The 144,179-nt window shown below is 36.9% G+C and overlaps 11 protein-coding genes and 1 long non-coding RNA gene across 13 annotated transcripts; 11 read left to right on the top strand and 1 right to left on the bottom strand.

Annotated features, from left to right (window-relative positions):
• Positions 1-19,750: 19,750 nt before the first annotated feature.
• Positions 19,751-21,074, bottom strand: LOC113278655. The gene is made up of 3 exons (XR_003325609.1): positions 20,990-21,074; positions 20,155-20,228; positions 19,751-19,768 (listed from the first exon to the last, which is right to left on the bottom strand). It is a non-coding gene; the product is annotated as an uncharacterized LOC113278655 (long non-coding RNA).
• Positions 21,075-25,426: 4,352 nt separating this feature from the next.
• Positions 25,427-29,136, top strand: LOC113280745 (putative disease resistance protein RGA3). The gene is made up of 2 exons (XM_026529332.1): positions 25,427-25,754; positions 29,110-29,136. The coding sequence occupies exons 1-2, from the start codon at positions 25,461-25,463 to the stop codon at positions 29,134-29,136; spliced, it is 321 nt and encodes a 106-aa protein (XP_026385117.1). The 5' UTR covers positions 25,427-25,460.
• Positions 29,137-43,362: 14,226 nt separating this feature from the next.
• On the top strand, positions 43,363-57,859 carry LOC113284584 (C2 domain-containing protein At1g63220-like). Of its 2 annotated transcripts, none has more exons than XM_026534076.1 (5): positions 43,363-43,551; positions 43,942-44,007; positions 44,287-44,413; positions 44,612-44,732; positions 57,795-57,859. In XM_026534076.1, the coding sequence occupies exons 1-5, from the start codon at positions 43,485-43,487 to the stop codon at positions 57,819-57,821; spliced, it is 408 nt and encodes a 135-aa protein (XP_026389861.1). In that variant the 5' UTR covers positions 43,363-43,484; the 3' UTR covers positions 57,822-57,859. The 2 variants fall into 2 exon arrangements, with proteins under 2 accessions (XP_026389861.1, XP_026389860.1); XM_026534075.1 differs by lacking the exon at positions 57,795-57,859 and adding an exon at positions 44,913-45,226 and having other exon boundaries at positions 43,368-43,551.
• A 5,455-nt stretch (positions 57,860-63,314) lies between these two features.
• LOC113284583 lies at positions 63,315-64,554 on the top strand. The gene is made up of 2 exons (XM_026534074.1): positions 63,315-63,616; positions 63,882-64,554. Exons 1-2 carry the CDS (start codon positions 63,502-63,504, stop codon positions 64,376-64,378), a joined length of 612 nt encoding a protein of 203 aa, XP_026389859.1. The 5' UTR covers positions 63,315-63,501; the 3' UTR covers positions 64,379-64,554.
• Positions 64,555-86,956: 22,402 nt separating this feature from the next.
• Positions 86,957-87,718, top strand: LOC113278580 (major latex protein 146-like). The gene is made up of 2 exons (XM_026527387.1): positions 86,957-87,202; positions 87,291-87,718. Exons 1-2 carry the CDS (start codon positions 87,010-87,012, stop codon positions 87,575-87,577), a joined length of 480 nt encoding a protein of 159 aa, XP_026383172.1. The 5' UTR covers positions 86,957-87,009; the 3' UTR covers positions 87,578-87,718.
• A 2,795-nt stretch (positions 87,719-90,513) lies between these two features.
• Positions 90,514-91,268, top strand: LOC113278581 (MLP-like protein 43). Its single transcript, XM_026527388.1, has 2 exons — positions 90,514-90,744; positions 90,833-91,268. Exons 1-2 carry the CDS (start codon positions 90,552-90,554, stop codon positions 91,117-91,119), a joined length of 480 nt encoding a protein of 159 aa, XP_026383173.1. The 5' UTR covers positions 90,514-90,551; the 3' UTR covers positions 91,120-91,268.
• Positions 91,269-94,041: 2,773 nt separating this feature from the next.
• LOC113278582 (MLP-like protein 43) lies at positions 94,042-94,807 on the top strand. Its single transcript, XM_026527389.1, has 2 exons — positions 94,042-94,283; positions 94,372-94,807. The coding sequence occupies exons 1-2, from the start codon at positions 94,091-94,093 to the stop codon at positions 94,656-94,658; spliced, it is 480 nt and encodes a 159-aa protein (XP_026383174.1). The 5' UTR covers positions 94,042-94,090; the 3' UTR covers positions 94,659-94,807.
• A 2,737-nt stretch (positions 94,808-97,544) lies between these two features.
• On the top strand, positions 97,545-98,275 carry LOC113278583 (MLP-like protein 43). The gene is made up of 2 exons (XM_026527390.1): positions 97,545-97,768; positions 97,857-98,275. The coding sequence occupies exons 1-2, from the start codon at positions 97,576-97,578 to the stop codon at positions 98,141-98,143; spliced, it is 480 nt and encodes a 159-aa protein (XP_026383175.1). The 5' UTR covers positions 97,545-97,575; the 3' UTR covers positions 98,144-98,275.
• Positions 98,276-101,054: 2,779 nt separating this feature from the next.
• Positions 101,055-101,794, top strand: LOC113278585 (MLP-like protein 43). The gene is made up of 2 exons (XM_026527391.1): positions 101,055-101,277; positions 101,365-101,794. Exons 1-2 carry the CDS (start codon positions 101,087-101,089, stop codon positions 101,648-101,650), a joined length of 477 nt encoding a protein of 158 aa, XP_026383176.1. The 5' UTR covers positions 101,055-101,086; the 3' UTR covers positions 101,651-101,794.
• Positions 101,795-104,566: 2,772 nt separating this feature from the next.
• On the top strand, positions 104,567-105,325 carry LOC113284585 (MLP-like protein 43). Its single transcript, XM_026534077.1, has 2 exons — positions 104,567-104,808; positions 104,897-105,325. The coding sequence occupies exons 1-2, from the start codon at positions 104,616-104,618 to the stop codon at positions 105,181-105,183; spliced, it is 480 nt and encodes a 159-aa protein (XP_026389862.1). The 5' UTR covers positions 104,567-104,615; the 3' UTR covers positions 105,184-105,325.
• A 2,774-nt stretch (positions 105,326-108,099) lies between these two features.
• On the top strand, positions 108,100-108,858 carry LOC113284586 (MLP-like protein 43). Its single transcript, XM_026534078.1, has 2 exons — positions 108,100-108,341; positions 108,430-108,858. The coding sequence occupies exons 1-2, from the start codon at positions 108,149-108,151 to the stop codon at positions 108,714-108,716; spliced, it is 480 nt and encodes a 159-aa protein (XP_026389863.1). The 5' UTR covers positions 108,100-108,148; the 3' UTR covers positions 108,717-108,858.
• A 2,780-nt stretch (positions 108,859-111,638) lies between these two features.
• Positions 111,639-112,383, top strand: LOC113278586 (MLP-like protein 43). The gene is made up of 2 exons (XM_026527392.1): positions 111,639-111,876; positions 111,965-112,383. The coding sequence occupies exons 1-2, from the start codon at positions 111,684-111,686 to the stop codon at positions 112,249-112,251; spliced, it is 480 nt and encodes a 159-aa protein (XP_026383177.1). The 5' UTR covers positions 111,639-111,683; the 3' UTR covers positions 112,252-112,383.
• The last annotated feature ends 31,796 nt before the right edge of the window (positions 112,384-144,179 follow it).

Here is a 144,179-nt window from a genome sequence, read left to right on the forward strand (position 1 = left end):
ATAATTGGTAACACTACTTATTTAGATAAGGTTCAATCATCTTCGTACTATTATGATGATGAGGATAGTAGTGATGAAGAATCTGAAACATGTAGGCATAGTAATCAGGAATCTAGTAATCCAATTGAGCTTTATAGTGATTATATTATTTCTACTTCAAATCCAAATAATTCTTATGATTATTCACCTATTCAAAAGGACGCTTTTGATTACGAAGCCGATAGTGGTTTAGAGGAACGGGTTCATTTCGAAAATACTGTTTTAGAGTCTAGCGACTTAGAAACAATAGTCTTGGAAGAAGAAGATAGACACGTAGAGATGAGTAAAGATGCACTACCTGATAATAACTTAGAAGAATCTCTTGAATATTTTAAGGACTCTGAAGATACGGAAATTCAAGAAAAAATTAGAGGTCTATCTAGAGAAACTGAAAACTCTAAGTTTGGGGGTGATTATCACTTCCCTAGTGCCTTACCTTTAACTCTCAGAAAGTCCCCACACTTAGGACTTGACATCAATGCCTCAACCATTTTACAAGATTCTCATACTCGTTTTCCTGAACCTAGTGATGTCCATAAGGAAGTTCAGTTGTTAGAAACCCATCCTCTGGTTGATGAGGTTAGACCAGGCTATGATACTAAGATCGACTTTGTTTTCCCACCAAATTTTTCAAACAATTGTGGGAACGTATAAATTTCAAATGTGTCAATTATTAAGTTCTGAGACTAAACCTAATACTTTAGGATATTAGAATCGACACATTTTCTTAAGAATGACCACTACTCCACTGTGGTCAATTATGTAAGTCAAACCTGATTGACTTAGAGGATCCTCAATTATTTAGGTTTATATTTGTGCTTCTAAGTTCTTATTTAAGTACTTACAGACTCTAGGACCTAATAATTCGGATCTCAATTTTGAGGAGTTTGCAGCCTAAAGAAATATATTTAGACCCTTTTATAGAACCTGAACCTGAACCACAATTAGATATAGATATCTTAATCAGGAAACTAGGTAAGGGCATGCTAGTCTTGTACATTTTCTTGGTTCACTGCAGTTTCCTTTTGTCAGCTCTTTTGGTTTAAAGACCCACAGTTATTCCGGCTATTGTTATACGGTTTCGAGTTGACTAAACCTTTTCTATGTCTGGCTGAAGACTTTAAACTTAGCACTTCTTGGGAGTAACCCAAACTCATGCAACCAGGTAATATCTTTCCTTAACTCTTTTGCTTCGAATGGTAATATTCTCCTTGTTCATGTTTTTAATTTATATCTTTAGAACATTGAGGACAATGTTAGGTTTAAGTTTGGGGGTATGGGAGAAACTTTTTAGTTGCAATAAATAAACTCCAGAGCTTAGAAATTATGCCTATTGAGGATTGCACTAACTAATCTAAGTGGATGGAAGCATTTTGATTGTAGGAGTTTGAGGCCATCTGATTAGATGGAAACATCTAAAGAGTCTATTCATAAAAGCACAGAGCTCAGGTGTTAGAAATAACATGATAGTTTCACCATATCTCGTTGAGTCCTTTTCACTTCTATTTTTTTATTATTTTGTTTTTAAACTATGTGTCTCTAAGTGATAGGTGGGGCCCACGATTCAAGTTGTTACCAATGCTAGGGTGAATTAGAGTGATTGAGATACCTTGAAAAAAAAAAAAAAGTGAAAAAGAAGAAAAAAGGATGAAAAAAAATGGTAGTTACCAAAAAAAAAAAAAAAAGAAAAAAAAAAGAAAAAAAAAGAAAAAAATTGAGACCAACCATTTGACCAAAGGAATAATTCAATAAGTCGACCACTGGTCCCTTGTATATGCCAGTTGTGTTGACCTAGAGTTAGGTTATCGACCACTGGTACCCTTGTATATGCCAGTGTGTGATGTTAGTCAGACTAGTATCTCAATCCATTAGGATAGGTTCATTTGGCGGAGGCCTTCAGACAGATATGGGAAACGTCGTTCACATAGTAAACATCAAAACCATCTATGTTTTCTATATCCATCTTCTTGATCTATCCATGTGATTAGTTTTGACTCCGAATATGAGTCCATAGTGCAACTATCTGAGTAGAGCTCTGTCACTTTATATGAATTTTTAGTATGCTTGAGTGCAAACTCGTGTACAGCATTGGAATTCGCATCAGGGTACTTCTTCCTGTAGTCAGTAAGTATGCCAACCAAGGAGATTATTTAGTGCCTTCCAAGGTTCTGCGTAGAGAGTTAAGGTCTGGAGTACAGGTTTTGTGGGTATATCTCTGGTAAGCCCTCCCGAGACTATAACTCGGCCACTAGGGCCACCTAGGGTTTAAAGGCTTATTGCATACGCTAAATGCAATCGACGATGCCTGCGACAGTGAGTTAGGATTTTATTTTGTAGTTTTGATTTGCTCGGACTAGCAAATAATAAGTTTGGGGGATTTGATAGACGCATTTATGTGTCTAATATATCTCAATTGTATATAGTGTTAGTGCTCGATTCTATACTTATTTGGTTATTTTATTTATTTGTAGGTGTTTTTTTTAGAAGAATAAGGTTTTGCGGCGAAATTGGCTGATAATGCGGCGTTTGGACCTCCGTTGATAACGTACCGGAAGCGCCTCAGAAGTGTTACCGGAAGTATCCCAGAAACCACCGGAGGAACCCCGAAAAAGTGCGGAAAATGCCTCAGAGGACACTTGCTATACGGACCCTCAATTTTGGATAAGGGGTAACCTAATTACTAAGGGGTGACCCATTTCCAGACAGCTGCTAAAGGGACACCGGAGCTGGATAGGGGCACCCTTCTTCTTCACGTTTAAAACAGAATTTGTGGCGGGAAATTGGTTTTCAACTCTGGCAGTTTAGGGTTCGAATTGTTGGACGGTTTTGGAGATTCAATTGCCAAACTCCATTGGGATGGACTTTAGTGGACCAAACAGGGTTTATGTGTGCGTTTGGGTCGAGCATATTGGGCTGAATCGTCGATATCAAGCAAAACAGAGGTGATGTTTTCACGGGTCTGCTGTGGAGATAATTTTGGAGATTACGTGGAGGATTAGGGAACATATCTTCTCTTATTCGATTCCCTTATATCTTGGGAAAGTTTTGTAACAACAGAAGAGGCGTACGAGAGTTTGGAAAGGGTCAGCAGCCGTGTAGAAAAGAAAAACCGTAACTTGGCAGGGAGAAAAAAAAAAAAGAAAAAGATTTCTCGAGATTTATGGATCTGGGTGGTATATAAAGGAGGATACAAGTCTCATAAAGGGGGATGAAGAGTTTGGGGTCGATCCAGAGCCAGGAGGAGCGAAGAAGAAGGAAAAACAGCAATGTTCACCTGCTGCTGCTGCTGCCATTAAAAAGCTTCAAGAACACGAAGAACAGACTCTCCAGAGCAGACTTATTTTCAGCAGCGTCAACAGCATCAGCGAAGTGTCGTAGTTAGCTGCAGTTATCCTCTATCGTTTCTTTTCTACGTGTTTTGTGAGTCTCAGAACCACTGTTTTATATTTTTCACTCTTTTAATCATATTTTGAGCATCAAGTATGTATTTTGAGAACATGATTATTATGAGTAGCTAAACCCCAATACTGGGATGATGGAGGAAACCATTCTTTATGCATGAGTAATTTTATTTAATTCTTTTATGACTATTTGCACTATTATGAATGGAATTATGAATTTTATTGATTATTTGTGATTTTGTCTGATGATGTATGCTTAATCCATGAGATTCTTGATGCATCATGCTTATGATTTACATATAATACTTACAAAATCTATTTTTGGCAAAGTAAGAGTCGATATTTGTTATCAATATAAGCTTTAATTGTCTAGAATTAATAATTGAATCGCATGAGTATAAGAATTGGTGAAATCCTGAGTCCCGGTATCTCTTGATCCTGTGACAATTTTGTATATACTTTTGTTTTTAAATCTATTCAAGTCCGAGCATCGAATCCGTATTTACCGCAATCGAAATACCACAACATTTGCCATCTAGACTTGTAACTAAATGTATTTTCTTTTTCTTTCTGGGAAATACTCAATTGTTTTTTTTGGACATTTTCCTTTTATTTTCCGATCTATGGTTAAGTGATCTTTAAATATGAAATCAATCTATAAATCATTGTTGTCATATGATTTTGTGGACTTAAAATGCAACCCTCAAAAGAAATATCCAAAAGGGAAGCCTAATCAGGGCCATCTTAGAGTTTTTGGGTGTTCTAGGCCAACTCAAAGTGTGGGATTTTTAAAATGTTATTTCTGATTTCCAAGAAGCTTTCATTCATGTCAAATAAATTCTTGATGGAGTGCTTATTGAGAATAAATGTGTGGATAGTATATTGAAAGCTAAGAAGTCCGGTATTCTTTGCAAGATTGATATGGAGAAAGCTTTTGACAACGTTAATTGGGAATCTCTATTTACAATCTTAAAGAAGCATGATTTTGGCGTGTTACTTCCTCGTATTTGTCGGTGTTCGTAAATGGTAGTTCGACGGAGAAATTCAAACCCACTAAAGGTCTAAGACAAGGAGATTCATTGTCCCCTTACTTGTTTTTATTGGTGGTGGAAGTTTTATCTAAACTTATCAATGATGCAGTAGAAAGAGGTCAACTTTTGGCTTTCAAGTGGTGGACAATGGAACTATTATTTCACATTTTCAATTTTCGGATGATACGCTGATTTCTATTGATGCGGGTAATGTTACTGGTTTGAAGTTAAATTTGGAGAAATCTACTATGATTAGTGTGGGTGCGGGTAATGTTATCGATGTTCTTACCAGGGAACTGGGTTGCAAGGCAGATAAACTTCCTTTCACTTATCTTGGTATGCCAAACAGGGCACATTGGCGTAGCACCTCCGTTTGGGAGTATGTTTTGGTTATAATGGAGAAAAAATTGGCAACATGGAAGAAGATGAAATTGAATAGAGCTGGTAGACTCGTTATTATTCAGAAGGTGTTTAAGGTAGTTTACCAATTTATTATTTGTCTCTGAACTCTTTCTTATTCAGAGTTGTCTTGCTAGTTTACCAATTTATTATTTTTCTCTTTTTAGTCTGCCGGTTAGTGTATAAAAACGAATGGTTAGAATATATCATGCGTAACTTTAAGTGGACGAAGGGAGTTAGTTTGGGTTGGTTGGACAAAGATTTGTATGCCTAAGGCTAACGGAGGTTTGGGAGTGAGGAATTTGAGGACAGTCAATCGGGCGTTGTTGGTTAAGTGGATAAGGAGGCACTCAAAAAGCAATAACAGTCTTCGCAAGAAGATATCGCAAGAGAAGTTTAAGCGAAACAGGAGATTGCTAATGCCGGATGTTGATTCCACTTCTCAATGCAGGAGTTTGTGGAAGAATGTGGTGGACATGGTACCTATGATTCAAAATATGGTACAGTTTACAGTAAAAAATGGTAACAATATTAGATTTTGGAAGGACAAATGGCTTGATAGAGGTTACTTGCAAGACATTTTTCCGCAGGTGTTTAAGGTAGTGAAAGTTAAAGATGCTACTGTGGCTGAGATGATTGGAAGTAACGGTTGGCAATGCATTTTCAAGAGAGCATTGAATGCTAATGAGCATCTTGAATGGGATCTACTTCGGCGTGATGTTCGTATTCCTAGTCTTGTGGAAAATGAATATGAGATGTCTATTATGGAGAATTTTACTACGACCAAGTGTTACGAAACTCTAGATGGACAGTATGATTCTTGCAGTTTCGCGAAGCATCTTTGGAAAAGCAATATCCCTAATAAGGTCATCTTTATAATTTGGGATTCCTTTCATAGCTATCTTCCAACTAAAGACATGTTAACACATAGATGAGTGGACATAGAAAGTGATTTGTGTGTTTTTTGCAATATCGAAAGAGAAGCAATGGATCATATGTTTTTTCATTGTTCTTATTCTTTTGAGGTATGGAATTGCTTCATTAAAGCTTTTCAGATTTCTTTGCCAATACCGGGGACACTTTTTAATTTGATTGAAGCTTGGACTACAAACATTTTGCGGAGTAGAGGTAGTTCAGTTTGACGGATTATCCACTATGCAATTTGTTGGAAATTGTGGAAGGAACAAAATGGAAGAGTTTTTGGAACTGTTAGAAAGAAGAAAGCGACTGAGATTATTGACCTTATTAAACAACTTGTAGTTGTTTGATTTTGTGATTCAAATACGTATAAGTATGTAACTCCTGGTCTTATTTGGAGTAATTGGGAGACTCTCATAAATATGTAACTTCCTTTGCTTTGTGTAACGGTTTTTTTTTTTGTTTTTTTATCTTAATATAACCTTTTCTTCGAAAAAATAAAAAATGTTATCAGGTATGGAACATAGTCCAAATTTCACAAATGAATGTTTATTAATTCTAACCAATTTTTAACATTTTATCTTCTTTATGTTAAATTATTTCTATAAAAACACATGTAATAGAAGTATATAACGTATAGTTAGCCTAAGATTTGAGACCGTACGTAAGCATTATGTTACCAATATTAAAGTTTTTGAACTAACTATTATTCCCTCCGTTTGAAAAAATATAGGTTGATTTTCATTTTATGGGTATGTCAAAAAAAGAGTGGATGATTTCCTTAAATGAAAATTCATTGTAACTTTACTGCTTTGCCTACAGTAGGATCATATCTCACTCTTTTAACAAAATCTGGGAACAATTTCTCTCTCTACTGTTTTAGTCTTTAAAATATTAAAGGGACCACTTTTTCTTTACGGATAAATTAGCAAAAAGATACGAAAAAAAAAAGTTGGTTTTCTAATTTTTTGTACTGAACCAAACAATCCTGCACTTTTCAACAAAACTTCGGTTTCTCCCGAATCTTTAATAGATAATGGGTAGTCCTGTCAATATTTGTCCGATATCTGGAAGCCGTTTCCGAGTATTCGAGATCCTATAGGATTTTATCCATTTTATTGGATATGTATCGGATATTTTTTCCTTAACATATCGAAATCGGATTAGGCTCAATCCGAACAATTAATATCCGATATCCGATAAGACATGAACTTATTTTTAATTTTTCATAATTTTAGAGCCATTTCAGATACTTATTTCGGATGTTATCGGATAAATATCCGACGAATTTCAATTATGAATATGTTTTACAAGGTTTTTAAGTTTTTTTTGTCAGAACCGGAAATTATTACATCCGATTGCTTAGCATATCGGATTCGCTTAACCTATCGGATATCGGATTTCCAAATATCCGACGGATATTCATCCGTTGACATCCCTAATAATGGGTCACACCACCCCAAAAAGATTAATAGGAACCCATCCCTATTCGAGCTTCAGGAGACCGAAGTGAATTCATCGGTGTATGTATCATTTTTGTTTTTTAAGACAGAGAGAATGAACTGTACTACATTAGTGACTTGGTTAGATGAGAAGTAAAAGATTAAAGTCTGTTTTAAACAATTATTTTTCTTTTGGTTTTGACACATTCCACTGGGTTTAAGGAGAACCCAAAACCATAGAAAGAAAACCAAAAAAAGAAAAACAAAAAAAGAAAAAGAAGAACACACTGCTTCCTAACATAAATTTTCAACTCATATCCTCTGACAAAGTTTCCAACATCCCCTAATCATAACTGTTAAGACTGATAACTAGAATTTCTCACTAGGGCGCTTCTTTGCTAATAAATATCTAAGATACTTATTAGACATGAGAATATCTAAGACATGAAATTTCTCACGATTGGTTTCCCTAGCTATAGACATGAGAATATCTAAGATACTCAAAATCTTTCTGCAAATGGAGAATTCTTCTCCATATATGTAGAGCACACCAAGGAATACTTTCACGACCATAAAACATCAAGTAAATACTGATAGAATCATTGCAGATGTGTAATCTTCTAAAATTTTTAAGCTTAGCCAAAGTCAAACATGTTTTAAACAACTTGCACTCAACGCACTCCCTCAATTTTGCACTCCCAGGCGCCTAATTTAATGGACCACAATAACATATACTTAATTTGATGTCCTCGACAAACAAAACACACCAATGTAGTGTGTCTAAAAAGTTGTTTAGATACCACTTGAGAAGTTATCTTTTTGGTTTCTAGAAACAAATCACACCACTGTAGAATGGCTTTTGAGATTGACTTCTAAAGAAGTTGAAGTGCTATTTTTTTCTCTGGTTGAATCACAAGTGTAAGGATCCACCTAGAGAAGTTGCTTCCCGAATTTTGGAATAAACTCAAAAGTTAGGATCGAACCAAATTTAATATGATTTCCAAAAGCAAAAACTTTACTTTTGTGAAACAAAATATATCATTTTAATTTTTAGGATTGACTTCTACTTCTCGTATCCAAACACCAATTGTATAAAATAATTTTTTTATTTAACTAGGTTCAAAAGTCAAAAATTAGTTTGTGGGAAGAAAAAAATAAAAAATTTGCTCGACTTTGGCTCATGAAAACTGGTTGCCAAACAGGCTTTAAAAATAGATTAAAGGTCCCACTTCCACAGTACTAAGTAAGACCGTGGATCTTGTTTCCAGGGACGTACAAATGAAAGGGACGTAATTTTCTCACTTTTTTTTGTTAAGTAATATTCACAGTGCCAAAGTTACACCGCTTGTCGAGAACTAAAATTCCGGTGGCTAATTAGGAGGCAAAATTTGAAATTTCCATTGATGATGAACCGTCACATCAATATAAATAATATGGGAAAATTATGTTCAGGCCCCACCCATGGGTAATCCATAATATGAGGTCCTTAATTAAAACAAGTTTAAATCTAGGCCCCGAATTATTAAAAGACCTTGATACCCTTATGCATATTGTCAAGCCCATAATTCAATAAAATTTAAATCTAGGCCCAAATTTATTAAATCTAGGCCCGAAATTATTGAAGTACCTTGCGAATGTGTAAATAGAAGTTACACATGCATATGGCAAGTGTAACCAAAAGTTACACATCCTTATGACATGTGTAATGCAAAGTTACACTTGTATATATACGCAGAAAATAGACATCAAAAAGAAAACACAAAAAAAAAATACATGTATTACTTTAATATTCATTTACAACAATTTTTTAGCATGTGTAACTAGAATTTACACACATCTGTCTAGTGTAATTGAGAGTTACAAATGTGTCTATCTAGTGTAATTGAGAGTTACACATGCATCTGACTTGTGTATTCAGCGTCAACTCCAGTTCCAGCGAGATCATTACCACGTTTAAGCAATTAGTTTTTATGAAGTTATCTGAAACCTGAAATATAACAACTGATGAGTGCTAAAAAGTGCATATTTCTATATATTTTTATTGGCATTTAACTCATCTTTTGTGCATTAATTCTACATTTTATCCCATATTCTGCATTTTCATTGTTTTCAAGAATAAATATTTTTATTAATTAATTTTGTATTTTTAGGTAATAAATAAAGTTTGGATGACTTGAGCAGAAAAGTGGTGAAAAGCCGGAAAGAATTATGCAAGGAAACCGCGAAGAATATTGTGTACAAGACCAAAGGCTAGAAAGTGGGCTTAATAAGAAAGAGATTTGTTCTTAAAGAAGAAGTGGGCTCAACATATCCCAAGCCCAAACTTATTTCCCAAAACTAAACCCATTTTCCAAGCCCAGAACTCCAAAACCCAAACCCATTCTTTTGTAGCCGTCATATTGGATCCATCTCATCATCCAATGGTCGCTTCATCATCGTGCATCGAAGTCTGAAGCTCCTGCTAAACACTACAGCACCTAACTCCATCTGGAGCCGTCAGCTTAGTTGTATCTCGCAATCCAACGGTCTCTCCAAGATTCATCCCATCGCGCCGTTCATTTAAATCCAAATCTGGTCATCCGATGATTTCCCTCTCGTTGTGCATCAAACTCGCTACACTTGCCTCACACCCTAGCACGAAACACCTATACCCAACCAAACATTCCCTACATCCCAAAACACTCGAGTCTTCTCCTCCCTCTCAACCTCTCTGTCTGCAACTCCCTCTCCGCCTGCTCTCACTGCCACCACCACCATACCCTGCCGCACCACCACCCTGCCATCGCCACTTCCTCCACTGTCACCAAACACCACCTACACGCCGTAGCTACCTCCCCTACCTCTATAGCCATCTAACTCATTCATTTTTCACCACTGAAACCCTAGGTGATAAATCAATAAATTAGGTGAGGCTATAAGACGCAATTGAAGACATGGAGAGGAGAAGAGAAGAGAGAATAGGCATGGGTCGACATCAATTCAGGGATTAGGTGAGTGGACTTTTCAATTCAAAAATTAGGGTTTCGAAATTTGGGGATATTTTGTAAAACTATAAAAGGCAACTGATGTGTAGAGAGAAGGGTGTTCTTGGACTAGCCAAGTTACCAATTAGGTTTAATTTTAGTTTGTAAAATTCTAATTTCAATTTCATAAACAGTTAGGGTTCTGTTAATTTAGGGTTCTTCATTTGCTGCCACTGTCCAAATTTCAATTCCATACTTTATTGTTTAATTCCATGTTTAGGTTAGTTTTAATTTCAAATTCAGTTAATTTAAATTTTCAATTTTATTCTTAGTGTTTGCTGTTAATTGTCTGTGTTACTGTTAATTTTATTTTGTAAATTTTGTTAATGTTTCATTGTTTAATCTATGTTAGGATAGTTTAATTAGAATGTTTCACTGTTTAATTTCACTGTAAATGCTCCTGATTTGTGTATGTTACTATGTTATCTATGTGATGTTTACTGTTTTGTGTGAATGTTAGGCTAAAGCCTTTGAAGCATTGGATTGATTGAGCAGTGGGGAGAAACTAGTGCTCACTAGTGACGGTGAGGAAACTGGTTCTCTTCCCACTCTAGTTGTATGCCTAGGCTCTCAATTTGTTTTTTTTATAACTTTGTGCCTTGTTCTCCCACAGCCCTTGGCTAACAGCCTTGGTTTTGTTTCCTGTTAACTGCCACTGTTACCATTTGTTTCATTGCTGCTCCCTTGCCTTAGGCTAACTGCCTTTGTGCCTCATTTCCACTGATTTTTGCTTCTTTCCCATGATCATTGTTAGTTTGTTTCACTACCATCTTCATTGTCATTGTAAATGCCATCCTTGGCCCTGTGTGATTTTGTTTCCTGTCTGCCTTTGCTTCTGCTGCCTTGTTCTCCCCCAGCTGCTACTACTTGCCACTGCTTCTGCTGCTGCTGAAGCCACTCCTGCTGCTGCAACTGAGCTTGGCTCAGCTAAGACCACAATTCAGGTTAAGGCCTAAAGCCCAGTTTCATCACAAAAGCCCACTGTGGACTTAATCAAAGCCCATGCAGGTGAAAAGCTAGAGCCCCATTCTCAATTCACAGTCACTGTTAGCCCAAGCCCAAATTCAAAACCAAAGCCTAGTGCACTACAAAACCAACTGATCCCAAGCTCAGTTCATTTCATTAAGACAACAAACCCATTAAGCCCAATTTACTCAAAGGGTATTCAAAGCCCAACAGTTCCAAAGGGTATTCATAACCCATTGGTACCACAACCCTTTGATACCTAAAGCCCAATAGCCAACTAGAACCCAAAATAGCTAGTAACTCCAAACACCCCCAGTCTCTGTGGATCGACCCGTACTTGCACGAGCTACAACCGACGACCGTGCACTTGCGGTATTACTGTAGGCCCGTTTTCATTTCGCTTAATTTTCACACTCCTCCGGGCCCACCAAGTTTTTGGCGCCGCTGCCGGGGATTGGTGCTGTGTTTTTCTTGTAGTTTTATTAGCTATTTTTGCATTTCACTGCATAGCATTGCATCTGCATCTGCTTCACTTCATTTGCTTTTGGACCTGCTGTTCTGAACCAATTTTTCCTCTGCTGGGACGCCAGCAAGGAAAAGAACCAAAGTCCAACTGGGTTTTTGCAACAATATCAGAGCAGCTGGGCTGTGCTAAAAAGGTAACCCATTTAAGATAACCCAACCTGTGGGCTTCCATTTTTAATTGTGGGCTTGTAATATTAAAGCCAATTTTTGGGCTTTTTATTTTCTGTTGGGTTTGTAATTAATTTTTGTGGGCTTGTTTGTTTAATTTGTGGGCTTGTATTTAATTTTTGTGAGCTTGTTTAATTTGGACTTGTATTTTGTATTCTGGGTTTTTAAACCCAGCTGAGCTTGTAACCGATCACGCTAGGTTAACTCGTTAGTGGGCCGAGTACCCAAATTCTAGGCCGAGATTTTGGACTCAGTTCACAAAACGTTTCAAACCAGCTGAGCCAAAGCAAACAAAAAACCAACAGTGGGCGTGCTCCCATTTCAAAAACCAAATTTATTTTCTTCATTTTATTGTTCTTAAAAAAAAAAAAAAAAAAAAAAAAAAAAACCAAAATTTTCTTTTGCTCCCAATTTTAAAACCAAATTTCTACTTTGCTCCCATTTTTAAACCAAATTTTCTTTTTCAAATATATCCCATCAAAACCAAAATTTTCCCATAAAAAACCAAATTTTTGAAAACCCATTAAAACCAAATAGTGGGCTTTGTGTCTTTTCAAAATGGGCCAACCTAATGCTCTCCATGAATACATGTATCCCACAATAAAAATTCCATCATCATGTATTGTCTTACCTCAAACCAATGCCCTTTTTGAAATAAATGCAAGCATGATACAAATACTTCCTATATTTCTAGGGCTCGATTCTGAGAACCCCTATACTCATGTAAAAGAGTTTGAACAAATTTGTTGTACTATGCAGCCTGATCATAAGGCCGAAGACTCTCTGAAATTGCGTTTGTTCACATTTTCTCTAAAAGAAAGGGCCAAAACATGGTTTTACGGTTTGAGACCACAATCAATCAACACTTGGGACCAACTCACATATCTATTTTTCAGAAAATTCTTTCCACATCATAGGACCATCGCTATTCGTCAAAGTATCAATTGTTTTGTCCAGTTGGATGAGGAAACTGTTTTTCACTATTTTGAACGTTTTAATGAATTGTTGAGTGAATGTCCGCACCATGGATTTGAGAAGTGGAGACTTGTCGTCATCCTCTATGAGGGACTAGACTTTAAATCTCAAACCATGGTTGATTCAATGTGTAATGGTGAGTTTATTGATAAATCTGTGGATGATGCATGGAATTTTTTAGCCGAGATTGCAGAGAAAACCCATCAATGGGAATCCGTTAGGGAAACAGGAACAACACCACATGATATGAGTCACCCCCATGAATTAGAGTTTTATTCTTGTAATAGTTCCGACCTTAGGATTGAAAATTATCCTAGATGGAAAAATCCCTATCATGATGATGATGATGACTATGATGTTATGTTAGAAGAACATGTCTATACTGAAAATGTTATGGAACCTTTGGGTTCAAATACATTAGGCTTCTCTGCCCCGACCTTAATGCATGATATTTCTTCTAGTATTCCATGTGATGTTTCCCCTGATGTGCCGATACACGAGAATAAATCTGTTGATGATGTTGATGATTCTGATTGTGATCTTGCCAATTTGATTGATGATTGTGAGCATGATGTGACATGTGTAGATGAGTTAGGAGATTTTGATTTGATTGATAATGATATGCCTATTCTTCTACCTAAGTCACAATCTGATGGCCTTCCACCCAACCTAGATTTGGTTTGTACCCATATTGTCAAACCGATTTTTCTGAAAATTCATAATCTAGAATTGGAACTGTATGCTTCCCAAGTCCTTTTGGACTATTTCGCTTCTAAGTATAATACATTTGAGGAACCACAGTTGGAATTAGCATGTTTGCCCGTCCCTAGCACAGTTCACTTTGAGCTAGACCTTGTGCATGATGAACCCCCAAAACTGCGAGATTTTGTTTCCAAAATTTTATCCGTTGAAAAATCCAGGTTTGGGGGTAGCTCATTTTGTTTCACAGCTTCACTTGCATGCCTACCATATTATTATTGTGTGAAGCTGTTGAAACCTTTACACTTTGTCTTTTGGGTTGATCCTCAACTCTTTAGATTGTTAGTGTATGGTGAATTTTTTGTATATAATCCAGTAGATAAAAATTTCTTAAAAACCCTTTTGTTCCTTTTGTATATATTTTGCTAATCCAATATGATCTCGGCTGACATATGATGGATTTTTGCCTTGAATAACGGAGTTCTAATATTGCTTTCGCCGAAATCGGGTATTCTCTTTCCTTTTTCTCTACTCAACATGATCCTCTTCATATGTTGTATTATAATTTTGTTCATATTTTGAAACATTGAGGACAATGTTTAGTTTAGGTTTGGGGGTGAAAAGTAGATACTTTGATAATATGCCATAATTGAAAACAAGAACTCCTTCTTTTTGAAAAAAAATTAAAAAACCAAATTAAAAAATTAAAAATTGAAAAAAAAAACATAAAAAATGGAGCTCATTTACCTTGAAATGTTGACTCTTGTGCAAATATGTAATTTTTAGGAGTCTTAGTCTAGATATTTAGGCACCCTGATTCTAGCACAATTCACATAGTGATAAGAAATTTGCACGCGCACGATCTACCAATACATGTATGGCCTCGATCTTCAAGGTGTTTGATAGGAAGTTACGATTGCCAATCACTTTAGAATACTGAACGAAACTTGACTAGCTTGTTCTTTGGTTGGTTGGGATAGAAGGTGGAGGTTACATTAAGAAAAACAACCATCGAATTTAACTGGGTGCATCAAAAAGGGCTACCTCTTGCAAAGTGTCATGTAATTTTTGTTTCCTTTTGTATATGTATCAAAAGTGTTTCCTTATTCAAAAAAAAAAAAAAAAAAAAACGATGTATATATTCAGAAAAAAAAAAAAAAATCAAGTATTTATCAATTCCATCCTCTCTTGTTCCAAAAATAAAAGAGAGTAGTCAATGTAAATAAGAGTCATGTAAAGAGTCATTTTGTTGTTTCATTGTAATAAGCAAGGAGGGTGTATGCCATTGATGTACAACGCGAGTAATTGTGAAATACCTCCAACTCATTCACAATTCTCGTAAAGTCCGGACAGCTAGTTAGATTTCGACCTTGGTTCTTAGCCTGAGAAACTATCTCTTGGTGATTAGTAGTCATAACATCCGATCTTTCTTTACACATGTGTAGATACACTTTACACTCTTATCACATGTTTTTTTTTGTTATCAGTTCTAGGATTGTGCCTTCGATAGCTAGATTGACATCTCCATTTTGCTGTGAGCTTAAACTGACTTGTACATGTCACATTTGATGGAATCTGAGCTTATATTTTGACCTAGAACTTTGTAGGTACGTTCTAAGCAAACCTTCACGAGACTTCAACTCGTCCACTAGGGACACTTAGTGGTTTAAAAGGCTTAGTGCATATGCTAAATGCATTCGAGAGACCAGCGACAGTGGTATAGGTAGGATTTCCTTAGTTTGTTTTTACTTGAGGACAAGTAAAATTCAGGTTTGGGGGTATTTGATGAGTGCTAAAAAGTGCATATTTCTATATATTTTTGTTGGCATTTAACTCATCTTTTGTGCATTAATTCTACATTTTATCCCATATTCTGCATTTTCATTGTTTTCAAGAATAAATATTTTTATTAATTAATTTTGTATTTTTAGGTAATAAATAAAGTTTGGATGACTTGAGCAGAAAAGTGGTGAAAAGCCGGGAAGAATTACGCAAGGAAACCGCGAAGAATATTGTGTGCAAGACCAAAGGCTAGAAAGTGGGCTTAATAAGGAAGAGATTTGTTCTTAAAGAAGAAGTGGGCTCAACATATCACAAGCCCAAACTTATTTCCAAAAACTAAACCCATTTTCCAAGCCCAGAACTCCAAAACCCAAACCCATTCTTTTGTAGCCGTCAGATTGGATCCATCTCATCATCCAATGGTCGCTTCATCATCGTGCATCGAAGTCTGAAGCTCCTTCTAAACACTACAGCACCTAACTCCATCTGGAGCCGTCAGCTTAGTTGTATCTCGCAATCCAACGGTCTCTCCAAGATTCATCCCATCGCGCCGTTCATTTAAATCCAAATCTGGTCATCCGATGATTTCCCTCTCGCTGTGCATCAAACTCGCTACACTTGCCTCACACCCTAGCACGAAACACCTATACCCAACCAAACACTCCCTACATCCCAAAACACTCGAGTCTTCTCCTCCCTCTCAACCTCTCTGTCCGCAACTCCCTCTCCGCCTGCTCTCACTGCCACCACCACCATACCCTGCCGCACCACCACCCTGCCATCGCCACTTCCTCCACTGTCACCAAACACCACCTACACGCCGTAGCTACCTCCCCTACCTCTATAGCCATCTAACTCATTCATTTTTCACCACTGAAACCCTAGGTGATAAATCAATAAATTAGGTGAGGCTATAAGACGCAATTGAAGACATGGAGAGGAGCAGAGAAGAGAGAATAGGCATGGGTCGACATCAATTCAGGGATTAGGTGAGTGGACTTTTCAATTCAAAAATTAGGGTTTCGAAATTTGGGGATATTTTGTAAAACTATAAAAGGCAACTGATGTGTAGAGAGAAGGGTGTTTTGGACTAGCCAAGTTACCAATTAGGTTTAATTTTAGTTTGTAAAATTCTAATTTCAATTTCATAAACAGTTAGGGTTCTGTTAATTTAGGGTTCTTCATTTGCTGCCACTGTCCAAATTTCAATTCCATACTTTATTGTTTAATTCCATGTTTAGGTTAGTTTTAATTTCAAATTCAGTTAATTTCAATTTTCAATTTTATTCTTAGTGTTTGCTGTTAATTGTCTGTGTTACTGGTAATTTTATTTTGTAAATTTTGTTAATGTTTCATTGTTTAATCTATGTTAGGATAGTTTAATTAGAATGTTTCACTGTTTAATTTCACTGTAAATGCTCCTGATTTGTGTATGTTACTATGTTATCTCTGTGATATTTACTGTTTTGTGTGAATGTTAGGCTAACGCCTTTGAAGCATTGGATTGATTGAGCAGTGGGGATAAACTAGTGCTCACTAGTGACTGTGAGCAAACTGGTTCTCTTCCCACTCTAGTTGTATGCCTAGGCTCTCAATTTTTTTTTTTTTATAAATGTTTTGTGCCTTGTTCTCCCACTGCCCTTGGCTAACAGCCTTGGTTTATTTGGTTTTGTTTCCTGTTAACTGCCACTGTTACCATTTGTTTCATTGCTGCTCCCTTTCCTTAGGCTAACTGCTTTGTGCCTCATTGCCACTGATTTTTGCTTCTTTCCCATGATCATTGTTAGTTTGTTTCACTACCATCTTCATTGTCATTGTAAATGCCATCCTTGGCCCTGTGTGATTTTGTTTCCTGCCTGCCTTTGCTTCTGCTGCCTTGTTCTCCCCCAGCTGCTACTACTTGCCACTGCTTCTGCTGCTGCAACTGAGCTTGGCTCAGCTAAGACCACAGTTCAGGTTAAGGCCTAAAGCCCAGTTTCATCACAAAAGCCCACTGTGGACTTAATCAAAGCCCAGGTGAAAAGCTAGAGCCCCATTCTCAATTCACAGTCACTGTTAGCCCAAGCCCAAATTCAAAACCAAAGCCTAGTGCACTACAAAACCAACTGAGCCCAAGCTCAGTTCATTTCATTAAGTCAACAAACCCATTAAGCCCAATTTACTCAAAGGGTATTCAAAGCCCAACAGTTCCAAAGGGTATTCATAACCCATTGGTACCACAACCCTTTGATACCTAAAGCCAATAGCCAACTAGAACCCAAAATAGCTAGAAAATCCAAACACCCCCAGTCTCTGTGGATCGACCCGTACTTGCACGAGCTACAACCGACGACCGTGCACTTGCGGTATTACTGTAGGCCCGTTTTCATTTCGCTTAATTTTCACACTCCTCCGGGACCACCAACAACAAGCAATCAGTATTTATAAGATCAAAATGAACAGTACATACAACAATGTATATTCAGTTTCACAAGCATCTGACTAGAGTAACTAGTAGTTACACATGCATCTGAATTGTGTAACTGAGAGTTACACATGCATATAACATGTGTAACTAGGAGATACAATGCATATGGCTTGTGTAACTAGGAGTTACACCTGCATATGGAATATGCCATTTATCATGAACTTGCAAGCCTAAGTTACCTAAAGCAAAGTATGTGTAAGTAAAGGTTACACATCTAATTAGCATGTGTAACTAGAAATTACACATCTATTTAGCTTGTGTAACTAGAAGTTACACATCTAATTAGCATGTGTAACTGAAATTTACACATCTATTTAGCTTGTGTAACTAAAAATTACACATCCATACCAAAACACCACCACTAAGACAAGCAAAATGTAAAGTAGATCCAACTTACAATGTCTAACACAGCTCTAACATCCATACCAAACCTCTCAGCTTCATACCAAAACACCACCACTAACTCCAAATACAAATTATCTTCCAAACCTGATCCAGTACCACCACTTCCTCCTCATCCTCCTCCAAAACCTGCACCTCCACCATCAACACCACCACAAGTGTTGATTTTCCTGTAAAAGAAACATAAAAATATCAACCAAACTAATCATTGTATACACAAACTAGTCTAGATGCAAAAGCAATACTGTCAGCCTCCAAAAGTCATAAAACAAGCATGTATAATCAACTAACTAAAAAAGCATGTGTAAGTCCCAACATCTACAGATGTTTTAACAATCAGATTTCATCTTATCATCTACAGATACAAGTCAATAACTGAATCCATTGTAATCATGAGAGTTCATCGTTTTTAGATGATTGAATTCAACTAGTATTACCAAGAAATTGAACCTAAAAAAACAACATCAACAGTAATAACAGCAATCTAAACGTACCTAGATTCAAAATTCATTGATTCCAGAAAAATTATATTGTTCTGCTCTGACCTGAATAGAACAACCAAAACAAGAATCAAAACCTAATCAAACTAAATAAGAAAATAGAACTACTAAATGAGTCAATCATATTGAATCAAAACGAAAACGTTACCTGAAGTAGCTTCAAAAGAACAAATTGGAATAAATTGATTGATTCAAATTGGAGTCACCACAATATCACCAACTGAAACCTGAATCATTCAAATTGGAGTTCTTATACAAGATGACAAGTACTACCTAGGTTTAATCATGAATAAGTTGTTTCCAAGCATTAAAAACCTTCAGCTGTTGTATTCAATCAATATGTGTAAGTAAAAGTTACACATCTAATTAGTATAGTTACACATCTATTTAGCTTGTGTAACTAGAAGTTACACATCCACTTAGCTTGTGTAACTGAGAGTTACACATCCATAATAAAGCACAAACGGGAGCTAATACCAGCAGATTAATGAGGATAATCGGACATACCTGTATGAATTGAACATATCAACAACACCTTGGATATCAAAAGCCCATGTTTCATGGTCCCCAGATTTCATAAGGTTATTGCCAACCCACTGGGAAAGTGATTTGAAGAACCCAAGCTCCATCATGTAATCTACAAGCCACCTGAGTTTTAGAAACATAATATGACATGTTAGATAGTTGATCTACTAACGTCAATTCTGTTACGAAGGTATGATTTTCCATGAAAGAAGAAAACACTTCCAAATGTGTTGTTCACTGGCAGTTCATGAACTCCAAAAGTCGTCCACCTTTACAGTGGATCCATATATATGGTAGTGTAGTTGGATGTATATATCAACTTCCCAATTGCACAAATGTAAACTGTAGTATACATAAGTACAACAAAATGAAGGAGAATAACTCTTACTTTCTTGATGGGATTTCTGAGGGTAAACTTTGCAAGGTCTGGAAAACCTTCTCAACTTATCCATCACTCTCTTCAGGATTTACATCTCCAGGTACATATTCCAGTACCCAAAGTTGTTCTGCATCAAGGAAGTGTAGAAAACTTCATTACATGGAAGGATGGACATACTGGGTTTATTAGCAATTGAAAGAAGTAAAGATCTCAAAAAAGGTTTTGTATGTCCTTCTTCACATTTTGTAACAATTTTGTTTAGTAAAAACTGAGAATATGTAAATAAACATATTACCAGATCCAAATACTTCATCTACATTTCGTATCCTTAAATTACAAAAATTAAACAACATCAATAAAACCAAACAACAGAAGCAATTCATCAAACATTTAAAACTCAAAAACAAAATTATCAGATGTTGGTGATACCGAATCTCCAGATGAAAATTATTACTATTAACATCTCTTCATTAGTTGTTTCCAAAGCAAAAGAAGAATCATATTTTGAATCACCTGTGAATGACGATTAGTTGTTATCTTCTTTATTTCTGTTGTTGTTGAAGATCTTCATAGTTCCATTGTTGAACCTGCACAATAAGTAAGTCCTAAGGTTTAAAACATCGTTACATACATGACAAACAACAAAGAAGAGGAAATCCCAACTTAAAAAAACCTTGAAAAAAATGAAAGAGATGAAACAATAACTAATTAGATTATAGAAGACTTCTGACTTGAATGCAGACTGAGAAGAGATGATGAAACCTTAACTTGAGATTCACAAGCTTTAATTTCAGATTCAAAATAAAATTGAAATAATATTTGACTGATTCGAATTCATAGATTATTTGATGCTCAACTATTTTATCTATTGAATCAAATCCATTCAAATCTATAAATAACTACATCATAACCAGGATGAACTCCAAAAATGCACCAAAATTCCAAAACACCGAGAATAAAATTTCGATTTATCATCGTTTCTAACAGATCTTCTTCTTCTAATAACAAACGCGCAGATGATTTACTATCATTCTGTCAGATCTAAAAAAGCAAATGAAATCAATGAAAGACATATAAACCTAGAAACTTTATATGAATCTTCAAACAGAAAACTAAATTAGAACGAAATCTCTGCATAAAAATTGAAATCAGATTACGAAATCAACCGATTGAATTGAAATTTTTCCTGTTCGATTTGATTTTCTACGAGAATCTTCATATTCAGTTCCTGCTGATGAATTTTCATTGAATCTCCGAAGAATAACTGATGTTGATTTCGAATTTATGTTTAGATAATCATGATCTTTTTTTGTAAAGGTCAGATATAAGTTATGAAATCATTACTCACTGGAAATTTCGATTAGAAATCGTGTTCTCGGCCTGTTTCTTCGTCTGAGAGAGAGAGCAAACCCTGAAACTTTTTTCTCTGCAACCGAGCGAGAGAGATGAGAGAGATGAGAGAGAAAGAAAATGAAGAATGAATGGATCTTATGATTTTTCTCTTGTATATATTGAAAAGGGTAAATTTGACATTATGAAAATGTCACTTTATTATCAAGCCCTAAAAATTAAAGTTCTGGGCCTAGAAATATCAAAATGTGAAAGAATGGAGTTGACAATGAAGGATCCATTTTGTTGGGTTTCTATGTGTTGAACCCATATAGTAGGGGGTTATAGTATTTTTCACAAATAATATCAACTCCAAAAGTATGAGAAGATCTCCAAGATTTGGGTTTAAAAAACAAGTTGATCAAAATATTCTTCAAAATTGATGAATTATTTGTTATAAAAGCCATTAATATGTCTTGTAGTCTAGTTGCAGAGGAAAGTGATTTTCTCATAAGATAAAATCCTTTTACCTTGAAGTACTCTCATCTGTTTTTCATGCATTTCGGAATTCGGAAATAAATCTCAATCGACAAACTAGGATTTTAATTCAGGATTCCATTTTATGTTCTTTAGACTAAGTTTTATGGGCTAGATTGAGATGCTAGATTGAGCCACTCTGGATAACTGCAGTGCATATTCATAATGGTCTCCTCGGAATACACACTCTCTAGCCATGGTTGCCAAACATATAATGTACTGGTTCTAGTTTCAATTTGTGCTCTTGCATTGGACACTGAGTGTTTCTTTGTATCCTTTTGACCTCCTCTTTGGCCTCTTTTCCTTGATTTAATGTTAGTCTTCTTGAAGAGACTAATCTTTGGGAAAACATCTAGGTGTACTCTTCCAGGTGTCTGACAAAGTAAGGATTGCATGTTGCGGAAGTAATAATAGTACCAATACTCAAGTACCATAACCATGCAAGATAAATCCTTCCCATTGGCTGGCCATTTATCAAAAAATTTATAGGTATTACCTAAGGAAGCTATACCCAAACCATATTCCCCAACTCTATCCAAACCATCCAACAATAGAACCCAACGTTTATCTACTCTTCCACTAGAACCCACAAGAAGAAAATGACCAAAACACCAAAGAAAGAATGCTCTTGTCAATACATCCGCATATTCAACATTGTTGGTATTTTCTCTACTTTTAATGTAGCTTCTTAAGATAGACAGTGACATTGTATTTTTCTTACTGTTCCAGTTTTCAAGTCCCTTTAAATCTTGAAAATAAAACTCATCCAAACCAACATATGTTAGCTCACCCAAAGCCGGCATAACTACTTGATGTTTCGTAGGGTCAATAATGGGAATTCCCATTAACATATACCAATCTACAGGAAGAATTCCAAGCTCAAACTCTCTAAAATGAAAGCTCTTGGTTTTTTTCCAGCATCTCTAAGCTATGGCTTCAACTAAACCTCTATCCGCATTGTCAAAATTAGACTCAAAGACAGAAAAAAACCCACAATTATCACAATATTGTCGTGATCTTGGATTATCTTTCACTACAATTTGGTATAGGATTTCAACCTCATTAAAACTGCCTCTAAAGTTTATAGCCCGACTATCAGTCAAATTATAAGATACATCCCTATCTCCCTTTGCTGATACTATATCCAAAGCATCTATATGTTCTTCCATATTCATACTACAATCAATAACAAAAGAAAATAAAAAAAAACAACCACATTTTATTATTTTCATCATAATCATGTAAATTTGATACAAATTCATAAAAATTTACCTACAAACGATTCATACAAATTATCATTCATCTTCATCAAAAATAATCAAAATTTCATTATTATTTTACATCACAAATAATCAAATTAATCCACAAAAACAAATTTCATCACAAAAATTCAAATTAAATCATACAATACTAAACATATCATCTAAATCATCTAAATAACAAATACCAATCATCAATTTCATCAAAAATATCATGATAATCGAAAAAAAAAAGAAAAAAAAGAAACCTAAAATTTCAAAATCTTACCCAATTCGATTTCATGAACCGTTTCGCTCCAAAACAATATCAAATGATTCCAATCGTGCTGATGTTCAAAACCACAGAGCGATTTGATCAGAAAATCCCTGGAACGAATTCTCTACTACATGCATGTTAGGAGGTTTTTGGGTGAGGATGAAAGAAAATGGGGAAGAAAGAAGAAGATCGATCTTCTGTGAGATTAAGTCGATTTATGTGACGCGGAATGGTTTAGCGCCAGGCGATGAATGATACATCGAATTGACCAAATTGACTGGTCAAGCGCAGATTCGTGCAACGAAATGCTCTGACGATGAATGGTTCAGCGCTGGACGCTGTTTAGTTCAGCAACTAGCATGCTAAATTAACACTACCATAAGACTTAGGTGGTGATGCTAGCTGACGTGGATTGCTAGCCTAACTGCTAGACTAGCACCCATAAGACTTATCCTTATAATAGAGAGAGGAAGTAATCAATCGGTAACTGATTTTACAAAGCTATCTAAATTTTCTCGCAAAAGCCTCCATTAATGGTAGCTCGGTGGTAATAGTGATGGTGGTGTGTCGGAGAATGGTGGTGGATATAATAAGATAACCGAGAGAAGGAAAGAAGAACATATATAATTTGATGATAGGGAGAAATATACATTGTCATTCATTCAACAAACACCTGGTAACATTATCCCCTACATGTATTATGTACTCCCTCCGTCCCTAATATATAGGCGGAAAAGTGAATTTTTCTTAGAATAAGAAATTTTATTGATTTCCTATATTTCCATCCTCTTTTCTGTTTTATCCTTTGTACAATATCCAACATTAGAAACAAAACTTAATTATAATTGTAACTACCTACGATAAATAAGGGTAATATATGAAAAAATCCATCTTGGAATTGTAAGTCCGTCTATCTAATGGGGCTACAATTTTTTACAACTCCGCCTATATAGGGGACGGAGGGAGTACATCTCATTGCCAGCTGATTTTTAACCTGTACGGCTGCACTTGTGAATGTAATTGAACGATGTTCGTCTTCAGTCCATCATCGCCGGGACGAGAGCTAGTTTTTGGATTTTCAGTGGTGGGAGACAGTGAACGGCGGTGGTCAACCACTGTTTTTGCTTTTTCAAAATAGCTACTTTTTGGTCCATTCACACTGAGACAAGTCAATATAATTTTGGCCCTGTATATAGCTTTACTTGGCCTTGTGTACAACTGCAGTCCTAAGTAATTACTACCTGAAACCACAACTTCTAGGAGCAAGTCTTATGGTGGAATCCAACTTATTCCAAGTATGGAAAAATCATGGAATGTCAAGTCTAGTGGCTTCCAAGTTGGGATCTTTCACAGAAAATCCAAGCAAGGTTCCATAGTTTGGTGGAAGGGTCCGTGGAATCCATCTAAACGCCAATAAGAATAACGTTTTTTTTATCCATAGATTTAAAATCAGTTGTTGAAATCTAACGGCTGAGAAAAAAGATCTATTCTTAATATCGTTTTTTTAACGCTATTAATAATAACATTTTTTTAGTGCTATTAAGAATAGCGGTTTCACTATTCCATCACTACACTTTCCATCCAGAATTCTAAATGCTGAGGTGGTGTGGAAGATGAAACTCTTCCACCATAAGACTTGCTCTAACACTCTTTTTCTCCTTTTTTTTTCCTGAAACTTAGGTCTAATGTGATTATGTGAAGCATAATAATCACTAGCAAAGACACCAATAATTTTATACCCTTTCCTAAAATTAGTTGATTTTTGTGATTCAAAAATACCTGGATTGGTTACTCAATACAGTTAGGGTAATGGGAGCTGAAACTGCAGAAAAATCTTAACCATCAAATCCATCAGGTGAATCACCCATGTAAGTCTCTAGAAACAAATTTCAGGTTTTTAATTTCATTTTGGGTCACATTTTTTCTTCCCCTTAGTTTGCAATTTCCCCTTAATTTTGCCCTTGTCATTTTCAAACTGTATTTATTTGACCCAAATTAAAGTCAGAGTAATAAAACAGACTGAAAAGTTCATGTGTTTTTCCCTCAAATGAATAGAAAGTGATATTTGCATTGTATCAAAGAATTTACATTTTACAATTTCGTTACAGATATTACAATTTTATTGTGCAGTATATGAATTTTAAACCCCACTGGTTTGAATTATGCAGGTGAGAATTGATGAGAGGTAGATTTGGAGAGAGTTGTGTGGTTGCAACTTGCAACACCAAGGTCAGGTCTGTATTGATCAGCAAAATAGCCAAGTCAAAGTCTTTTCCTTCTTCAATTATATGTCTTGTCTTATTTTCTTGTGTGTGGATAAAATTCCATTCGTGGTTCATAGTCCTAGATATTTATCATTTCTGAAAACTATTCTGAGTCTTGCAATAATTTTGATACCCTTTAGTCCAAACACACAAAATTTTCTTCTCTGCGTTATAATGCCGATAATTGAAGGAATTCTTGTTAACGGTGTAACTGAAATTTTGAAGAAGTTGATTCCTTTTATAATTCAAAATATTTGTGTTGCAAAGGGTTTTAAAACTGAGCTGAAAAATCTTCAGGTTACTTTGGAAGTAGTACTAACTGTGATCGAGGATGCTGAGACGAAACAAATTGATGATATTTGGTTGCAAAGGCATAAAGATGTTGCTTATGAAGCTGAAGACATACTTGATGATTTCTCATATGAAGTCAGGCGAAGGCAGCATGAGGCAGTACGCGAAAGAGACAAGGTATGTGACTTTGTCTCAAAATCCTCCAACCCAATTTTGTTTGGCTGGAGAATGGGTTTTAAAATCAGAAAGATCAATTGGAAGTTAGGTAAAATTGTTATTGATGCTGATATTAAGTCCAAATTGTCACCTAACAATACCAGTAGTACTAGTGCTCATAAACAATGTAGTGTTCAACTAGAACGAGAAACCACTTTTTATGTCAATGATACAGAAATTGTTGGAAGGAAAAATGAAAAATCAGAGATGAAAGATTTGTTGGTCAATTCGTCATCCCTGGTAGATGAAAACCTTTCCACTGTATCTATAGTGGGAATGGGGGGACTTGGGAAGACGGCATTGGCTCAACAAGTTTACAATGATGACTTGATCAAGAGACATTTTGAACAAAGAATATGGGTATGTGTCTCCAAGGATGATTCTTATTTTAGTGTTCATAAAACTTTAAGTGATATCCTTGAGGGATTCCTTCAACCATCTGATGACGAAGAAAATAAAAATCAATGGAAAATGTTGGGGATGAATACTTCAGCAACTTGTTGTCAAGTTCATTTTTTCAAGATGTGAAGAATGATGAGTGTGGAAACATTGTTTCGTGCAAGATGCACGATCTTATACATGATCTTGCACTAAGTGTATCGAACTGTGAATGCTTGCTCTCGAAAGCCAGTAAAATGAGTGATGCTCCTAGTGTTCGTCATTTAGGTTTGGTTTTGGATGATGACAGATTAACAGTATCTCAAAATTTCTTGCGCAAGTCTAAAAGGTTGTGTACTCTTCTTACATTTCTAAGAGGCCGTAGTGAAGATATTGAGGGTGTCTTCAGCGAGTGTAAACACTTGCGTGTACTAGATGTCAGTGGTTCATTCATGGGTGATAGTTTACAGGTTTCTGTGGGGAGATTGAGACATTTAAGGTATCTTAATATTTCATTTCCGAAAAATTATCAAAGTCATGAAACACTGAATGAAAGGTCCATAAGTGTTCTTTATAGCTTGCAGACACTAGTATTAAGTGACTGGGATTCTCTTCGAGAGCTTCCAAGCAACATTGGATTTTTGAAGCACTTGAGGCACCTTTATCTCGAACGTTCCAAAATTAAGGTACTGCCAGATTCTATCACTAGCTTACATAAGTTGCAGACATTAAATCTTTTTGGGTGTACTTATTTTCTAAGGTTACCTGTAAACATTGGTATCATGAAAAATCTAAGGCATCTTAATTTATACAGCACTGGGATCAGGGAATTACCTAGGTCAATTACTTCTTGCTCCAATTTGGAAAAGTTACAGCTTGGTGAAAGCTACCTTGAAGACCTGCCTGATGATTTAGGTGAGTTGCAAAATCTAGTGTTGCTTGACGTTTCGTCTACAGCGATTAAAGAAGTACCTGAATCTATAATTCTTCTTAGGAATTTGATGTCATTAAGCTTCAGCTATTGTAGAAACCTTCATAATTTACCCAGAGATATTGGTTCTGCTACGAGACATGTAAGGATTCTGGACATTGGCACCACACAGATAAGAACACTACCGGATTTGTACGAACTCTCCAATTTAGAGTATGTGGACTTAGGGAAAGCTGCGCTTCCGAGGGACATAAGAAATTGGAACAAGTTGGAACATCTCAAGTACGATGGTCATAGGAAAATGTCATCCAAAGGTCTAGGACAGCTGGCCAAGTTGAAAACCTTGCATGAATACATTGTAGGCGAGGGGACTGCAGTTGGAGAACTAAGAGACCTAAGCCTCCTCAGAGAGACCTTAGAGATTTATAATCTTGAGAATGTGAGAGGTGGAACAGAAGAAGCCCGTTGAGTGAATTTTAAATCAAAAGCAAAATATCTCAAGTTTGGAATTATACTGGAGTAAGATTTTCTTATGCCCGTAATATTTCAATTTCTCCAATGTGTAATATATTTCTACCAAAGAAGATCTCTTTATCATCCACTGCATATGGAAAAGACGGTTAGTTATTATATTTTTTCTCTTATAGTTTATACTTTTTTTATAGTTTATTAATTTTCATCAAAATTTCTTTTTATCCAATTGGTGTTTTTAAATCTGGGTTATTGAGAAATGTTTCAGATTTTTGATTTTTATTTTGTGGTTTTAGGGTTAATTTGTGTAAAGATTAGATTAGCGCTCATTAGATTCATCAAATGGTATTAAAGCGCAATAGCTGCAGCGTTTTCAACTTAACGTTTCTATTTCTCCCTGCTCTTTGAATTAAAATTTCATTTTTAAATTTGTATGGTGAATATTTTTATTTTTCCCCAATTAATTTTATTTTAGATTATTAAGTTATGTTTGAATTTGACTTTGTGTATCCCACTTTCTCTTCACAAGAACTATGAAGGTTGATTATTTTTCAAATTCTATATGTTATTCTTAATCCTGTAAATTTACTTTTTGGTATGATTTCCAAGTCTCACTTGAAGTGTTAATACGTGAGCACTACCATTTGAATTAGCTTAGATTCATCAAATGGTATTAAAGCGCAGTAGCTGCAGCGTTTTCAACTTAATGTTTGTATTTCTCTCTGCTCTTTGAATTAAAATTTATTTTTAAATTTGTATGGTGAATATTTTTATTTTTCCCCAATTAATTTTATTTTAGATTATTAAGTTCTGTTTGAGTTTGATTTTGTGCATCCCATTTCCTCTTCACAAGAATTATAAAGGTTGATTATTTTTCAAGTTCTATATGTTATTCTTAATCCTGTAAATTTACTTTTTGGTATGATTTCCAAGTCTCACTTGAAGTGTTAATACGTGAGCACTACCAGTTGAATTAGCTTTTAGTTCATCGTACTTGTTTTTGTGTTTATAGCAATCTTGCCGGCTTTAGCTAACCTAAAGTTTATCACCTTCTGTAGACCTCGAATATGGGCAAATGGAAGTTGATTCTACGAACCAAATACCAAAAAATAGATATTTTCTGTATTCAACTGCACAAATTATTTTAAGGTATTATATTGCAATGTGAATAATTATAGAGGAGATCCATTCGTCGATTAGGTTCTTTGATTTTCTTAATTTGATTTCACAAAAATGAAATTTCAAACATTTATAAATTAGTCTTATTTTGTTGTCCTTCGTTTACTTTGGCACTCTTGGTTTTACAATCTTTGGTCCATTTTTATTGTATTGATAAGTTGGAGTTTTTTGGTTGTTTTTCATTTATTGTATTTGTTGTTCTGGTGTGTGTGTGTGGTGATTTTAGTGCTTTTCTTACTTGAGTTAGATCTGTTAGCAGTCTAATTAATTTCTGAATTTTAAGTTAGTTTATAAAATATTTTAAAATCTTGCCTTTGCATTTAGCTGTATTATCATTTCAATTTTTTAAATTTGCAGGTACATCGGAACTTTTTCGGAAATTAAATACCACTTAAAGCAAGGGAGAAGGGACACAGGTTGGTTTTCTCTGTCGAGGTAAATACCAGTATTTGATTCGTACATTGAGGTTTGGTAAAAATATTTTCGTTACGTATTCCGGATGAATTTAGCATTGCTAGAGTCCATTGTAGCAATGTTGACGAAGTATAATATAGGATATCGTTATTATTAACATGTTATTTAGGGGGTTTGCGCAAGGTCATATTCGTTTTCCCGATATATATAAGGTCGGGTAAAAGGTTTATTCGTGTTTCTGTACTGTTGGTCTCACTGCAAGCTACTTTTAGACCCTGAATACCAATTGAGCTCGGATAAAGTATAAAAGTTCGGTATTTTTTCCGAGGGACCTACTATATGTTCAGTTCATACAATTCTCAATAAATTTCAAGCTCAGTTTTGTACAACACTGAAAATGATATAATACCCTGCTCCCTTCCCCCAATTCTTTTCCCCGCCTATGTATCAAGCATCTATTGGTTAAATCCAATAATAATGAGACCCCCTGTTAATCTCAATCCAGGGATCAAGGGATAAGAACCATGACACCTAATGGGGGAAGGAGAGTGGGGGAAGTGTAGCAGCTTCGGTATAACACCACCGAGGTAGGAGCAAATGTAAATTATCAATTATTTGAATGTTTTGACATAAGATCTACAGATGTTGATATGGACAAGGAGGTTGTAGAATTGTAAGTTTCTCATATCATTTGGCTCTTTTAACTCTTTATCCATGTACTTCGAAATAAGATATTATCAATTATCAACAGTCTCTATATTTCAGTTTTTACAGGATAACTGAAAGTCAGAGTTTGTGCTATTAGTGTGTTACTTTATAATTATACCGATATCGGTCTGTGAAATCTATTTGTTGGGAATTCGCCGAACAAGGAAAATCTAGAAAATATTTTATGAAAAATATATTGGTGGTGTCCAATAACAACATAGATTATGAATTGAGATTGTGGTGCATGCCGAACGTCGGTTGGTTCAATAAAAATTCAATTTTTTCAGGGAATAAATAATCTGTTGGTTGATGATTTATGTTCATGGTAAAATGATGGTGGCATGTGTCATGTTATTTAATGAGACTAAAATTAAATCTTACATCTCTTTCCGATATCGTACTTAGTTCCCTACCCTTTTTTTATTCTCAAGTGCCTATGATTCAATCGGGATAAGATCATGTTGAGTTGGTGTGTCACTTTCGTATAGATTAGTCGTTTGAGATCAATTATGTTGAGTAATTTATTTTAATATTGTAACAAATTAGAAAGCCTGTACGATAGTCACGAAGAATTTCCTTAGGCACAATATTTTCTTATAAAAGTTAATTGGTAACATTATCCCATAATGAATATAGATATGCAACTGGAGAAAGTTTGGAACACCAACAACACTACCATCTTATATTAAAAAATTACTTTCTCTTGCATTTGGTCGTTGCAGCAATCTCACTTCAAACTACTCTTTTAAATAAGCTATTAAATTTCATGTCTTTTTAATATAATGTGAAACCGATATTTTTCCTCAAATTATACAGGTGAACTATTGGAACTCATGCTTTTGTAAATAATTTTTTCCGTTTGATCGTTGGCATGTTTATCTCGATGAAAGATTTCCTAACAACAATCCATTTATACAGATATCGGCAATCATTCTCGGTATGGAATGGGTTATCTTAAATAGTTGGTTAGACATAGGTTAAATTTGTCCTCCTGTAGTCATCAAGCATTAATGTTCCTTTCAAGGTTATGTACAAAATGGTGTGCATACATGTATGCTCTTTGATTTCTGAAGTAAGTTGGATGTTAATCCTATATTTTTGTACGCATAGGAAAAATTGAAAAAGTGTGTATGGAACCGCGACATGTTGGATTTTGGGAACACGAACACCAGCATACGCATCATCTCTTATATTCTTTTTCTCTCTGTATACAATTTTTAGAACTTATATTTCAAAGTTTCAAAGAACTTAAAGGTATTGGAATAGTATGGGTTAGCAATCATGTAAAAGTTGTTGTCGTTCAATTTTGATGTTTCCATATTTTACAAATATTTAAGAAAAATTCCACAATTTCGCTATTTATTATCTTTATATTTTTTTGGTTAATTATTAGTCTCAAATTATGCATTCAAAACAAATTTAAGTATGCTTCAACCAACTAAAAAAAGAACAAATTTATGTCAAAATATGTGATTGTTTATTAGAGATCATCACTAAAACAACGTCTTGAGAAGCGTGTATACCGTACGTATGTAAAAAAGTAAATTCTAACAACACTAGGAAAAAATGACACAATGTAGTGACGCTGGAGTTAGATTGAACAAGACATATGTCGAAATACGATAAGAAACAATCATTCGGAAACACCGAGAATAAATTAAATCCCGTGCGGTGACAAAACAGAATGGGTTTTTGAGCTTGGACGGTCGGATAACATTTTGTGAGACAAACGTTTCATCCGACCATCCCAGTCTCATCCCAACGAAAGACATCCGACGGTCGTCGTTTCTGTAACCCTTCTCATTATGAATCCAAATTTATTAATCTTTAATTACTGCATCATCTCTTAACTCAAGATATTCAAAAAAACATTAAATGAAATCATAATATATCATATATGCATTAATTGGATTTAGTGGTGGCATGATGAATCTAATGGGAAATGAGATTTATTTATTTATTTTTATTCACAACTCATAAGTGAGATATGCATACACACTATTACTTAAATGATTTTGTGTTCGTTTTTGGATAATGTATATGAATAATTTTGCAATGTATTTATAGACATTATTTTCCCTTAAAACAAAATAGAAAACTATTTTGCAAAGGAACATGATTTAAAGTCCGGAAAAAATAAAAATTACACCAGTCAGATATTATATTAAAGCAGTGTCGTTACGACACGAGCTATCTCTAGATATTTATAGGACTCTCTGTTAATCACATGTCGTGCCGTTACGACACAGGTTACTTCTAGTCTATTCATATAATTCAAATAAATTAGAGGTTGTCCATAAAACAAATCGGCTCTTCACTGCCAGCCTAATTAAACCAACTAATAAAGGAGATTCAAAGTTCATATCGACTCTTATCTTGAATCTGATTCCGGCATAGTGGTATGAATCATATGAATATAATGCAACTATCCAATTTTCCGTCGTTCATAATTTTCATTTTGGATACTACCGATACTTCATATATAAAGGGCAATGTTGAGTATAATATATCCTCACCTCAATCTGCATCGGACAAATATGATTAGACAACAAGGATGTTCCATGTGAAGCCCGAAGAGCTGAAGGTAGATCTTTTTACCAAATCAATATTTGGCAGAATTACTGTCCATGTGTATTTTGTTAAATTTCAAAAAGGAGGTCTAGCTCACGTTCATATGTTAATTATTTTGAGGGATGATGAGAAGTTACAAGGAACAAATGATTATGACAAGGTAGTGAGAGAAGAATACCTGACCCTATTGAAGAGCTAAAATAGTGGACGATTCACGGTCCATGTGGTAGTAAATGCACGAGAGATGGTAAATGTATAGACCTGTTGTACCTTCTTATCGAGAGTCTAGCACAGTCGAATGAACTTTCCATAAAAAAAAAATCAAAACAAATTAAGTAAGTTGAGATCAGAAAAAAGTAAGTAAGTTTAGAAACATGTATAAGTCATGGTAGTAAGTTGAGAAACAACCATATATAAACTATAATACAAAACAAAATGGGTTTTTAAGTTTGGACGGTTGGATAATATTTTGAGAGACAAATATTGTATCCGACCATTCCAGTCTCATCTCGACGAAAGACATCCGACTGTCGTTGTTTCTGTAACCTTCTCATTATGAATCCAAATTTATTAGTCTTTAATTATTGCATCACCTCTTAACTCAAGATATTCAAAAAAACATTAAATGAAATCATAATATATCATATATGCATTAATTGGATTTACTGGTGGCATGATGAATCTAATGGGAAATCAGATTTATTTATTTATTTTTATTCATAACTCATAAGTGAGATATGCATATACACTATTACTTAAATGATTTTGTGTTTTTTTTTTGGATAATGTATATGAATAATTTTACAATGCATTTATAGACATTATATTCGCTTAAAACAAAATAGAAAACTATAAGGAACATGATTTAAAGTCCGGGAAAAAAAAAAAAATTACACCAGTCAGATATCGTATTAAAGCAGTACCGTTAAGACACGAGCTATCTCTAGATATTTATAGGACTCTCTGTTAACCTCATGTCGTGCCGTTACTGCACGGATTATTTCTAGTCTATTCATATAATTCAAATAAATTAGAGGTTGTCCACAAAACGAAGAGTCTCTTCACTACCGGCCTAACTAAACCCACTAATAAAGGAGATTTAAAGTTCATATTGACTCTTATCTTATATCTGATTCCGGCATAGTGGTATGAAGCATATGAAGATAATGCAACTATCCATTTTCGGTCGTTCATAAATTTTCGTTTTGGATATTACCGATACTTCTTATATAAAGGGCAATGTTGAGGATAATATAGTGTCACCTCAATCTGCATCGGACAAACCTGATTAGACAACAAGCTTGTTTTGGTTACAACTTCGGTATTCAATAAAAGCTTGTTTTGGTTACAACTTCTTCATCCGAATTCGGAATGACCTCATTATTTTTGCATTCTTTTTATCTTTCAATTATCTTTAAGATGATGACGAGAAATCCTTAATTTGAATGTGTTAAGATCGGTATTTTACCCTTCTCTTGATTTTGAGCGTTTTGCTCCTTTTCGTCGCACTTCTTCCACTTATCTTGGACTTGGACACTTGGATACTTGGAATAATTCTGTTCCTATCTCTTTTCAGAACTTTGTAGATCCTTTTTGGATGATTCACCTATTAGAGTAAAATGAGATAAAACAAGAGTAATAATACGAAAATATGCAAGAATAATAGCTAAAGCAAGTATGGAATGGATACTAAAATCATATGAATTATGCACTTATCACCTTGTTGTTTCAAATATAAGTTTTCCTGTGTTTGAGATATATAGGTATTACAGTTTTTGAAGATTCACCTGATTCTGATACTGCAGCTGGAGATCATCAACAGAGTACTCGTGTATTCCCGAAAGGAAACCCAAAGCCTAGTCTTACGTCGCTGACGCTCTTTAGGCCAGGAACATTCACTATTGATGTTCAGTATGCCGATGCAACTGATCAGTTGCAAGTACCAGCGAGGATTAACACATACACGGTAACTATTGATTTTGCAATGGTACTTAATTATTTGCAGTTTGTGGTGCTTGAAGGAGACACTTCTAACCTTGATGTTTTCAGTTTTGATAGTTGGTCCTTTTCAATCAAAGCATGGCTAGCGTTCAAAGATGAATGTTAAATCCCAATTCAATCTCCATGGCACTGTCTCTATTGATCCACCAAATGTAAGTTTTGAACACCATGATAATTCAATGGATAGTGAAGTATCCAAATGCATGCTTCATTTGTATATTTATTTGTCTTAACGTGGAGGTGCATTTGGTTAGTTCATCTCCTAGAAGAAGAGGAAAAAGATATTCCAGTTTGAAAGGAGCCTGCCAAGATGGAGACTGACGCTTCACAAAATGTAACACCTTCCGTAGTTGATGTCATTATGCAAGATACCAAGGATGGAGTTGAAATGGTGCTCCTGAGTCTGGAGAGAAGCCTGTGGAGATGGAAACTGATACTTAGGTGATTGTTTTTCTACTTACGTTATACAATGCATCGTGTCCTTATTCAAGTTTTATCTCTTGGGCTGAGCAGTTAAGTTCTCAAGATTCAGGGTTATGAAGGTAAAAAATAAGAAAAATAAATTTGTTTCTGTACTCTAGGGTGTATGAAGTATGTGGCTCAAGGTTAACAACATGTATGAGGATTACACTCGCTTGTTTGGAGAAATGGATGACCTTTGTAAAGAGGCTTCTAGTATGGTGAGTTCAAATTTTGGATCCGAAGGTTTAAGCTCCTTGATATACCAAGCGTACTGGCTCAACTGGGAGTCATAAACCTGCATGCATTTGGACATGTTACCTAGTTACCGATTCCAGATAGCTCAGTTCTCACCTCATCAGCTGAACACAATGGGTATTCAGCTGCCTTATTTTGATAAGGACAGTGTATTGTATCTTCCTGTTCCAGGATGATACTAAGAAGCTAAGCAGGTAATACGAATGCATGTATGAAGGCAACCGAGAAGGAGTTTGAAAAGTCTCCTGTGGCCTTTTTATTTGATTGTTCTGTTCGTGAGCGGAAATCTGTAGGGAATTTCAAATCCGGGGACAATGATGCAATCTCAACACTTCCTTATGAGTTGTGATTTTTAAGTTTCTAGTTCCCCGTTTTTACCTTTTTCCTTTGTGTTGACCTGCATTAGTTTTAAAATATGTTTACATTATTGATTATTCAAATAGTTTTGGAGGTCTGGAAATTCAGTTTCTCAGGTAGCTTTCTAAACATCAAATCATCTTCTTATGCAATTAGGTGCAAAGCCTTGTGGGTTTACTGTTAAAATATGGTCTTGAGGGTTGGTTTGATGTTCACATGTGGTTGGATTATTCTGTTTTAGTTGTGTTTTCTTCTCACTTATGCAATCACCGACCTTGATTTGCACATCGATATTAGTACGTGCTTACATGGAGATATTGCGATTCCGAAAGTTTTCGTAGGTAGCCTGTTGGGCTCCATGCTCATCTTTTTATTCAGTGCCTGGTCCTGTTCATCGGTCGGCCGAACTGCTTAAGAGGTGGTTAATGAAGTGAGGAGATAATTCATTGAGAATCCTGGTATAATGGTGAGTATATGTTTGTAAGGCACTGTGTGATGTATTATTTAGGTAGAGGTTTCTGTCTCACTTTGAGTTTAACATAAATGAACAATAATATGAGTTTTTGCATTTGAACGCAGGTTTCTTGCTTTTTTCATGCCAAGTACAAGTCAAGCCAGTCAAAAACCTATAAAAAGAATGGTTGGTATGTGCCCCTGGTTACATTTTAATCTCTATTACTTTTGTCTCTTACTTTATTCATGAATATTGAATTACAAAGTGCTAACAATAACATGGTCTTTTTTAGTGATTTGTACTTGTTGCACTAGGAAGTGGCAGCACGAGCCTCCAGCCTGGTGGGTCTAGAACCTACAAAGGTAAGTTGTATGGTCATGCACTACTCTCCTTGTACTGTGTGCCCAGTCTTCTGGAGTCTCAGTGATTGGTTGTAAGAAGGTCTAATTATCTTAAACTGTATTTGTCTAGGTTGCAGAAATCCTCAAAGATCAGTCACGTGGTTCCGCGAGCTGTGATTTCGTGAATGAGCTGCTCCGATTGGTGGAACCATGGAACTGCTATACATGTAGATTGGGTCCTACTCTCTTGACGCATATGCTTCATTTAAGAACACCTGATATATTGACTTGCCTAATGGATTTTTGGAACTTTGACAACAACTCTAGCTGTATGCCCCTGGTGCCGCTGTACAAGGAGATATCTGAGCGGATAGGGTGGTGATGAAACCAAAGGTACTTGATCTTTTCCTACCATATTAGTAACTTGAACTGGTGTTAACTAAATCTGAAAGGGCTTTTCTTCAATAGGATCAGCAGACCACTGTCTCTATTCAGGTACTTGCTTCGCATTCAGAACCAATTGTTGGATATGTATACATGGATGTTTGTTTTCAGCGGCAGTAGATATGTTACTGTGAGATTTTTCCTATACTGAACATATATTTTGTGCTCTAGGTTTTCGAAGGTGAAAGGAGTCTTACGAAAGACTGCATGGAGCTTGGAAAGTTTGATCTTTCTGAACTTGCTCCAGCTTGACGCCAACGGTATCTTGAACGTAAAGGCTGAGGAAGACAAGAAGGTCAAGGAAAAGATTGATGCAAGAAACATCTTGGAGAGTTACATCTACAACATGAAGACCCAGGTCAATGACAAAGACAAGCTTGCAGACAAGCTAGAATCGGATGAGAAGTAGAAGATTGAGGCCGCTGTAAAGGAGGCCCTTGTATTTTTTTGTTGTTGTGTGTGAACGTGCCCCGGAGGAGTGCTCTGGATTTGAGGGACCTTGGACCACCAACCCCCTTATCTTCGATAGTGCATACTCTATGCGAGTCTTCGTTCCTTTTAGGTTAGGTTAGTTTCCCTCTCTATGTAAAATATGGCATTTTGCATAAGTTGTTTCATATTGTATGGGTTTATGGTTCATCTATCTATTTTGTTGACGTGTGAATCATTCTTGATGGATTGTGATGATCAATAATCGTTATTGATCAATTTTAATGATATTGAGGTTCCTTCCTAAATTGGGTCTTCTAGTTCATCTAGAATGGTATATGCATGCAGGTGCAAAATCAATTTATATTCAGGTACAGAAGTCTGCCGGAATAACTTCCGGTGACAAATTTTTTTTACCTGAAAATAATTTTGCAACGGATATAAATGTAGGAAAAACAATACGTTGCGCAAATCACCTGAAATGAGCAACCGATAACCACAACCTAACGAATAAACCGCTCAAAGAAAACCAAAGTGGGACCCACGAAAGTGCTAGTCTACTAATAATGACCGTTGCAAAATTAAGATATACGTTGCACAAATTAGTAAAATAAAACGTTGCACCAACAAGTGTGCAACATTTATAAACGTTTCTCAAATCAATGCGCATCACCATTTTGCCAACCCTTATTCACGTTGCACAAATTATGCGCAACGTTTATAAAGGTCACAAAAAGGCTGTTTTTTAGTGTAGCGAGTGCTCATCTGAGGGAATAATTACCATGTCTCCTTCGATGGATATATGTTTCTTAGCAACTTCAGGAGCCAATTGAGATAAAACGTGTTATAACTTTGCTTTGTTTCTAAGATTAAACACAAAACTTTGCTGAAGTTCATGATCTTTAATTAGCATGCTTGATAGATATAAAAAAAATGAAATTAGGTATGATATACAGATGCAATTTTCACTTAAGACACATAGTACAACACCTTCAAGAAGGCAAGGTTTGAGCAACCAAAGCACAAAAACATTTTTGAATCTCAATAGGCACTTACCGAATGCATGCGCTATGTAGTTGCAGGAAATTCCACAACTACACCCGTTGAGATAATAATAACACAAAGCTTAAGTCGTATGGATCAACTCAAACATTAATGATATTATTCACCGCTTTGACACTGATATGATCTTCACAAGTACTTTGTATTGAATGTATGGAGTTCTTACAATGATCACAAGATAAATGTATACACAACAATGGAGAAATATAATATGAATCCTAAGTTCTTAATAGTTTTCTCTTGGTTGTCCAAATGATTTTCTTAGCATTTCTCTCTTAACTGAAGTCTCTCTCTATAATTTTCGAACACTTATAGGTAAATATATCAGTAGAAGACAACTAAGGTTCACATGCAAGATCTCTATTGACTGATCTTATTTCAGTTTGTCTTATTCGCCAGGCTTTGGGAAGATGTCGATGTCCTTCGCGTTATTGGCTATGTCTTTCGCACAACTCCTTTTGAACCAATCTTCACTTTTTATTTATCGCATGATCGTTTCTTCACACCCTTTCTTTATTGTCACGCTTATATTCTTCGCCTTGATCTTTGATTATCGTGGCAACTTCGTGTTTAGGGCTGTCTTATCTGGGGTGAAGTTAAGTTATGCCTTTTGCGATATTTCGCCCCTACATTTTTCCTCTTCTCACATTGTTCTTCTGCAAGGGGAATAATGCGAGAATTCTTGGACAACCTTCGTGTCAGACTTGTCTCTTCGTTTTCTCTATCTTACCCGATCACTCTTCCGTAATTTCCGCGTAACTGCTACACGTATTGGCGGTTTTTTCCTTTTCAAGCGGCACGTCTTTACTGATTTTCTTCGGATAAATATCTAGGAGAGAGGTAAAAGGAAAGGTTTCGTTTTTCTACTGTCTCCTTCCTCTGTTCATCTTCTTCTTCTTTAAAGTTTTTTCAATTTCTGATTTCACTTCATGGAGGATCAAAACGAGTCTGCGCCTGCTACTGTTTCTCCATCGTCTTCTCGATGAGTTAGTTTTTCCTCAGTTAGTCTCATTTTATGTGATGTTATTATGATCTTTGTGATTTTCCCTTCCGCTATTGTTATTGTTCTTCGAATTTCGTAATTTTAACATTCCCATACTCATTCCCATACTATCCATGCAGTTCAAAGCATAAGCCTGCCAAGAAGTGAGCAGATGTTCTTAAAGGTTTCCGAGCCGCACTTAAGGAGAAAGGTTTTACTATTACTGTTCCAAGGGGTACAACTTCTTTTTCTTTTCTGAAAATGGATATAATTTTGGAAAAAACATGGAGTGCGAATCGTACGCCCATCCCGCTCGGACAGTTGAAGGCGGGTCTTCCTCTTACTCTCTTTAATTATGAGATTCCACTGTTTTATCAGATCCTCGTAAAGATTGATCGCGCTTCCTATCAGTTGGATGGGGATGCATTTCACATTATTCTTGAGTTTTCGCTTCGTGTTACTGGCGTAGGAAAATCTGTTTCTCAAGATAAAGCTGAGCCTTATGACCCCGCGGATTTTACGGTTGAATACTTTTTTTAGCAGTATGTCGTGCATTATGTTGCCAGAGATGGTTCGCGCTGAGTTTTCGTTTGAGTAGAGTGAAGTTGAAGGATGGCGTGAAGAAGCTCATGGATGACGTGGATCATCATAGTAAAACTAACAGCTACCTTCGCCATTCTAGTGACCCAGAATGGATAAAGCATTATCTCATTGTTGAAGGTCCTCTTTTATGGGGTCTTAATCCGGACGGGAATCCTCGCGCCGGTCCGGATGAGTCGCTCGTAGGGCGTAATACATTATGTTCTGTGCTTGCATATAATCCTTGGGAATTCAACTGGCCTGAAAGGGAGACTAAGGTATGTGCTTTACCCTATCCTTTGTTGCATGACTTCCCGATCTTTCTTTGTAGTCTTCCTTCAGTCTTAAGTATTTTCCCTAGACTGGAATCTTGAGAAGGAGGCGGTTTCTCTCGAGAATAAATCCAAGGATGCTGCAGAAAAGAAGAGAAAGAAGTCTTCTGAGGAGAAGACTGAAAAGAAATCTTCACGTTCAAAAGAGGTGAGTCGTGGGTATTTTTCCTGAGTGAATATTATTGCCTTAGTTTGCTAATTTATAATTTGTCTCTAGCCTGCTATTGATGATGAAGAGACTGAGGACGAAGGAGAAGATGAGGAAGATGAGGGCGATGGTGAGGAGTTTGTTCGTGAAGAATTTCCTGCATCGTATAAACCCAAGAAGGCGAAAGTGATCAGGCAGGCTAGGTCTAAGGGAGAGCCGAAGGGTAGGTATGTCATCAACGTGGTGAATCCTTTAGCCTCTGGTTCTATCCTAAGGTCTGCCTCAGTTGGAGTTGTTAGGCCGTCTTTCGTTATTGATGCTGACAAAGGGAAGAGTTCTCACACTGATGTCATGCAGGAGGCGAGCGACTGTACCCATTCCTCTCGTGCAGTGGTATCTGAAGATTCGCCTTCTCTAGAGGGCGCTGTCGCGACTTTTTCCTCAAAGATTGCTTCTCTTTCTCAGCTTTTTATATCGGATCCTAACCTTGTTCTCCAGCTAATGTTAAATCTTGCTCCCCAGTCATTTGTTGACGCTACTCAATCTGAATGGGATTTTTCTTCGTCGCTTACTCCAGATCAAGATCTCGCGCTTGACTACCTGGTGAGTCATTGTTTTCGCGTTCCTCTTACTGGTTGATCGTGTTATTTGCTGACTAAGGCTTTCATCTTGTTTCCCATAATATGTGTCGCAGTGTCACCCGGGTTGAAGATTACTGTATGACGGTGGACTTGATTCGCGCTCAGGCCAATCAAATTTCTTTTCTCAAAGCTGAAGTTTCGAGTCTTCAGGGTGATATTTCTCTGTTTCCGAAAGATCGTGGTAGACTTTTAGGAGAATCGTCTGCCAACGCGAGCGCAGTGAAGGCAGCTCGTGTTCGGAATGACTTGTTAATGGGTGGGTTTTCGTGCCTTTTCTTCTTTATTTTTTGTTTTCTCCCTGCTTTTTATCGATCCTTTAAGAATAATCTTCTTAGCCGAGGGTCGTGAGGTTTCTTAGAGAGGTCTTTGGTATGTCTAATCATGCCATTGCTACGAACTTAGATAGGAAGCTCTTCTGGTGCATTTTAATTCTCTTAGAAAAAAAATTTTAATTGGAGGATAATCTTGAGGATGATTTTGAGGATAACGCTGAGGATTACAAGAAAAAGTATGAACATCTTAAGCATGAATTTAGAAAACTGTTAGCAATCGTAGGGTCTCTCAGGTCTCGCGTTCGATATATTCGGGAGGTTGCCAGGAAGTTGGACGACGAAAAAACAACTTTGTCACTTGAAAAAAGATGAAGCCGTGGAGGATGGGGCAAAGGCTCTTCGATATTTTCATATAGAGAACCATGAGCTTCGTGAGATTCTTGAGAAAATTCGGAATCGCCTTAGAGTCGAAGGCGGTGATGACTTTGATAAAGACTAGGGTGAAATTAAGGAGAATAAGTTTACAACGGTTAAGTACTCTAGTTGGGTACAACAGCATCAGAAGATTTTAGATTCCGTGCTTATGTAGAAAGAAGGTGTCTTTAATAGCCTATCTTAGTTTTTGTGATTTGCAGGAAATCCTACAACTACACCCGTTGAGATAATAATAACACAAAGCTTAAGTCGTATGGATCAACTCAAACATTGATGATATTGTTCACCGCTTTGACACTTATATGATCTTCGCACGCACTTTGTATTGAATGTATGCAGTTCTTGCAATGATCACAAGATAAATGTACACATAACAATGGAGAAATATAAGATGAATGCTAAGTTCTTAATAGTTTTCTCTTGGTTCTCTAGATCATTTTCTTAGCATTTCTCTCTTAACTGAACTCTTTCTCTCTCCCTCATTTTCGAACCCTTATATTGGTAAATATATCAGTAGAAGACAACTAAGGTTCACATGCAAGTTCTCTGAGTAATCTTATTTCAGTTTGTTTTATTCCCCAGGCTTTGGAAATATATCGTTGACCTTCGCGCTATTGGCTGTCTTTCGCACATCTTATTTTGAACCGATCTTCACAGTGTCTTTATCACATGATTGTTTCTTCACACCCTTTCTTTATTGTCGCGCTTATATTCTTCGCCTTGATCTTTGATAATCGTACTAACTTCGTGTTTAGGACTGTCTTATCTGGGACGAAGTTATGTCTTGTGCGATATTTCGCCCCTACACGCTAATTGCATGTGCTAGATATTTTTCCCCTCACAAGTGTAAAGGTATGCGAAGTATAAATTGACATATAGGTTAGGATTCATCACCGAAGTAGTTGGGTGTTCACACCTAGATTAACCTAGATATATCTGTTACTTGTTCTTTATACTCTACAAATATCTTGAGTATGGGAATCATCTCTCTAGATAGTCTCGCCGATCCACAAGAAGGTTCTATAGTCGGCTCTTCCAAGTCTCTAGATAGTTCCCTAGGTCACTAGAAATAAAGAACGCTGCCCACTTTGCATAGTGAAGTGAGCAAAAGTTGAGGGTATCGTAAGACATCAGTCCAAACATTTTGCACTTGGACTTGCTGTTAAATGGAATACCTAGATAGTTTACAGGCAGTTGATGAGTAAGATTACAACCAAAAACTTCAGCACAACTTTTTCCATTATGCATGTTTCCAAGTCCCTCAATGGTACTCATGAAATTCATGTTCAAACCAGAAATAAGCTCATACAAGAAAAATGTACTATTAGTTTTTAACTTGTTATTCTTCATCATCAAAAAAGACAATATAAGGTCATCCGCAAATTGGAGGTGGTTAATCACAGTACTATTCTGAGCTACTTTAAATCCTTGGAATATATATATATATATATCATTAGCAACAGCCTTTTTGAACGTCAATGATAAAATGTTGGCAATGAGGATGAAAGAAAATTTGAGATTGAATCTCCCTGCCTATTAGGTTCACATTTTCACGTTCCAAAAGTAAATATTACTAGTCTAGTTTCATGGTTAAAAACATACAAGTTCAAGTTTTATTAAAATACTTCATAGCTTTTTACCAAAGAAAAAAGAGCGGGATACTGAAATAATGCTTTTATGAAAAAAGAAAAACAAAAGCGAAAAAAAGAAAAGAAAAAGAGGACACTAGTTATTCTTGATATACCAATAGGTCAGAGCTAACATTTGCAAAGGTTGTGATAAAAACTTAATCTGCAAAAATAATATTGATTCAAAGACAAATTTTGCAGAAATTCTTTCACAAAGATGCCTCAAGGAATACTGCACGTAATTTTAATCAGTGCTAAAGGTCTTAAAAACACTGATTTTTTATGTAAGTTTTCGTTTCTATCATATTTTTTTATCATTAGATGTTGATTTATATGAGTTTTGGAATTTGAGATCTGTTGCTTGCTTCAATCATTTTCATCAGATATACTACTTTATTTAATTAACCTAGTGGTTGACTTACATTAAGTTTGATCATAATGTTACTTAAATTTTCATCATTATGCTTGTCGAACATTTGAGGTTCATGAATTTCTCTTAATGATCAGAGGCCAACTGATAGAGATAAGATATTGATCTTTAACGTAAATCTAACTCATAAGCCATCGGCAACAAGTATACTTGTGCTAGCTTAATGTTTTAGTACTTCATTAATTTATCATTGAATGGTTGCTTTCCTTTGCTTATGATTAATTGTTGCCTATCGATGGAGCAGCTAACATGGATCCATATGCTGTCCTAACTTGCCGAACTCAGGAAAAGAAAAGCGGTGTTGCTTCAGGTAAACTTCCTTACCATCTAGTAGTATTTCGTGATCTATTTTTCGATTTGACGTGATTGCGGATTCTGTATGAGAATGTAAAACATCTAAACAAAGTTGCAAACGTGCATATGAATTCAACACATTTGGCCTTCATGCGATCAATCTCGTGTAAAACACTCCCGAGTAATTTTAATATTCACCACTCTAACTCTCTAATTACAATGAACTCAAGGTTGGATTCGTTTTTCATATTTGAAGGTCATGGGTTATATCTCTGTCCCATTTTTAATGATGCAGGGCGAGGATCTGAACCAGAATGGAACCAAAGCTTTATCTTTACTATTTCAGAAGGTTCATCTGAGCTGCTTATCAAACTATGGGACAATGATACTGGTAGGAAGGATGATGTTATCGGAGTAGCAACGTAAGTACTATCCATTACATGTACAGTAAATTATCAGTGTAAATGCTTTTAAACATAAAATTTCTTGAATCAAATTCTAATTAAGATTTCCATCAATTATCTATAACTATCAAAAACAAACTTTTGAAAGTGATTAGTGAAGAGATATCTACAGCGCTGAAATGCAGGGAAATATGACAGTTTGTATGCCCCATGCAGCATTCCTCTAGAACCGGTGTTTGAGGGAGGAAGTGTACCAGAAGGTATTTACAATGTGGTGAAGGATGAGGAGTATTGTGGGGAGATTAAAGTTAGCCTTTTATTCAGTCCTGATGAGGAGGTTCTCTTTCTGCCTCTCTCTCTCTCACACACACACACAAAGCCATAGTTTTTCGGCATGGCAGAGTCCAGAGTCAACTACTTTCCTATCACAAGATTAAAATGCCTGTTTTCTCTTTTACTTTTCAGTTGCGTAGTGCAAAGTGCTTATAAGTTGTTTATTCTCTATTTGTTATTGCAGAGCAGGGGTGAAGATGAAGAGAACTAAGGAGGCTGGAATTCGTCTCGATAGAGAAAGAGTCCGCCCATATATTGGAATATTGGATTGGATTGTTTGACGACATTGTGTGTGCATTTTCTTGTCCAAAAAGACTAGATTGTTTGATGATACTGCCTGCATTCTGTTTGCTAAATTGCCAGAAAGGTTAAACAATCCTTTATATGAAAAGCTATTGATGCTGCTTCTTTTTTCCTAAATTTAGTTATATGAAATGTTTTCAGTAACAACTGATGCAGTCTTTTTCGATCATTTAAATGCCGCTTCTTTTTTCCTAAGTAGCTCGCATTTCCCAACATAGAGTGAGGGAACTTTCAACCTTTTGAATCCCCTATTATGCTCCCGTCTCCTAGTTCTGCTTTTTCTCGCTAATGTTATCTTCATGTTCTCTTTATTTATTTAGTTTGTCAATGAATTTTTGAGTTCATGAGTCGTTTATATATCTCATCTGGCACGAAAGGATGAGCTGGCTATGTGATTAAAGACCCGTTGATCTTTGAATTCTTTTGAAATGTTATCATTCAGATATCAATTAACTCATGTATCACGAGCATCCAGAAACCACAGTGCTAGGCAGAAAAATGCCAACCCTAACTTTAAATGACACCGCTATATAAAACCAAAGACCAAAAATCAAAAAATGGTCAAAATTTTGTGTTTAGTCCGTGATGATACGCTACAATAGCCGAGTAAAATTTGGTCGAGCGCACATTATGCCCGGCCTCATTCAAACTCACATTAAATGTTCGTCTCTCATCAGGCTCACATTATACCTTCGCCTCATTTTACACTTGCTTATGATTCAAACGTAAGTATAGTGTTCGCCCACCATCATGCGGATTTTATACTTACGCCCCGCTATAAATGGACATTATACCTGCACTCGGTATCATGTCCGCTCGATTAAATTTGGTTTTGGTCCGGGTTCCAGAACAGATATAGTCTAATATTTGATTTTAATCTGGTTTTTAATCTCTAATCTGTTCGACTGCGTGTGGTTATTTTGACCAAAATTTTGGTTTAAATTGTCCATTGTGGATGCTCTAACGAGTGGGGGATTTTTTTATTATTTAATATCCTGAATGATTGAGATGTGACTTGCGAGTCATGTGATTCAGGATCACCATTACAGTTCCAACTTTCAACAACCATTCCATGATACTTTCGAAATGGCTCCCACGAGGAAATTAGAACGTGGCTCAACTCTAGTTTAGCATTTTAACTTTAGGCTGAGTCTAGTGGGGAACAAAGCCGGATAATGCAAACTTGAAAATCGTGGAAAAAGCCAAAATCTCCATTCTCTGCTCGAAGGAATGTTAGAAAGGAAAATTGATAAAAGTAAAAAAAATGAGGATCCAATCCTCCTTTATTAATTTTATATTAAAAAAATCTAATAAAATATCTTATTAACAGACTTTAACTCATTTGCAAATAAAATATATTTAAAACATCTTATAAAATAAATATAATATATTTGGACGATGATTAATCTTCTTTCCCTCCCACCACTATACTCAAACCTTTCTGCTAGCTAACGTGGGGACACTGTTGAAGTATCCTGCTCCCTTCTCCAATAGACTCTGTTAAAGTATCCCGTTCCATTCTCTATTAGACTCAGCCTTAGGACGCACCCCTAGTAAGTTCATTCATTGTTTCTTTTTTCTGATTAAAATGAAATTTTGATTGATATGTATACTGCTGGTAGTATCCGTGCTAAAAGTTGCTTTCTGCTTTATGAAAGTAAAAAATTCATAAATTAGTTTGGGTAAAATAATTTCAAGATTATTTCTTGTTGTAGTTGAAAAAAATCCCACAATTACATCCGTTGTAATGATAATAACACAAAGCTTTAGTTATGTGATTCAACCCAAATATTAATGATATTATTCACCACTTTGACACTAATATGATCTTCTGAGGCTCTTTGTATTGGATATATGGTGTTCTTACAAAGATTACAAGATTAGCTTGTATACAACAATGGAAAAATGAAAGGCGAAAGCTAAGTTCTAATGGCTTCTTTCTTTTCTCTCTAGGTGAATCCTTTAGTGCCTCTATCAACTGAACTCTCCCTCTCTCTATCATTTTTGAATCCTTATATAGGCAAATGTAATGGTAAAAGACAACTAGGGATCATATGCAAGATCTTATTTGAAGGATCTTGTTCCAGTTTTTCTTATTCGCTGGGCTTTTGAGAACTGTCTTTATCGGTCGCGCTGCTACTTAGTTCTTCGTGCTTCTTACATTGATTGCCGTGTTGTCTTCTTCGTATAACTATTCTTCGCGTAATTATTCTTCGCCTTATTTCTTGATAATTATTATTACTTCATGCTTAAGGTTTTTTGGTTGGAGCGAACTTGTAAATTTGTCTTGTGCGATATTTCGCCCCAACACGTGCGAACCAAAATATTTTTTTTTGTAACTTCTATTCTTGGTATCCGAACATGCTACTAACGAAAATCCGAATATTGTCAGGTACAAAATATTATATTCCCCATCCTAAAGAAAAATAGAACTTGAAAAAGATATATAACGGTTTTGCAATCACCTATAAACAAAATATTTAAATTTCCTTAAGTTACATAGCCCATAGTTGTCAATCTTGAACTTGATCTGGCTTTGATGCATTCATCATTTGCGTCCAAGAGGGTGCTTCTGCTCCTTATTTTCCTGAAAGGTAATCAAAATAAGCATCCATTAAAATGATTATTATATCTTTCCCTATCTAGCTATTAAAATTTCAGAAATTTGTATTAGAATTCTTTCTTAAATTCCTCATTCTTTAATATGGAAAAATCAATAAGATAAATGGCACTTAATACCCCTTATAAGCTGCATGTTAGGTTGTTTTTCATTACATTTGTTTTCCACATGAACCAAGCAGCATCAATAGTTGTTGTTAGGCTCAATCTTCCATACTAGATAAAAATTGATCTTCAATCCAAGCATGACCTAAACTAGTGTATGAGCCGGTATCCATGTGATCCAACCTTAAACCAAACTGTAGAATGTAATATCCCAACACAAGTGTATAAGTTATTCCACCTGGTTAGTGTTACAAAAACCACAAAATAAAGACGCTTTATGGGTAAACCTAGACGAGCACTGCCTAATGACAAAGCATTGAAGTATATATTCCATATGAATAATAATTATCTATCTTGGCACCGGTGAAGCACCGACACATCAGTATTGACGCCATGTCCGCGTCAAACGCGTGTGGGACACTGACACGAAACACGTGTAAAAATTTATACTTCATTTTAATAGTTTGGTAACCTTTTGTGTCAAGGAAATCAGTATGATAGTTAATCTTTCTATATGTGAGCTAACTTAACGGCATAACATTGAGTTTTTTCATGTATTTACGTGATTAATGTATTTGATATACTATATCACTATGATCTTAGTGTATAAAAACCATTTTATTGATGTATATATAGACGTGTCTGTATCCTGATGATTTTGATTTTTACCGGTTCCGGTGTCGGTGTCGTATCGTGTCCGTGTCCTTTTTTTTTCAATTTGGAGTCTTGTTATTCGAAGGGAAAGAAGGGATGTGCATATAAAAATATTCTATGCAGAATCTAGTCAATACACGGTGTTAGAGCATTGCTCAAGTTTGCATTATTTAGTAGGTAACGCAAGTGGTAACAAAAAATCACACGGCAAACCCCTAGGAGAAAAATCCCAAAAAAGGAGTGATCATCATTAGAAGCAGATTTCGAGTTCTTAGCCGGTGAAATGTTAGTTGTACTCATCATGAACAATTGTTGTCGAAACGCTGCTGATCCATGGTTCACTTTCTTTCGGAGCTCAAGACAAAGGTCTAAACCAAAACCCGCTTCCGCATGTATTCAAATAAACTTTATTACTTCCTTTGACATTGGATTTAGATGCAAAAAAATGAATTTAATTTGTGTAACATTTTGGTTCTAACCTAGATTTGTTACCGCCATCATGTTAATTCGCCAAAGTTTTTAATTCTCTCTGATGGATGCGGTCCTTGTGAATTCAAAAATATTGTTTTTCAACTGAGTCAGCTCACCAGGCTGAGTTGGAACTAGGACACATCAACTCGTTATCTTTCCACTGTCAAGAGAGGGGGAGGTGCTCGCTGCTCTATGAAGCCAGCCTGACGCGGTGCCCTCCGCTTTAGTGGTGCCACAAACCCAGACTACGCCAGGATCACGCGACCAACTCCCAGCTTGGAATGGCAAGTCGATAAATATTAAATTGTGCACGCTAGAGCCTACCGAGTAAGAAGCCAAAATTTTGGGGACATTTTTAGCTTGTTTATACTTTACAGTTCACCTGGTGGGCTTGAGAGGACAAATCGCATTCCTCTTATGTCATTCTCCATTGTAGAGTCGAAGTTCATGCCTAGAATTTCAAGTACAGGTAGGAGTTCCTCCATTTTTGGAACTCTGTTACAGCAAAAAAGATCAGTTATTTTTAGTCGCACCATTGTAGTTGCTCTAACTCCCCAATGCACATCACAAAAGCTTGATTCAGAATGAATCTTTCCGGGAATATGCCGAGGGCGTGCTAGTTACAACTAACATGCCACGTTATAAATGAGTCCGAATTTAGTACGGCAGAATAGCCCAGCTTACGTACCCTACATATTTGGGGCCTTCAATCACGCAATAGAGATTTGAACCCCACTTCCCATAGGGATATACCTGCACCATTTTCTGGCCGCTACTTTTTTCTTAATCTTATTTTTCTGATGAGGTCCGTGGGGTACTCTCTGGTAATCAACATTATATAAACCAACCCTTTACACCATATCTCATTCGCCAAAATATATTCACTTCACCAAGAAAATGGCTTCTTATTCCTCTATTTTTGTTTGCAATCTTGTGTTCCTCCTGCTGTCGATTCTTCTTGTATCTGCCTCTTCGGAACAAACAAGTGTCATTGCCTCAATAACACCTTCCTGAGTATATCACCATAGAAGTGATCGATCCGTCACAAATTTGTCTCCTTTTAGTTTATTGTTTTCCGGCATAACCGTAACTTGTCACCATCTTTGTCAAATAGGTGCCACCTTTGGTTTCACATTCCTCTAAAATTCAGAGAAATCTACAACGCTTATACTTCCATATTCATGATCTTTCTTTTGATTTTCATTTAGATGGAGTTCGCCGATCAAAACAGATTTCTAATTATGGAGTGAATTTTTGTTGTGTTTATGCAGTAGAGTCGACCGGAACTCCTACAGATAACTATTTCTGTGACACTAACGCCAACGTATACACGACTCAGGAATGGGGTCCAAATAAAGATTGCTTTCTCTGTACACCTTATTGTTATGGTGCATGCGATTCGTTGCGTACCACTTCGGCGTTATCCCCGAAATGCTCATGGCTTTCGGGTACAAAGGTTCGTTGTGTAAAACCCCCATCTCCTCCACCACCTCCAGCATGTCCCCCCCCTGCTCCTCTTCCACCACCCCCACCATGTCCTACTCCTCCTTCGAGCGATAAGTGTGATATTGGAGACGACGTCACTGAGCCTACGATGCCAAGCTCAAATTGCGCTGATTGTACAAATTGGTGTAATGAAGATTGTTCGGAATCAGGAGGGCGTGTGATTGAGAGCAAGTGCGGTATAGGTGAATCTAAATTCGTTAGGCGTTGCAACTGCTGCTGTCGTGGAGGAAAGTCTGTTCTAAAGTTGTCTTAGTTTTCCTTTGCATGTTACCAGGTCTCTGGGATCATGCAGCTAGAAACTACTTCCTTCCTTATCTTTACTGTCGGTTGGCATCATCATCATTCTTAGATGAGATGGGTATTGGATGCAATAATAAAAAACAATGAAAAGTCAAATAAATAAAAGTTATTGATACTTAGCTCCTTTCTAATTTAAGTGATGGATTTGACGAAACGAGCGACCCCTGAGATCTAGCCAACAGTAACATGGTAAAACTTTGAAAAACAGAGTTATTGATACTTGCTAGAGACAGTGAACGCGATGTCTTGAACTGCTAGTGTTGGATGTAATTCACGATTACAACCACGAATGATATGTCCAAGGTTGCTGCCAAGCTCGTGCCCCTTTGTCCAATTTGACCCTGGACATATCCTGTTTCTCAGAATGCACTAGAGAATCAAATATCATATTCCCATAGGAAGCGGTCCAACTTCCTCATTCAGATAGGTGATTTTTCATAAAGAGTGTTACTGCTACACCTCACTTCAATGTTAATTTGAAACTATAAAACTCATTAAGACTTCTTAAAAGTCATCCTTCAATTCAGTCGCACTATCACAATAACGCAACATAGGGTGATAATGCATACTTTTAATCACCAAAAATTAGTTGTCTCACTCGAAACCTTAATCTTGGGATCTCCAGTCAGCAAGGTTAAGTATCCTTCATGGAAATTTTATTTAACGAGCTTCAATCTCATCCCCTCGATGCACCACTAACTTTATCTTTAGACAAAACTTTCGTCAAACGGTCTATGATATTCTCCTTGGACTTTATTCAATCAATGGAAATAAAGCCTATTTTGAGAATAGTTGTTTTTAGCTTTAGCTATTTACAACTTGGCTAACACAATGTATAGTTATAGCTGGCACAGGCCTATGCCAGAGAGGAGTGTATTCTAAAAAGCATCTTTGGAACTCATCCCCCTGTCGTGCCTTATCTAACGTAATACTCTCAGATTCCATAATGAATTGAGCAATATATGTCGTTTTGTAAATCTTCCAAAACCAAACCCTCCTGCTAGAGTGAAAACATATCCACACGTAGACTTAGACTCCTCTGAGTTAACTATGCAATTTGCAACACAAATTCCCTCAAGGACAACAAGATACCTTTCATAAATCAAACAAAAGGTAATAGAGTATTTTAGGTACCGTAATACTGTACTTACTGCATATGAATGCTCTTGCTATAGACTACATGTATACTCACAAAATAGGAAAATCTGGAATCTTATAGTTCATTAAATTCATCAGACATCCTTATTTGAGGGTGAAAACGATTTCTGCTGATTTTGGTAATTTCGGGTGTGTGGGTGAGAAACGAGTTTAAACCCTAAACAATGTACTGTAAGGGAGTACTTTAGATTCGAGAGATCAATCTTTACAAATCCGTCATAAACCAAGAAATGGTCGTTCCAGACTTGCTTCGGTCACAAAGTGAAGGAGAAGGGTTGGTTTTGGGGAGGGAAGCGAAGAGAGTGTTGAGAACAAAATAGTTGATTCTGGAAGATTAGTTGTTTCATGACTTGTATCAGAAAGTGGGAAGATAAAATATGGAAAACTAGCAAATATTTTCTGAGTGTTGTATCCTCTTGACCTGAACTTGTTGTTCGGTGGAAATAGGTAACACCTATTTATACAATTCGAAGTGAAACGTACTCTGGTCTCGTAAGAAATGGAAAACGGATGAGTAAATGGGAGGAGATGGTAACCGGTAACGCCTGGAATTGATGTTCCATGAAAGAAAGTGTTTCACCATTACTCCTTGTATTTACTAACCACCTCATCCTTATGACATTGTCCTATAACGGGCGTAGTGTACGCCGCACGCTGTAAACCGCCAAACCAATAACCAATGATCATCTCCCAGTTTGTGACATGTGTTGATGTCTCGAGTGTTTTTATGGAAAACATGTAGTATTTTGTTGTTCGGAAACTTGAGCTTGGGAGACTTGCCGGCTCGGTGGTGACATTCGACGGTCGAGATTTTGCATCTTGAGAGGAAGGGTAGCCGTTGATTATTGCAACCCTTCGTTTGGTAGCCATTGGCATGAAATCATAGCCGGTACGGCTTTAATATGGCCTAGTTTAGGCGCGGGCAAAATTCAGGGTTTTGGCTTTGTTTGGGCGCGACCAAACTAGGGCTTGGCGTCGGGCCAAAGGTTGCCATGCGTTAGCTGGTAACCTTGGACGGCTAAGAACTGCATCTTAGATGGAAAAGTGGTCGTTGATCGTCGCCATCCTTTGTTTTGGTAACCGCATAGGGAAGGCCGGCATGGTATGGCGCGGCAAGGTTACTGGCATGCCATTGGCACATGTGGCATGGCCGGCATGCCTTGGCGCGGTTTGGGCGTGATCAAAACTAGGTTTTTGGCGTTGGGCCAAAGGTTACCATGTGTTGGCTGGTGACCTTGGACGGCTGAGATTTGCATCTAAGATGGAAGGGTGGCGGTTGATTTTCGCACGCCTTTGTTTTGGTAACCTCATAGGTAAGGCCAGCATGGTATAGCACCGCAAGGTGGATGGCATGCCATTGGCACATGTGGTATGGCCGTTATGCCTTGGCGCGGTTTGGGCGTGACCAAAACTAGGGTTTTGGCGTTGTGCCCAAGGTTACCATGTGTTGGTTGGTGACCTTGGACGGATAATATTTGCATCTAAGATGGAAGGGTGGTTGTTGATTATCGCACGCCTTCGTTTTGACAGCCGTGAAGGGAAGGCCGGCATGGCATGACTTAGACGCGGCAGGTGGATGGCGCGGCATGCCATTGGCACATGTGGCATGGTTTAGGCACGACCAAACTAGGGTTTTGGCGTTGGGCCAAAGGTTACCATGCGTTGGTTGGTGACCTTGGACGGCTGAAATTTGCATCTCAGATGGAAGGGTGGCCGTTGATCATCGCACGCCTTCTTTTTGGTAGCCGCATAGGGAAGGCCGGCATGGTATGGCGTGGCAAGGTGGTTGGCATGCCATTGGCACATGTGGTATGGCATGCCTTGGCGCGGTTTGGCGTGGCCAAAACCCTAGTTTTGGCCAAAGATTACCATGTATTGTTTGGAAACCTTGGACGGCTAAGATTTTCATGTAAGATGGAAGGGTAGCCGTTGATCATCGCACGCCTTTTTTTTGGTAGCCGCATAGGGAAGGCCGACATGGTATGGCGCGACAAGGTGGATGGAATGCTATTGTCACATGTGGCATGGCCGGTATGCCTTGGCGCGGTTTGGGCGTTACCAAAACTAAGATTTTGGCCAAAGGTTACCATGCGTTGTTTGGCGACCTTGGACGACTAAGATTTGCATCCAAGATGGAAGGGTGATTGTTGATCATCACACTCCTTCGTTTTGGTAGCCGCATATGGAAGGCCGGCAAGGTGGATGGCGCAGCAAGGTGGATGGCATGACATGCCATTGGCACATGTGGCATGGTCTGCATGCCTTGGCGTGGTTTAGGCGCGGCCGAACTAGGGTTTTGGCGTTGGTCCAAAGGTTACCATGCGTTGGTTGGTGACCTTGGACGGCTGAGATTTGCATCTAAGATGGAAGGGTGGCCGTTGATTGTCGCATGCCTTCGTTTTGGCAGCCGTGAAGGGAAGGACGGCATGGCATGGCTTAGGCGCGGCAAGGTGGATGACGCGACATGCCATTGACACATGTGGCATGGTCGGCATGCCTTGGCGTGGTTTAGGCGCGGCCAAACTAGGGTTTTGGCGTTGGGCCAAAGGTTTCCATGAAATTGTTGGTGACCTTGAACGACTGAGATTTGCATCTAAGATGGAAGGGTGGTCGTTGATTGTCGCATGCCTTCGTTTTGGCGGACATGAAGGGAAGGCCGGCATGGCATAGCTTTGGCACGGAAAGGTGGATGGCGCGACATATCATTGGCACATGTGGCATGGTCGGCATGCCTTGGCGTGGTTTAGGAGCGGACAAACTAGGGTTTTAGCGTTGGGCCAAAGGTTACCATGCGTTGTTTGGTGACCTTGGACGGCTAAGATTTGCACCTAAGATGGAAGGGTGGTCGTTGATCATCGCACGCCTTCGTTGTAGTAGCCACATGGGTAAGGCCGGCATGGTATAGCACGAAAAGGTGGCTGGCATGCCGTTGGCACATGTGGCATGGCCGATATGCGTTGGCGCGATTTGGGCGTGACCAAAACTAGGGTTTTGGCGTTGAGACAAAAGTTACCATGTGTTGGTTGGTGACCTTGGATGAATGAGATTTGCATCTAAGATGGAAGGCAGGCCATTGATTGTCGCACGCCTTTGTTTTCGTAACCGCATAGGGAAGACCGACATGGTATGGCAGACAAGGTGGCTGGCATGCCATTGGCACATGTGACATGGCCGATATTCCTTGGCGCGGTTTGGCGTAACCAAAACTAGGGTTTTAGCGTTGGGACAAAGGTTACCATGTGTTGGTTGGTGACCTTGGACGGCTGAGATTCACATCTAAGATGAAAGGGTGGTCGTTGATTGTCGCACGCATTCGTTTTGGCAGTCGTGAATGGAAGGCCGGCATGGCATGTCTTAGGCGCGGCAAGGTAGATGGATCGGCATGCCATTGGCACACGTGGCATGGTCAGAATGATTTGGAGTGGTTTAGGCGCGGACAAGCTAGGGTTTTGGCGTTGGGAAAAAGGTTAACATGCGTTGGTTGGTGACCTTGGACGGTTGAGATTTTCATCTAAGATGGAAGGGTGGCCGTTGACTTTCGCACGACTTCGTTTTGGCAGCCGTGAAGGGAAGGCCGGCATGGCATGGCTTAGGCGCGGCAAGGTGGATGGCGCGGCATGCCATTGGCACATGTGGCATGGTCGGCATGCCTTGGCGTGGTTTAGGAGCGGCCAAAGGTTACCATGCGTTTTTTGGCGACCTTGGACGTCTTAGATTTGCATCTAAGATGGAAGGGCGGCCGTTGATCATCCCACGCCTTCGTTCTGGTAGCCGCATAGGGAAGGCCGGCATGGTATGAAGAGGCAAGGTGGTTGGCATGCCATTGGCACATGTGGCATGGCATGCCTTGCGCGGTTTGGCGTGGCCAAAAGTAGGGTTTGGTCCAAAGGTTACCAAGCGTTGTTTGGCGACCTTGGACGGCTAATATTTGCATCTAAGATGGAAGGGTGGTCGTTGATCATCGCACGCCTTCGTTTTGGTATCCGCATAGGGAAAACCGGCATGGTATGGCGCGACAAGGTGGCTGGCATGCCATTGGCACATGTGGCATGGCCGGTATGCTCGGCACAGTTTGGGCGTGACCAAATCTAGGGTTTTTTCCAAAGGTTACCATGTGTTGGTTGGCGACCTTGGATAGCTCAGATTTGCATATAAGATTGAAGGGTGGTCGTTGATCGTCGCACCCCTTCGTTTTGGTAGACGCATAGGGAAGGTCGGCATGGTATGGCGCAACAAGGTGGTTGGCATGCCATTGGCACATGTCGTGTGGCTGTCATGGTTGGCATGCCTTGGCGCGGAGGTGTGGCTAGCATGGCATGCCATTGGCGCAGTGGTGCGGCTGTCATGGTTGGCATGCCTTGGCGCGGAGGTGTGGCTAGCATGGCATGCCATTGGCGCAGTGGTGCGGCTGGCATGGTTGGCATTCCTAGGTGCGGAGGTGCAGCTGGCATGCCTTGGCTCGGAGGTGCGGCTGGCATGGCATGCCATTGGCGCAGTGGTGCGGCTGGCATGGTTGGCATGCCTTGGCGCGTAGGTGCGGCTGGCATGCCTTGGCGCGGAGATTTGGCTGGCATGGTATTCCATTGGCACAATGGTGTGGCTGGCATGGTTGGCATGCCTTGGCGCGGTGACGTGGCTGGTATGGTCTGGCATTGGCACAGTGGTGCGGCTGGCATGGTTGGCATTCCTTGGCGCGATAGCATGAGAATTAGGATTTGTCATAGATGATGTCAGTCAGTGTTAAGGGTTCTGCCGTGGAACATGACCCATGTAAAAAAAAAGGTTACCCCGGTAATTCTTACGTAGGCATGCTGATTGATTCAATAAATGTGCTAATGGTCATAGTGACGTCATGTCAGATGTACAATTTTACGATTTTGACCCTGATCTAAAAACCAGCATCAACATTATAACTCTTGAGTATTCAAGTTAAGATACTCCATTTCCATTATTTTTATTGAGTCTGCAAGAAGAATCGTACGCAGTACAAGAAGGCTTACAATCAGACTGATTGAATATCTTAAGCATAAATTCAACATAATGAGAACGACTAAGACTATAAATGTTAGATTATCTTCTAATCCTCATCCCTAAGATTACATCAACAGGGCCTAAATCTTTCAAGTCAACGTTCTCATTCAGCGCATGTTTTTAGTAGAATTAATCACATCTATATTTGTATCAAGTATAACCATATCATCATACAAGCATACAATCACACATACATCCTTAACAAGTTACTTGTAAATATACTTTTCAGATTCATTAACTTAAATCCACTACTCATTGTCATATGATCAAATTTTCCATGTCACCGTTTACGTGCTTATTTAAAAACCATACAAAAATTTGTTCAACTTACAAACTTTGTCTTCACAACCTTTCACTACAAAGTCCTCAGGTTGGTCTATGTAAATTTCTTTATCAAATTCACGGATTTAGAAAAGTTGTCTTAACATCCATCCGTTGTATTTCTAAGTTGTTTATGGAAGCAATAGAAATTAGCACCTCAACGGAAATAAATCTCGTCACAGGTGAATAACAATCAAGGAAATATACACCTTTTAGTTTATAGCCTTTATTTATCAACGTAGCCGCATATTTTTCCATAGATCCATCTACCTTATGTTTGTATGCCCATTGCAGGATTCCCCTAGAACCGGTGTTTGGGGGAGGAAGTGTACCAGAAGGTATTTACAATGTGGTGAAGAACGAGGACTATTGTGGGTAGATTAAACTTAGCCTCTTATTCAGACCTGAGGAGGAGGATCTCTCTCTGCCTCTCTCTCACACACATTGACGCACAAAACCACAGTTTCGCGGCATGGCAGAGTTCAGAGCCAACTGAGTTCCTATCACAAGATTAACATGCCCACTGTTTTCTCTTTTACTTTTGAGTTGCGTTGTGCAAAGTGCTTATAAGTTGTTTATTCTCTATTCGTCATTACAGAGCAGGGGTGAAGACGAAGAGACCTAAGGATGCTGGAATCAGTCTTGATAGAGAAATAGTCCGCCCATATATTGGAATATCGGATTGGATTGTTTGACGACATTGTGTGTGCATTTTGTTGTCCAAAAAGACCAGATTGTTTTATAATACTGCGTGCATTTTCTTTGCTAAATCGCCTGAAAGGTTAAACAAACCTTTATACGAAAAACCTGTTGATGCTGCTTCTTTTTTCCTAAATTTATATGAAATGTTTTCAGTAACAACTGATGCAGTCTTTTTCGATCATTTAGATGCTGCTTCTTTTTCCCCAAGTAGTTCGCATTTCCCAACAAAGAGTGAGGGAACTATCAACCTTTTGAATCCCCTATTATGCTCTTGTCTCCTAGTTCTGATTCTTCTCGCTAATGTTATCTTCATGTTCTCTTTATTTATTCAGTTTGTCAATGAATTTCTTGAGTTCATGAGTCGCTTATATATCTCATCTAGCACGAAAGGATGAGCTGGCTATGTGATTAAAGACCCGTTGATCTTTCAATTCTTTTGAAATGTTATCATTCAAATATCAATTAACTCATGTATCACGAGCATCCAGAAACCACAGGCAGAAAAATGCCAACCCTAACTTTAAATGACGCCGGTATATAACTGATTTTTTGTTGTAGCAGAGTTCCAAAAATGGAGGAACTCCTACCTGGACTTGAAATTCTAGGCATGAACTTCGACTCTACAATGGATAATGACACAAGAGGAATGCGATTTGTCCTCTCAAGCCCACCAGGTGAACTGTAAACTGTTAAGTATAAACAAACTAAAAATGGCCCCAAAAGTTTGGCTTCTTACTCGGTAGGCTCTAGCGTGCACAATTTTATATTTATCGACTTGCCCGGTCCAAGATGGGAGTTGGTCTCATGATCTGTTATGTGGCCAGTATGTGTATGTATTTAGTGTATGTCTTGTTATTTAGGATTATCACAAAATGTAGTTATGATAACAGTTTATCAGTTAGCTGTAAGAAACCTTATATAAAGGTTTTATTTGTAATCATTAAAGATATGAATGAGAATATGTGTGTTTAGATATTTTTCCCGAGAGTTTGATTACACTCTTAACTTGATCGGAGGTTTAGTGTTTTTCCCTCGAAGAAAACATATCAAGTTACGTTTGCACGTAAAATTTGGTATCATAAGCAGGTTTGTCTTCCGCAAATTGTTACAAGATATTTGGTGATCTTTGTCTTCCGCGTACAAGATATTTGGTGATCGTTGTTTGTTTATAAATTGCTCGGTCAGAAAACCAAGGATTTCAAGCCGAAAGAAAAGAAAAAATTGGGTTTGAAGATATCTTGTTTTCTTTGTCAAGCATTTTATTTAAACTGGAATTTTTGTTTCTATAAAATCTATTCTTTGTGTTCGGTATAAAACACAAGGAGTATATTTTTATCTAGATTTTCTCCATCCAAAATCTTGCTCATTCAAGGAGCGTATCTTTAAGTATTGTTATTAGAGTTTTAAGAGAATTAGAAAATTGCTTCTTTTTCTATAACATTATTTTCAGTCAAAAAAGGATATTGGAGGAGATATTCTGATTTCGGAAAAATTCTTGAATTTGGTTTAGAGAAAACTTGGTTTTGGTTAGTATATTACATTGACAAGAAGAACAAGAATGATGTATCAACATGGTTCAGAAGATGTTATACATCAGGTTTATGATATTTTAATCGAAATCAAAGAAGAACTTCGTGATTGGGCAGAATCAAGAAAAGCTCGGCGCGCTTATGATCACTCAATGGTTGAATTCTGAAAACAAGGATGTTGTTATATAACTGATTTCTTTGATATCTTCAAAGAGAACAGAGAAGTAATACGTACTAAATTCGGTAATTCTATAACATTTGATATTCACGATTTCTTTCCAATTTTTGACGAGTATGTTGAAGCCAAGGAAGAATCAATGGATCAGCAACAAGGATCAACGGATCAGCAACAAGAAAATTTGGACAAAGATGACAAGTTTACTGGAGCAATAGAAAAGGAAAAGGAGACATCCAGTTGGTGTATATTCACTTTTGATGTTGCAGTACTTGGAACAGGCAACAATTATCAGTTACAATATTTCTATATTTATTGAAGTGATCAAATCTAGAAAGAAAATGTACAGTAGGGTAGAAACTCTGATTATACAACCTTGAGGACAAGGTTGATTTTAGGAGGGAAGGAATGTTATGTGTCCAGTATGTGCATGTATTTAGTGTATGTCTTGTTATTTAGGATTATCACAAAATGTAGTTATGATAACTGTTTATCAGTTAGTTGTAAAAAACTTTATATAAAGGTTGTATTTGTAATCATTAAAGATATGAATGAAAATATGTGTGTTTAGAGATTTTCTCTGAGAGTTTGATTACACTCTTAACGTGATCGAAGGTTTAGTGTTTTTCCCTCGAAGAAAACATATCAAGTTACGTTTGCACGTAACATGATCCTGGCGTAGCCTGGTTTGTGGTGCCACTAAAGCGGAGGGCACCGCGTCTGGCTGGGTTCACAGAGCAGCGAGCACCTTCCACTCTTGACAGTGGACGGATAACTGAGTTGGTGTGTCCTAGTTCCAGCTCAGCCTGGTGAGCTAACTCAGTTGAACAACCATGTTTTTGAATTCACAAGAATCACATCCATTAGAGATATTTAAAAGCTGAGGTGAATTAACATGATGGCGGTAACAAATCTAGGTTACACTTCAACCAAAATGTTGCAAAAATTAAATTCATTTTTTTACATCTAAATCCAATGTGAAAGGAAGTAATAAAGTTTTTTTGAATACATGCGGAAGCAGGTTTTGGTTTAGACCTTTGTCTTGAGCTCCGAAAGAAAGTGAACCATGGATCAGCAGCGTTTCGACAACAATTACTCATGATGAGTACAACTAACATTTCACCCGCTAAGAACTCGAAAACTGCTTCTAATGATGATCATTCCTTTTTTTGGGATTTTTCTCCTAGGGGTTTTGCCGTGTGATTTTTTTTTTACCACTTGCGTTACCTACTAAATAATGCAAACTTGAGCAATTCTCTAACACCGTGTATTGACTAGATTTTTCATAGAATATTTTTCTATGCGCATCCCTTCTTTCCCTTAAAAAAATATATGGGGCCTTCGGTGCCAAGATAGATAATTATTATTTATATGGAATCTATACTTCAATGCTTTGTCATTAGGCAGTGTTCGTATAGGTCTACCCATAAAGCGTCTTTATTTTGTGGTTTTTGTAACACTAACCTGGTGGAATAAATTATACATTTGTGTCGGGATATTGCATTCTACAGTTTGGTTTAAGGTTGAATCACATGGATACTGGCTCATACACTAGCTTAGGTCATGCTTGGATTAATTGAAGATCAATATTTATCTAGTATGGAAGATTGAGCTTAAAAACAACTATTGCTGCTGCTTGGTTCATGTGGAAAACAAATGTAATGCCACATTCAAGAAAAACAACCTAACATGCAGCTTATAAAGGGTATTAAGTGCCATTTATCTTATTAATTTTTCCAAATTAAAGAAAGAGGAATTTAAGAATGAATGCTAATACAAATTTCTGAAATTTTAATAGCTCGATATGAAAACATATAATAATCATTTTAATGGATGCTTCTTTTATTACTTTTCAGGAAAATAAGGAGCAGAAGCAATCCTCTTGGACGCAAATGATGAATGCATCAAGCCAGGTCGAGTTCAAGATTGACAACTATGGGCTATGTAACCTAAGGAAATTTTAAATATTTTGTTTATAGGTGATTGCAGAACCGTTATATATTTTTTTCAAGTTATATTGTTCTTTTAGGATTGGGAATATAATATTTTGTACCAGACAATATCCAGATTTTCGTTAATAGCATGTTCGGTTACCATATATAGAAGTTTTAAAAAAAAATTCTTCGCAAGTGTAGGGGGAATATCGCACAAGACAGATTTACAACTTCGATCCAACCAAAACAACCTTAAACACTAAGAAATAATAATTATCAAGAAATAAGGAGAAGAATAGTTACGCGAAGAATAGTTACACGATGAAGACAACACGACAATCAAGAAGCACGGAGAACTAAATAGCAGCGCGACCGATAGAGACAGTTCTCAAAAGCCTGGCGAATAAGACAAACTGGAACAAAATCCTTCAAATAAGATCTTGCATGTGATCCCTAGTTATCTTCTACTGTTACATTTACCTATATAAGGATTCAAAAATGATAGAGAGAGGGAGAGTTCAGTTGATAGAGGCACCAAGTGATTCACCTAGAGAGAAAAGAAAAAAGCCATTAGAACTTAGCTTTTACCTTTCATTTCTCCATTGTTGTATACAAGCTAATCTTGTAATCTTTGTAAGAACATCATATATCCAATAAATAGATCCTGAGAAGATCATATTAGTGTCAAAGTGATAAATAATATCAATAATGTTTGGGTTGAATCACATAACTTAAGCTTTGTGTTATTATCATTACAACGGTCTGGTTGTGGGATTTCCTGCAACTACAACAAAAAATCATCTTGAAATTATTTATCCAAACTAATTTATAAATTTTTTACTTTCATAAGGCAGAAAACAACCTTTAGCACCGATACTACAAGTAGTATAGATATCAAAAAAAAATCATTTTAATTAGAAAAGAGAAACACTTAATGAATTTACTAGGGGTGCGTCCTAAGGCTGAGCCCAGTGGAAAATGGAACGTGATACTTTAAGAGAGACTAGTGGAGAAAGGAGCGGGATACTTCAACAGTGTCGCCGCGTTAGCTAATAGGAAGGTATGAGTGTAGTGTTGGTGGGGGAAAGAAGATTAATCCTCGTAGTATGTTTATTTTATAAGCTGTTCTAAATATATTTTATATACAAATGAGTCAAAATCCGCTAATTATATATTTAATTATATTTTTTTTAATAAAAAATTAATAAAGGGGGATTGGATCCTCGTTTTTTTATTTTTATCAATTTTCCTTCTAACATTCCTTCGAAAGGAGATTTTGGTTTTGGCCACGATTTTCAAGTTTGCATCATCGGGCTTCCTCCCCCACTAAACTCATGGAATGGTTGTTGAAAGTTGGAACTTTAATGGTGATCGTGAATCACATGAGTCGCAAGTCACATCTCAATCATTCAAGATATTAAATAAAAAAAAACCTGAGTTGAGCCACGTCCTAATTTCCTCGCGGGGCCGTTTCGAAAGTATCATGGAATGGTTGTTGAAAGTTGGAACTTCCAAGTCCTAATTTCCTCGCGGGGCCGTTTCCAAAGTATCATGGAATGGTTGTTGAAAGTTGGAACTTTAATGGTGATCGTGAATCACATGAGTCGCAAGTCACATCTCAATCATTCAAGATATTAAATAAAAAAAAACCTGGTCCTAACTCCCCAATGCACATCACAAAAGCTTGATTCAGAATGAACCTTTCCGGGAATATGCCGAGGACGTGCTAGTTACAACTAACATGCCACGTTATAAATGAGTCGGAATTTAGTACGGCAATCACACAATAGAGATTTGAACCCCATTTCCATAGGGATATACTTGCACCATTTTCTGGCCGCTACTTTTTTCTTAATCTTATTTTTCTGATGAGGTCCGTGGGGTACTCTCTGGTAATCAACAATATGTAAACCAACCCTTTGCACCATATCTCATTCACCAAAATATATTCACTTCACCAAGAAAATGGCTTCTTATTCCTCTATTTTAGTTCGCAATCTTGTGTTCCTCCTGCTGTCGATTCTTCTGGTATCTGCCTCTGCGGAACAAACAAGTGTCATTTCCCCAATCATACCTTCTTGTAAGTATATCACCATAGAAGTGATCGATCCGTCACAAATTTGTCTCCTTTTAGTTTATTGTTTTCCGGCATTACCGTAACTTGTCACAATCTTTGTCAAATAGGTGCCACCTTTGGTTTCACATTCCTCTAAAATTCAGAGAAATCTACAACGCTTATACTTCCATATTCTTGCATGATCTTTCTTTTGATTTTCATTTAGATGGAGTTCGCCGATCAAAACAGATTTCTAATTATGGAGTGAATTTTTGTTGTGTTTACGCAGTAGAGTCGACCGGAACTCCTACAGATAACTATTTTTGTGACACTAACGCCAACGTATACACGACTCAGGAATGGGGTCCAACTAAAGATTGCTTTCTCTGTACACCTTATTGTTATGGTGCATGCGATTCGTTGCGTACCACTTCGGCGTTATCCCCGAAATGCTCATGGCTTTCGGGTACAAACGTTCGTTGTGAATGCTGTTGTGTAAAACCCCCATCTCCTCCACCACCTCCAGCATGTCCCCCTCCTGCCCCTCTTCCACCACCCCCACCGTGTCCTACTCCTCCGACCGATAAGTGTGATACTGGAGACGACGTCACTGAGACTACGATGCCAAGCTCAAATTGCGCTGATTGTACAAATTGGTGTAATGAAGATTGTTCGGAATCAGGAGGGCGTGTGATTGAGAGCAAGTGCGCTATAGGTGAATCTAAATTCGTAAGGCGTTGCAACTGCTGCTGTCGTGGAGGAAAGTCTGTTCTAAAGTTGTCTTAGTTTTCCTATGGATGTTATCAGGTCTCTCGGATCATGAAGCTAGAAGCTACTGTCTTCCTTATCTTTACTGTCGGTTGGCATCATCATCATTCGTAGATGAGATGGGTATTGGATGCAATAATAAAAAACTATGAAAAGTCTAATAAATAAAAGTTATTGATAATTAGCTCCTTTCTAATGGAAGCGATGGATTTGACGAAACGAGCGAGCCCCGAGATCTCCCCAACAATGACATGGTAAAATATTGGAAAACAGAGTGAGTTACGTGTTCGACACGCTGTCCTTAAGACATTAGCGCTTGACTACACCCAAAAATGATGTTATATCCTTCACAGGACGGATATCTTCAGGATAAAATACCACACTACACCTACTACTAGCAAATGTAGTAGATGCTCAACTTGATCTTGGAAAATCCGAAAAAAAAACCCTTAAGAAAAATCACGAACGCTTAAGAAAACAATATAAAATATTTTCCCTTGGGGGTCTCTCTAAAATATAGAGAAACCCCTTTCCCATAGATTTTACAAAAGCATAGAAATTGTTTATATAATGGAATAATACAACTTAAGAAGAGGAACTCCCCGATGTGGGACTAAAAAGTTTCATTCACATAAGAAAACAATATGTTATTATTTTTCTTAAAAACTTTAAAAATCAATTTTTTATTAATTGTTTTCCAACAATCCCCCACGTGAATGAAAACCTCGGTGAAACTTGAAAAACACTGATAGATCTTGGTAAATCAAGACCCTAATCCCAGCAACCTTATCTGACTAAACAGACATACAGACCGTCCGTGTATTGAAATCATACTAGTCATTTCTACGTCTTCTCTCTCACACAAAAGTGTGTTGACCCCAATGTCATACTATGGATTGCATAAATCATAGTGGTATAAAGATCTTTCATCTTTAGTTTCTCACATGTGAGTCGTTCGCCCAAGTGAAAAAGCATGAACTAGTGAAACTTTAGTAACCCTTAGATCCTAAGTTCCAGTAATACCAAAACCATCAAAATGAGAATCACATAAAAAAACGTAGGAAATACCATTTTAGGCATAGGTGTCCATGAGGTCTTGAACCTTTTCCTAGTGAGATATTGCCGGAACTACTTGCTAAAGACAGTGAACGCAATGTCTTGAACTGCTAGTGTTGAATGTAATTCGCGAAAACAACCACGGATGATATGTCCAAGGTTGCTGCCAAGATCGTGCCGTTTTGTCCAATTTGACCCTGGACATATCCTGTTTCTCAGAATGCTCTAGAGAATCAAATATCATATTCCCATAGGAAGCGGCCCTACTTCCTCATTCAGACAGGTGAATTTCCATAAATAGTGTTACTGCTACACCCCAATACTTCAATGTTAATTTGAAACTATAAAACTCATTAAGACTTCTTAAAAGTCATCCTTCACATGTAGTCACAATATCAGAACAACGCACCATAGGGTGATAGTGCATACTTTTAATCACCACAAATTAGTTGTCTCATTCGAAACCTTGATTTTGGGATCTCCAGTCAGCAAGGTTAAGTATCCTTCATGGAAATTATATTTAACGAGCTTCAGTCCCATCCCCCTCGATGCACCACTAACTTTATCTTTAGACAAACCTTTCGTCAAAGGGTCTATGTTATTCTCCTTAGACTTTATCCAATCAATGAAAATAACGCCTACTGAGATTATTTGTTTTTAGCTTTAGCTATTTACAACTTGGCTAGCAAAATGTATAGATCTAGCTGGCACAGGTATATGCCAGAGAGGAATGTATTCTAAAAACCATCTTAGGAACTCAACCCCCTCTCGTGCTTTATCTAATGTAATGCTCTCAGATTCCATAATGAATTGAGCAATATCTGTAGGTTTGGAAATCTTCCAAAAAAAAAAACTCTCCTTCTAGAGTGAAACCATAAACACTCATAGACTTTGAGTCCTCTGAGTCAACTATGCAATTTGCATCAAAAGGTCCCTCAAGGACAATAAGATACCTTTCATAAATCAAACAAAAGGTAATAAAGTATTTTAGGTACCGTAATACTCTACTAAGTGCATTTGAATGCTCTTCCTACGGACTACAAGTATATTCACAATATAGGCAATGTATGGACTCTTATAGTTCATTAAATTCATCATACATCCTATAAATCTTGAGTATTCAAGTTAAGATACTCCATTACCATTATTTTATTGATTCTGCAAGAAGAATCATACGTAGTACAAGCATGCTTAAAATCATACTGATTGAATCTCTTAAGCATAAATTCAACATAATGAGAACGACTAAAACTATAAATGTTAGATTATCTTCTAATCCTCATCCCTAAGATTACATCAACAGGGCCTAAATCTTTCAAGTCAACATTCTCATTCAGCATATGCTTTTAGTAGAATTAATTACATCTATGTTTGTATCAAGTATAAGCATATCATCAACATACAAGCATACAATCACACAGGTATCCTTAACAAGTTACTTGTAAATATACTTGTCAGATTCATTAAATTAAATCCACTACTCATTGTCATATGATCAAATTTTCCATGTCACTGTTTACGTGCTTATTTAAAAACCATACAAAGATTTGTTCAACTTACAAACTTTGTCTTCACAACCTTTCACTACAAAGTCCTCAGGTTGATCTATGTAAATTTCTTTATCTAATTCACGGATTTAGAAAAGTTTTCTTAACATCCATCTGTTGTATTTCTAAGTTGTTTATGGAAGCAATAGAAATTAGCATCTCAACGGAAATAAATCTCGTCACAGGTGAATAAGAATCAAGGAAATATACACATTCTTTTAGTTTATAGCCTTTAGATATCAACCTAGCCGCATATTTTTCCATAGATCCATCTACCTTATATTTACTCTTAAAAATTCATTTACATCATATGGTGTTACTCCTTGGAGGTAAACTAGCAAGATCCCAAGTTTGGTTCTGATGGACTATGTCCATTTCATTAAATGAAGCTTCTTACCAGAATATGGTTTCAGTAGATGCTATGGATTCTTTATGAGTGTAGAGCTCAGACTAAGCTAGGAATATTATGAAGTCAGGTCTATAAGAAGTCTTAGCTCTAATCCTTTTACTTCTCCTAGGATCAACTTTACTTCATCTTCCTTTGAAGGTAAATTATAACTAGTTGAAAAGACATTTAGGGGATCAACAACACATCCTAAGAAGAGTCGGGTTTCAAAATAAACATGTTCAAAGAACTCAACATCCCTAGACTCCATAAAGTATTCATATCAATGTCAGAAAAAACAGAAATCACAAACAAAAAACTATATGCAGTAGGGTACTCAAGATATCTTATCTAAACACCCCCACACTTTGACGTATGCATAAGACGGTTGTCTATCTTTCCATAATCATATGGAGTTTTATCTGATCCTTTATAGGTTACTCTATTCAGGATATAACAAAATTAGAGGATGACCTCCCCCCATAAGTTGGCGGTTAATCCTTTAATCAACATGACATAAATCATATCCTTAATGGTTATGTTCTTTCGTTCAACTATACCATTAGACTATGGTGAATAAGGAGTTGTAATCTCATGAATAATGCCATTTAACAAGTAAAGTTGATTCATACTTTCCATCACGTTCAGACCTAACCCTTTCAGTGGTAACAAATACTTCTCTTTCAATTTCAAGTTTATACTCTTAATACTTCTAAGGCATCATCCTTACCCCTAAGTAAGTATACAAGATAGTACATCGTACAATCATATATGAAAGTTCTAAACCACATTTTACCACCTTAATTAGTTTGGCTTGATTTCAAGTCAACTAGCTCTAACCGAATTAATTCCGAGGGCTTAGAATTACTCTGCATAATTTTTCTAAAATATTTTATAGCATACTTTGATTCTACGAAGATTTAACTTTTGTGTTCAATATCCAAACTAAATTTGGGTATGCATCCTACGCTCTCCAGTTTATGCATTGACTTATAAGTTTATGGTTCCATGTCTATCATGCAAAACATTCAATCACACAAAAGAAAACAAAAGAATCAACTACTTCATCATTTTTTACATTAAGCTTATATAGACCCTAACTCTTATAACTGTTTCCTTCAAAATCACTGCCCTTAGGTACAACAAGTTTTCCATCTTCAATGAATACATCTTCAACAGAACAAGAAACAAAATTCTTGCATATGCTTGAAACAAGAAAACTTCATTCAATGTGAGAATGTTACGGATATGATCTTCAGATCGACCTTTACCTTCTATGCAACCTCTGTCGCAGATGAGTTACTCATATAGAGTTTCTCAATATCCCCGATCATCTGATAGGAGGTGAACAAGTCTATGTTTCAACAAGCATGCTTAGTGGATCTTAATGGCTCCAAAGACCACCCACAAGTCTCTCACATTGGTTATTAAAATAACTTATGACATCATGCCACTGAACTCGTTCCAGTTTGTTTCAACTAAATTAGCATTAGTTTTCTTTTGTTTGTTAAGGTTTTTATGTTGTCTACAATTTACTGCCGTATGGCCAGGAATTTTACAAACATAAAAATCACCCTTAATTAAAGTAATGCCAGATTCAGGTTTATGGAACATACCTTTCTTATGAAGACTACACTTAGAGTTGTGTTTGATGTTCTCAACTTTGCCAGCTTTGGAAGATTTATTTCCAGCCACATGCGCCTATTAGCCATGTCCCTTGCAGATGACACCTTTATTCACAAAACATCATTCTGAATCGGAAAGTAAAATATGATTTTTGGATATAACATCTATATCTACAAATTTCGTTTGAATCACCATTTCAAAAAACTCATGGTTACCCCATAAAAACTATTTTAGTTAACAACAAATTTCTACTCGTCAGAATTTTTCGGGAACGTTTCTCTGTCTTGTAAAATATCAAAAAAAATACTTTTAAATCTCCAAAAACTATGAAATTATATGTCTACTAAATTAGGTCAAAAGGGTTCATCGAAATTCCTTCTAGGTTAAGAGATAAATTCGAAACTCAACATCTGACCAAAAATCCGTTTTTTGTTTTTCACTCCACAATTAACATCCATGATAAATACAAAATATAATGTCTTCAGATTGTTGGGTGCAATAATAAAAAATAATGAAAAGTCAAATAAATAAAATTTATTGATACTTAGCTCATTTGTAATGGAAGTGATGGATTTGACGAACGAGCGACCCCGAGATCTCCACAACAGTAACATGGTAAAACTTTGAAAAACAGAGTGAGTCACGTGTTCGACACGCTGTCCTTAAGACATTAGCGCCCGGCTACACCCAAAAGTGATGCTATACCCCTCATAGGACAGATATCTTCAGGATAAAACACCATACTACACCTACTACTAGCATATGTAGTAGATGCTCAACATGACCTTGCCAACTCCTAAAAAACCCTCAGAAAAATCACGAACGCTTAAGAAAACAATATAAAATATGTTTCCTTGGGGTTCTCTCTAAAATATAGAAAAATCCATTTCCCATAGATTTTACAAAAGTAGAGAAATTTTTTATATAATGGAATAATACAACTTAAGAAGAGGAACTCCCCGATATGGGACTAAAAAGTTTCATTCACAAAAGAAAACGATAAGTTATTATTTTTCTAATAAACTTTAAAAATTAATTTTTTATTAATTATTTTCCAAAAATGGGATCCATCAAGCATCTTTTATTTATCAACTGCAACTATTAAATTTTTAATTAGTAGGAATTGTGCCAAGGCCTTGATTGAAGCCTTCTCAATAATCAGAATTATAGCCAAAGTGTCGTTCCTTTAATCTTCCTTTCCCAGTATCCCAATGACGTTGCCTTAGTTTTCACTAATGGGAAAATTAGGGGGAGACCCGAAAAAAAAATTCTCATTGTCAGGCCCACAATTAATTTTGGATACCGTGACATCCATAAATATTTTTGTGACACCCATAATTATCCGAAATTATTAAAACTTGTCTTCATGACGGTTTATGCATCTGCATGACGGTTTATGCATCCGCATGACGTGTTATGCATACTTTTTTTCCAGGGATAACTCGTTATGCATCCTAATTTATCAGGGGTATAATTGGCAACGCAACTTGGATATAACATATCTAAAAATTCGCGCCTTGTAATTTTACACATTTTATATCGTTGGAAATCTTTTAAAGAGAGATACGCAACGAGTACAAACAACAATATCAAGTTTTTGTTTTTCACGAAAAAATCGGAGGTGATCATCGTTTTAGGGAAAATTTTCGAAAACTGGCTGCATATTCATTATGCAGCCTCCAAAAAAGATGCATAACGAATTACGCAACCATTTTTCGACTGCATAACAAGTTATGTATCTGCATAACAAAGTTATGCATCTATAACAAGTTATGTAGCCATTGTTTTGGTTGATTTTAGTTCGTACAGAAAAAATTGGTGCGTAATGCATTATGCAGCCATATTTAAATGACGCATATCAGGTTATGCATCCATTTTGTCGATTCATAAAAGATTATGCAACAATTTTCTCGATGCATAATGCATTATGCAGTCATATTTTCGGTTATGCATCCACTTTCATGACTGCATAACTTGTTATGTAGATATTATTGTAGGTGCATAACAAGTTATGCAACCTTTTTTTTGTTGGTTTCAATACTAAGAAAAATGTATCTGCATAACATAGATATTATTTCCTTCATCAAACCACTCATCTTTACTCTTATAATAGTTTGTAAGCATTCATCCTTAAAAGTGCGTGGCAACCATAACGTAGATATTATACTGTGTCCGTCTCCAAACCCTGAATTCTCTTCTGAATCATAACTCTTATTCACAACAGCACAACATCTAAATAAGAAGATAAGGAAACGAATTGATAAGCAATAGCATACGAGAACACTTTCTTCACATATGAGATTCAACTATCTTTTTCTATATCCCTAATCGTCTATTTTTTTCGTGTGCAGCCTAATATACTTTGATTGTTTAAACATCGGTGATGTTTAGTTTGTTACTATGACTTAGAGAAACGATGGAGCAATCAGTGGGTGTGATTTCGGATCTGAAATTGGGTGAAGATTGGTTCGAATTTGTGTGGGTTTGAGCATAATTGAAAAGGGAATTTTTGTGTCGCTGCTCAACAGATGGGATTAAGAAATTGAAGTTAGGGTTTCGGTGTTCTTGAGAGATAGAGATGACATTTTTGATAAGGGGTCGGTGGTTTAAATATGAATATGATTATGGGTTTCCTGTTGAACTCAAAAGAAGAAGATGGATCTTCTCTGAAGATCAAATGGTTGAATCTGTGAATAGGTGGAGGTTAACAAGATGAATGGGTTGCTGTGTGTTGAATCGAATTGATCCAAAATTATAATATGGATGATGGGTTGGTGGCGCTGTTGAAGAAAAGGAATTTAAGATGAAGAAGAAGAAGAAAAAATAACGAAACAGAATTTTATAAAATATGGGTTTGAGAATAATTTTTTCCTAGAAAATGGGTGCGCGCCTTCATATTTTTGGGCGTGGGTTTCACAGTGGGAAAGATCCGAAGAATGGGTTTCCCTGTAGTTTTCACTAATACATAACATTTCGAGATCTAACTAAATTTTACTAATATCTTATCTAAATGTTAAAAAGAAAACTCAATCTGTTGAATCCCAACTCATTCATTTTCTGGTGCATTAACGAAGCCTTAAAAGGATCCTTGAACAACCATAGGAAGGTCTGAAAATTAATACTAAAGATTACTACAGGGTGCTTCGTTTTTCCATAGAAATTTATTCGCTCAAGAAGGATTCTAAAAGATGTTGATCGTAAACTGCCCATCCTACCTCCTCTACGTTCTTGACAGCCCATCTTTGTCTCAGTAGAGTCTTTCAGTGGCATGTTTCGGTCCTCTTCCCCATTACTTAGAAAAAGTGAGCCACTGGTTCAGGTACAAGATACTATCATTATCGCCTGGAAAATTAGACATCCAAACTGTAATCGCAACCAGCATACAACTCTCCGTTGTACTGCGCTCTCCAAGTGTGCTTGTTCCCCCCTTCTTCCTTCCCATGCCAAGTCTTTGTGAAATAACTCTGACGAGAAGAAAAAAATATGCGTTAAGAGACCCTCCTGGCCCCTTTTTGGGCAAGGGCCAAAGTGGCTCCTAAAAGTACGGTTATAATACCTATCAAAGAAATAAGCTACTCACCCGTCCGCCACTGGAAACACCACTTCCCGTCCGACTTGCATGTGTTAAGCATGCCGTCAGCGTTCATCCTGATCCAGGATCGAACTCTCCATTTTTTCTATAAATTCATCAATTCAATAGAGTACAGTTCCCTTAATTAAATGAAAATTTCAAAATAGGAAAAAAGGAATGAGAAAAAAATTATGCTTTTGTTGTTCCGGAAAATATTTTAGCTCCTAGATGTCGTAGAGAATTGAGAATTCAAATTTGTTTAAACTCGGAAAAAAGAAATGTTTTGGATAGAAAGAAAACAGTTTTTTTTTGTTATTCTTTTTTCTAGGTCTTTTAAAATGGGTTTTAAAAAAGAAGGTCGTCTTCGAGGAGAACCAAAAGGAAATTCAGTTTTCATCCCCCAGACTGTCAAAAAGCAAGAATTTTCCTCAGGGAAGCCGGCGACCGAAGCCCCGGTGAACGGCGGCCGTAAACTTTATCGGATCGTAAAAAACCACTTTCCGAAGATCTCTTCCTTCTCTTCGGGATCGATAGATGGCTCATTGGGATAAATGTAAATGAACAACGCCCTCTCTAGAAACATATAACATCCCCCTCCTTGCGGTTAAGGTAACGATTTCGAGCATGGCCATCTCCCATAGTGTGACGGGCGGTGTGTACAAGGCCCGGGAACGAATACACCAGCTACGCCTAACATGTGAAATGGGTGCATAAGGATGTTGTTCTCATCCTGGAATACAATCATGAAGAGAAGAGAGTGTTCCCTCTATTTTATATCCGTTTGTTTGGCGGCATGGCCGAGTGGTCAGGCGGGGGACTGCAAATCCTTTTACCAGTAGTCCTAGACGTAAACGATGGATACTAGGCGTTGTGCGTATCGACCCGTGCAGTGTTGTAGCTAACGCGTTAAGTATCCCGCATGGGGAGTATGTTCGCAAGAATGAAACTCAAAGTTGTTCAGGAGAAACTGATCCAATTCGAAGGTGTTGATGTTTATACCGGTCGATCATAGAAGAAAAATTTTGATTCATTCCGATCAAGATTCCTTCCTTTGAATCTGGAAGTTCTTCTCAGATGACATGTCGCGAATCCTCTTGTAAGAGAGGGGTGCCTTCGGAAACGCGGATACAGGTGGTGCATGGCTGTCGCCAGCTCGTGCAGTAAGGTGTTGGGTTAAGTGGCAGGCCAGGAAATGTGTGTAAAGTTGATGCAATGAAACGGGCCTACAGTAATACCGCAAGTGCACGGTCGTCGGTTGTAGCTCGTGCAAGTACGGGTCGATCAACAGAGATCGGGTGTGTTTCGGAAATGTGTTTTAGCTATTTGGGTTCCTAGATTTGCTTTGGGCTTACAATACCCCTTTGGAACTATTGGACTTAATGTACTAATGGGTTTGTTCAAAAATAAAAAGAACTGAGCTTGGGCTCAGTTTGGTCTTTGGAGTGCAAATGGGCTTAGGCCTTAAACTTAGGCTCTTGAATAAGCCTGAATTGGATTGGGTCTTAACCTTAACCTAAACTGGGCTTTGAGCCTTAGTGAAATGGGCCTCAGTGAACTAGACCTTGGGCTTTTGGTTTTAAACAAATGGGCTTTGGTTAAGCCCACAGGTTGGCTGAATAGGGCTTCAGTTTGAGTTGAGCTTTGGGCTTTGACAGTGAACCAGATTGGGCTCAGCTGGCTTTGGCAGGCAGCAGGAGCTAACAGGACTGCACAACAGAAGGGCAGCTGCAGGAGAAAGGAAGCAGCACCAGGTAGCAGGCCTAGCAGCAACAGAAGCAAGAGGGGAGGCAGTGCAGCAGCTGTAGGAGAAGGAAAGCAGCAGCCTGACAGCAACCTTGGCAGCAACAAAAGCAGCAGCACTGCAACAGCAGCAGCAGCAGTAACCTAGGCAGAGGCACACAGCAGCAGGAGCAAGAGAGTTGCAGCAATGCAATAGAATGTACAAGATGAACAATGCAGCAGCAACAACAGCACAGGGCAAGAAACAAAGCAATAGCAAAATAACAGCCAAACAGTGAACAGAAGCAAATGAAAATTACAGTGAACAAAACAGAATAAAGGCAAAATAAAAATGACACAAAGGCAGTTAGCCTAAGGCAGGGGATATGGTTAAGCTTACATGGAGCTAAACTAAGGCACTCTTTTAGAGTGGGAAGAGAGCTAGCTTGCTCATTGTCACTAGTGAGCACTAGTTTCCTCCCACTACTCAATTAACATTATGCAGCAAGGTTTACTCCATTTAACAGAACTAACTGAACATGTATCACACTGAATTTTTAGCTACCATCATTCTTTCACCCCTAGAATCAGTTGTCTTCTTACAGCACAACTGATCACAGATGCATTCATTCAAGTAGATAATATCAGCCCTATGACATTTAAGCACTTACAAGAACATGAACATAAGCATTACAGGAATATGAACATAAGCATAACACATTAACAAGAGCATTGCACATTAACAGGAAACAAGCATAACATGACATGAAACTAAACATAACAGGAATACTAAGCAGTGAAATTGGAAATGAAACTAAGCAGCAAATTCAAAATTAACAGGAGACAATATTAAGCAGAACACAATGAACATAAAATTGAACTGGGCAGTATACTGAAAATTAACAATTAACAGAACTTGGGAGTTCTGGATGTTGGCTACTCCAAGCATGACTATTACAACATACCCACAGTCTTATATATACCCACAACACATTAGGGTTCTACAAAAAAAAAAATTCCCAAACTGACAGAGCTAGGGTTGTTGAATTCTTACCTAATTTGATGTAGCAACATCAAATTGAACGCAACCCATTCCTATAATTGTCCTTCTCTACCTCTCCATGCCTTCAATTTCACTCTAGCTCAACCCAATTTACCTATTTCACACTCTAGGGTTTCGGTTGAAAATGTGTGAAATAAGTGAATTAGATGGACTAGGGGGATGGGAACAATGATGGGTTATCATTGTTTGACGTGGTGACAGAGGTGGGTAGCGGAGAAGGTGGTGACAGAGGTGGAGAAGGTGGTGGCGGACATGGTGTAGCCTCTGCAGAGCTGCAGAGGAGAGGTGATGGTGGAGAGGGTATGGTTCGATGGTTTGGGAGAGAAGGGGGGGTGTGTCTGGTTAGGTGGATGGTGCTCGGTCACTAGGGTGTGAGGCGGGTGTATCTAGTTTTGATGTTCTGTGACTCTGAGATGCGAGATGCGAAGATGGTAGGTAGATCGGACGGTGATGCGGAGGTAAGCGATGAGCGACCGTTGGATTATATGATACAACAAAATGAACGGTACTTGATGGAGTTAGGTACTGTAGTGTTAGGCGGAGATATCAAACTTTGATGCACAGCAAGGGAGCGACCGTTGGATTCAACTACCATCTAATCTGAAGGCTTGGAATTTCAGCGCTGTGGTGCTTGGCAGAGACATCAGATTTTGATGATCAGCAAGGAGCGACCGTCGGATGCTTCTGAGAAATGATCTGATGGCTGAGGACGGAGGCGCTTTTGTGTGTAGAAAATGAGGTTGTGCGCACCATTCTTCGCGGCTTCCTTGCGTAATTTCTCCCGGCTTTTCACTACTTTTCTGCTCTTTTCGCTCCGCGACTCATCCGAACTTTATTTATTACCAAAAAATGCAAAATTAATTAATAAAAATATTTATTCTTGAAAACAATGAAAATACAGAATATGGGATAAAATGTAGAATTAATGCATAAAAGATGAGTTAAATGCCAACAAAAAGGGATAAATATATACAATATTTGGCACTCATCAAATACCCCCAAACCTGAATTTTACTTGTCCTCAAGTAAAACAAAACTAATGAAATCCTAACTATACCACTGTCGCTGGTCTCTCGAATGCATTTAGCGTATGCACTAAGCCTTTTAAACCACTAAGTGTCCCTAGTGGACGAGTTGAAGTCTCGTGAAGGTTTGCTTAGAACGTACCTACAAAGTTCTAGGTCAAAATATAAGCTCAGATTCCATCAAACGTGACATGTGCAAAACAGTTTAAGCTCACAGCAAAATGGAGATGTCAATCTAGCTATCAAGGCACAATCCTAGCACTGATAACAAATAAGGACATGTGATAAGAGTGTAAAGTGTATCTACACATGTGTAAAGAAAGATCTGAAGTTATGACTACTAATCACCAAGAGATAGTTTCTCAGGCTAAGAACTGAGGTCGAAATCTAGCTAGCTGTCCGGACTTTACGAGAATTGTGAATGAGTTGGAGGTATTTCACAATTTCTCGCGTTGTACATCAATGGCATACACCCTCCTTGCTTATTACAAAAGAAACAACAAAAGATGATTATTTACATGACTCTCATTTACATTGACAAATCTCTTTTTATTTTTGGAACAAGAGATGATGGAATTGATAAATACTTGATTTTTTTGTATTTTTCTGATATATTTTTTTTTTTTCTGAATATATACATCGATTTTTTTTTTTTTTTTTTTTTTTTTTTTTTTTTTTTTTTTTTTTTTTTTTTGATAGAGAATGAAACACTTTTGATACATGAACAACAAGAAATACAAATTACATGACACTTCGCAAGAGGTAGCCCTTTTTGATGCACCCAGTTAAATTCGATGGTTGTTTTTCTTAATGTAACCTCCATCTTCTATCCCAACCAACCAAAGAACAAGCTAGTCCAGTTTCGTTCAGTATTCTAAAGTGATTGGCAATCGTGACTTCCTATCCAACACCTTGAAGATCGAGGCCATACATGTATTGGTAGATCGTGCGCGTGCAAATTTCTTATCACTATGTGAATTGTGCTAGAATCAGGGTGCCTAAATATCTAGACTAAGACTCCTAATAAAAATACATATTTGCACAAGAGTCAACATTTCAAGGTAAATGAGCTCCATTTTTATGATTATTTTTTCATTTTTTTCAATTTTTTTTTTTTGAATTTTTAATTTTTTAATTTTTTTTTTTGGAATTTTTCAATTTTTTTCAAAAAGAAGGAGTTCGGTTTTCAATTATAGCAAATTATCATGGTATCTACTCTATACCCCCAAACCTAAACTAAACATTGTCCTCAATGTTTCAAAATATGGAAAAGATTAAAATGCAACATATGGAAAAGGACATGCTGAGTAGAGTAAAAGGAGAGAGAATACCCGATTTCGGCGAAAGCAGAATTAAAACTCCGTTATTCAAGGCAAAAATCCAACATATTTCAACCGAGATCATATTGGATTAGCAAAATATATACAAAAGGAACAAAAGGGTTTTTAAAATTTTATCTACTGGATTATATACAAACAAAATTCACCATACACTAACAATCTAAAGAGTTGAGGATCAACCCAAAATACGAAGTGTAGACATTTCAACAGCTTCACACAATAATAACAGGAAAGAAATGCAAGTGAAACTGTGAAACAGAATGAGCTACCCCCAAACCTGGATTTTACAGAAGATATAGTTTTGAAAACAAAATCGCGCAGTTTCGGGGGTTCATCATGCAAAAGGTCTAGCTCGAAATGAACTGTGCTAGGGACGGGCAAACATGCTAATTCCAACTGTGGTTCCTCAAATGTATTATATTTGGAAGCAAAATAGTCCAAAAGGACTTGGGAAGCACACAGTTCCAAACCTAGGTTAGGCATTTTCAGAAAAATTGGTTTTACAATGTTGGTACAAACCAAATCTAGGTTGGGTGGAAGGCCAACAGATTGTGACTCATGTAGGAGAATAAGCATATCATTATCAATCAAATCAAAATCTCCTAAATCATCTACACATGTCACACCATGCTCACAATCATCAATCAAATTAGCAAGTTCACACTCAGAATCATCAACATCATCAATAAATTCATTCTCATGCATTGGCAAATCAGGAGAAATATCACAAAGTGACCTAGGTAGAGAATCAGACACATCAAATATATCTTCATGCATATTAGTGTCTACAGAAGATTCAACTATTCCTATGTCATGCTCATCTTCACAGAATAATTGTACGAATCCCATGTCAATATCAAAATCATATGAATTACAATGAGTATTAGAAAGAACAACATTCATGAAGGTCGAGGGCGAGAAGCCATATGTTATTGAACCAACAGGTTCCACAATATTTTCATGTTCTTCTAACATATCATCATAATCATCATAATCATCATGGTAGCATGCATATTGGTCCTCATTAACAGTGGTGGTGTCATTAGTCGATTCATGTTCCTCTAAATTAGGTTCATATTCAACATTATTTACATGAATGGGACTAGACACTTCATTAGGGACAACATACATTTCCTCATGAATTTCCTCCTTTTGTCTGTGAAGCAAAATCTGATCTAAATGGCATGAATTCGTGCTGTAGATCTATCATAGTCTTGCTTACAGAGTCTTAAAGCTTCTGTGGTGGAGTCTAAATTCATGGGAGTACAAAATTCTTCATGTTCAAATTGTGGTGAATGGTACATGTGTGCATGGTCATAGGGTCTACAAAATATTGATCGCAACCCTCAAAGGATTGATTATGGTCCCAATGACTACCATTCTCACAATTCATGGGCATTTCATACATTGGATTTTCTCTTGATGGCCTAAAATTATGCAAAATATGACAATGCTCAACAGGGTGGTCTAAACTACCACATGCGGGACATGCATAGATTTCAGGTTGCCTAAGAAAATTAGATGTGAAATTCCTCATGTGATTGCATTTCTAAAGCTTGATTCGAGCTTCTAATTGATCCATAAGTGATGACTGGGTGAGTGAGGCACTAGCAAAATGTTCATTTTCACGTTGCGATGAATGATGCATGTATGAATAGTCATTAGGGTTCATGTATTGCGGCTCGGGACTTTGAAAATGTCCAAATAATTCCTATGACTATTGACATCATGGTCCGTGGAGGTTCATAACGTGAATTCCATAAGCAAGTTCTCTAAGAGTTTTATTTCCATCTCCAGGAGCAGACCAAAATCCAGACATGATTGGCTCAAAAGCTAAGCAACTATGTTACAAAGCCCAAAATTTGGTTTTTAAAGGGTTTGGATTTTTGGGAAAAATTTGGTTTTGGTGGGAGACATTTGAAAATTTGGTTTAAAATGGGAGAATTTTAAAAATTTGGTTTATGGGAAAATTTTGGTTTGATGGGCTATAAAGAAAAGTTTGGTTTAAAATGGGAGCAAAAGAAAATTTTAAATTTTTTTTTTTTTTTTTTTTTTTTTTTTTAAGAAAATAAAATTTGGTTTTTGAAACGGGAGCAAGCCCACTGTGCAAGCCTCTAATGAAATGGACGGAAGGCTGCGGCCTACGAAAATCCAAGTTTTAATTTTGAAAGTTTAATTTGGCCCAGTTGGTTAAGGCCCGACGTTTGTTTTAAAACTTTGGTTTCGAGGTCCACTTACAAGTCCACAATCAGTTATAAGCTCAGCTGGGTCTAAACCCAGAGTCCAAAATATAAGTCCAATGGAAAAATTTAAACAAGCCCACACAAAATAAATACAAGCCCACAAATTAAACAACAAGCCCAAAAATAAATTATTACAAACCCAAAATAAGAAAAAAAAAATCCCAAAAAAATTGGGTTAATTATTACAAGCCCACAATTAAAAATTTGGAAGCCCACAGGTTGGGTTCTCTTAATGAAATGGGTTTAGGCTTACCTTTTTAGCACAGCCCAGCTGCTCTGATATTGTTGCAAAAACCCAGTTGGGTTTTGGTTCTTTTCCTTGGTGGCGTCCCAGCAGAGGAAAAACAGGTTCAGAATCAGCAGGTCCAACAGCAAATGAAATGAAGCAGATGCAGATGCAAATGCTATGAAATGAAATACAAAATAGCTAAGAAACACAGATAAAACACAGCACCAATCCCCGGCAGCGGCGCCAAAAACTTGGCAGGCCAGGAAATGTGTGTAAAGTTGATGCAATGAAACGGGCCTACAGTAATACCGCAAGTGCACGGTCTTCGGTTGTAGCTCGTGCAAGTACGGGTCGATCCACAGAGATCGGGTGTGTTTCGGAAATGTGTTTTAGCTATTTGGGTTCCTAGATTTGCTTTGGGCTTAGAATACCCCTTTGGAACTATTGGACTTAATGTACTAATGGGTTTGTTCAAAAATAAAAAGAACTGAGCTTGGGCTCAGTTTGGTCTTTGGAGTGCAAATGGGCTTAGGCCTTAAACTTAGGCTCTTGAATAAGCCTGAATTGGATTGGGTCTTAACCTTAACCTAAACTGGGCTTTGAGCCTTAGTGAAATGGGCCTCAGTGAACTAGACCTTGGGCTTTTGGTTTTAAACAAATGGGCTTTGGTTAAGCCCACAGGTTGGCTGAATAGGGATTCAGTTTGAGTTGAGCTTTGGGCTTTGACAGTGAACCAGATTGGGCTCAGCTGGCTTTGGCAGGCAGCAGGAGCTAACAGGACTGCACAACAGAAGGGCAGCTGCAGGAGAAAGGAAGCAGCACCAGGTAGCAGGCCTAGCAGCAACAGAAGCAAGAGGGGAGGCAGTGCAGCAGCTGCAGGAGAAGGAAAGCAGCAGCCTGACAGCAACCTTGGCAGCAACAAAAGCAGCAGCACTGCAACAGCAGCAGTAGCAGTAACCTAGGCAGAGGCACACAGCAGCAGGAGCAAGAGAGTTGCAGCAATGCAATAGAATGTACAAGATGAACAATGCAGCAGCAACAACAGCACATGGCAAGAAACAAAGCAATAGCAAAATAACAGCCAAACAGTGAACAGAAGCAAATGAAAATTACAGTGAACAAAACAGAATAAAGGCAAAATAAAAATGACACAAAGGCAGTTAGCCTAAGGCAGGGGATATGGTTAAGCTTACATGGAGCTAAACTAAGGCACTCTTTTAGAGTGGGAAGAGAGCTAGCTTGCTCATTGTCACTAGTGAGCACTAGTTTCCTCCCACTACTCAATTAACATTATGCAGCAAGGTTTACTCCATTTAACAGAACTAACTGAACATGTATCACACTGAATTTTTAGCTACCATCATTCTTTCACCCCTAGAATCAGTTGTCTTCTTACAGCACAACTGATCACAGATGCATTCATTCAAGTAGATAATATCATCCCTATGACATTTAAGCACTTACAAGAACATGAACATAAGCATAACAGGAATATGAACATAAGCATAACACATTAACAAGAGCATTGCACATTAACAGGAAACAAGCATAACATGACATGAAACTAAACATAACAGGAATACTAAGCAGTGAAATTGGAAATGAAACTAAGCAGCAAATTCAAAATTAACAGGAGACAATATTAAGCAGAACACAATGAACATAAAATTGAACTGAGCAGTATACTGAAAATTAACAATTAACAGAACTTGGGAGTTCTGGATGTTGGCTACTCCAAGCATGACTATTACAACATACCCACAGTCTTATATATACCCACAACACATTAGGGTTCTACAAAAAAAAAAAATTCCCAAACTGACAGAGCTAGGGTTGTTGAATTCTTACCTAATTTGATGTAGCAACATCAAATTGAACGCAACCCATTCCTATACTTGTCCTTCTCTACCTCTCCATGCCTTCAATTTCACTCTAGCTCAACCCAATTTACCTATTTCACACTCTAGGGTTTCGGTTGAAAATGTGTGAAATAAGTGAATTAGATGGACTAGGGGGATGGGAACAATGATGGGTTATCATTGTTTGACGTGGTGACAGAGGTGGGTGGCGGAGCAGGTGGTGACAGAGGTGGAGAAGGTGGTGGCGGACATGGTGTAGCCTCTGCAGAGCTGCAGAGGAGAGGTGATGGTGGAGAGGGTATGGTTCGATGGTTTGGGAGAGAAGGGGGGGTGTGTCTGGTTAGGTGGATGGTGCTCGGTCACTAGGGTGTGAGGCGGGTGTATCTAGTTTTGATGTTCTGTGACTCTGAGATGCGAGATGCGAAGATGGTAGGTAGATCGGACGGTGATGCGGAGGTAAGCGATGAGCGACCGTTGGATTATATGATACAACAAAATGAACGGTACTTGATGGAGTTAGGTACTGTAGTGTTAGGCGGAGATATCAAACTTTGATGCACAACAAGGGAGCGACCGTTGGATTCAACTACCATCTAATCTGAAGGCTTGGAATTTCAGCGCTGTGGTGCTTGGCAGAGACATCAGATTTTGATGATCAGCAAGGAGCGACCTTCGGATGCTTCTGAGAAATGATCTGATGGCTGAGGACGGAGGCGCTTTTGTGTGTAGAAAATGAGGTTGTGCGCACCATTCTTCGCGGCTTCCTTGCGTAATTTCTCCCGGCTTTTCACTACTTTTCTGCTCTTTTCGCTCCGCGACTCATCCGAACTTTATTTATTACCTAAAAATACAAAATTAATTAATAAAAATATTTATTCTTGAAAACAATGAAAATACAGAATATGGGATAAAATGTAGAATTAATGCATAAAAGATGAGTTAAAATGCCAACAAAAGGGGATAAATATATACAATATTTGGCGCTCATCATTAAGTCCCGCAACGAGCGCAACCCTCGTGTTTAGTTTCCACCATAGAGTTTGGAACCCTGAACAGACTGCCGGTGATAAGCCGGAAGCTTCGTGGCCTGGGGGTCTCCGTAATAGAAGAGACATTTGACGATAAGCTTGTGCTTGTTTGGAGGGATCATCATAAATGATTATTCTGTTGAGATCCGGACCAATTTTTTTCTGCGCGCTACATCCAACATAAAACTTGTGAGTGGTAGTAAAACATCGATTATTCTGTTGAGACCCAAATCTATCTTCGTAGATTTCTCGAGATACCTTCTTACGGTGGGGTATTTCTTTGCAAAATTGTGCTCAATTTCATATGTGGCAATTCCGCCAAGATATCTTCATTAGTTGGGGAAAGGGAATTGTTTGATCGTCTTTCTCTGAGAAAGAAGCAAAACATAATCAACTTGAATTCGGGACAACTATTCGAAATCTTAGTGAAACACTGGATTTGTTATCTCATGTCTGCTCTTCGTGAAAAAAGACCAATTGAAGTGGAGGGTTTGCGCCGAAGATGAACGGGGCTAAGCGATCTGCCGAAGTTGTGGGATGTAAAAATGCATCAGTAGGGGAGCTTTTCGCCTAGAAGCACCTGCGCGAGCAGGTGTGGACGAAGCGGAAGCGAGAATGTCGGCCTTCAACTAGTCCCCGTGTTCCTCGAATGGATCTCTTAGTTATTGAGAGGGCTTCCCAAAAGCGGTATATAAGGCGTACCCGGTAAAACTTACAAAGCCTTCTCAATAATAAGAATTTAAATCTCCATTTTATAACCTTATTAATCCCAAACCAGCCCTGAACGGTCGTAGAATTCCTTATTGGGCCAGCCACATATATGGTCTCCCTATTTGGTCCAACCCGAATTCCTAATTATAGGTGAGCATGGGTCAGCATGGGCTGGTTTTTACCTCATCCACATCCAATCCAATTCTTTACGTATTTGTAATTTGGCATGCGTATCCAATCCAACATCCGACAGATTTGCATCTAATAGATGCATGGATGAACAGATTGAATACGGATAATCCAATGGAATTGTTTTAGTTAAAATATATAATCTAAAATACAAAACAAAGATAGATGACTACTTATAAAACCTACACATTATATATATATATATATATATATATGTGTAAATATAAAAGTGTCATGGACAACACTTCAAGGATCAATTTTTAAACTATCTATATATTTTTTAAAAACTATATAAATGCCCTTAATCTAATGGGTATAGATGTCCAACGGATTTTCAACGTTGCATCCACGTCCAATCCTTAATCCGTTGAATTTCAAATATCTCATTCGCATCCAACCCATTAGTGAACGGTCTGGGCATTCATCCTGAGAAATACGGTTGGTCTCGGTTAAATTCGTGGACCGATGTCGGGACTGTTGTAATATCTATTAGTCCGATTAATGTTTTTTCTGATTAGATTCATAAATTTATTTTATAGATATAATGGTGGTGGTGGCGACGGTGGTGAAGGAAGATATTAAGTCATCGTTTCATTTGTTGATGGTGGTGGTGGTGGCAATGGAGAAGGATATTAGATATTTGTTCTAGCAACTGATAGTAGTGGTGGTGATAGAATGTAGAGAAGAGAAATGAGTGATGGCTACTGGTGAAGAAGAGAGATCGATGGGTTTGAGCTTCGGATCCGTGAAATGAAGAAAGAAGATTTGTCTCTCTCGTCCTCATCTGTTGCTGCTTTGACATAAAGGGGAGATGTTCATCTATTGCTCATCTATCGTGAATTCAAGAATGAGGGGATATGATATTCAAATTCAGGAGATGCATAAACATTTGATTGATTCATGGAAAGATGGGTTTAATATCTATCGAGAAAATTTAGGGAAGAAGATGGGTTTGCTGCCATTGATTCACAGCCGCAGAAGGAAGAATCGACGAGTTCGTATGAATGAGGTTAGGGTTTTGTTTTTGAGTTCAATTTTAATAATATGTTGATGATGTTCTAAAACCAAGAAACAAGAAGGTGATGGAGAAATGTGAGAGATGATGAATTTGAGTTTAAACAAGAATTGAAGTTTGGTTTTGTTTCGTTTGAATTAGGTTTGAGTTTTGTACTCGAATATGAGAAACTCAAAAAAGGAATTTAGGGTATAAAGGTTTGTTGCTGATGGAATGGTTTTCAGGTGAAGAAGAAATGGTTTTGATGCTGAAAACTCTTGATTTGTGAGAAGCTGAAGCTGGTGATGCCTAAATGAGTTATTTTTACAGTCAGAGAGTTGACGCAGGTGTTATAGGAGCTTGTATTGATGGTGACAGTTGATTGTGGTAAGAATGACATGTTGAAGCTGCAGAAATTGGTGGTGGTGGTGGTGAGCATTTATAATTTGAAGAATTCGCCTACAAAAATGATTGAAAAAAATAAGTGTATCATTATAACTTTAAACTTTACGATTGAATTTACTCTTTTAATGAATCTGAATGCAATTTGTAGTAAGTTTTATGTTCAACTGTTGAGTGATTTATTATTGTGCAACTTGTTTTATGCGAGTCTTGCAAATCTGCACCGGCGTCATCTCAGTTATAAGGCTTATATATGCAGCAACACTTGCTCAACTAGTTGCATGATTAATTTGTGAAGCAAAAATTTACTCAACTAAGGTATAGGTGGTGGGATCCGTTTCCACATTCTTTTAGGTATACTCACTTGTCTATGTAATTTCATTTCAAATGAGCTACGTTAGATGAACTTGTAGTGCAATGGTAGCACACTGAATCAACGTCAGAAAATGCATGTTCGATTCACGTTAGGTTCATTCATTAGAGTATATTTGAATTTGGGGATCAAGTTTGGTTGTTGACACTAGATATTGGGGTCAGATTTGGTTATTGACACTATACATAATAACATTTTCTGAATTTTTGATTTAGGGGATCTACTTTGGTTGTTAACACCAGATTTTGGGGTCAACTTTGGTTGTTGACACCATATTTTGGGTTCAACTTTGATTGTTGATACATACATAATTTGAACATTTTCTGAATTTTAAATTTTGTATCAACTAGGGTTGTTGATGCTAAATTTTGGGGTCAACTTTGGTTGTTGACTCCATTTTTTTGGGATCAACTTTAGTTGTTGACACCATATATAATCTGAACATTTTGTGAATTTTTAACTTTGGGATCAACTTTGGTTGTTGACACAATTTTTTTTTCCTTCTTATTTTTATAACTTTTGATTTTAGGATCAACTTTGACACCACTGACGACAGCGACGGCGGTGGTTGACTGGCAGCGGCAGTGGTGGTTGTAATGGACTGGCGACGGTGGTGGTGGAGTGGTGGTGATGGCTATGGTGGATTGGCGGTGGTGGACTTGGACGTGCGGTGGTAGACTGGTGGTGGAGTGGTTGTGGTATAATGAGAGATTTTCTTTAAAGAAAATGAAGTAATATTGTGTGTGATAAAATAAGTAAAAAACTATATAATAGAGGATATTGATGTAATCAATCTTTAAGTGGATAAGATGACGGGTATTTTTATCATGTAATATAGGGATATTTTTGGGGTACGAAAACTAAGGGTATATAATTAAAGTACCCTTCCTAATATGGTGAGAGACCAACCCAAGCGCAAACGTAAATACAAACACAAAAAATTGGTGCCAAGAAAAGACTAACATAATTTTACAAATGACTGGAGAGTCGATCATTGCATATCTCCATATTCTCCATATCACTAATACAGGAATCAGATTCAATACAAGAGTCGCTATACACTTTTAATATCCTTGTAGTACAGAACGCAATGTATGGTCCATTTCGATGTCTTAATAATTTATTTAAAGATAATCTACACAATTACCTTCATAATTTAGTTTATCCAATTTAATTACTCAAACATGTATCACTAATTTGTACTTTATTTAACTCTATAAATACGAACCTCCTCAAGGACAGAACAACACCAAGTTAATTCATTGCTACTTTCCAATAACTTATATATCATGGCTCAGATTCAAAAACTTGAAGTTGTGCACGAGGCCAAGTGCTGTCCAGACAAGTTGTACCGTATGCTCACCCGTGATGCATCTCAACTATCCAAATATATCCCTAATTTGGTCGAGAGCGTTGAAATTACTGCCACCAGAGAGGGAGAAGTTTGTTTGGGCACAGGCTTTGTGTGGAAATTCATGCCAGGTAAGGAACTATGTGATGCAATTAATCCTGTAACATTTACGCTTATGAAAGATATATTGACAAAATATTTACGTGTTAATAATCACAGTGGGTGGACCAACAATGATGACCAAGGAGAAGATAACGGCAGTCGACAACAAAAATCGTTCAATTACATACACTGTCATGGAAGGAAATTTCATGGGAGACTTCAATAGTTTTAATTTCAACTTGGATATAACTCCCAAGTCTGGTACTACTGATGGTACAAGTTTGGTGAAGTGGTCTGTCGAATATGAAAAATCTAATGAAGACGTGGCTGATCCGGTTGGAATCCTCAAGTCAATTGAATTGATGACTACTGAAATGAATCTTCATTTGCTTAAGCAAGCATAAAGAGTGGTTGATTACTGATGCATGCAACTTGTAAGCCTGGCTCAAATTGGATGTTCTGATGTTAGAACTAGTCATATCTAAATAAAAGCTGTGTGGACTTGGCTAATGACCACAAATAATTAATATGTGCAATTTTTTTTTTTTTTTTTTGTTAATCAAAACCTTTCAAATCCCAAGTCATATGAGGCTCCACGTCCCTCGATGAGAAAAACTCTCCCTACGTTAAAAGTATACGCCACTTCTTTCACCAAATTGCTCCAAAGTTCTCTCTCCTCACCAAATTGCAAAGAAATTTTCTCTTTTCGCTTCTCTTTCCTCAATCTAAATTAAAAAAAAAAAACTCCCTAAATTAACAAATTTATACAAAAGAATAAAACGGGTAGCTAGCTCAGCTGGTTATCTCCGTTCCTTAAAAGTCGATGTGCCCCAGGAGGTTCCAGATTCTTGTCCCAGATGAAACAATATTGCAGTATTTAACATGGAAGGTAGAGTTAGCTTACCCCCTTACGACATAATCATCCCCCTATCCGCTTCGGCTTTCTTGGTTGGTTTCTCATGAGGCTCGCTGGTAGGCTAACACAACAAACTGTTCAATTAATGTAGTAGTACGCCGTTGGAGCTTAGCTTGTTAGGCTTCCTACTAGTTTCAAGTAATATTCATTAAGAAAAAAATATTATTTATAAAAAAAAGAATAAAAAGAGATCCGTGAAAAAGAAAAGAAAAAAAAAACAAAAACCGCAGTGAGAAAAAGAAAAACTCTAAAACCAACCATAAATGGTGGAACAAACATGGGGATCAACTATTCCGTGATTTTTAAAGAAAAAAAGAGTTAAGCTTGCTAGGGGTGTCAACAGATTATTGATTTGCATGGACGATTTTAACTTTCCCACGATTTTCACCAAATAAAAAAATGTATGACCTTTACTGTAAAACCTTAACCCTATTTTCCATTTCTCTATCAGATAAAAATTTGATGATTATGTTCTACGATTATTGTTTTCTCTATTCTATTTTATTATGGGTGATATTCATATATTTCTTTTCCAATCGGGGCGAGGTGAAGACGAGCCACACCAAATCAACTCGTGACGGGACGAGACCAAGCCGAAACCGAACTTTATCAAATTAAAAATACGGTTAAAAAAAATACCCGGTGCATAGCACGGACAAAAAATCTTGTCAATCTCACCAAGTGAGAGGAAAACATTACCATGGGCATCTTTAGGTGGTATGATTCTACGTATCGGTAGGCTGGCTTCATATATAGAACAACGGATACCTCCTGCTCTTGACATTTAAAGGATTAGGGGTAGGACTTGAGTTGGGTTAACCCGCCCAAACCATGCCCAACCTGAATGTTGGGCAGGTATGAGCAATATATTTCAAAATATTGGGCAAGTTTGGGCACAAATTTTATGAACCCGAATTAAATTTGGGCGACCATGGGCACAAATATCTCTAACAAGAACAACCCACCCAACCCGGAGAACTATATAATATAATTATATATAATTATTTTCCGCATCGGTAATATTATCTATTTGGAGTAATTTTAGCTATTATCTTCAACTCTAATTATTTTAGCTATTATCTTCAACTCTAATAATGAAAATACAAATCATATATATCTCATTAATAATATGATATGAGAAAAATTTATATTGTTGTAAATAATTTAATTTATTTGGAAATTTAAGATATTTGGAGTAATTAGATTTTATTAATAATAAAAAAAATATTTCCACGTGAAATTAAAATAAATTTTAAAATTCAATTAACACAATTAGGATTTATAAGTGTATATTTATTAAAGCTTGGGTCGACCCATGGAACATGTGGAAGCCGAGGAATATAATTTTGGCGGACTTGGACAGCACTTCCATGGGTTACATGGGTTTGATGAGAAATCTGGGCAAAGAATTTCTATCTCGGGTCTGGCTCGGCCAAGCCTTTCTAACCCGACCAACCAACCAACCTAAGTCTCATCCCTATAAAGGATAATGGATTAATGTGTCCTAGTTCCAAGTCATTCTGGTGAGATGTAACTCGGTTGAACACCCATATTACGGACTTCTATCAACTGCAAATACAAATAGGTGGTAAATGAATTGAATTACAAACTTTATCTCCTAAGCTTCAACTCTCCCGTCTCGCGGTACGATAAGGTCAAGCGAAAGTCAAATCCAAAATCAATTTTAGTCAACCTTGAATTACTTTCGTTCATTTTGATCTGACGACGGCGACGGCGGTGGTTGACTGGCAGCGGCAGTGGTGGTTGTAATGGACTGGCGGCGGTGGTGGTGGAGTGGTGGTGATGGATATGGTGGATTGGCGGTGGTGGACTTGGACGTGCGGTGGTAGACTGGTGGTGGAGTGGTTGTGGTATAATGAGAGATTTTCTTTAAAGAAAATGAAGTAATATTGTGTGTGATAAAATAAGTAAAAAACTATATAATAGAGGATATTGATGTAATCAATTTTTAAGTGGATAAGATGACGGGTATTTTTATTATGTAATATAGGAATATTTTTGGGGTACGAAAACTAAGGGTATATAATTAAAGTACCCTTCCTAATATGGTGAGAGACCAACCCAAGCGCAAACGTAAATACAAACACAAAAAATTGGTGCCAAGAAAAAACTAACATAATTTTACAAATCACTGGAGAGTCGATCATTGCATATCTCCGTATTCTCCATATCACTAATACAGGAATCAGATTCAATACAAGAGTCGCTATACACTTTTAATATCCTTGTAGTACAGAACGCAATGTATGGACCATTTCGATGTCTTAATAATTTATTTAAAGATAATCTACACAATTACCTTCATAATTTAGTTTATCCAATTTAATTACTCAAACATGTATCACTAATTTGTACTTTATTTAACTCTATAAATACGAACCTCCTCAAGGACAGAACAACACCAAGTTAATTCATTGCTACTTTCCAATAACTTATATATCATGGCTCACATTCAAAAACTTGAAGTTGTGCACGAGGCCAAGTGCTGTCCAGACAAGTTGTACCGTATGCTCACCCGTGATGCATCCCAACTATCCAAATATATCCCTAATTTGGTCGAGAGCGTTGAAATTACTGCCACCAGAGAGGGAGAAGTTTGTTTGGGCACAGGCTTTGTGTGGAAATTCATGCCAGGTAAGGAACTATGTGATGCAATTAATCCTGTAACATTTACGCTTATGAAAGATATATTGACAAATTATTTACGTTTTAATAATCACAGTGGGTGGACCAACAATGATTTCCAAGGAGAAGATAACGGCAGTCGACAACAAAAATCGTTCAATTACATACACTGTCATGGAAGGAGATTTCATGGGAGACTTCAATAGTTTTAATTTCAACTTGGATATAACTCCCAAGTCTGGTACTACTGATGGTACAAGTTTGGTGAAGTGGTCTGTCGAATATGAAAAATCTAATGAAGACGTGGCTGATCCGGTTGGAATCCTCAAGTCAATTGAATTGATGACTACTGAAATGAATCTCCATTTGCTTAAGCAAGCATAAAGAGTGGTTCATTACTGATGCATGCAACTTGTAAGCCTGGCTCAAATTGGATGTTCTGATGTTAGAACTAGTCATATCTAAATAAAAGCTGCGTGGACTTGGCTAATGACCACAAATAATTAATATGTGCAATTTATGTTTTTTTTTTATTTTTTTGTTAATCAAAACCTTTCAAATCCCAAGTCATATGAGGCTCCACGTCCCTCGATGAGAAAAACTCTCCCTACGTTAAAAGTATACGCCAACTCTTTCACCAAATTGCTCCAAAGTTCTCTCTCCTCACCAAATTGCAAAGAAATTTTCTCTTTTCGCTTCTCTTTCCTCAAACTAAATTAAAAAAAAAAACTCCCTCAATTAACAAATTTATACAAAAGAATAAAACGGGTAGCTAGCTCAGCTGGTTATCTCCGTTCCTTAAAAGTCGATGTGCCCCAGAAGGTTCCAGATTCGAGTCCCAAATGAAACAATATTGCAGTATTTAACATGGAAGGTAGAGTTAGCTTACCCCCTTACGACATAATCAGCCCCCTATCCGCTTCGGCTTTCTTGGTTGGTTTCTCATGAGGCTCGCTGGTAGGCTAACACAACAAACTGTTCAATTAATGTAATAGTACGCCGTTGGAGCTTAGCTTGTTAGGCTTCCTACTAGTTTTAAGTAATATTATTTAAGAAAAAGATATTATTTATAAAAAAAAAGAATAAAAAGAGATCCGAGAAAAAGAAAAGAAAACAAAACAATAACCGCCGTGAGAAAAAGAAAAATTCAAAAACCAACCATTACTGGTGGAACAAACATGGGGATCAACTATTCCGTGATTTTTAAAGAAAAAAAGAGTTAAGCTTGCTAGGGGTCTCAACAGATTATTGATTTGCATGGACGATTTTAACTTTCCCACGATTTTCACAAAATAAAAAAATATATGACCTTTACTGTAAAACCTTAACCCTATTTTCCATTTCTCTATCAGATAAAAATTTGATGATTATATTCTACGAATATTGTTTTCTCTATTCTATTTTATTATGGGTGATATTCATATAGTTCTTTTCCAATGGGGGCGAGGTGAAGACGAGCCACACCAAATCAAATAGGGACGGGACGAGACCAAGCCGAAACCGAACTTTATCAAATTAAAAATACGGTTAAAAAAAATACCTGGTGCATAGCACGGACAAAAAATCTAGTCAATCTCACCAAGTGAGAGGAAAACATTACCATGGGCATCTTTAGGTGGTATGATTCTACGTATCGGTAGGATGGCTTCATATATAGAACAACGGATACCTCCTGCTCTTGACATTGAAAGGATTAGGGGTAGGACTTGAGTTGGGTTAACCCGCCCAAACCATGCCCAACCTGAATGTTGGGCAGGTATGAGCAATATATTTCAAAATATTGGGCAAGTTTGGGCACAAATTTTATGAACCCGAATTAAATTTGGGCGACCATGGGCACAAATATCTCTAACCCGAACAACCCACTCAACCCGGAGAACTATATAATATAATTATATATAATTATTTTCCGAATCGGTAATATTATCTATTTGGAGTAATTTTAGCTATTATCTTCAACTCTAATTATTTTAGCTATTATCTTCAACTCTAATAATGAAAATACAAATCATATATATCTCATTAATAATATGATATGAGAAAAATTTATATTGTTGTAAATAATTTAATTTATTTGGAAATTTAAGATATTTGGAGTAATTAGATTTTATTAATAATAAAAAAATATTTCCACGTGAAATTAAAATAAATTTTAAAATTCAATTAACAATTAGGATTTATAAGTGTATATTTATTAAAGCTTGGGTCGACCCATGGAACATGTGGAACCGAGGAATATAATTTTGGCGGACTTGGACAGCACTTCCATGGGTTACATGGGTTTGATGAGAAATCTGGGCAAAGATTTCTATCTCGGGTCTGGCTCGGCCAAGCCTTTCTAACCCGACCAACCAACCAACCTAAGTCTCATCCCTATAAAGGATAATGGATTAATGTGTCCTAGTTCCAAGTCATTCTGGTGAGATGTAACTCGGTTGAACACCCATATTACGGACTTCTATCAACTGCAAATACAAATAGGTGGTAAATGAATTGAATTACAAACTTTATCTCCTAAGCTTCAACTCTCCCGTCTCGCGGTACGATAAGGTCAAGCGAAAGTCAAATCCAAAATCAATTTTAGTCAACCTTGAATTACTTTCGTTCATTTTGATCTGACGACGGCGACGGCGGTGGTTGACTGGCAGCGGCAGTGGTGGTTGTAATGGACTGGCGGCGGTGGTGGTGGAGTGGTGGTGATGGATATGGTGGATTGGCGGTGGTGGACTTGGACGTGCGGTGGTAGACTGGTGGTGGAGTGGTTGTGGTATAATGAGAGATTTTCTTTAAAGAAAATGAAGTAATATTGTGTGTGATAAAATAAGTAAAAAACTATATAATAGAGGATATTGATGTAATCAATCTTTAAGTGGATAAGATGACGGGTATTTTTATTATGTAATATAGGAATATTTTTAGGGTACGAAAACTAAGGGTATATAATTAAAGTACCCTTCCTAATATGGTGAGAGACCAACCCAAGTGCAAACGTAAATACAAACACAAAAAATTGGTGCCAAGAAAAACTAACATAATTTTACAAATGACTGGAGAGTCGATCATTGCATATCTCCATATTCTCCATATCACTAATACAGGAATCAGATTCAATACAAGAGTCGCTATACACTTTTAATATCCTTGTAGTACAGAACGCAATGTATGGTCCATTTCGATGTCTTAATAATTTATTTAAATAATCTACACAATTACCTTCATAATTTAGTTTATCCAATTTAATTACTCAAACATGTATCACTAATTTGTACTTTATTTAACTCTATAAATACGAACCTCCTCAAGGACAGAACAACACCAAGTTAATTCATTGCTACTTTCCAATAACTTATATATCATGGCTCAGATTCAAAAACTTGAAGTTGTGCACGAGGCCAAGTGCTGTCCAGACAAGTTGTACCGTATGCTCACCCGTGATGCATCCCAACTATCCAAATATATCCCTAATTTGGTCGAGAGCGTTGAAATTACTGCCACCAGAGAGGGAGAAGTTTGTTTGGGCACAGGCTTTGTGTGGAAATTCATGCCAGGTAAGGAACTATGTGATGCAATTAATCCTGTAACATTTACGCTTATGAAAGATATATTGACAAATTATTTACGTTTTAATAATCACAGTGGGTGGACCAACAATGATTTCCAAGGAGAAGATAACGGCAGTCGACAACAAAAATCGTTCAATTACATACACTGTCATGGAAGGAGATTTCATGGGAGACTTCAATAGTTTTAATTTCAACTTGGATATAACTCCCAAGTCTGGTACTACTGATGGTACAAGTTTGGTGAAGTGGTCTGTCGAATATGAAAAATCTAATGAAGACGTGGCTGATCCGGTTGGAATCCTCAAGTCAATTGAATTGATGACTACTGAAATGAATCTCCATTTGCTTAAGCAAGCATAAAGAGTGGTTCATTACTGATGCATGCAACTTGTAAGCCTGGCTCAAATTGGATGTTCTGATGTTAGAACTAGTCATATCTAAATAAAAGCTGCGTGGACTTGGCTAATGACCACAAATAATTAATATGTGCAATTTATGTTTTTTTTTTATTTTTTTGTTAATCAAAACCTTTCAAATCCCAAGTCATATGAGGCTCCACGTCCCTCGATGAGAAAAACTCTCCCTACGTTAAAAGTATACGCCAACTCTTTCACCAAATTGCTCCAAAGTTCTCTCTCCTCACCAAATTGCAAAGAAATTTTCTCTTTTCGCTTCTCTTTCCTCAAACTAAATTAAAAAAAAAAACTCCCTCAATTAACAAATTTATACAAAAGAATAAAACGGGTAGCTAGCTCAGCTGGTTATCTCCGTTCCTTAAAAGTCGATGTGCCCCAGAAGGTTCCAGATTCGAGTCCCAAATGAAACAATATTGCAGTATTTAACATGGAAGGTAGAGTTAGCTTACCCCCTTACGACATAATCAGCCCCCTATCCGCTTCGGCTTTCTTGGTTGGTTTCTCATGAGGCTCGCTGGTAGGCTAACACAACAAACTGTTCAATTAATGTAATAGTACGCCGTTGGAGCTTAGCTTGTTAGGCTTCCTACTAGTTTTAAGTAATATTATTAAGAAAAAGATATTATTTATAAAAAAAAGAATAAAAAGAGATCCGAAAAAAAAAAAAAAAAAAAAAACCGCCGTGAGAAAAAGAAAACTCTAAAACCAACCATTACTGGTGGACAAACATGGGATCAACTATTCCGTGATTTTTAAGAAAAAAAGAGTTAAGCTTGCTAGGGGTCTCAACAGTTTATTGATTTGCATGGACGATTTTAACTTTCCCACGATTTTCACAAATAAAAAAATGTATGACCTTTACTGTAAACCTTAACCCTATTTTCCATTTCTCTATCAGATAAAATTTGATGATTATTTCTACGAATTGTTTTCTCTATTCTATTTTATTATGGTGATATTCATATAGTTCTTTTCCAATGGGGGCGAGGTGAAGACGAGCCACACCAAATCAAATCGGGACGGGACGAGACCAAGCCGAAACCGAACTTTATCAAATTAAAAATACGGTTAAAAAAAATACCTGGTGCATAGCACGGACAAAAATCTAGTCAATCTCACCAAGTGAGAGGAAAACATTACCATGGGCATCTTTAGGTGGTATGATTCTACGTATCGGTAGGCTGGCTTCATATATAGAACAACGGATACCTCCTGCTCTTGACATTGAAAGGATTTGGGGTAGGACTTGGTTGGGTTAACCCGCCCAAACCATGCCCAACCTGAATGTTGGGCGGTATGAGCAATGTATTTTCAAAATTTTGGGCAAGTTTGGGCACAAATTTTATGAACCCGAGTTAAATTTGGGCGACCATGGGCACAAATATCTCTAACCCGAGCAACCCACCCAACCCGGAGAACTATATAATATAATATAATTATTTTCCGAATCGGTAATATTATCTATTTGAGTAATTTTAGCTATTATCTTCAACTCATATAGCTAATAAAATATAAATCAATCATATATATCATTAATAAGATATGAGAAAAATTTATATTGTTGTAAATAATTTAATTTATTTGGAAATTTAAGATATTTGGAGTAATTAGATTTATTATTAATAAAAAATATTTCCACGTGAAATTAAAATAAATTTTAAAATTGAATTAAGACAATTAGGGTTTATAAGTGTATATTTATTAAACTTGGGTCGACCCTTGGAACAAGTGGAACCGAGAATATAATTTTGGCGGACTTTGGACAACACTCCATGGATTACAGTTTGATGAGAAATCTGGGCAAAGCATTTCTATCTCGGGTCTGGATCGGCCAAGCCTTTCTAACCCGACCAACCAACCAACCTAAGTCTCATCCCTATAAAGGATAATGGATTAATGTGTCCTAGTTCCAAGTCATTCTGGTGAGATGTAACTCGGTTGAACACCCATATTACCGACTTCTATCAACTGCAAATACAAATAGGTGGTAAATGAATTGAATTACAAACTTTACCTACTAAGCTTCAACTCTCCCGTCTCGCGGTACGATAAGGTCAAGCAAAAGTCAAATCCAAAATCAACTTTAGTCAACCTTGAATTACTTTCGTTCATTTTGATCTGACGACGGCGACGGCGGTGGTTGACTGGCAGCGGCAGTGGTGGTTGTAATGGACTGGCGGCGGTGGTGGTGGAGTGGTGGTGATGGATATGGTGGATTGGCGGTGGTGGACTTGGACGTGCGGTGGTAGACTGGTGGTGGAGTGGTTGTGGTATAATGAGAGGTTTTCTTTAAAGAAAATGAAGTAATATTGTGTGTGATAAAATAAGTAAAAAACTATATAATAGAGGATATTGATGTAATCAATCTTTAAGTGGATAAGATGACGGGTATTTTTATTATGTAATATAGGGATATTTTTAGGGTACGAAAACTAAAGGTATATAATTAAAGTACCCTTCCTAATATGGTGAGAGACCAACCCAAGTGCAAACGTAAATATAAACACAAAAAATTGGTGCCAAGAAAAGACTAACATAATTTTACAAATGACTGGAGAGTCGATCATTGCATATCTCCATATTCTCCATATCACTAATACAGGAATCAGATTCAATACAAGAGTCGCTATACACTTTTAATATCCTTGTAGTACAGAACGCAATGTATGGTTCATTTCGATGTCTTGATAATTTATTTAAAGATAATATACACAATTACCTTCATAATTTAGTTTATCCAATTTAATTACTCAAACATGTATCACTAATTTGTACTTTATTTAACTCTATAAATACGAACCTCCTCAAGGACAGAACAACACCAAGTTAATTCATTGCTACTTTCCAATAACGTATATATCATGGCTCAGATTCAAAAACTTGAAGTTGTGCACGAGGCCAAGTGCTGTCCAGACAAGTTGTACCGTATGCTCACCCGTGATGCATCCCAACTATCCAAATATATCCCTAATTTGGTCGAGAGCGTTGAAATTACTGCCACCAGAGAGGGAGAAGTTTGTTTGGGCACAGGCTTTGTGTGGAAATTCATGCCAGGTAAGGAACTATGTGATGCAATTAATCCTGTAACATTTACGCTTATGAAAGATATATTGACAAATTATTTACATGTTAATAATCACAGTGGGTGGACCAACAATGATGACCAAGGAGAAGATAACGGCAGTCGACAACAAAAATCGTTCAATTACATACACTGTCATGGAAGGAGATTTCATGGGAGACTTCAATAGTTTTAATTTCAACTTGGATATAACTCCCAAGTCTGGTACTACTGATGGTACAAGTTTGGTGAAGTGGTCTGTCGAATATGAAAAATCTAATGAAGACGTGGCTGATCCGGTTGGAATCCTCAAGTCAATTGAATTAATGACTACTGAAATGAATCTCCATTTGCTTAAGCAAGCGTAAAGAGTGGTTCATTACTGATGCATGCAACTTGTAAGCCTGGCTCAAATTGGATGTTCTGATGTTAGAACTAGTCATATCTGAATAAAAGCTGTGTGGACTTGGCTAATGACCACAAATAATTAATATGTGCAATTTATGTTTTATTTTTTATTTTTTTTTTTATTTTTTGTTAATCAAAACCTTTCAAATCCCAAGTCATACGAGGCTCCACGTCCCTCGATGAGAAAAACTTTCCCTACGTTAAAAGTATACGCCACTTCTTTCACCAAATTGCTCCAAAGTTCTCTCTCCTCACCAAATTGCAAAGAAATTTTCTCTTTTCGCTTCTCTTTCCTCAAACTAAATTAAAAAAAAAACTCCCTAAATTAACAAATTTATACAAAAGAATAAAACGGGTAGCTAGCTCAGCTGGTTATCTCCGTTCCTTAAAAGTCGATGTGCCCCAGGACGTTCCAGATTCGAGTCCCAGTTGAAACAATATTGCAGTATTTAACATGGAAGGTAGAGTTAGCTTACCCCCTTACGACATAATCAGCCCCCTATCCGCTTCGGCTTTCTTGGTTGGTTTCTCATGAGGCTCGCTGGTAGGCTAACACAACAAACTGTTCAATTAATGTAGTAGTACGCCGTTGGAGCTTAGCTTGTTAGGCTTCCTACTAGTTTCAAGTAATATTCATTAAGAAAAAGATATTATTTATAAAAAAAAAAAGAATAAAAAGAGATCCGTGAAAAAGAAAAGAAAAAAAAAACAAAAACCGCAGTGAGAAAAAGAAAAACTCTAAAACCAACCATTAATGGTGGAACAAACATGGGGATCAACTATTCCGTGATTTTTAAAGAAAAAAAGACTTAAGCTTGCTAGGGGTCTCAACAGATTATTGATTTGCATGGACGATTTTAACTTTCCCACGATTTTCACCAAATAAAAAAATGTACGACCTTTACTGTAAAACCTTAACCCTATTTTCCATTTCTCTATCGAATAAAAATTTGATGATTATGTTCTACGATTATTGTTTTCTCTATTCTATTTTATTATGGGTGATATTCATATAGTTCTTTTCCAATCGGGGCGAGGTGAAGACGAGCCACACCAAATCAAATCGGGACGGGACGAGACCAAGCCGAAACCGAACTTTATCAAATTAAAAATACGGTTAAAAAAAATACCCGGTGCATACCACGGACAAAAAATCTAGTCAATCTCACCAAGTGAGAGGAAAACATTACCATGGGCATCTTTAGGTGGTATGATTCTACGTATCGGTAGGCTGGCTTCATATATAGAACAACGGATACCTCCTGCTCTTGACATTTAAAGGATTTGGGGTAGGACTTGGGTTGGGTTAACCCGCCCAAACCATGCCCAACCTGAATGTTGGGCGGGTATGAGCAATGTATTTTAAAATTTTGGGCAAGTTTGGTCACAAATTTTATGAACCCGAGTTAAATTTGGGCGACCATGGGCACAAACATCTCTAACCCGAGCAACCCACCCAACCCGGAGAACTATATAAATATAATATAATTATATAGAATTATTTTCCGAATCGGTAATATTATCTATTTAGAGTAATTTTAGCTATTATCTTCAACTCTAATAATGAAAATATAAATCATATCTATCTCATTAATAATATGATATGAGAAAAATTTATATTGTTGTAAATAATTTAATTTATTTGGAAATTTAAGATATTTGGAGTAATTAGATCTTATTATTAATAAAAAAAATATTTCCACGTGAAATTAAAATAAATTTTAAAATTGAATTAAGACAATTAGGTTTATAAGTATATTTATTAAAACTTGGGTCGACCCTTGGAACAAGTGGAACTCGAGGAATATAATTTGGCTGATTTGGACAACACTCCATGGATTCACGAGTTCGATGAGAATCTGGGCAAAGCATTTCTATCTCGGGTCTGGCTCGGCCAAGCCTTCTAATCCGATCAACCAACCAACCTAAGTCATCCCTATAAAGGATAATGGATTAATGTGTCCTAGTTCCAAGTCATTCTGGTGAGATGTAACTCGGTTGAACACCCATATTACGGACTTCTATCAACTGCAATACAAATAGGTGGTAAATGAATTGAATTACAAACTTTACCTCCTAAGCTTCAACTCTCCCGTCTCGCGGTACGATAGGTCAAGCGAAAGTCAAATCCAAAATCAATTTTAGTCAACCTTGAATTACTTTCGTTTTTTGATCTGACGACGGCGACGACGGTGGTTGACTGGCAGCGGCAGTGGTGGTTGTAATGGACTCGCGGCGTGGTGCTGGAGTGGTGGTGATGGCTATGGTGGATTGGCGGTGGTGGATTTGGAGGTGCGGTGGTAGACTGGTGGTGGAGTGGTTGTGGTATAATGAGAGATTTTCTTTAAAGAAAATGAAGTATTGTGTGTGATAAATAAGTAAAAAACTATAATAGAGGATATTGATGTAATCAATCTTTAAGTAGATAAGATGACGGGTTATTTTTATTATGTAATATAAGGATATTTTTAGGGTACGAAAACTAAGGGATATATTAAAAATACCCTTCCTAATATGGTGAGAGACCAACCAAGTGCAAACGTAAATACAAACACAAAAAATTGGTGCCAAGAAAAGACTAAATATTCTTCAAATGACTGGAGAGTCGATCATTGCATATCTCCTATTCTCCATATCACTAATACAGGAATCAGATTCAATACAAGAGTCGCTATACACTTTAATATCCTTGTAGTACAGAACGCAATGTATGGTCCATTTCGATGTCTTAATAATTTATTTAAAGATAATCTACACAATTACCTTCATAATTTAGTTTATCCAATTTAATTACTCAAACATGTATCACTAATTTGTACTTATTTAACTCTATAAATACGAACCTCCTCAAGGACAGAACAACCAAAGTTAATTCATTGCTACTTTCCAATAACTTATATATCATGGCTCAGATTCAAAAACTTGAAGTTGTGCACGAGGCCAAGTGCTGTCCAGACAAGTTGTACCGTATGCTCACCCGTGATGCATCCCAACTATCCAAATATATCCCTAATTTGGTGAGAGCGTTGAAATTACTGCCACAGAGAGGGAGAAGTTTGTTTGGGCACAGGCTTTGTGTGGAAATTCATGCCAGGTAAGGAAACTATGTGATGCAATTAATCCTGTAACATTTACGCTTATGAAAGATATTGACAAATTATTTACGTGTTAATAATCACAGTGGGTGGACCAACATGATTTCCAAGGAGAAGATAACGGCAGTCGACAACAAAAATCGTTCAATTACATACACTGTCATGGAAGGAGATTTCATGGGAGACTTCAATAGTTTTAATTTCAACTTGGATATAACTCCCAAGTCTGGTACTACTGATGGTACAAGTTTGGTGAAGTGGTCTGTCGAATATGAAAAATCTAATGAAGACGTGGCTGATCCGGTTGGAATCCTCAAGTCAATTGAATTAATGACTACTGAAATGAATCTACATTTGCTTAAGCAAGCATAAAGAGTGGTTCATTACTGATGCATGCAACTTGTAAGCCTAGCTCAAATTGGATGTTCTGATGTTAGAACTAGTCATATCTAAATAAAAGCTGTGTGGACTTGGCTAATGACCACAAATAATTAACTTGTGCAATTTTTTTTTTTTTTTTGTTAATCAAAACCTTTCAAATCCCAAGTCATATGAGGCCCCACGTCCCTCGATGAGAAAAACTCTCCATACGTTAAAAGTATACGCCACTTGTTTCACTAAATAGCCCCAAAGTTCTCTCTCCTCACCAAATTGCAAAAAAAATTTCTCTTTTCGCTTCTCTTTCCTCGAACTAATTTAAAAAAAAAAATATTCTCCCTAAATCAACAAATTTATACAAAAGATTAAAACGGGTAGCTAGCTCAGCTGGTTATCCCCGTTCCTTAAACCTCGATGTGCCCCAGGAGGTTCCAGATTCGAGTCCCAGATGAAACAATATTGCAGTATTTAACATGGAAGGTAGAGTTAGCTTACCCCCTTGCGACATAATCAGCCCCCTATCCGCTTCGGCTTTCTTGGTTGGTTCCTCATTAGGCTCGCTGGTAGGCTAACACAACAACCCGTTCAATTAATGTAGTAGTACGCCGTTGGAGCTTAGCTTGTTAGGCTTCCTACTAGTTTCAAGTAATATTCATTAAGAAAAAGATATGTAATAAAAGATATTATTTATAAAAAAAAAAGAATAAAAAGAGATCCGAAAATAAAAAAAAAAAAGGAAAAAAACAAAAACCGCCGTGAAAAAAGAAAAACTCTAAAACCAACCATTAATGGTGGCACAAACATGGGGATCAACTATTCCGTGATTTTTAAGGAAAAAAAAGAGTTAAGCTTGCTAGGAGTCTCAACAGTTTATTGATTTGCATGGACGATTTTAACTTTCCCACGATTTTCATCAAATAAAAAAATGTATGACCTTTACTGTAAAACCTTAACCCTATTTTCCATTTCTCTATCAGATACAAATTTGATGATTATGTTCTACGACTATTGTTTTCTCTATTCTATTTTATGAGTGATATTCATATAGTTTTTTTCCAATCGGGGTGAGGCGAAGACGAGTTACACCAAATCAAATCGGAACGGAGCGAGACCAAGCCGAAACCGAACTTTACCAAATTAAAAATACGGTTAAAAAAAAAACGGTGCGTAGCACGGACAAGAAATCAAGTCAATCTCAACAAGTGAGTGGAAAACATTACCATGGGCATCTTTAGGTGGTATGATTCTACGTATCGGTAGGCTGGCTTCATATATAGAGCAGCGGATACCTCCTGCTCTTGACATTTAAAGGATTTGGGGTAGGACTTGGGTTGGGTTAACCCACCCAAACCATGCCCAACCTGAATGTTGGGCGGGTATGAGCAATGTATTTTAAAATTTTGGGCAAGTTTGGGCACAAATTTTATGAACCCGAGTTAAATTTGGGCGACCATGGGCACAAACATCTCTAACCCGAGCAACCCACCCAACCCGGAGAACTATATAAATATAATATAATTATATAGAATTATTTTCCGAATCGGTAATATTATCTATTTAGAGTAATTTTAGCTATTATCTTCAACTCTAATAATGAAAATATAAATCATATCTATCTCATTAATAATATGATATGAGAAAAATTTATATTGTTGTAAATAATTTAATTTATTTGGAAATTTAAGATATTTGGAGTAATTAGATCTTATTATTAATAAAAAAAATATTTCCACGTGAAATTAAAATAAATTTTAAAATTGAATTAAGACAATTAGGGTTTATAAGTGTATATTTATTAAAACTTGGGTCGACCCTTGGAACAAGTGGAACTCGAGGAATATAATTTTGGCTGATTTGGACAACACTTCCATGGATTCACGAGTTCGATGAGAAATCTGGGCAAAGCATTTCTATCTCGGGTCTGGCTCGGCCAAGCCTTCTAATCCGATCAACCAACCAACCTAAGTCTCATCCCTATAAAGGATAATGGATTAATGTGTCCTAGTTCCAAGTCATTCTGGTGAGATGTAACTCGGTTGAACACCCATATTACGGACTTCTATCAACTGCAAATACAAATAGGTGGTAAATGAATTGAATTACAAACTTTACCTCCTAAGCTTCAACTCTCCCGTCTCGCGGTACGATAAGGTCAAGCGAAAGTCAAATCCAAAATCAATTTTAGTCAACCTTGAATTACTTTCGTTTATTTTGATCTGACGACGGCGACGACGGTGGTTGACTGGCAGCGGCAGTGGTGGTTGTAATGGACTCGCGGCGGTGGTGCTGGAGTGGTGGTGATGGCTATGGTGGATTGGCGGTGGTGGATTTGGAGGTGCGGTGGTAGACTGGTGGTGGAGTGGTTGTGGTATAATGAGAGATTTTCTTTAAAGAAAATGAAGTAATATTGTGTGTGATAAAATAAGTAAAAAACTATATAATAGAGGATATTGATGTAATCAATCTTTAAGTAGATAAGATGACGGGTATTTTTATTATGTAATATAAGGATATTTTTAGGGTACGAAAACTAAGGGTATATAATTAAAATACCCTTCCTAATATGGTGAGAGACCAACCCAAGTGCAAACGTAAATACAAACACAAAAAATTGGTGCCAAGAAAAGACTAACATAATTCTTCAAATGACTGGAGAGTCGATCATTGCATATCTCCATATTCTCCATATCACTAATACAGGAATCAGATTCAATACAAGAGTCGCTATACACTTTTAATATCCTTGTAGTACAGAACGCAATGTATGGTCCATTTCGATGTCTTAATAATTTATTTAAAGATAATCTACACAATTACCTTCATAATTTAGTTTATCCAATTTAATTACTCAAACATGTATCACTAATTTGTACTTTATTTAACTCTATAAATACGAACCTCCTCAAGGACAGAACAACACCAAGTTAATTCATTGCTACTTTCCAATAACTTATATATCATGGCTCAGATTCAAAAACTTGAAGTTGTGCACGAGGCCAAGTGCTGTCCAGACAAGTTGTACCGTATGCTCACCCGTGATGCATCCCAACTATCCAAATATATCCCTAATTTGGTCGAGAGCGTTGAAATTACTGCCACCAGAGAGGGAGAAGTTTGTTTGGGCACAGGCTTTGTGTGGAAATTCATGCCAGGTAAGGAACTATGTGATGCAATTAATCCTGTAACATTTACGCTTATGAAAGATATATTGACAAATTATTTACGTGTTAATAATCACAGTGGGTGGACCAACAATGATTTCCAAGGAGAAGATAACGGCAGTCGACAACAAAAATCGTTCAATTACATACACTGTCATGGAAGGAGATTTCATGGGAGACTTCAATAGTTTTAATTTCAACTTGGATATAACTCCCAAGTCTGGTACTACTGATGGTACAAGTTTGGTGAAGTGGTCTGTCGAATATGAAAAATCTAATGAAGACGTGGCTGAGCCGGTTGGAATCCTCAAGTCAATTGAATTAATGACTACTGAAATGAATCTCCATTTGCTTAAGCAAGCATAAAGAGTGGTTCATTACTGATGCATGCAACTTGTAAGCCTAGCTCAAATTGGATGTTCTGATGTTAGAACTAGTCATATCTAAATAAAAGCTGTGTGGACTTGGCTAATGACCACAAATAATTAACTTGTGCAATTTTTTTTTTTTTTTTGTTAATCAAAACCTTTCAAATCCCAAGTCATATGAGGCCCCACGTCCCTCGATGAGAAAAACTCTCCATACGTTAAAAGTATACGCCACTTGTTTCACTAAATAGCCCCAAAGTTCTCTCTCCTCACCAAATTGCAAAAAAAATTTCTCTTTTCGCTTCTCTTTCCTCGAACTAATTTAAAAAAAAAAATATTCTCCCTAAATCAACAAATTTATACAAAAGATTAAAACGGGTAGCTAGCTCAGCTGGTTATCCCCGTTCCTTAAACCTCGATGTGCCCCAGGAGGTTCCAGATTCGAGTCCCAGATGAAACAATATTGCAGTATTTAACATGGAAGGTAGAGTTAGCTTACCCCCTTGCGACATAATCAGCCCCCTATCCGCTTCGGCTTTCTTGGTTGGTTCCTCATTAGGCTCGCTGGTAGGCTAACACAACAACCCGTTCAATTAATGTAGTAGTACGCCGTTGGAGCTTAGCTTGTTAGGCTTCCTACTAGTTTCAAGTAATATTCATTAAGAAAAAGATATGTAATAAAAGATATTATTTATAAAAAAAAAAGAATAAAAAGAGATCCGAAAATAAAAAAAAAAAAGGAAAAAAACAAAAACCGCCGTGAAAAAAGAAAAACTCTAAAACCAACCATTAATGGTGGCACAAACATGGGGATCAACTATTCCGTGATTTTTAAGGAAAAAAAAGAGTTAAGCTTGCTAGGAGTCTCAACAGTTTATTGATTTGCATGGACGATTTTAACTTTCCCACGATTTTCATCAAATAAAAAAATGTATGACCTTTACTGTAAAACCTTAACCCTATTTTCCATTTCTCTATCAGATACAAATTTGATGATTATGTTCTACGACTATTGTTTTCTCTATTCTATTTTATGAGTGATATTCATATAGTTTTTTTCCAATCGGGGTGAGGCGAAGACGAGTTACACCAAATCAAATCGGAACGGAGCGAGACCAAGCCGAAACCGAACTTTACCAAATTAAAAATACGGTTAAAAAAAAAACGGTGCGTAGCACGGACAAGAAATCAAGTCAATCTCAACAAGTGAGTGGAAAACATTACCATGGGCATCTTTAGGTGGTATGATTCTACGTATCGGTAGGCTGGCTTCATATATAGAGCAGCGGATACCTCCTGCTCTTGACATTTAAAGGATTTGGGGTAGGACTTGGGTTGGGTTAACCCACCCAAACCATGCCCAACCTGAATGTTGGGCGGGTATGAGCAATGTATTTTAAAATTTTGGGCAAGTTTGGGCACAAATTTTATGAACCCGAGTTAAATTTGGGCGACCATGGGCACAAACATCTCTAACCCGAGCAACCCACCCAACCCGGAGAACTATATAAATATAATATAATTATATAGAATTATTTTCCGAATCGGTAATATTATCTATTTAGAGTAATTTTAGCTATTATCTTCAACTCTAATAATGAAAATATAAATCATATCTATCTCATTAATAATATGATATGAGAAAAATTTATATTGTTGTAAATAATTTAATTTATTTGGAAATTTAAGATATTTGGAGTAATTAGATCTTATTATTAATAAAAAAAATATTTCCACGTGAAATTAAAATAAATTTTAAAATTGAATTAAGACAATTAGGGTTTATAAGTGTATATTTATTAAAACTTGGGTCGACCCTTGGAACAAGTGGAACTCGAGGAATATAATTTTGGCTGATTTGGACAACACTTCCATGGATTCACGAGTTCGATGAGAAATCTGGGCAAAGCATTTCTATCTCGGGTCTGGCTCGGCCAAGCCTTCTAATCCGATCAACCAACCAACCTAAGTCTCATCCCTATAAAGGATAATGGATTAATGTGTCCTAGTTCCAAGTCATTCTGGTGAGATGTAACTCGGTTGAACACCCATATTACGGACTTCTATCAACTGCAAATACAAATAGGTGGTAAATGAATTGAATTACAAACTTTACCTCCTAAGCTTCAACTCTCCCGTCTCGCGGTACGATAAGGTCAAGCGAAAGTCAAATCCAAAATCAATTTTAGTCAACCTTGAATTACTTTCGTTTATTTTGATCTGACGACGGCGACGACGGTGGTTGACTGGCAGCGGCAGTGGTGGTTGTAATGGACTCGCGGCGGTGGTGCTGGAGTGGTGGTGATGGCTATGGTGGATTGGCGGTGGTGGATTTGGAGGTGCGGTGGTAGACTGGTGGTGGAGTGGTTGTGGTATAATGAGAGATTTTCTTTAAAGAAAATGAAGTAATATTGTGTGTGATAAAATAAGTAAAAAACTATATAATAGAGGATATTGATGTAATCAATCTTTAAGTAGATAAGATGACGGGTATTTTTATTATGTAATATAAGGATATTTTTAGGGTACGAAAACTAAGGGTATATAATTAAAATACCCTTCCTAATATGGTGAGAGACCAACCCAAGTGCAAACGTAAATACAAACACAAAAAATTGGTGCCAAGAAAAGACTAACATAATTCTTCAAATGACTGGAGAGTCGATCATTGCATATCTCCATATTCTCCATATCACTAATACAGGAATCAGATTCAATACAAGAGTCGCTATACACTTTTAATATCCTTGTAGTACAGAACGCAATGTATGGTCCATTTCGATGTCTTAATAATTTATTTAAAGATAATCTACACAATTACCTTCATAATTTAGTTTATCCAATTTAATTACTCAAACATGTATCACTAATTTGTACTTTATTTAACTCTATAAATACGAACCTCCTCAAGGACAGAACAACACCAAGTTAATTCATTGCTACTTTCCAATAACTTATATATCATGGCTCAGATTCAAAAACTTGAAGTTGTGCACGAGGCCAAGTGCTGTCCAGACAAGTTGTACCGTATGCTCACCCGTGATGCATCCCAACTATCCAAATATATCCCTAATTTGGTCGAGAGCGTTGAAATTACTGCCACCAGAGAGGGAGAAGTTTGTTTGGGCACAGGCTTTGTGTGGAAATTCATGCCAGGTAAGGAACTATGTGATGCAATTAATCCTGTAACATTTACGCTTATGAAAGATATATTGACAAATTATTTACGTGTTAATAATCACAGTGGGTGGACCAACAATGATTTCCAAGGAGAAGATAACGGCAGTCGACAACAAAAATCGTTCAATTACATACACTGTCATGGAAGGAGATTTCATGGGAGACTTCAATAGTTTTAATTTCAACTTGGATATAACTCCCAAGTCTGGTACTACTGATGGTACAAGTTTGGTGAAGTGGTCTGTCGAATATGAAAAATCTAATGAAGACGTGGCTGAGCCGGTTGGAATCCTCAAGTCAATTGAATTAATGACTACTGAAATGAATCTCCATTTGCTTAAGCAAGCATAAAGAGTGGTTCATTACTGATGCATGCAACTTGTAAGCCTAGCTCAAATTGGATGTTCTGATGTTAGAACTAGTCATATCTAAATAAAAGCTGTGTGGACTTGGCTAATGACCACAAATAATTAACTTGTGCAATTTTTTTTTTTTTTTTGTTAATCAAAACCTTTCAAATCCCAAGTCATATGAGGCCCCACGTCCCTCGATGAGAAAAACTCTCCATACGTTAAAAGTATACGCCACTTGTTTCACTAAATAGCCCCAAAGTTCTCTCTCCTCACCAAATTGCAAAAAAAATTTCTCTTTTCGCTTCTCTTTCCTCGAACTAATTTAAAAAAAAAAATATTCTCCCTAAATCAACAAATTTATACAAAAGATTAAAACGGGTAGCTAGCTCAGCTGGTTATCCCCGTTCCTTAAACCTCGATGTGCCCCAGGAGGTTCCAGATTCGAGTCCCAGATGAAACAATATTGCAGTATTTAACATGGAAGGTAGAGTTAGCTTACCCCCTTGCGACATAATCAGCCCCCTATCCGCTTCGGCTTTCTTGGTTGGTTCCTCATTAGGCTCGCTGGTAGGCTAACACAACAACCCGTTCAATTAATGTAGTAGTACGCCGTTGGAGCTTAGCTTGTTAGGCTTCCTACTAGTTTCAAGTAATATTCATTAAGAAAAAGATATGTAATAAAAGATATTATTTATAAAAAAAAAAGAATAAAAAGAGATCCGAAAATAAAAAAAAAAAAGGAAAAAAACAAAAACCGCCGTGAAAAAAGAAAAACTCTAAAACCAACCATTAATGGTGGCACAAACATGGGGATCAACTATTCCGTGATTTTTAAGGAAAAAAAAGAGTTAAGCTTGCTAGGAGTCTCAACAGTTTATTGATTTGCATGGACGATTTTAACTTTCCCACGATTTTCATCAAATAAAAAAATGTATGACCTTTACTGTAAAACCTTAACCCTATTTTCCATTTCTCTATCAGATACAAATTTGATGATTATGTTCTACGACTATTGTTTTCTCTATTCTATTTTATGAGTGATATTCATATAGTTTTTTTCCAATCGGGGTGAGGCGAAGACGAGTTACACCAAATCAAATCGGAACGGAGCGAGACCAAGCCGAAACCGAACTTTACCAAATTAAAAATACGGTTAAAAAAAAAACGGTGCGTAGCACGGACAAGAAATCAAGTCAATCTCAACAAGTGAGTGGAAAACATTACCATGGGCATCTTTAGGTGGTATGATTCTACGTATCGGTAGGCTGGCTTCATATATAGAGCAGCGGATACCTCCTGCTCTTGACATTTAAAGGATTTGGGGTAGGACTTGGGTTGGGTTAACCCACCCAAACCATGCCCAACCTGAATGTTGGGCGGGTATGAGCAATGTATTTTAAAATTTTGGGCAAGTTTGGGCACAAATTTTATGAACCCGAGTTAAATTTGGGCGACCATGGGCACAAACATCTCTAACCCGAGCAACCCACCCAACCCGGAGAACTATATAAATATAATATAATTATATAGAATTATTTTCCGAATCGGTAATATTATCTATTTAGAGTAATTTTAGCTATTATCTTCAACTCTAATAATGAAAATATAAATCATATCTATCTCATTAATAATATGATATGAGAAAAATTTATATTGTTGTAAATAATTTAATTTATTTGGAAATTTAAGATATTTGGAGTAATTAGATCTTATTATTAATAAAAAAAATATTTCCACGTGAAATTAAAATAAATTTTAAAATTGAATTCAGACTATTAGGGTTTATAAGTGTATATTTATTAAAACTTGGGTCGACCCTTGGAACAAGTGGAACTCGAGGAATATAATTTTGGCGGATTTGGACAACACTTCCATGGATTCCACGAGTTCGATGAGAAATCTGGGCAAAGCATTTCTATCTCGGGTCTGGCTCGGCCAAGCCTTCTAATCCGATCAACCAACCAACCTAAGTCTCATCCCTATAAAGGATAATGGATTAATGTGTCCTAGTTCCAACTCATCCTGGTGAGATGATGACTCGGTTGAACACCCATATTACGGACTTCTATCAACTGCCAATACAAATAGGTGGTAAATGAATTGAATTACCAACTTTACCCCCTAAGCTTCAACTCTCCCGTCTCGCGGTACGATAAGGTCAAGCGAAAGTCAAATCAAAAGTCAACTTTAGTCAACCTTGAATTACTTTCGTTTATTTTGATCTGACGACGGCAACGACGGTGGTTGACTGGCAGCGACAGTGGTGGTTGTAAGGGACTCGCGGCGGTGGTGGTGGAGTGGTGGTGATGGCTATGGTGGATTGGCGGTGGTGGACTTGGAGGTGCGGTGGTAGACTGGTGGTGGAGTGGTTGTGGTATAATGATAGATTTTCTTTAAAGAAAATGAAGTAATATTGTGTGTGATAAAATAAGTAAAAAACTATATAATAGAGGATATTGATGTAATCAATCTTTAAGTGGATAAGATGACGTGTATTTTTATTATGTAATATAAGGATATTTTTAGGGTACGAAAACTAAGGGTATATAATTAAAGTACCCTTCCTAATATGGTGAGAGACCAACCCAAGGGCAAACGTAAATACAAACACAAAAAATTGGTGCCAAGAAAAGACTAACATAATTTTTCAAATGACTGGAGAGTCGATCATTGCATATCTCCATATTCTCCATATCACTAATACAGGAATCAGATTCAATACAAGAGTCGCTATACACTTTTAATATCCTTGTAGTACAGAACGCAATGTATGGTCCATTTCGATGTCTTAATAATTTATTTAAAGATAATCTACACAATTACCTTCATAATTTAGTTTATCCAATTTAATTACTCAAACATGTATCACTAATTTGTACTTTATTTAACTCTATAAATACGAACCTCCTCAAGGACAGAACAACACCAAGTTAATTCATTGCTACTTTCCAATAACTTATATATCATGGCTCAGATTCAAAAACTTGAAGTTGTGCACGAGGCCAAGTGCTGCCCAGACAAGTTGTACCGTATGCTCACCCGTGATGCATCCCAACTATCCAAATATATCCCTAATTTGGTCGAGAGCGTTGAAATTACTGCCACCAGAGAGGGAGAAGTTTGTTTGGGCACAGGCTTTGTGTGGAAATTCATGCCAGGTAAGGAACTATGTGATGCAATTAATCCTGTAACATTTACGCTTATGAAAGATATATTGACAAATTATTTACGTGTTAATAATCACAGTGGGTGGACCAACAATGATGACCAAGGAGAAGATAACGGCAGTCGACAACAAAAATCGTTCAATTACATGCACTGTCATGGAAGGAGATTTCATGGGAGACTTCAATAGTTTTAATTTCAACTTGGATATAACTCCCAAGTCTGGTACTACTGATGGTACAAGTTTGGTGAAGTGGTCTGTCGAATATGAAAAATCTAATGAAGACGTGGCTGATCCGGTTGGAATCCTCAAGTCAATTGAATTAATGACTACTGAAATGAATCTACATTTGCTTAAGCAAGCATAAAGAGTGGTTCATTACTGATGCATGCAACTTGTAAGCCTAGCTCAAATTGGATGTTCTGATGTTAGAACTAGTCATATCTAAATAAAAGCTGTGTGGACTTGGCTAATGACCACAAATAATTAACTTGTGCAATTTTTTTATTTTTTTTTGTTAATCTAAACCTTTCAAATCCTAAGTCATATGAGGCCCCACGTCCCTCGATGAGGAAAACTTTCCCTACGTTAAAAGTATACGCCACTTCTTTCACTAAATTGCTCCAAAATTCTCTCTCCTCACCATATTGCAAAGAAATTTTCTCTTTTCACTTCTCTTTCCTCGAACTAAATTAAAAAAATATTCTTCCTAAATTAACAAATTTATACAAAAGAATAAAACGGGTAGCTAGCTCAGCAGGTTATCCCCGTTCCTTAAAACTCGATGTGTCCCAGGAGGTTCCAGATTCGAGTCCCAGATGAAACAATATTGCAGTATTTAACATGGAAGGTAGAGTTAGCTTACCCCCTTGCGACATAATCAGCCCCCTATCCGCTTCGGCTTTTTTGGCTGGTTCCCCATGAGGCTCGCTGATAGGCTAACACAACAACCTGTTCAATTAATGTAGTAGTACACCCGTTGGAGCTTAGCTTGTCAGGCTTCCTACTAATTTCAAGTAATATTTATTAAGAAAAAGATATTATTTATAAAAAAAAAGAATAAAAAGAGGTCCGAAAAGGAAAAAAAAAACCGCAGTGAGAAAAAGAAAAACTCTAAAACCAACCATTAATGGTGGAATAAACATGGGGATCAACTATTCCGTGATTTTTAAGGAATAAAAGAGTTAAGCTTGCTAGGAGTCTCAACAGATTATTGATTTGCATGGACGATTTTAACTTTCCCTCGATTTTCACCAAATAAAAAAATGTATGACCTTTACTGTAAAACCCTAAGCCCTAACCCTAATAAAAATGCATGACCTTTACTGTAAGGTACGTAGATTATTACCGGTTTTAATCTTTTTTTTTTCGGTCCGCAAGTTATAACCCCAAAGATGCCACATCCATGCACAAAAACTCCACCAAAACAAAATGTTCACAAAAATCCCATTTAACATAAACTGTCTATATTATCCTTCTACTATTTAAATCACCCCAACATAAACAAAAATCAACCCAACCTTTAAATTTTATTATATTATCAACACGAACAACAACCCACCACCAGCAACACCACCACCGCCCGTCGTCGTCGCCGCCGCCACCGACCACTGCCTCCTCCACCGACCACCACCGTGCCACCACCAGAAAAATGATGAAACCAAAAATTGGTTTCACCAAATTAAGATGAAACCAAATTTTGGTTTCATCATAAAAGAAAGGAGAAATAAGAAGAAGAAAAAATGAAACACAATAAGATGAAACCTTTCACCACCGTCAACTGCACCCCCCATCGCCACCACAACCATAATCACCACAACCACCACTACCATTACCTCCTTAACTAAGACTACTTTCAACAAAAAAGAATCTACAATAAGATGAAACCTACCACCACCGTCAACTGCACCACCCCCATCGCTTCCACAACCACCAGCACCACAACCACCCCTACCATTACCCCCTCAACTACAACCAGTTTCAACAAAAAATAATCCACCTGTATCCCACCATCAAAAATTAGCTTCACAGATATTAATATTCAACAAAACGAAAAAAATACGATGAAACCTAATTAGGTTTTATCAACTTCAGCCAATTTATTACACTTTTAACTATGCAGACATACACTTCTTTAATTGTAACTCATACCAGTCCTTTATGCAACACCTGAAGCTCAACTACAACTCTCATTACATTAGCATCACCCTTACTCAGTTAATCCATTCTTTATCACTTCCATAACTTCAGTTAAGGCCACCACTACCAACAAAACTTCTTCATCAATACTTGGAGTACCAGTACCAGACCCTGCTATACACATTCTCCCAATTCATACACACATATAATCAAAACCACCATTGTACATACAATCGAAACCACATATTGTCATTTCACCAACATAACTTCAATGATGAAACCAAACATGTCGTCTTCCAAGTCAGACCGAATAAACTAGACAAAAATCAGGTCATAAACTTAATTTTCATCATTAAAATCTTTGGTTTCATGACAGAAAATGGGCAAGTTTATGATGAAACCAAATTTGGTTTCATCATTAGTTTACTGTTTTCACCAACGAAAACTGTCAGAATTTGATGAAACCAATTTTCGTTTCATCATAAATCTGTCATTTCCCAACACAATATTGATTTCGACTTTGAAGATGTATCATCATTTGCTGGTGATGAAAAAATCATAAGGTGGTGGTGGTGATTGTAGAGGATTGAACGAGGAGGCGGAGGTGATGTTGGGAGCGGATCTGCAGGTACTGGTGTTGATTGTAGATGAGGTGTTGTTGGTGGCCTATTTGAAGGTATTGGTAGTGGTTTTAGATGATAAAAGGAGGAGGTAGAAGTAATGTTGGTGGCGGATCTGATGTACTGGTAGGAAAAACAAAAATAAGAGGAGGCGGTGTTGTTGATGGAAAATCGGTAGACGGAAAAGAAGAAGGTGATGATGGTGTTAATGGAGGATACGGAGGTGATGATGGTGTTAATGGAGGAGACGGAGGTTCTGTTGGTGGCGGATCTGGACACATCGGTTGGTTTGATGGTGGCGGAGCTACTGTTGGTGATAGATCTGAATAGAAATAGAAGAAAACGAGACGAAGGTTTCGTGGAGGAGACGAAGGTGTTGCTGCTGGTGTTGACGGAGGTGTTGTTGCTGGTGGTGACGGAGGTCTTGCGATGGTGTTCATGGAGAGATATTTGTTGCTGCTGGTGTTAATGGTGGTGGGGAGATGAAGACCACAGAAATAGAAAAAAGAAAGGAGAGAAGAAGAAGAAGACAAGGTAAAAAGTAGGCCTGTCAATGGAAGAATATCCGTCGGATATTTAGAAATCCTATATCCGACATGTTAAGCACTACCGGATATTCGATATCCGATAATATCCTATAGGATATCAAAATCAGATATCGATTCCGATAGGCTAAGCTGTCGGATATCCGATAGTATCCGGGTATAACGAAAAAGCTTAAAAACTCTTGTAAAACATTTTCATAATTGACACTTATGGGATATTTATCCGACAATATCCGATAATATCCGATACTAGACTCGAAATTAGGATAAATTATAAATAAGTTCCTATACTATCGGATATCGGATATTAACATTTCGGATGGGGTCTAATCCGTTTCCGATATGTTAAGGAAGAAATATCCGATAAAATATCCGATCTGATATCCGATATCCGATAAAACGGATAAAATCCTATAGGATCTCGAATACTCGGAAACGGATACCGGATATCGGACAAATATTGACAGGCCTAGTAAAAAGGGTATGTTTGGCTTTTTTTAAAGTAATAAAAATTAAATTTGCACATTATTATTTGACTTGGGGTTTTTATGTCACTTTTTAATTAAATGGTTTCCATTTATTAAAAATAATATGGCTGGATTTTTTGTACCACATGTTTGGTCACCTTGATTTTATTTGACTAGTTCTGTTTTTTTTTTAACTATAATTAAAGTCTATAAACGTACAAAGATTACTATCAGATAAAAATTTGATGATTATGTTCTACGATTATTGTTTTCTCTATTCTATTTTATTATGGAGTGATACTCATATAGTTCTTTTCCAATCGGAGCGAGGCGAAGACGAGCCACACCAAATCAAATCGGGACGGGGCGAGACCAAGCCGAAACCGAACTTTACCAAATTAAAAATACGGTTAAAAAAAATACCCGGTGCATAGCACGGAAAAAAAATCTAGTCAATCTCAACAAGTGAGAGGAAAACATTACCATGTGCATCTTTAGGTGGTATGATTCTACGTATCGGTAGGCTGGCTTCATATATAGAGCAGCGGATACCTCCTGCTCTTGACATTTAAAGGATTAGGGGTAGAACTTGGGTTGGGTTAACCCGCCCAAACCATGCCCAACCTGAATGTTGGGCGGGTATGAGCAATGTATTTCAAAATTTTGAGCAAGTTGGGGCACAAATTTTATGAATCCGAGTTAAATTCGGACGACCATGGGCACAAATATCTCTAACCCGAGCAACCCACCCAACCCGGAGAACTATATAATATAATTATATAGAATTATTTTCCGAATCGGTAATATTATCTATTTAGAGTAATTTTAGCTATTATCTTCAACTCTAATAATGAAAATATAAATCATATCTATCTCATTAATAATATGATATGAGAAAAATTTATATTGTTGTAAATAATTTAATTTATTTGGAAATTTAAGATATTTGGAGTAATTAGATATTATTATTAATAAAAAAAAATATTTCCACGTGAAATGAAAATAAATTTTAAAATTTAATTAAGACAATTAGGGTTTATAAGTGTATATTTATTAAAACTTGGGTCGACCCATGGAACATGTGGAACCCGAGGAATATAACTTTGGCGGACTTGGACAACACCTCCATGGGTTCCACGGGTTCGATGGGAAATCTGGGCAAAGGATTTCTCTCTCGGGTCTAGCTCGGCCAAGCCTTCTAACCCGACCAACCAAACAACCTAAGTCTCATCCATATAAAGGATAATGGATTAATGTGTCCTAGTTCCAACTCATCCTGGTGAGATGATGACTCGGTTGAACACCCATATTACGGACTTCTATCAACTGAAAATACAAATAGGTGGTAGATGAATTGAATTACAAACTTTACCCCCTAAGCTTCAACTCTCCCATCTCGCGGTATGATAAGGTCAAGCGAAAGTCAAATCCAAAGTCAGCTTTAGTCAACCTTGAATTACTTTCGTTTATTTATCTGATTTGCATTCAGTTCTTCAATATTTTATTTTCTCTCTTTATATGATCATTTATATATATTTTTTATGGTTTAATTTTATCGTTTTTAACCCTTTTTGGTCTCTCTGAAAAACCCTAATTTCAATTTTATCTTGTTTCTTACTGCTTTATGACAATCTTTAATTCTAATTGATCTTTTTCCCTTTAATGAAAGCTTAATTTATCTCTTTCTTTTTGCCACGCATGGGTATAACAACAGTATTGTTCTATCACATCATTGAACATCTTCACAGTTGGCAGTCTCAAAGTTGGCATCTTCAAGTTTGGCTTTTTATCGCAGCGGTGCATATGTTATTCATCCTTATCGTTTCTCTTCATGATTATCTGAGTTGGGTTCATTTTATTGGTTATCATGTCTCACGTGTATGGAAAATTTCTCTTGAGGTTATCCATCTCACTTCAGTAGCTTCGATTTCTTCAACCTTTTCTCAGTTATCTTTGTTTCTTAAACCTTTCACCCATACATATATTCTCCCTATTTTGACACCTCATCTAATTTTTTATTATAAAAACTACATCGTCGTATTGATTTTCATTCATACCCTTCTCTGTTCTATCAAAAAAAAATCTTTTTTTCACTATTACGGCTAGACCTGTTTTATCAAATATTTCTCAAGAAATGGAAGAAATTTCAATCAGTGAAGAACCAATTAGAAGGAGGGTTGTTATGAATTCTAATACTGCTATTTTAACTGGAGTCATAGATTGGAGGTATAGTCTTGCAGGTAAACTCTATGCCCCTGGTGCTATGGCAAGATGTTGAACGTGCTGCTAAATTCATCTGGCCTCACCTCAGAAGACATAATCAATGGTTTGTTCAGGTGCGTACCTTGGAACCTAATATTTTTTTTTATTAAATTTCAATTTAATGAAGATAAAGAAGCTATTCTTTTTGGAGGGGCTTGGAATTTTGATGGTCATTTGATAATCTTGAAAGACTGGAATTTAACTATAGACTATCATCAGTTATATTTTTCGGTTTCACCCTACTTGTTAGAATACAAATATATTTTTCCATAATATACTTACGCAGACATCTTGAGAATCATTGGTAATGTTGATGGTGAGGTTAGGGTTGTCGAACCTGATGGTATTAACCCTCCTACTTCTTCTAAGTACAGAGCTTTAGTTTTTCTCAATGTTAACACTCCTCTTATTACTGGAATTACAACTGCAGACGCTGCTGGAGTCACTCGATGGATTGGTTTTTTTTTTTTAGAAACGTTCATATAGCCTTTGTCCTCACTGTACAGTACCTAATCATGAAGAAAATGATTGTGGTCATAAGAAATCCTCAAGAATAAGACATGAAATGGAAGATACGGTTCGAGGTTTTGGATTTGCTGATACTATTTTTCCACCTCAAAGAAATCCTCAAGAATAAGCTCAACTCTTTCTGCAACATGCTTCTCAGAGGCCCAATAGACTGAGATAGCCCACTACTCAAGATCAACCTCGACCATTTGATAGAATGCGTATATCCATTTTATCGGCTACCGATTTTGATACAGGATCTCCATCATCAACAATAACAAATCTCAACCTTCTTCATCGTTAAGACCATCTTCTACTCTAACTGTGATGGTTCTAGTACTGGTGGTACTAAAAAGAGGTATCATCGAGTTCCAACTTTGCTCATAACTTATGAGACTCAAGCTGAACCTACTGACCTTAACAACGGAAATATCGCTAATATTATTGAAGAGACTGCCTTTGTTCATGCTGATATTACTATTTATGCTCAAAATAATGTATGGGATATTGTTGTTGCAAATGCTTTCAATACTCAGAACCATACTGATGCATGGCAACAGGTGTCTATCCTTTTTACTCAGTCTCTCTTATTTTTTTCTACTTTATTTTGTCCTTTTTGTTTTTAATGTTTTCATTTTGCTTGCCTTTTTATTTTCTACAAAATGAAAATGTTGTCTTGGAATTGTCAAAGGTATAGGAAAACCCCATACTAGAGATTATCTTAGTTTCTGTTTAAACAACAATGATCCAGATATCTTTTTCCTATCAGAAACCAAAGCTCAAGATAATAACATGAGAATGTATCTTTCACGTACCAAATATCCTCATAATTGGTTTGATCCATCTTTAGGTTTATCTGGTGGTATTGCTCCGGCTTGGAAACAAGGAATAGATCTAGAAATAATGCACACTATATCTGACACTATTCATGCGATTATCCATACACATGATAACAATAAGGATTTTTTGATTACCTTTATGTATGGTGCTCATAATGCTTTAAATAATCAAAATCAGTGAAAGAATCTTTTAGATATGCATTCTTCAATTGACATTCCTTGGGTGTTATTAGGTGATTTAAAGTTTATAATGCATGACTCTGAAACTCATACATACAATAAGTCTCATCCTCATCATGCTAGACATATTAGAGACACTGTTCAACAACTAGGCCTCATTGATTTGGGGTATTCAGGAGAAGACCCTACTTGGTCTGATCACAAATCTGGAGATGATCATGTTTCTGCTAGACTAGATAGAGCACTAGTAAATAGAATTTGGATTAATCATTATACACATGCTCATCTACAACATTTAATCCCAATTGCTTAAAATCATAGTCCCATTTTGCTTCATACTATACCTAGTACTACCAAACAATCATCTTTTAAGCTCTACAAATGCTGGTTTCGAATGGCTTCTTATACTGATTTCTCAGAGTTGGCAACATCAATTTTTGGGAACTCCTTCTTATAAGTTCTCTAGTAAGATAAAATTCACCAGAACTCAACTGCAACTTTGGAAGAAATTTTCTTTTGGCAACATTGAGGCTAATTTTCACAACGTACAGAATCATCTTCAACAATGTTACGCCAACAACTTTCCTTCTTCCCACCCTCAAGTTAGGCAGCTAAGTAACTCTCTACAACAATGGCTTACTATTCAAAAAGAGTTTTATATGCAGCAAGCAAGTGATAAATTTCTTGAAGATGACAAAAACATGTCTTATTTTCACTCTCTTGCCAACTTTAATAAAAGAAGATCTCATATTGGTGCTATACAGGAACCTTTGGGTATTCAATATAAATGATATTGAGGATATTTTTCTTAAACATTTTATGCACATCTCGATTACTTCTAACCCTTTTGTTCATCCAGAAATGTTGCAGCTTTTTAATCCTTTTATTTCTCAAGATCATAATAATTGTCTAATTCAGATGCCTGACGCTCAAGAAATTAAAGAAATGGTTTTCCATATTAGACCTTGGGAGTCTCCGGGAAATGATGGATTCCAAGCAGGCTTTTATCAGCAGTGCTGGGATATTATCAACAATGAGGTAATTTCGATGGTTCAATATTTTTTTCAAATACAAACATATGCTCAAATCCATAAACCATACATATCAAGTTCTTATCCCCAAGATTTAATATCCGCAAACACCTGCTGATTATAAACCTATTAGTCTATGCAATGTTAGTTATAAAGTTATTTCAAAGATTTTGGCAAACCGTTTGAAACCATTTGTTTTTGATCTTATTTCACCTACTCAAACTGCCTTTGTTTCTGGTAGACATATCCATGACAATATCATTATTGCTCATGAGATTTTGCACAATATGAAGCTTAAAAAGATTAATCAGGCTCTTATAGGTTTGAAATTAGATATGTCGAAAGCATTCGACAGGGTTGAATGGCCTTTTTTGTTATCCATATTTTTTGTCAACTAGGATTTCATAATGATTGGATTACTATGATTGATCAGTGTATTTCTACTATAAATGTTTCTCTTCTTATCAATGGCAGTCCTAGTTCTTCTTTCTCTCTGACTCGTGGCCTTCGTCAGGGAGACCCATTGTCTCCATATTTATTTTTGTTCACCATGGAAGATTTTCCCAGACTTTTGCATACGAATGTTGATAATGGACATCTTAAAGGAATAAAGATTAATCAATATTGTCCAGAGATTAATCATCTATTTTTTGCAGATGATTGTTTGTTATTCTTCCAAGCTAATTCCTCAACATTTACTTCATATCTTTGGTCAGGCTTCAGGACAGGTCATTAATATACAGAAATCGACTATCTTTTTCGGTAAGCATACCTCTAACAGTCATAAGTCTAATATATCTGGTATTCTTAACATGAAAGTGATGGGTCTTGGTGAAGTATACTTGGGTATTCCTCTTCTAATGCACAGGTCAAGACAAAAAAAATTTCAGTGAATTATTGATAACATGAGTAACAGATTACAAGGGTGGAAGAGTAAAATTATTAACCAGGCAGGTAGAACAACTCAAGTGAATGCGATGTTGAGTACTACGGCCATGTATCAGATGCAGGTTTTTAAACTTCCATAGTCCACTTTACATAAATGGATAACATTCAAAGATCTTATTGGTAGAATAGCTACAGCAACAACCATTCTCAACATTTTATTGCTTGGAACAATGTACGCACACCTAAAAGACTTGGTGGTATAGGTATTAAGGATCTAACCAATTATAATTTAGGTTTTTTGGAAAAATTGGATTGGAAATTGATTCATAATCATGAAGCTTTATGGTCAAAGGTGCTTAAGGGTAAAAAATTTCCTCATAATTATTTACAATTTTTTCTCCCCCAGCAAGCTCTAACTCAAGTTGGATTTCGCAGAGTATTTCTTATGGATTCAAATTATTATGAAGCATGCAAAATGGCAGGTTGGTAATGGTAGTCGTATCAACATATGGACAGCTAACTGGATTTCATCTATGGATTCTTCAATTCAAGACTGGGATGATTTGAATATTAATGACTATTAGTGGGTCTGTTATCTAATTGATATGCAAGCTGAACAACGGAATGTACCACTGTTTAGGAAGTTATTTATTTACTATGGAACAAGTAAACTCTATCTTAACTATTCCTATTCAATTAGATGTAGAAGATGAGTTATATGGCCTTTCACAGCCACATGTATCTTCACAACTGCTACAACCTATAAAATGCTCTGTCAAAAAATTTGAATTCTGAAATGTCAATGGGTTTGTCTCCAAGTTTTTGGTTAACCTTATGAAAGATGAAAATGCCTTACAAATATCAGATTTTCATGTGAAAAGTTATTCATGATGTTATTCATATCAAGGCTATAATATTTAAGCATATGAATATTTTTAATCATCTCTGTGTGCTCTGCAACTTGAACCAGATTGAAGATTTGGATCACATGTTACTTCACTGTCCATTCTCTCAACAAATTTGGTAGAAGTTTTTTCCTCAGCAATTTGTTTTTATAATGCAGCATACTTCTATTCTCTCCTGGATTCAAAGATGGCAAGATAAGGATGCTACTATCTCTATAAAGAAAACCCCTCACTTCATTCACTTAGCAACCTGTATTGTGCATTTTATTTGGAAACATAGATGTAGAACTGTCTTTAGTAACATAACACCCAATCATAACTCTGTCATACATCAAGTAAACTCTTATATTTTTTATCATCATCTGGGACACACATCTGACACTCTTAATGTTTCTATGAGAAATACTTGCACCTTAAATTTTACTTGGAATTCTCCTCCCTTACACTTTTTGAAAATAAACATTGATGCTTCTTACAATCTTCATACTTTGTTAGCTGGTATTGGTATTATAACAAGGACTTCTACAGGAGCATATATCATGGGAAGTGGAACATTGAAAAGATCTATTAATGTCCAGGAAGCTGAAGCTTGGGAAATGTTGGAGGCTATGCAAATGGCAACAGTCAATGGTTGGTCTAATGTAACCTTTGAAACTGATAAACTAGGTAACAATTATTTGTTTTCAGCAACAAAATAATCTCTCTAACTGGCAGAGTATGCCACTTCTTAGGCTGGGTTAAATGGTACGCCAAGATTCAAGTTTCTCACTGGATCCACGTCACCAAAACTGAACTCCTGGCCGCCGTGGGGATGCAAGATTCCTACCCAATATGCCTTTTGAAGAGGCGCGGCACGCCATTAAAAACGACGTGTCATTGGAAAATTCAAATGCGCCCTTCCTAACGGTGCATTGACCGTGTTGACCGGTCCACGTGCCGTTCCTAATGGCATGCCCTATAGAACCCTAAAACACACAGAAGCCGCACTCCTTCTTCTTCTCTTTTCTTTTTTTCTCTCTTCTTCTTCAACCTGAACCCGTAGAACCTTATTTTTCATGGATTGATTCAAGATGATTTAGTGTTTAATGAGCGAAAATATTTCAAGGGTTTGTTCTAGAAGCCGCGGGGAATCTATTCGTGGTATTTTTGGGAGGTTTCATCAACAAATCAACACTGGGTATGAAATTTTAGTTTTGATTGATTTTATTGATTTTTGATTTTTGATTTTAGTTATAAAGGATGATTTCGATCCTATTGAATGTATAAAGTTGATTATGTTGTCATGGAGCAGTAGGACAATTTTTTAATTGATTTGAAAAAATTGGAATGTGAACTTAGGGTTTTGGCTATTTGGGTTCATTAAGGTGAAACACAAATTGATTGATTGATTCATTAATTCATGATTGAAGTTGAATGATTTAATTGTCTTTATGCATGGATAAATGTATTCGTAATTTGTAATTTGATAAGCATGTCAACAACTTTGTTTTGAGCATTTTGCAATGAGTTTGAGGATTCACTCATGTATTGTTTTTAGTTGATGTTGAGATGATTATATGGGTGAAATTGATGTTGATAATATGATTTTGTTGGAGGTTTTCATATGAGCATTGTGCATAGAGTTTTAGGATTAACTCATGTATTGTTTTGAGTTGATGTTGAGATGATTATATGGGTGAAATTGATGTTGCTAAAATGATTTTGTTGGAGGTTTTCATATGAGCATTGTGCATACTTCAATGTGATGTGAATTTGATTGTGGGAATTCATATGTTGATTGTGCATAGATTAATATATGTGGATGATTGTTTGTTATTCACATGTTGATTATGCTTCCCTTACTCTTTGCTTTTTTAGATAATGGAGCATATCGATTGGTCTAGGTATGAGAAGTTATCCGAACTATCTCAAGGTGTCGGACGGATACAACATAAATGTGAAGACTTAGTTAAAAAGAGAGACTTAAAATTTAGGAGTAGTTGGACTAATGTAATTGTTTTTTACCAGATAGTGGTTCAAAACAACCCTCGTTCACTGCTATTTCTTCATATGTGTGGTTTTGAGTCTGTATTCCCATTTAACTTTAAGTATGTGGATAAGGGATTAACCGAAGCTTTATGTGAGAGGTGGTGGAATAAGACTAAAACTTTTCACTTTTCTGAGTTTGAGATAGGTTGGACCCCTTTAGATTTCTTCCAGTTGACTGCTATTCCAATCGGAGGAGGTAAGACAATCCCAGAATTACCTAAGGAAACAATGACGCCGCAAGAAATTGAATCTATGGATGATAAGTATTTCCGGGGTATGTTAGATGTTATGGGACATAGAAAAGCTCAGGGTCTGAAAAATGGAGATTATGATTCCAAGGCATGTACGATACGAAATTATCACTTGGATAATTACATTTTAAGTAGGGCATATCCATTTGAAAACACCGACATTTCCGATGAATTGACTAGAATCTTCTTGCTTTGGTGTATTAGTGCTTTTTTGTTTGCAGACTGTAGTCTTAGGGTAGATAAACGATGGTGTGTAGTGTTGGATAATTATGGATGTTGTTGGGTCTTATGATTGGAGTACTCCCGCCTTGGGTGTTTTGTATAAACTTCTGGATGACTGGAGTTCATGGAAACAGAAGGAGATGGGTGGCATGTCGATGATCTTAAAATTCTGGTATTATTTTTATTTCTGTAATTGTCAACCGGTTTTGAAGGAAAACCTAATAGATGATGAACTTGATCCACACCCTGCTATTATTCTAATTCGTGAGTCGAACCTTCGAGATAGGGGACAGGTAGATCTTCACAAACACTCTGTGTCTGATGCGCGCGCTCAGATAAACATGAGGATGGGAGATGCAGTTATTTGGGACCCTTTATTCCAGGATAGTGTACACCAACACACTGAAGCATTCCAAACAACACTTGAGATGTCTAAGAGGAGATTTGTTTTCAAGGATGTTAGTAAGGGAACAAGAGTTTATGCTTATCTGGCCGAGAGATGTATGAGGCAAGTGGTAGGGGTGATAGTTATCCCATGCAACCCCCTAGTTTGGAGGACGTATCAGATAGGACAGTGCTTGAGATTAGTGACCGCTTTCTTCTTGTCCCGAAAGTAGTGTATTCCTGATTTTGGAGAACTCATAGTGTGGGAGATCTTAGGACATAAACAACTCACATAAACACGCGTGATGATATCAGAGTTGGTCACAGCGGTGTACCCCGTAGTTTGATGCCCCAATACCCACCTCCTACCATGTCATCCCAGACATACACATACGACCAAGCCGGACAGTCCATGACACAACTCCCGAACATACAATGGGACATGCCTTTCTACAAAGATACGTTTGAATATCTAGTTGCATTCCAGGCGACCACCAAACCCATACAATTTTTCTGATATCAACGCCTTGCGGGTTAGTCCTTTTATATCTCATTTTCATTTTTATTTGGAGATTATTATTTGTTGAATAAGTATGTTAAAAAAATTATTTTAATTTTTTAGGAAGAGTTACGGCAGTTTGCGAAGGATGAATACTGGTGCATCCAATCTACCAGACAGGGAATCTACGATGAGTCTCGTCGTCGAGCGGTATATAACACCCCCCAACACATCGTAGTTCTGAAACTTCTGATGGACTCTTCAATTAAAGTCAGGAAGAACAAACCTTTGATAGCACTTATAATGATGGTGTATCTCAGCAGGAAACCGATACTGTCATAAGCGTCAGGCCCGAGACCCCAATACAGAGAATGCATATTATGTCCCTGTTGGTGTTGATAGTAACGTTCTTGTAGAGCCCGACATGTCAATGGCGTATGCGTCGCCAATCTATAGTGATTTACCAAACTCGAGTGAATTTTTAGGCCTGAGCTTAGGTGATAGTTGGCAGGGTAGTGTTCATGGTAGTGGTCAGAGAGGTGATGATGGTGGTGATACGGAAGTTGTGCTAGAAAGTCAGTTTTTCCCTTAATATGGTAAAACTGGTTATAATGGTGCTGATTATTGAGGGTGTAGTACATGTTTGTCATTTTGTTCTTGTATGATATATTTAGTTTCTCCTAATATATGTTGGACATCGTATTATCCATATTATATGTTCTTGATATTTCATGTTAATGTGCCTTTTATATTATTTTTCAATGAAATTTTTGAAACAATATACCGTTTTAAATCCATGGTGCGACTGATAAAATTTTATTTTAGATGTAAAATGGAGTCAACTGTCGTTAGATATATGCAACGACGGAGAGATGCGACATACCCTAAACGGTACCACAATGATAGTCATGGAGATTACGCAATCATGTATCAGGAAGTTTTGCAGGAGGCGCATGATTTGCACCAACCCGAACCAGTACAGGTTTTGAGGAGAAGAACCATTAACAAATGTCGTGTGGATACGGATGCCAAGATGATGCAGAAATACTTAAACCCCGATTGCAGAATCGGACCTGAGCATTTTAAGGGACGTCACGGTTTGCCCCGAAAACTTTTTCTTAAAATATTGCCTGAAATTTGCGCCCAAGATCGTGATTTTTTACAGCGAAGAGATGCTTGTAACATTCCGGGTCACTCTCCTCATATGAAAATGCTCGCCGTCATGAAACACCTAGCAAAGGGGGTAGCTGCAGATAGCCTTGACGATTCAGATGGTTGCGGCAACAATATACATGTACGTTAAAAAGTTTATGGATGCACTAATTTGGGTTTTTAGCGACCGCTACATGAGGCAACCCACAACCGAAGATACTAAGAGGATATTCGCTCAGAACGAAGCTCATGGTTTTCCTGGAATGCTTGGAAGCCTCGATTGTACCCATTGGGAGTGGAGGTTATGTCCTACCGAAGAATCCGATCGACACGTGGGACATATTATGAAACCAAATATTGTTTTACAGGCAGTCGCATCAGACGATAGATGGTTTTGGCACTGTTATTTTGGTGAGGTCAGGGCTAACAACGACTTGAATGTGTTGGCGCAGTCGGCATTATTTGATAGAGAGATGGCCGCGTTAGCCCCTACTTGCAATTTTCGCATCAACGGTCCCGAGTACAAGCATGGATACTGTTTGGTCGACGATATCTACAGTGAAATGTCGGGGGTGGTCTATGGCTATAAGAGATGCGAGACTATGTGGGAGATCCATAGAAATTTAATGAATATCACTCCGCAAAGAGGAAGGACGTGGAGCGTTCTTTTTGTGATCTAAAGTCCAAATGGGGTATATTTAGGAATCCTTATCGTTACTGGTCTCTTCGTGACGTACAAACAATTATGAAAGTGTGTTTAATAACGCATAACATGTGTGTGGAGTGTGAGTATCATGATACGGAATGGACGATCTACGATGGACGACAAGAAACACCTCCAGTACAAGGTAACGTGAGAGAAGTGCGTTCGTATTATAAAAGACATGCTCGATGGAGATTCTTACAAGCAGATATAACCGAGCACATTTGGAAGCGTCACGTGCTAGGATTGAGAGACGGTGAAGTCACCCCCGCTGAGGTGCAGGATGCCCTCCCAACTTCCGATGAGGGTACTACCGATGTGGATGAAAATACAGATGTTTACCCAACTAATGATGATGGATTTTATGAGAACGGAGCGTAGAATGCACTTATTTTACTATCCTAAGAATTTTTCCGCACTTGTTTCATTTCCTAAGACTTTTTATGCACTTGTTTCTTAAGACTTGTTTTGTATTTTTGTTTTTTATTTCCTATGACATTTTAAGATTTTAATTTTAGAATGAAATTTCACTTTAAACACCAAGCAAAAATCATTTTGGATTACGTTAGTACTTTTATTATAAATGTTGGTTATACATTTACATGTCTATGGTTTTACTAAAAACATCCCTTTATCATTCAGCATATTCAATTGTGATGATAGAGCCTATGTATCGTTAGTAATCAACTTTTACGTTAATAGTAAACAACCTAAAGTTTTTGGAAAGAGTATTTTCACTAAATACAAATGACCCGTGTTTGTCTCACAGGTTATATAAACTTTTTATAAACATACTTTTTTGTTCATAAGCGTCCCTTTTGCATCTGACTAACACTATAAAAAGGTCGGTAAGGTTACCCTTCAATAGCACACCCACAAAGTACCTTACATCTCTTTAAAAAAATCTGGTCTGAAACACAATCCTCTGCAATGATCCTTGGGGAGATTTTAACGAAGACGAGTTAGTTGTGGTGTTAGATAGTTACTCGAATAACAATGTACAAAGTATCATATCGTCCACTTATCACACGACCTTCTTTGGTGAGCACCAACACACAAATGAGGAGCGAAACAAATCATTTATTTTCCATCTCACACCATGTCAAACAATCAAAGAGTTTTATGAGTAACACTCGTGGTGCATAAAGTAGTCGACGTAGGATTCCAGGTCCTGCAGGAGAACTTTAAGATTTACAAGATTATAACTGTAGAAGGATAGGTAGGGGAGAGGAAGAAGTATCCACTCAAGTCATCCAACAGTTAGAGAGGTATGAAAACAAAGGTGTTAACGATGTCCAATTCCAAAGTAGACCATGGTTTCTGGCACAAATATTTTACTCAGACGGAAGAACATCTATATGATCAATAAAACCCTTAAATCAAAGAGTCGAGCGTTTTGTTGTTTTGGTGGAGGAGAAAAAAGAAGATGGACTCGGCAGCTTTATTTTGAAAGTGAAGGTGATATTTCATATTTTGTTTGTAATCCATTTAGTTTGTCATTCGAATTTTGAACCGGTAATTAAATCCAATACACATTGTTTGTAAATCTAATGTGACACAGGTTCCCAGCGGAAAAATGCCTGCTAATTGTCATACAGATGTGGTCAACCATGAAGAGGATGGGAACAAAATCAAGGTTGGAGCAGTGATAATATTGAAGAAAGTGATTATCTTTTCTTTCAGTAAACGCAAACACTTTTTCATAAACATCACACTAAATAACATAGAGAAGGTTTGTTTAACCTCTTTCATTGCATGTATCTCTATTAATTGAATTGTGCTATTACTATAATTGATAATTCTTTTAAAAATCACAGGTGATTCCGTCGGACTGCGGTGTTGCTATATGTGGCCATACATAACGTTAGTAATCCAGTAACAAATAATTAGGTGTTGTAGGTGTACCTCCATGTAAGCCCTCACAAGACTGAACTCGTCCGTTAGGGTCACCTAAGGGTTTAAAGGTTTGTTGCACATGCTAAGTGTAACCGTGATTCCTACGAAAGTGAGTTAGGTTTTGAATTTATGATGTACATGATAGAAACATTTTTGTGTCTAATTTGTCTCGATTCTATATATTCATAGTTATCATTCTTGTATTTATTTTGGTATTTTATCTCTTTGTAGGTGTTTTTGGAGAAATAAGCTTTTGCGGCGAAATTGGCTCAAAACGTGGCATTTGAACCTCCGTAGCAGACGTACCAGTGACATCCCAGAAATACCCCGGAGGAACCCCGAGAAAAGTGTTGAAAACATCTCAGAAAAATTACTAACGCACCCAATGGACAAGTGTTATACGTACTCCAGAAGCGGATAAGGGGCGACCACTGGATAAGGGGTAACCTTTCCCCTTCACGTTCAAATTCTGAATTTGGGCGGGAAAATAGAAACTCTCCTGGAAGTTTTGGCAATCGTGATTTGGAGGAGTTTGAGGTCGATTAAACCTCTTAATTTCATAGAATAGACTCCTTATGGGTCTAGGAATCTAATGCGGGTGTTGAAATCGATTATATTGGGCTAAATCGACGGATTTTTATCACAACAACAAAATATGGAAAGTCGCGTGTGTGACCTTTTTTGGGGAATTTTAGAGAGATTAAAGTGCTATAAACCTTCCCAAAGATTTGTATCTATCTAAGGAAGAGTTTAAGATCAAAAGGAAAGCTCAAAAACACGTATAAATTCTAAAACAAGAAATTGCCGCAACTTTGCCGTGAAGAGAAAGAAAGAGATTTTGGAAGATTTTGGAGAGATTTAATCGGCCTTTTTGATATAAATAGATTGGTTGGGTCATATAGAAGGGGTGTCGAGAGTTTTGGAACCTGAGGAGGGCCAGAGAAGAAGAAATCACAGTTCGACCAAACTCTGTTTCTGCTGCTGCTGCTGCTGAAGAACACGAAGAACGGACGTCCGAAGACAGTCGTTCTTCAACAGTGTTTACGACAAAGTTTTGGGGGTCGCAGCTGCAGTCTCAACAGCACTTCATATATATCGTTCTTCTTGTAACAGTGAACAACGCCTTTGCAACAGTTATTTCTGTTGCGATTTTTCTGTTCAATTGTTTTACTCCCTTTTAATCAACTTTTGAGCTTTATACATGTATTTTGAGATCATGATTAATATGAGGAGCTAAACCCCAACACTGGGATGACGGAGGAAACCTTATTTCACGCATGTGGTAATTTTAATAATTCTTTATGACTTTTTGCACTTATTTTAATTGATTCGTGATTTTCACTAATTAGTTGTGATTTCGTTTGATGGTGTATGCTTAGACGTAAGAGCTTTTGATACACCATGCTTGTGATTTACATCTAAAGTTTTAAAAATCTATTTTTGGCAAAGAATAAGAGTCCATATTTTTAATATTTGAGCTATAATTGATTGGAGTTATTAATTGAGTCACATGAATGGAATTTGGTGGAATCCTGAATCTCAGTACCTCCCGATACTGTGACATCTTTCCTTGTACATATTATATTAAGTCTAAAATCGAATTTCAACAAGTCCGAGAAACGAACACTTTACTTACCACTACAAAATTACATCAATTTTTGGCGCCGCTGCCGGGGATTTGTATTAGGTTTTAGGTTTTAGATTTATTTTATTTCTTTTAGAATTTTTGTTCTCTTTTACGCCTTTGGTATTTTTTCATTCTTTTCAGATTTCGATTCGAAGCTACAAGGAAAGAAAAAGTGCTATAAAAGGAAGAATCGCCAAAGAAGGAAAGAAAAGAGGAATCCAAAAGGAGTGAAGAAGAATATTTTGGAAGGACGACATTTACGATACTGTCACAGCCCCTCGGGTTCGTACACTAACATAGGAGTCGGTGGCCCGAGTCGACTTCAACGGTTCATCGCCCATCTGGTACGGGAGGTAAGACTCCATCCACCCACGAATCCCCTGTCAGTGGGTTTTATTTTGTGTGACAACTCACACCCCTGCAATAGAATGTCGAACTGGTATTACAATAGCCAATACAACGAATATCCGACTGAGTTTCAAAATGGACGTTACTACTTTGACCATAGTGTGAATAGTGGTTGGGAACATCATCCTTTTCAAGGTTATGGCTCATACCTTGATGAGCCCAATTACTATCCACACACGCACCGGTCACACGAGCAAAATTCTTATATTTCTCCTTTAGAAGAGTCCCTCGGGAAATTAGAGGAGTCGACACGTAAGTTAGCTGAGATGAATAACTTAGTTTATGACGAAAGAGAACTTTCTATAGAGGAATCCTTCAAGATGATAGCTGAGACGAACGAAAGAATTTATCGAAATAATCTTAATTTCCAATACAGTGTTTCCAATAATACCCTTGAAACTGAGGATAGTAATTTTCATAATCAAGATGACGAGGATAAAATTAGTAACACTACTTGTTTAGATGAGGTTCAACCATTTTCATGTTATTATAATGATGATTATGATGAGGATAGTGTTGAAGAAGAATTTGAAATAAGTAGGCATAGCGATCAAGAATTTGTTACTCCAATTGAGCTTAATAATAATATTATTTCTAGTTCAAATCCAAATAATTTTAATAATTATTCACCTATTCAAAAGAACGAGGATTTGACTAGAGATACTCCCGCTTTAGACGATGTAGTATTTCCTTTTGATTACGAAAAGAGGAACAAGTTTTTTCTGAGAATATTGTTTTAGAGTCTAGCGATTTAGAAACATTAGTCTTAGACAAAGAAAGTGAACCCGTAGAGATGAGTGACGATGAACCATACTTAGAAGAATCAACTGACCATTTTCAGGAATCTAATGACCTTGAAATTAGGGAAGTTGTGACTAGTCTTTCTAGAGACACTGAAAACTCTAAATTTGGGGGTGATTATCATTCTCCATGTGCTTTAACTATTAGAAAGGTCCCTCACTTGTGACTTGACATATGGGCCTCAACCATTTTACAAGATTATCTTCATACACGTTTTCCTGAACCTAGTGGTGTCCATAAGGAAGTTCAGTTGTTAGAAACCCATCCTCTGGTTGATGTGGTTTACCCAGGATATGATATCCAGATTGACTTTGTTTTCCCACCAAATATTTTTCGAACAATTGTGGGAACGTATAAGTTTCATATGTGTCAATTATTAATTTTTGAGACTAAACCTAATTACTTTAGGAGATTAGGGTCGACACATTTGTTTAAGATTGACCGCCAGTTTCATTGTGGTCGATTGTGTGAGTCAAATCTAATTGACTTAGAGGATCCTCAATTATTCAGGTTATTATCGTGTGCTACTAAGTTTTTAGTTGATTTTTTCAAGACTCTTAAGCTTGAATATTCGGATCTAACTTATGAGGAAACACAACCCATGAAAATATTTTATCTAGACCCAGTTATAGAACCTGAACCTGAACAACAACTAGATGTAGTTGTCTTAAACAAGAAACTAGACAAGGGTGCGCTTTATTTGATTTTCTTGGCATGTTGCGTATTCCTTTTACTCGTGATAGCTCTATTTGGTTTCGATGACCCACAATTATTCCGGCTATTAATATATGATTTTATGAGGTGACTAAATCTTCCAAGGTATGGCTGAGGACTTTAAACTTAGCACTTCTTGGGAGGTAACCCAATTTCATGCAACACGGTAATATTTTTCCTTAACTCTTTTGCTTCAAATGGTAACAGTTTCTCCTTGTTCATGCTTTTAATTTTATCTTTAGAACATTGAGGACAATGTTAGATTTAAGTTTGGGGGTATGGGAGAAACTTTTTAGTTGCAGTATAAATAAACTCCAGAGCCTAGAAATTTATGTTTACTAAGGGTGGCACTAACTAATCTAAGTGGATGGAAGCATGTTGGTTGTAGGAGTTGAGGAACCAATCTGCTTAGATGGCAACATCTAAAGAGTCTATTCATAAAAGCACAAAGCTCAGGTGTTAGAAATAACATGATAGTTTCACCATATCTCGTTGAGTCCTTTTCACTTCTATTTTTATTTTTTTTGTTTTAAACTATGTTTCTCTAAGTGATTAGGTGGGGCTCACGATTCAAGTTGTTACCAATGCTAGGTGAATTAGAGTGATTGAGATACAAAAAAAAAAAAAAGAAAAAGAAAAAAAAAAGTTGAAGAAAAAAAAAAAGTTGAAGAAAAAAAAAATTGAGACGAGACCACTAGACCAACCGGAATAAATTCAATAAAGTTGACCATTGGTACCCTTGTATATGCCAGCTGAGTTGACATAGAGTTAGGATTATCAACCACTGGTTCCCTTGTATATGCCAGTGTGTTGATATTAGTCAGACTAGTATCTCAGTCCATTGGGATAGGTTCATTTTGGCGGAGGCATTCAGACAAATATGAGAAACACCGTTCACCTAGTAAACATCAAAACCATCTATGTTTTTCTCTATATCCATCTTCTTGATCTATCCATGTGATTAGTTTGACTCCGAATATGATGTCCATAGTGCAACTATCTGAGTAGAGCTCTGTGACTTATATATGAATTTTAGTATGCTTGAGTGCAAACTCGTGTACAACAATTGGAATTTCGCATCAGGGTACTTCCTCCTGTAGTCAATAAGTATGCCAACCGAGGAGATTCTTTAGTGCCATCCAAGGTTCTGCGTAGATAGCTAGGGTCTGGAGTAAAGGTTTTGTGGGTATATCTCTTGTAAGCCCTCCCGAGACTATAACTCGGCCACTAGGGACACCTAGGGGTTTAAAGGCTTATCGCATACGCTAAATGCAATCGACGATGCCTGCGACATTGAGTTAGGATTTTGTTTTCTATTTTAGTTTTGCTCGAGGACTAGAAAATAATAAGTTTGGGGGTATTTGATAGACACATTTTTGTGTCTAATTTGTCTCGATTCTATATATTGATAGTTCTCATTCTTGTATTTATTTTGGTATTTTATCTCTTTGTAGGTGTTTTTGGAGAAATAAGCTTTTGCGGCGAAATTGGCTCAAAACGTGGCATTTGAACCTCCGTAGCAGACGTACCAGTGACATCCCAGAAATACCCCGGAGGAACCCCGAGAAAAGTGTTGAAAACATCTCAGAAAAATTACTAAACGCACCCAATGGACAAGTGTTATACGGACTCCAGAAGCGGATAAGGGGCGACCACTGGATAAGGGGTAACCTTTCCCCTTCACGTTCAAATTCTGAATTTGGGCGGGAAAATAGAAACTCTCCTGGCAGTTTTGGAAATCGTGATTTGGAGGAGTTTGAGGTCGATTAAACCTCTTAATTTCATAGGATAGACTCCTTATGGGTCTAGGAATCTAATACGGGTGTTGAAATCGATTATACTGGGCTAAATCGACGGATTTTTATCACAACAACAAAATATGGAAAGTCGCGTGTGTGACCTTTTTTGGGGAATTTTAGAGAGATTAAAGTGCTATAAACCTTCCCAAAGATTTGTATCTATCTAAGGAAGAGTTTAGGATCAAAAGGAAAGCTCATAAACGCGTATAAATTTTAAAACAAGAAATTGCCGCAACTTTGCAGTGAAGAGAAAGGAAGTTATTGGAGCAGTCGCAGAGGAGTTTGTAACACTACAGAGACGAACTGATCAAGTTGCAGGAAACCCGTATTTCTGCTGTTGCTGAAAAACATCCGTTGCAAATAAGAACAACGTCTCAAATTTGTAACTCTGCTACAGTAACTTCTTTGTCACAGTCAGTCATTCGTTTTGCGACTCCAATACACCGTTGCATACATTCAAAGTTATAGTTTTTCATCTTTTAATCAACTTTTGAACCATAAACAAATATTTTTAGCAAGTGATTAATATGAGGAGATAAACCCCATTTCTGAGGCGACGGAGGAAGCCATTTTTCCAATTATTATGTGGTAAATTCTATTTAATTTAATTTTCGTAATTCTTTTATGATTATTTTCACTGAAATGAAATTGAATATATGATTCTGATTAAGTGGTTGTGTTCTCAATTGATGGGTCATGCTTAAGTTAAATCTTTTGATGGTCCATGCTTTCGATTTACAACTATTGTTTTGAGAATCTACTTGTCTAGGCAAAAATGTTAGAATCACTTTAAACGTAAAGAGTTGTATAAATATTGACTAGATTAAATCACATAAAAATTGGAGATTGGTGGAATCCAAGGTCTCGGTGTTTTTTATAAACTTGAAGACAATTTATTTATAAGTTTTATATTTTAATTTGAGTCTAAAATCGAGTCTACATAATCCGAGTTGAACGAACTTTACTACCACTTAAAAACTACATCAGTACCTTTTCTTGTTTTTTCTTGTCAATGTCTATGAGAATCAGACAAATATTATAATAAATTGGTGGTGTGTTAAACTAAACATCCGGGGGGGGCATCATTAGGCGTCCCCCACGCTTCTGAAATGTTCCTCATTATTGCCGACATGCTTTGTTTCCTAATGTAAATCTTTGTGTGTCCCCTACGTGACCACTTAAGCGTCCCCTACGCTACTGACATGTTACTTATTATTGCATACATGCATTATCGCTTCCCAATGTACATCATTGGAAATCCCCCTTGTCCTTTTTTCAAAGAATCTTTCTGCTTTTATAGCCGTGAAGTTAGTCGAAATTCGCGGACCAATTTAATCTAAAAATCTTTGTTGTGTTCCTAGTTACCGAAAAAAATGTTATATAAACCGAACCACCAAGTGCAAATCTGTAATCCAAAACTCTTTCAGTTTCACAGTTTATTCCTACGATAATAAGCACCGACAATGCCTCGATTTTCAATGGAGGAAGATAACGCCCTAGTAATAAGTTATTGTAGGGTATATGATTTGTATCCAATTTCAGAAAACCATCAAACCGGAAGACATTTTTGGTCTCAGATTGTAGCCGATTTTAGTATTCAAATAGGGAATGGTAGCAATTCGTATTCCGGAAAAAGTATCCAACAACACATAACCACACTCAAGAGGTATTCTAGTCTTTTCAGGCAGTAGCTTGTTCTTGCAAACGGTAATCATGCAACGGCGATGGAAATGTATGAAGCGGAACAACCACATCCTTTTACAAATTTCGTTGTGAATGTATTATTTGGTACTCGCATATAATAGCAAACTACTTTACAAATAGTAAGCCCTCACGAGACTGAACTCGTTCGTTGGGGTCACCTAAGGGTTTAAAGTCTTGTTGCACGTGCTAAGTGTAACCATGATTCCTACGAAAGTGAGTTAGGTTTTTGAATTATTATCTATGATGTACTAAGATGTTTATAATAAAAATCGTCATTAAAATAGTTTTTTGTTACATCAAAGAAATTTAAATTCAACACATTACAACAGAATCATACAACCACACTGAACACACTACCACACTTAACAACATAAACCACTCTTCACCAAACTAAAAGACACGATAAAACATAAAACCACAAGTTACATCACCAACCTCACCTACAATAATCCGTACCATAACAAAACCTATTCGGTCCATTCCATCGACTTACATGCTGGACATTTCCAGAAATATTTTCGAAAGGTGCTATCATCTTTTGAGCGGTGGAGTTTCATAAAGAACCTGCAGCCAGGGATCTTAATTTTTCCCTTTTTTCGATCTTAATTTTTCCCTTTTTCTTCAAGTTTTTGCAAAGTTCATCGATCTGTTCATCTTCCTTGGCCCTCATTGCATCTGCCAACAATTGGGGTTCTTCAGAACAATTTTCATACATACACCTCAAATATTGTATCTTCTCCCTAGGCGACTCCATTACCATCTTAATGCCAGTACAATTTTTCTGGGGACACTTTGAGTACATCCAAGGGAACTGAAGTAAGCTATGGTTATCACTGAAACACAATGGACAAATTTCTTTGGCTTCCAAATAAACTATTTGTTTTCCTTTACGATTAGAACTCTTTTTTGAATTGTTATTTCTGACTTGGGTATTTTTTTTAAAGAAATCTTAGCTAATATGTGGATATTTTCTTGTAATCTTACTTACGTTTTTATAGTTGGGGTTAGCAATGAAAGGGACGTTTATTAACAGGGATGGCCTTTGATAAAAAAAATTGACGTTTTGGCCTAGTAGGGGTCATTTGTAAATAGCGATAATACTCTCTCAAAAAAGTTATGGTCATTTACTGTTACCGTTTTTGTTCATTGTTAGCTGTAAATATGGTACATTGGAACCAGTGCGGACTCTCGACTATTGAATACGTTAAAATGAGTTTTTATTGTTGCTGGATGTGTCGAATTTAGCTTATAAATATCCTTCATTGGAACCATTATAAACAATTTCCAATAGAAATTATAAATTTTCGTTGGGATATAACATTTATACTTTGATTATTATTTTTTGTAGGTTTACCCTACTTGTATATACCAAGAAATGGAAACCAATACGTCGCAGGAAGATGAAGCTCTAACACGGGCTTACTGCAACATTTCAATTGATCCTGACGTATTAACAGATGAGAAATCTAAGGAGTTTTGGATGTGTGTTGCGCATGAGTTTACCGATGTAATTGGCAATCACAACCTTCGTACTTGGAAATCTTTACAATCACGTCTCTCCACCATAAAAAAGGAGGTGAATATTTTTGTTGCAATCCAGATACCAATATATCGCAATGTTCCCGAAGGGTGGTCCGAACAAATGATTGTAGGTTTCCCATATGAATGCATACATGCGTTTTAATTTCTTGGTTTCCTTTCAGACACTAATCCTAACTATATGTTTGTGTATTGTAGGATACATATGCGCGACAGTTGTACCTCCAAAGGAAGGGAAACATATTTATGTATCACAATTTCTACCTCAGCATGAGGCATCACTTTTCCTCTATAGACCCCCAATTGTTAGTCCATCGTGCAGCCTGACGACATCATACAATCTGGTTTTGTGGGTGAAAAGGCGAGGGTACCCAAATATACCTCAAGCTAAAACTTTTCCTACCTATAAGTCATTTCTCCGAAAGTGATTGTCTATGGACTGAGTTGAGACAATACAACTAATTGGTTCATACTTCGTGTGATCGTCTATGGATACGAGATCGAGAAAATACAACAAAGAAGTATTTTTACTTGATACAAAGGTTCGGACTTAACCAAACACAATAGGATTTCTTATCAAGTAAATAGAAATTAACGTTTGTGTAATTTACTTTAATTATAATAAAACAATTATAATGTGGAATATAAAAGTAAATGACACAACAAGATTTTGTTAACGAGGAAACTGCAAATGCAGAAAAACCCCTGGAACTAGTCCAGAATTGAATACTCTCGGGATTAAGCCGCTACACAAAATTACAATAACTTCGTATAGTTGAGACCAAGTAACTAACCCTATAGTTCACATAGTTCCTTCTGTATTCCCACGCCTCCAACTTATAAATAAGTCACGTACTTGGAACAATTCCTTTGGTTCGTATTCCAAACAGTAAAGGAACAACAAATCTATTTGGTATCAACTCTATTCAACCAAGTGATATGAGTCGGACAATGTCTCTTTTGTTTATCTCAACATAAACTCCTTCGTCAGGTCCTTAGATCTATCTTTTATTCAATCACCCAAAGGTAATCGATTAAGATTAAGCCAACAACACCTTTAATCTGAAGAACCGTGTTGATGCCGACCTACTCAATTAATCAATCCAATCTACCACAAGGATAAACCGATTATTAATTGGATCCTCTTTTACCGAAACAAATATTGTGCACACCAAAGATTATAAAACCCAAGTAAGATCTTCAATATCTTCTTTGTCTTCAAATCTTCTTAAATCTTCAATAAAAACCTGCACACAATCACTTGAATCTCTTGTGATCAATCACGCACAGAACGGAGTCTGTTAACAATAGATTATCACAAGATCGTCTTTAGAACTAACAACAGTCTAAAGATCCCTGTCGAAAATCTGAACTGGTTTGAGTGAATCTTATATCAGAAGATAAGATTCTCAAGAATAGACAAACTAGGTGCAATCAGATTTCAACCACCGTTAGTCAATCAAGTCAATCTAGAACAAAAGATAAACCGCAATTATCTAGTTTCCCACCAACGGGTCGTTCTAGAGATTCTCAATACCAAAGAAGACTTTAAACTGAGCGGCCCTAAGAGATTTCTCCTAATTAGGTTACTCTCCTCTTCGAATAGGCGGCTACACCAGTAACAACAACAAAATAGTAAATTTGTTGTTACGAAGGATTAGTTTGCGAAAAAGGAAAACTTCGAGTATTTATAGACAAGGAAGTTTGGAAACCAAGGAATTTCCAAAACTGAAAATATTTTCAAGATATTCATTAAATCACAAATTCGGTTTCCATAATTCCTGGAAAGGCTCTGTTTAAAAATAACGATCGAAATCTCTCGGAAAATCTAATTAGTAAATGCACATTACTAATTCTGTAATTTCCTTACAAAATGAAATTAATAACCTTAATTAAAAGATTCTTAACTTAATTATGTTTCAATCGTGGGATTCTCTTCCCTTAGCCATTAAGGAATATCTTTGAACAATTAAATAAATAAACATTCACAGCACGTGTTCAAAGTTTGTCGACATCTTAACTTTGTAAGTTCTCTTTCACACTTACAACCTTGAAACCGATTTTCCACACTTCCAAACAAGTTTAGAATTGGTTCATCTGACTTTTAAGAACTATGGGATTGATCAAACAAACATTCAATCACAATCATGGGTTTACGGTTCTACCAAAACAAGTTTCGGTTCTACCTCCATGTGAGTACTGTGCATAGTCACACTATCTTTCCAAAAATTCGGTTGACTGGGTACTAGGATCGGTTCCCCACATATATATGGTATCTAACTTATATGTGTTACACATGTCCATAGGATCGGTTCTACTTTGCTTAAAAACGTTTTGCACATGTCCATAGAATCGATTCCCATTTCTGCTATAAACCTTGCTGCACCCCATACAAGGATCGGTTCCCTCTTTCCTTTTAATTGGTCAGACATACAAAATCCGATCATACCACATGTGATTACTTAAGATCGTTTTTACTAATAAAAGTTATAACAATACATAAGTCAGGCCTTTGTGAATAGTTCTACCAAGAACACAACAAGTTGTGAGCGGTTATACTCTATCACACATACTGGTTGTTCATAAGATATGCGATGAATAAAAAAACCAATAACACCTGGAAATTTCCTTTTCGGTCACAAACAAGTTTATGAACTTACTTCCTTAGAACACATGTAAACATTGTTCCCTAGGATGAAATCATCACCTCATACCCATACATAATAACAATAGCATTCAAATGATTATGACGATGTATTATCTACAAAGTTTAATGGTTAAACAATAAACCTTTTATTGTATTCCTTAATACCATGTCTATCTAGAGTTCAAATATGCTTCACAGTTATGTTTTCAATATGCACGACTTGAAAGATACGTTAGGGAATGAAACAGTTCAAGTAAAATATCACTAAACTCAAGTGGAAGGATGATTGTTGTTGTTGTAGATCCTTGCTTCTTCACATCTTCAAGACATCGCAATACTTGTAATGTCTCATATCCTAATACTTTCAAGCTAACCTATATGATGTTGACTCTAGTACATAATCAATCGACTCTTAACATGAGTTTTGATTCACTAAAATATGACAACCAAACTTGACATACCAACGCTTGGTGGGTTCAACCGAGCAATGCTCTAACAGTGGGTATACCTCAAAGTAAGCCCTCACGAGACTAAAATCGTCCAGTAGGGTCATCTAAGGGTTGAAAGGCTTGTTACACGGGCTAAGTGTAATTGCGGGTTAGGCGACAATGACATCCGTTTAGATTTTATCGTGTACCTCATCCTTTTTATTTTTATTTTTTTTGTCAATGGCTATGAGAATCCGAAAATACTTATAATAAATTGGTGGTGTGTCCAACCCAAGTTGTTGGTTATTTTGTTAGGTGGTAGATATGCATTTTTTTTCATTTATGGATGATGGGGACTTGTGATAATTATTATCACTTATTTTATTTTTAGAATTTATAAAGGGAGTACGTTTGTGGACTACCATGGGTTGAAAATAATTGAATATAGGCGTTCCCTATGTGACCACCTACACGTCCCCTACGTGATCCTACTTTTCTCCAAAGGCAAATTATTGGGAACTCTATAAATAGAGTTTCATTCATCTAAAATAAAACGCACCAACAAACCTTATGTTTTATCTCCTCCTAAAATATAATCTTTATTTTATCAATTCGGTAACATTTTAAAAAGAATGGCTACTTTTTCTCGCAATGAGGATGTTGCTCTTCTTGGTGCATGGTGTTCTGTTAGATTAGATCCACTAGTTGGAAACGACCAAGAAAGCGTTGTTCTCTGGGACCGGGTTAGAGTAGAATACAGAACCACATGGAAAGGTGAGACGATAAGGAACAACTATTCATTACAGCAGAGGGTTAGGAGGTTGGTTAGAGAAGTTAGAAGATATGTACTTTTTGTTAGGCGTTATTTTATGAACTTACCCAATGGATGGGACAATGAACGCGCGGTGAGTAAAATTTAAAATCATTAAAAAAAATTCTATTAATGAAAACCTGGTATTAACACCTGTTATAAATTTAAATCCAGTACGAGCAAGGTAGAAGGGATTATGAAGAAGATAAACCATTTCCTCAAAGATGGAGACATGATGCCATGTATGATGTGCTGAAATTACACTTTCCTCAAATAAGATCTTTGTAAAACCAGCTAATATTCCTCCTCATCAAGATGGAGGCGAGATATAAAAACATCACCACCTCCATCTACAGGTTTTGTGGGTAAACCTCTCTATAAACCCTCACGAGACTAAACTCGTCCAGTAGGGTCGCCTAGTGGTTGAAAGGCTTGTTACACAGGTTAAGTGTAATCGCGTGTCAGACGACAACGACGTCTATTTATAATGTTTCTATATTTTCACAATTCTTTTTGCGGTTTTTTTTTTTAATTTATGAATGTGTGTGGTAATTGTGAGAAAATAATTTTCTTGGTTAATAAATGTTGATGTGTCATGTGAAAAGGACATATTTTCCTTGTATTTTTCCATGCATTATTAACAATGATTTTTTTTTGTTTTTTTTCTTTTTGGTTTGTCCAAAGATAGTTATTTGAGTATTGTACCCACATATCTTGTTACGAATCTTCAAACCTTTGGAGATTTACTTTTTCTTTATTTGATATCCCTACCCACGTGATTCACTACACCACTTTATGGTGTGTTGTTTAATCGAACGTGTAACGACAAGTTCGAAAATATCAACTGGGTTGGTTTTCTTTAAAAAGTAAGGTTTCTCTGGACCACAGTAACTATCCTTTGAGAAACGTTTTGGGTGTTTTTGAGCAGTGATTGTCTTTTGGATTAAGAAAGGGTTTCTTTGCCACCTGTTCGAAGATAAAAAGGATTGTCACCAAACAAGTAGTATGGGTATTAAGCCTAACTGAAACCCCCTCAACTACTGTTAGTTTCATTATCTCCTTTTTTATTCTATCATACCCATTTATTCTGCTTTTACATACCACTATATGGCTGCATATTCAACCGAAGAGGATGTCGCGTTGATTCGTGCTTATTATGTTGTTGCTAGTGATCCTATTATTGGCAGAGAGATGTAGGCGAGGGTTTTTTGGGACCGAATACTAGGAGAATTTAGAGCATCAATTGACGACGACACTGCAAGAAACACCAAGTCAATACAAAACCGAATCTCAAACTTGAAAAAATATGTTAAGAGATACGTCGGTCAATGTGAGAGCTCGTTTCCGGGGAATGGCTGATGGGGGTTATAACGTTGCAACGGATGTAAGTCTATTATAAAATTATTATTTACATTATTTTTGGAGACATTATCAGTAAACTAACACGATAAATGAATTTAACCCAGTACCGTGAAGGACAAATTGCATATGAAGAGGAAGGAATAAGATGGACACATGGAGAGGTTTTCCACATTCTAAAGACGCGATTTGGTGGGGAATATGATCCTGAGTTCTTTCCTCTTCCGTTTCAGGGGAATCCAGAAGATAAAGTCGAAGCTTAAGACAGCAGCACCATCTCTACAGGTTTTGTGGGTAAACCTCTCTGTAAACCCTCACGAGACTAAACTCGTCCAGTAGGGTCTCCTAGTGGTTGAAAGGATTGTTAAGTTTAATCGTGTGTCAGACGACAATGACGTCTATGTATAATATTTATGTATTTTTGGTTTTTGTCGGTCCTCTAGCATGTATTCGAATCATTGGTCACTTGGATTAATGCTAGTGATAAAGTGTGGTCCACCTATTATAAAAATAAATTAATTTCACATGGATAAAGAGTTCATATTGCGAAAGACAGGTCGATGACACTCATCTAGTGGGGATACATGTAGCACCTTTTCTACAACACTAACATTGAATGAGATTGCACGCCCGTGATGAGTGACTTGTAGGGACAACACATCTCTTAATTTTTCCTATAAATAGATGCAGTTGCACCAAGATGGAATACACAATTTTGAACATCTTATTTGATTTTTTCTTCTAATATTTTATACCACTTTTTCTAAATGGATTCTGAATTCACCGTTCAGGAAGATATTGAAATTGTTGCTGGATGGGTTAATGTAATGACAACTCCGGTTGTGGAGGTGTTGATAGACCCCCCAAAAAAATATGGCATCTAGTCCATAACCATTTTATTGAAAATTGTTCCAATCCAAACCGTAGATCGAAGCAAGCC

Source organism: Papaver somniferum, chromosome 5, assembly GCF_003573695.1.
Source record: "Papaver somniferum cultivar HN1 chromosome 5, ASM357369v1, whole genome shotgun sequence".
NCBI classification, from domain to species: Eukaryota; Viridiplantae; Streptophyta; class Magnoliopsida; order Ranunculales; family Papaveraceae; genus Papaver; species Papaver somniferum.

Coding starts and splice junctions, on each gene's coding strand:
- LOC113280745 (XM_026529332.1), top strand. CDS start 25,461: ATGCCGATAATTGAAGGAATTCTTGTTAACGGTGTAACTGAAATTTTG. Junction 25,755..29,109: donor CAGTACGCGAAAGAGACAAG/GTATGTGACTTT, acceptor TTAAATTTGCAG/GTACATCGGAACTTTTTCGG.
- LOC113284584 (XM_026534076.1), top strand. CDS start 43,485: ATGCCTCAAGGAATACTGCACGTAATTTTAATCAGTGCTAAAGGTCTT. Junction 43,552..43,941: donor TAAAAACACTGATTTTTTAT/GTAAGTTTTCGT, acceptor TCGATGGAGCAG/CTAACATGGATCCATATGCT. Junction 44,733..57,794: donor TATTCAGTCCTGATGAGGAG/GTTCTCTTTCTG, acceptor TCGTCATTACAG/AGCAGGGGTGAAGACGAAGA.
- LOC113284583 (XM_026534074.1), top strand. CDS start 63,502: ATGGCTTCTTATTCCTCTATTTTAGTTCGCAATCTTGTGTTCCTCCTG. Junction 63,617..63,881: donor TTCCCCAATCATACCTTCTT/GTAAGTATATCA, acceptor GTGTTTACGCAG/TAGAGTCGACCGGAACTCCT.
- LOC113278580 (XM_026527387.1), top strand. CDS start 87,010: ATGGCTCAGATTCAAAAACTTGAAGTTGTGCACGAGGCCAAGTGCTGT. Junction 87,203..87,290: donor TGTGTGGAAATTCATGCCAG/GTAAGGAACTAT, acceptor TAATAATCACAG/TGGGTGGACCAACAATGATG.
- LOC113278581 (XM_026527388.1), top strand. CDS start 90,552: ATGGCTCACATTCAAAAACTTGAAGTTGTGCACGAGGCCAAGTGCTGT. Junction 90,745..90,832: donor TGTGTGGAAATTCATGCCAG/GTAAGGAACTAT, acceptor TAATAATCACAG/TGGGTGGACCAACAATGATT.
- LOC113278582 (XM_026527389.1), top strand. CDS start 94,091: ATGGCTCAGATTCAAAAACTTGAAGTTGTGCACGAGGCCAAGTGCTGT. Junction 94,284..94,371: donor TGTGTGGAAATTCATGCCAG/GTAAGGAACTAT, acceptor TAATAATCACAG/TGGGTGGACCAACAATGATT.
- LOC113278583 (XM_026527390.1), top strand. CDS start 97,576: ATGGCTCAGATTCAAAAACTTGAAGTTGTGCACGAGGCCAAGTGCTGT. Junction 97,769..97,856: donor TGTGTGGAAATTCATGCCAG/GTAAGGAACTAT, acceptor TAATAATCACAG/TGGGTGGACCAACAATGATG.
- LOC113278585 (XM_026527391.1), top strand. CDS start 101,087: ATGGCTCAGATTCAAAAACTTGAAGTTGTGCACGAGGCCAAGTGCTGT. Junction 101,278..101,364: donor TGTGTGGAAATTCATGCCAG/GTAAGGAAACTA, acceptor TAATAATCACAG/TGGGTGGACCAACATGATTT.
- LOC113284585 (XM_026534077.1), top strand. CDS start 104,616: ATGGCTCAGATTCAAAAACTTGAAGTTGTGCACGAGGCCAAGTGCTGT. Junction 104,809..104,896: donor TGTGTGGAAATTCATGCCAG/GTAAGGAACTAT, acceptor TAATAATCACAG/TGGGTGGACCAACAATGATT.
- LOC113284586 (XM_026534078.1), top strand. CDS start 108,149: ATGGCTCAGATTCAAAAACTTGAAGTTGTGCACGAGGCCAAGTGCTGT. Junction 108,342..108,429: donor TGTGTGGAAATTCATGCCAG/GTAAGGAACTAT, acceptor TAATAATCACAG/TGGGTGGACCAACAATGATT.
- LOC113278586 (XM_026527392.1), top strand. CDS start 111,684: ATGGCTCAGATTCAAAAACTTGAAGTTGTGCACGAGGCCAAGTGCTGC. Junction 111,877..111,964: donor TGTGTGGAAATTCATGCCAG/GTAAGGAACTAT, acceptor TAATAATCACAG/TGGGTGGACCAACAATGATG.